Source organism: Sphaerodactylus townsendi, linkage group LG04 (genome assembly GCF_021028975.2).
Source record: "Sphaerodactylus townsendi isolate TG3544 linkage group LG04, MPM_Stown_v2.3, whole genome shotgun sequence".
NCBI lineage: Eukaryota > Metazoa > Chordata > Lepidosauria > Squamata > Sphaerodactylidae > Sphaerodactylus > Sphaerodactylus townsendi.
In genome coordinates, this window is record NC_059428.1 from 104,151,507 (window position 1) to 104,295,685 (window position 144,179).

The 144,179-nt window shown below is 42.1% G+C and overlaps 1 protein-coding gene across 1 annotated transcript; it reads left to right on the forward strand.

Annotated features, from left to right (window-relative positions):
* Positions 1 to 37,708: 37,708 nt before the first annotated feature.
* Positions 37,709 to 108,824, forward strand: NALF1 (NALCN channel auxiliary factor 1). The gene is made up of 3 exons (XM_048494111.1): positions 37,709 to 37,912; positions 97,808 to 97,979; positions 106,539 to 108,824. Exons 1-3 carry the CDS (start codon positions 37,709 to 37,711, stop codon positions 106,832 to 106,834), a joined length of 672 nt encoding a protein of 223 aa, XP_048350068.1. The 3' UTR covers positions 106,835 to 108,824.
* The last annotated feature ends 35,355 nt before the right edge of the window (positions 108,825 to 144,179 follow it).

A 144,179-nucleotide genomic window follows, 5' to 3' on the forward strand; every position in this document is an offset into this window, starting at 1 on the left:
TGTTGCTGCTGCAGTGATTCTTCTCCAGCTTTATCCTTCTTAGGAATCCCTCCAAGTGTTCAAGACAAAATTAACACAAAGCATAATTGTTTATCCAGCCATGGGGTTAGGTAGATCAAGAGAGGCCTTGTACCCGAAGAGGAAGGATCAACAGAACAACAGAATACTTGCAGAAACTGATCCAAAGAGCTAAGGGTGGTGTAGTGGTTAAGAGTGGCAGACTCTAATCTGGAGAACCAGGTTTGATTTCCCATTCCTTCACGTGAGCCACAGACTATTATCTGGTGAACTGGATTGCTTTCCCCACTCCTCCACATGAAGCCTTCTGGGTGACTTTGTTCTTTCAGAACTCTCTCAATCCTACCTATCATAGGCTCATTCCGCACATGCAGAATAATGCACTTTCAAACTGCTTTCAGTGCTCTCGGAAGCTGTGCGGAATAGCAAAATCCACTTGCAAACAGTTGTGAAAGTGGTTTGAAAATGCATTATTTTGCGTGTGCAGAAGGGGCCTTATAAAGTGTCCGTTGTGAAAGAGAGAGGGAAAGGGGTTTGTAAGCCGCTTGGAGAGTCCTTACAAATTCAAACTCTTCTTCTTATTCAACCGCACTTTTATTCTGCAACATGTTGACAGCAGCTAATTGTTTTGCAAGGTATGGGGCTGTGGAAAATGTTGTGGGAAGAACTCTGAAGCTCATATTTTTGTTTGTGCTCTTTTCACCCTGTGAACTAGAGTAGAGCAGTGCTTCTAATTCTGTGGGTGAGAACATCAAAGTGTGTAGCAGCTCCCTCAAAGATGGGTCACAAGGGCAGGAGAGAGAAAGAGGTATAGGTAAGTGGGGAACAGATTTGGAAGTCTAGTTTCAGATTTGGAATTGCGTCTGCTTTACTTGTAAACTGGTGGCTCAGTCGGTTGAGGGCTTAAATACTTGCTTAAAAATTCTCGCTATTTCAAAGTTTCAGTGAATAGAGTGTGACAAGGTTTGAAGAGTTACTCTGACCAGGACAGATCACATAGGAAGTTTCTTGAAGGATTTCAGCAGCTTTTCCAAACCAGCTTCCCTGCCCCATGTTCCAAAAATGGCTCCTGAAATGCAATTACAAGTGTCTTGACTGAAACTGTCATAGTTGTGTTTTGTTTTTTTCTAAGCTCATCAGCATTTGGATGGTTGCTACCACCATACTGAGCATTTCAGAATTGTTCAATGAATGATAGATATTTGTGGCTTTAAAAATTCAGCTTCCTACCTTGCCCCTGCACTGGATCTGATTACAGGTTATATAAATGCAAGTTTTATCATAGCAGAGCAGAACGAAGGCTGCATACTAATTTATTCATTAAAGAATAAATGAGTAAATTATGATTGGAGGTGGTTTCCTGGTTTGTTCCTGCTGTTGCTATAAACCATACATGTATATTCCAGTTTTTCTGCAAGCACGCTCACCTTCAGGGCAGCACTGATTAAAGTGGATCACTGAAGAGGCATCAGAATATATTTTGCTGATTTCCAGACATCTAAAGATCAAGTTGTTACTACAGTGTTTCCGAGAAATGAATCTGTGAAGTGAATGAGCTGGTGGACCATATCTTACTGAGTGATACGTTCTACAGTTCTTCTGGGAATGAAATTTTGTGTACAGATAAATGGCATGCTGAGCTCATTACAAATGTGCTTATAGGCCAGTCTTCGAATGCCACTGTTGATTAGTTCCATGATCAAAGTATTTATATTGCAGCTGTCTTGCATGTGGTTCCAAAAATGTGAGGTGATTGTATCAAGCTAATTAATGATTTGCTATGTAAGATAACTTAGAAAACAATTTTTTTAAAAAGAGGTATAAACCTGTGCAGTGTTACTACAGTTCAGTTCATTTACTGCATTAGCCATAGGCCATCACTGCCTGTTACAGTTTTACTGGAAAATTGATCACAAAACTCCACTTCTGATAGTTATTTATCTAAACCTATTAGTTTTGTTGGCCAAACGCTCGGAAACTGACTGGAGTGTTAACTTGTTAATGTGTTGATAGAATCTCTGATTTACTGAGCTCGCGTGTTTTGTCTTGAGAGACCTGCTTTATGTGACTGACAATAAAACACAATTAAAATGCAATAATTAATAAAACAATGCTGTAAAACTATAATTTCCCAGCAATAAAAACATCCTAGACTTAGCAGCTGTAAAACCACCAGAGCACTATTAAGCAATCTTAAAATAGGTAATAAAACCAGGAGAGAATTAGACTGTGAAATACTCAGAGAGATAGCATAAGATTTCAATTAAAAGCCTGGATGCTTCAGCCTAGTGCCTAAAAGATGAGAGGTCCTTTGGAGAAAGGGTGTTCCAGAGGTGGCGAGCCACCACTAAGAAAGACCCTGTCTGTAGAGGCCACCCACCTCATTTCTGCAGTTAGAGGGACAGAAAAATCCTTGGGGAGTTGATCCTCTTTTTTTCAGCAACTCTCTTTTTAAAGCCTTTTGTCTCATTTTTGGATACACATATTAGGATGTAGCTCTTTCAAAGGAAAATGCAAGCCAAGTGACAGCAATTTTGGGGTGTGCAGATGTCAGTGGGTATGGGAGGTCACAACCCTGTTGTACCGTTTGCCATCAATAGGGGGCAGAACTGAAACAGCCAAAGCTATGCACCGCTTCAAGCACTTTCATGTGGGCTGTGAGCACATATTTTTGTCAGCCAATAGCCAGAAGGGAATGGGATAAAGTATATAATAGACTAGAATAAAGCTGACTCACAAGATTTAAAAATGTCGACAATACTTAACAGTGTTCCATTTGTGGTTATAAAACTGCAAATTCCTTCCGCAGCATCACGCAGTCATTTCTTAGAGTAAAAAGGAAACAATATCACAATAGCACAGAATCACTGACTTCCTCACAAGACTTAGTAAAAAAAAAACTCAAGAAATTTCAAAAAGATAAGTATTGTTTTTAGCCCCTTTAAAAGTATTGCTTTTAACAGAGAAGAGGGAACTGGAATATTTACAAAGAAAGGGGAATTGAAGCAACTTGGTCTCTTTCTATCAGCTAAATATATTTGGCAATATATGCAGTTTGAGCTTTCCAGATAATCTAGAAATAGGATCTATCCGCATTGAAAGTTTGTGGAGAACAATAAATTGTTAACCCCTTCAGTTGTGGCCATTTTCTCCAGGTGAACTACCTCTGTTGGCTGTTGTAATCCCAGGAGATTTCCAGTAACTTTCAGGAGATAGCTGACTCATGCCCTTCCTCTTCTTAGGTTTCAAGCGGTTGCTTGCCCTGCTGCTTACCTCCTCCTCTGGCCTATTTACAGGGGCAGTATGATGTCTGGGCCTACCAGCCCCTAATTTTTGCAGTTGTGATCTTTCCATTCTTGTTCCTTTCAGCCTCTGACTGGGTTGCCTGGCTCAGCAGTGCCTGGGTAAAATTGCCTACTGCCAGCCTAGCTTCTGGACCAGTTGAGTGTGGGATAGGGTTGTCATATCCGCCCTTACAACCCTTGGACATGCTACTGCAGCATATATGTACAAGGTTGACTTGTATATTAAAAGTCAGAATTAAGAGTTATGCCACTGCCTCAAGAAGCATACAGACTAAATTTAGATGGTGGAGAGAGAGTAGAGAAAGGGACAGAAGGAAAATGAATAGAAAATCACGCTCAGGAACAGTCCTAAAAACTGAGCAATGGCATAAGCCTATGTATTTAGGATTGTAGATCAGGGGCTCTTGGCTTTTGCTGGAATCTTTTGTTTTCATGAGCTTTTTGAACTGCAGCGTGACACCTGCCAAATATTACGATAAAGAGCCTCAGATTCATCTTCCCAAATGTGGGATCTTGAATAGAAATAAAAGGAGCTCATGGGGAAAAGTTCTGATTTCAGTGTGTACCGGTATATGAGAGAAATTTAAAATATTGTATTTTTAACATAGCATAGTCTGCAGGCTTTCAGGCACATAGGAATCCTACATCATACTAGTTATTAAAAAGGTGCAGAGAAAAGTCTGTCAGGCAGTGCAGCTGGGGAAGGGGAAATTTGCAGCGCAATTCTAAGTGTGTTTGTAGGGATGCACTGCTGACCCAGCAGCACCGTAAGTAGAGCGCTGGCACACCGGCACTCCTACGGCCTTCTGAGTGGCTGGCTCCCCACCCACCTCATCCCGATGGAGTCACAGGTCATGAACCTACCTGGCTCACAACCACCCGAGGTGTCCCGGACAAAGGGACCCAATGGTCTCTTGCCCCAAGGTGAGGATTAGGCCCAGGCAGCCTGAGTGCTCCTCTCCTTGCGTAGCAGCCAGGTGAGATCATGCATCGCATGATGATCTCTCAGTATCCCGCTCTCCCAGGGAATTCCCCCGTTCCGCCCCATTCTACTGCGCCCCGCTAGAATCACTAATAAAAGGTGCCAGGAACCGAAGCTGGCGGCAAATTAAGCTAGGAACCTGGACACCCTGCGCTCCGCTCGCATGGCGCTCTCCACCAGATGAAACCTCCGCGTCTCGCCTCTTCCTTAGCGACGACCCTGCGGGGATGACTACAGTGTTGTTGAACTCTGTAAATCCAGTTGAGCTCACTGCGGCTTACTCATTAGGAAGTATGAAGGCTTTGTGTACAATTTATGGAAGGAAATTAGATAGGACACATGCACATTCTTGACCCCCCCCTCCCCCGAACCCTGTCAGAAGCTCAAACTGGTTCATCAATCTCTGGTTAACTAGTTTGATAAAAGTGCTAGTTCAGTATGAATAAGGTTAGGAATTTTCAAAGTTTTCATTGCAAATATATGTTATGGTAAGGGCAAACCAGGAGTGCTCATGTGGTCAATTGGTAAATCATCTCCCTTCTCTGTGAAACATGTTGACCCTTTCCAGACAAATCAAATGTTTTCAATTCCTCCCTTTTACCACAATGTATGTCTCCACTCACCCCCTCCAATTTTGGAGACAGAGTAGCTGTGTTCTGCCGCACAGTCACAAACTGAAGCAGGACACAATTCAGGATACCTTTGCCTCTTGAATAAACCATGTTCAACAGTAGTAACTATGGCCATTGCATATTTGCCAGACTTTCTGGAAGGTGGGTAGTGCGGCTGCGGAAAAGAGAAGGAAAGATGTGTACCAGTCAGGATGTTGTTAATGAGAAGGAAGAAGAAGAAGATGAAGGATGAGCATCTCATGTTGAGCAGAGTTAGCCCAGATGTCCAGTGAAATTCTGAAGGATCCCGTGCTGGCTGTGGTGAAGCAGCAGTTAACACAGTCACTTCCCCATGACAGCATCAAACAGAAACTCTCTGGGTGCTTACATAGCAAGCTGCATCCATAGAATTTCTGCCTCGGCATTCCCACAGTTGTTACTCTATTGGATGAGCATTTCACCTTTCACAGATGTGTTGAATTGAAATGCACTACCATAGACTTCATCTTCTGAAGGGCATGACTGATTAAATTAGATCTATTTGACCTTTTTAAAAGAGAAGCACATGTAATAGATACCTTTTAAAATGTAGTTTCTTGCAAGCAATGATAGCGTGATAGTGATAGTGTACTCGTTTAGCTAAGTCAGAACACAGATGTTTTCCCACCTTTGGACAATCAAGTTCCTTCAGTTCAACATATATTAGCTATTTAAATATATCATATATGTGTAGCCTCCGTGTATTTTTCAAGAAGAAGAAGAGTTTGGATTTATATCCCCCCTTTCTCTCCTGTAGGAAAGGGGCTTACAATCTCCTTGCCCTTCCCCCCTCACAACAAACACCCTGTGAGGTAGGTGGGGCTGAGAGAGCTCCGGAAAGCTGTGACTAGCCCAAGGTCACCCAGCTGGCATGTGTGGGAGTGCACAGGCTAATCTGAATTCCCCAGATAAGCCTCCACAGCTCAAGCGGCAGAGCGGGTAATCAAACCCGGTTCCTCCAGATTAGAATGCACCTGCTCTTAACCACTGTGCCACTGCTGCTCCTAACCGCTATGCCACATAGCTGCTTAAGCTACATCAGTAGAAAAAAGATAGTGGCACATTATGTGCATTTTATGAAAGGAGAGCAAAAAGTGATTCAGTGATTTAGTCATGCCTAGAAAGTGTATGTGTTGGGGGTGAGGCTCAAATTATTTGGACAATGTATGATTTGGGTTCTTAAAAGACATCCGCACTATACAGCTAACCTACTGGACCTGAGACAAAGGACTGGAGTAATGATAGAGCATCTCCTTCTCCCCTCCCTAAGATGAACAGAGTCCAGGCACATACAAAAGCATTCCATGAAAATGACCTTCTTTTCATTAGCAATGCAAATATTCTGAGCAAGCATCTGCAGTGAATTGGAGATGCCCCTACCATTGATCTTCATCTTGGCGCAGAGGGCTGTTTTCTTCTGTTGCCAAAAGGTAAATTCGAAATGTGTTTGCTTACTTTGGAGCTTTTACCCAAGGGATGCTCCACGCTGTCAGTAGGCTCTGCAGCTTGCTGCATTGTGGAGCAGGGTCAAAATTTCACCCTGCATCCAGCTGGCTGGGATTTTTACTTTTGTTTTTTTTAGCAAAAGCTAGGCACAAATTTCAAACCACCCTACCAAACTGGGAAGATTTGAATTGGTGTGAGGGCAAGCACAGCAGATCAGGAAGACCTTTCTATCCATTCAGTCAGAACTTAGAAACCTTAAATTAGGCAAAATCATATGTCACAGGCCTCAGATACTTCTATGGATTGAATTGAAGGAAATGCTTTCGTTCTGAAGGAAGTGGGTAGAAGAATATAGCAGAAGTTCAAGAGAATTACACCATGGGAACAGGTTATATTTCCTGCTGGTTAGTTAACTGTTAGCTTCCTTAGGATAGCACGGGTTCTCCTACTTCCAGAAATTATAACATTCAGTTCACAATGGCTTCTCTTTTGCCCCCTAGCATGACTGAACCACTCTCAACCCTTCTGGTCAGTTCTGCAAAGCACAACATACGCTTGCAGCAATGGTGGAGTAAGCTTGGATTTTTATTTGAATTGGCAAAGTTGTCTCACACCAGCCTTTCGATGCATTGAATTCTGAAAAGATCCATTCACCCATGTTTTCAACCGACTTGGTTTTAAGCTGGTTGACCTGCTGGAGCAACAGCACTATTCTCATCAACAGTCCATCCATTAACACAAAGGTGTGGGATCTCATGGAACGTTTCTGTTAGCACAAAGGTTGTTGTATAAATGGAAACATAAGCAGATCATTACAAGTAGCCCTTGCACTAAATCAACTGAATTGTATCCCATCTTGTATTTCCATTTGTGTGAGAGTCCACGTACAGTATATTTCACAGCCACTGCCACCATAATAATGATCTTAGATCAAATCATAATGTACTTAGATCAAATCATAATGATACCACCCATGTTTTCTGAAGTTTGGTTCAGGGGGTCCAAAGTTATGGACCCTCAAAGGTGTAGCCCGCATCTTCTATTAGCTCCCATTGGAAACAATGGAGGATGGGGCACCCCCTTTCGGAGTCCATAGCTTTGGACCCCCTGGACCAAACTTTACAAAACCTGGGTGGTATCAGTAAGAAACTCTCCTGATGATCCCTTCCAGGTTTGGTAAAGTTTGGTTCAGGGGGTCCAAAGTTATGGACCCTCAAAAGTGTAGCCCCCATCTCATATTAGCTCCCATTGGAAACAATGTGGGATGGGGCATCTCCTTTGAGAGTCCATACCTTTGGACTCCCTGAACCAAACCTCACCAATCCTGGGTGATAGCATCAGGAGAGTCTCCTGAAACATTCCTCAAATTTTGGGGCTGCTAGTCTAAAAACTTCGCCTCCTGCAGGCCAAAACCAGAAAAAATACTGAAAATACAAAAAAATCCTACAAACGAACCTGCAGTTTTTGCGCCCCCCACAAGGGGGCGCACTGGGCAACTTCCCACTTTGCCCAATGGGAGGAACGCCTCTGTCTAGATCTAAACATTTCTGTGCTTGGGAATATATCTGGAAATACAGTGATTTTTGTTGGGTACAAATTTAACATAGTCTTGCTTCAAAGCTATTTTTTATTGGTGTAGTAGGTACAAAATAAAAATAAACAGTAAAAATGTCCTTAGTTTTTTGTCCTTGTGTATGGTGGACGTGTTCGAGTGGCTGGAATAAAATTAACATAACATTTGAGAAATGTATGAGTTTCTGCCTAGATCTTGATCAATTAATAGTTAATATAACCAAAGATATACCAGTAATATGCCAGTAATTTACTGTGAATAAATTTCTTACTTGTTTACTATTACAAGATTATGCTAGGCAAATTATTAGAGAGAATAATATGTTCCATCATTAACTGAATGAGGAGGTAAATTATATGCCTGTGCTGTTATATTTAAATTGACAAGTTATATCAGTGAAAAATGCAAAAGAAAGATATAATCGCTTTATTCAGCCTTTGATTTGATATTCTGACAAAGCTCATATCTGTCACATCAAATTAATATAATATGCATTTAAAGAAGACATGAGCAGAAGGGTCAACAGGAACTTCAGTACTAAGATGAGAAAAATTTCTTCAAGGCATTGACGTAGGGAAGACTATAGAACAGTGGTGGCGAACCTATGGCACGCATGCCAGAGGTGATACTCAGAACCCTCTCTGTGGACATGCACGCATGCACGCACTCACACACGCACAGAATTCATCATGTGGGGGGCAGAAAATCACCCCCCCACACACACACATCTAGGCTTGTCTGGGCCACTGGGCATGACGTGCGCGGACCGCAGTGAGCAGAGAGGACTCAATTGGTGAGCCTGGTGCCTGTGCTCCGGGTGACTGCTGCCCGAAGTGGGGGCAGAGGCAGAGGAGGCAGAAATGCTAGAGAGGTGCAGAGCAGAGCCAACCATTTTTTTAAAACTAAAACCTCAGTACTCAGGTTAAATTGCTATGTTAGCACTTTGCGATAAACAAGTGGGTTTTGGGTTGCAGTTTGGGCACTCGGTCTCGAAAAGGTTCTCTATCACTGCTATAGAAAGATTATAGTGGAATTGTTAGTAGTGAAAGAAGAAAAAAGCAGACAGAGAAAAAAGTTAGGAATCAACATCTAAATGAAGACACCTTGTTACAGAGACATATGTGCTTGTTAGGGCTTTTTTGTTAGGCGGAGCCATAGAACATCATATTTTGTGCTGTGAATTTTGATTACAGTTTCTTTCAAGAGTCACTAAAAGAGATGGCAGAGGTCAGAGGGGATGTTCTCCATGGAGAAAATTATCATTGTTGCTTGAGAGAGAGAGAGTCCTTACATCTGTCAAGGACTTTTCCTTCAGATGCTTTAGCTCATATTCTGTTCCACAGATGCTTTAGCTCATATTCTGTTCCACAGAAAGATGTAGGTAGGGTTGTATATTCCTCCACACAGGACAAAGCATGTCAAGCCTTCTTTGATGTAGAATTCTCCGCCTGGGTTCTAGTGGCTTACCTCTCCCTGCTCTTCACATCCTTTTGAAAGTTTGAAAGCAAAAATACATTTTGGCATAAATGGTCTCCTATCAAAGTGCCATGTTCAATAATGCACAAAATAATGGTTTTGATAAAGGCAGTGCATAAAAAATGAATCATAATTCTCATATTTCTTCAGGACTTTATTCTAATGCCGAAGCATACAATTTTCTCAACCGCTGCACCTCAACTGATGGAACCATCATCTTTATGTGAAACAAAGTATTGCTATATATTAGTTTTAATCTACCTTAGTGCTCTTCATGTACTGATCTGTAGCTAGGTCTTCAGCAGCTGCAATATTATTCTGAGTCACCATATGATAAACAAATATATGGGGAATGATATGTATGAAAAATAAGTTTTAAGTTGGGGGAGTGTTTCTCCAGTTCCCCACCAGGGCTCTTCATTATCCATTTGCTCATCAGCTTCTATCTCTGCATTCTGGCAGTGGTGGAAGATAGGGGTTTGGAGCTGTGTCCATCCAGAAGTTGTCATTCATACACATGTGTAAAACAGGTATAAGAAATCGGATTGCTGCAGCATTTGGAGTGAGCCAGTGAAAAGAGCAAGATTAGAAGGTATCACTGTTCTACTGTTGCAACTTAGCTTAAATGTGCAGAAATTACAATGGCAACATTAGAAATAATTTTTTTACTTGCAACCTTTTAAGCTGACTTACGAAGGAAATGTATATACCACTTCCCCATAAATCTTCTTGATTCCTACAATATGTGTCACTTTTTAAAGAGGATACAGAGAATCACACGTATTTGTTTTTTTAGAAGGCAGATATTCATCTAATGGCATATACACTCATACCCACAAATGTGAGTAGTCTGTTTTGACTTTTTAGCGAAGAATCTTAAAATAATATTACAAACAGTTATAGGCCTCTTTCTCTTTGCAGCTGAAGGTAATAGTGGCATAACAAACCTAAGCACTGCTTTCAGAATTACTATGATAATATATATAAAGCCTTGGGACTCCTCAGCTAGACATGAAATATCACAGAGTCCTGATCCACATCATGATTAAGTATGCCACAAAACCCTAGTGAGTCAAAGACTAGCGTACAGGCCAGAGATATTGTGGACAGATCACACTCCATGATCTATGCAGACAATGATGGAGAATCCTGTGCTATCTGTTTTGTTCAAATAAATTAGGGGATAATACTAAAATCCAGGAGATTAAGTTTCAAAGGTCTTCCACAAACTACCTGAGGATTTAGGCCAGAGATTCTCAACCTTTTGAACCAGTGGACATCTTTAGAAATTTGAAGAAGGAAGTCCCCCCATGTCTACCACAGGAGGTGGAACCAAATATAAAGTTCCCCACTTTGCAGAAGGATCACAGGTGGAAAATTAAGGAAAACCTGAAGGGGAATAGAAACACAAGCCCAGGGGCTGCAGCTGCTATTGTCGCCAAGTGGAACCGTTTCAATTGAAGAAGGGCAACCAGTAACAAGTCCTGCCTTACAATGGCCATGGCCGCTTTCTGAAAAGCTCTCCAGACACCAAAGGAAGAACTGGTGGACACCATGGAAACCCAATGTTCCAAGCCTTGTCTCTGTAGGCTAATGTTTTCAGGTTAAGAGAATTTGGTTTGTCTGTAAATTGTTTCTTCTATTGCTGTATTCTTTTTTTTCAAGGTAAGAAGCCTGTTTTGTTTGCTCTTTGAATTTCAAGCCACATCATTCCTACTGTAGAGGCAAGATTTTATTTTCTCAGAAACTGAAGAGAGCTTTAGCAGAACCAAACATCCCTAACACACCACCTCCCCTATGCATCCACGACTTCCTTAACTATTCAGTTGCAAACTTTCCAGTGTATTCTGTAGTGCACTTTGCTTTTAGAGCCTTTAGAATCCTTTGAAAACACTTCCTAGCAGATAGTATGCCTGGTTTGTAACACCCTAGATTTGAATGGAAGAATTTTTAAGCTATGTTGGGGCCCTTATTGATACCCTATTAGTGATCTAAATTTATTAGTCACCATCGCTGAACATATTGTTGTTTAGTATTTTGTTGCTTGGTATTGCTGATAGTTATTTGAACTTTTTATTGGTTTGTTGTTCATTTAGTAATGTCTGTCAGCCACCCTGGGCCGGTCTTTGGCTGGGAAAGGGCAGGGTAGTAAATCTAAATAAATAAATAAGCAAACAAGCTTTATCTTGGATGATTATTGATGGAGGTGGAAAGTAGTGCCTCCTTTCTTGAGATGTTTAGTTCTAGACACAGTTATGCAAAATAAAACAGTTGGTATTCTTTTTCCTCAGGGGTGGGGGGAATCTAAAGTATCTGAAAATAATTCAGGAATCTCCATTAAATTGGTTTCCTCAGTTCCTAAGACCCTTTCCCTATGGCATAGCTATGGAAAATGGAGCCTGGGGCAGACACCGAATTTTCTGCCCCCGCCCCTGTGCGCCCCTCCGGCGCCCCACCCCTGCCCCCATTTAACTTAGCCAGCAGCTGGGCCTGGCAGGGCAAGGGGGAAGGAGGAGAGGCATGGCTGGGTCTGGGCATGACGTCAGCTCTGGAGAGCATGCCCATGGCCCACCAGGCCAGTTGACAAGTGCAGGCCTCGTCCCGGATGGCACGCGCACATTGTGCCCAGGCCCTCCTCCTTCCCTGAAGTGTGGGGGGGGGACGATTTTCCACCCCCACATGATGCAACCAGGGTCACCCTGGGCATATGTCCCCACATGTCCCTGTTGCAGATATGCCCTTTCCTTGGAGTAGGCCCAACTGAACAGACCTGAGTAGGATTCTGAATAGACCTAATTAGTATCACACTGCTTGTGTACTACAGACCTCCAGTGAGGATGGGCTCCCCCCCATCATACCAAGGGAAAGATATGCAGTGAGGTATTACTCAAACAAGCAAGTAAAATGACTAACCTGTTTTGATAGTACACAATTGTGCTATCATTGCAGTTGGATCTTGAATTCAAAAGGGAAAGCACATCTGGAGATACATGAGGATGGTCCTGCATAGGGAGTAGGGCACAATAAGTAACTTTTGTTTTTCATTCAGTTTTGCTGGAATGTTTGGCTCCTTTATGTGGAGTATAAATAAGGCTTGTGAATAAGCAGAGAGAGTTTGTCACGATGCAGTGGAAAGCTGTAACAAGAAGTAATTTTATTGCAGCAGAATTGGAATAAAAAGGTTATTGCCCTGCAGGTTATTGGGTGTTTTTATTTGTGAATTGTATGTACTGTGCTCTGCAGTTCTAAAATGATACTAAACATATTTTATCAAATTTGCATATGTAGGTAGAAGGACCAAACTTTTTGTGCCCCCCCCCTTTGATGCAAACCCTTATGTATAATTTTATGAACTGTTTTTATATCTTTGTACCATGTTTCTACACAAGGACATTATGATATAGGCAGTCTAGTTTGCAGACCCTTTCTAAAAACACTCTTCAGCACAGAATTCATCTCTTTCACATGTGCCATGTTAGTTCCCGTTCACTCATTTTGGAGAGATAACCTTGCAGCTCTTGACAGTTTGATTTGATTCTCATTACCCTGAATAATTTAGTGTTGTCAGTGAACTCAGCCACTTTTTGCTCCCTGTTTTATATCTTTATTGGACAGTTTAGATAGCACTGTGCCTATTATTGATCACATGAAACTGACTTGTACTGAGTCAGAGCACTGGTCTGCAAAGGTCAGTATTGTCTACTATGACTGGTAGCAGCTCTCAAGGATCTCAGTCCCAGATGGAAGTATTTCACATTGCATACTATCCTGTTTCTTTTTTAAAAAAAAAACTGGAGGTACTGGAGATTAAACCTCAGTGGCGTGGGGGGAGGGGAATGGCAGCCAGGGCAAAATGGTACCCAGCTGCCAGCTGCAAAGAGCAGCTGGCTAAAAAAGCAGCCTGGCTCGGCCACCAGCTGAACTAAGGTAAGGGGGGGCCCCGCCCCCCCTCACCTCCTTACCTTAGTTCAGCCAGCTGCAAAGAGCAATCGGCTGAAAAAGCAGCCTGGCTGTACCCCTGCCCAACCCTGCAGCCGGGCCCCGCCAGGCTGTTTCTGGCCACAGGGCCTGGCTGGTGGGGCAGAGCCGGGCAGGGGCACTGGCAGTGGCTTCTGCTGGACCTGGTGAAGTGGGGGGGAGGGGCGTGGAGTGATTTTCCGCCCACTACGTGACCCCAACATGTGCACCCAGGGCATGGCACCCCCCACTCTGTGATAGCTACGCGATTGTTAAACCTGGAACCTTCTGTGTGCCGAGCAGATACTCAAGCACTGGTTAGCTCTCCTGCTTAGAGAACTGCCAGTTTACTTTGGGAGGACCTGGCCACATCCTGTGTCTACAGAAATGGAAATCCAACTGTCTAATGCCTACTAGCTCTAATCCAAGTGCTTGTTAACACTGTCAAAGAAGTCCAAAAGGTTTGGTGGGGCTGAACATCCCTTTGCAGGAGCCATTTTGCTGCTTCCTTCGCAGGGCATTTTCCCCTTGCCTGTGATTGCATGCTCACCCCTGCACTTACTAGCAGCAGAGTAGCCAGCAGATCCCACTGGGAGGGCTGATGTTAAGAAGTCCCAGGAACCCAGGACACTGGGAGAAGGCAGCCATACAGCAGCAGACCCCACAGGTCTGGCTACGGCTGCCAGAAATGGCAGGAGCAAGGGAGGCATAGCTGGGCACAGGCCAGCATCGAATCTCTAGCTTGCAGAATTTTTTTCTGTACAATGGGGGGGGGGCACAGGTGAGGGTAGCCTCCTTAGGCCCACAGGGGCAGAGAGAGTGACCCTTTAGGGGAGAGGGGGAGGGCAGAGCAGGATTGGGCAAGCGCTCCTGGCAGCCCATTGGCCAGAAAATCTGCCACTAAAATGGGGACCAACCCAGAAGTAAAGGTAGAGGGCTACTCCCAGTGCTCCCTTTTAAAAACAGATTAAGAGAAAGCCAAGGAGAGAAGAGCTAGACCAAGCCTAAAAGCTCCAGGGAAAAGTCTACTGGCAGCAATAGGAAAGGGACATGGGTGAAGAGAACCCCCCCTTTCTTGCTCAGTTCTGAAGCTCTTCTGGGACCAGCCTTGCAAAAGCAGACACTGGAAGGAACAATAGCTCTAGGCCCCAGTCAAAACCTACCACTGTTGACATGTCTATACACTAACTAATTCCATCTGTAATAACAGTATTGGCCAATTGATGCAACACAAATGTGTTTCTGAAGTTAAGCTGTGGCAATCATATTGCGGCTGGCTCCTCCTCCTGCGGCAGTCATTTTATGGCAGTCATTTTGTTCCTGTACCGTGTCAGAATTCCAAATGAGCCCATGGGCTCAAAAACATTGGGGACCCCTGGTTACAAGCTGATGGTAACGTTTTGCCAGTAGATACATCTTTTCAGTAGGCTGGTGCTCTTGGTTGGGGGGTGGGGTGGGGAGAAGCATTTCAGTCATAAATAGTTATAAGTGCTGCCTGGGAAATTAAGAAAAATGAAAGTGGAGTTAGTAATCAATTCATTGTCCTGGTCTATGCAGCACCATCCCTAGACAAGGCAGTCGGAACATATTACCGTTTATGCTGTAGTTTTGCCTCTGAAATCATTACTGTGAGTGGCAGTGCCAATATTTGTATTCTAGTGAGGCAGACCAATAGCCTCTAGCAATGGACTGGGTCTTTTTTTGTATAATGCCATAGCTGTGAGGAATACCATCTGCCATAGCAGGGGAAAGAGATGCCCTCTGGCCATATAGTTTTTCCCCCTGCTGCAACTCTGTAGAATTTGCCTCCCAAAAAAATGGATGTATTTTTTTGTCTGTGTTTGCATTCCCTGGATATTTTCCTGTGCATATGAAAATAAAATCTTCTTTCTGTGACTAGGGTGAAAGAATAACGGTTGGATTCTGCAAGGTGCAAGGGACAATATCAGTTAAGTCCCTTCACTTAAGTTGCTCAGCCTTTTCTTAGGTTTATGAATGATAAATATCACGTTTTTATTCTCTGGTCCCATTTTTGTACCAAAAAAATTTCATTGTAATATTCTTTATTGTGAAAAGAATTGTGGCAGTGCAAGGTTTTTGTTTTTTGTTTTTTAGTCTTGAGAGCAGCATCAGTTGGACTGAAATGAGTTAAGCTGACTCTTACCTTATCCTATAATACAGTAAAACCAAAACAAGGTGACTTTCCCACTGATAGTTTTGTGGGGTGGACATATTGTTTGAATGCACCCTCATGTGGTAAAAACTGTTATACCACATTTAATGATATGGGGAAAAATTTTATTGACTTCATAACATCATTCCAGTTCAAAGAATTGACCATTAAGAATGCTGTGCTTATTTTCTATGATTTTTGCTTTCTCTTTATACATATCTAAACGTATGCAGAGATGCTGAAACCTGCAACAGCAGTGTAGAGAAAACTATATTTGAGTCAGGGCCACAGCTTAGTGATAGAGCACATATTTTGCATAAGAAGGTCCCAGATTCAGTCCTTGCCTCTTCCATTTAATAGGATCTCAGGGAAGACTGTGAGTAGCTCCCATATAGACCATGCTTGGCTAGATATACCAATTGTTTGACCAAGTGTAAGAAAGCTTTATGTTTCATTGCAGAACATTCTGCTAATGGTTCAGAAAAATGGGTACAAATAACTTCCTTCCTTCCTTCCTTCCTTCCTTCCTTCCTTCCTTCCTTCCTTCCTTCCTTCCTTCCTTCCTTCCTTCCTTCCTTCCTTCCTTCCTTCCTTCCTTCAAGTCCAATGAGAGTTTTACTAGTAGCTATTATGTGATTTTTCACACTTCAGGATTAATGTATGCAAAAATGGTCAGGCCCTAATGTCTATGGAAGAACATCTCTGACATTGTTGTTTTCAGAAGTACTGATGGTTTACACCATATTGCTACATGTAACAGTGTATTTCTTTGGATAATTAAGGGTTATTCTCAAGAAGGGTTATTCTCAAAAAAGTTCCCAAAATATTTTTATATAATGTGGTGAGACACATACATGGTTTTAGTGTAGATATAAGATATTAGTGTAGATATTAGAAATTAGAATGAGGACTATCACTAGTTTAAGTCCTGTAAAGTGTTTTTTTTTTAAAGAGAGGGAATGGGTCTTTTCTCCTTACCCATCCTCTCCCTTCCACCTTGGTTCATATCCCTTCCTGTTTACTCCCCACCTTTCCCCTACCCACTTCGCCTTTTCCCCTCTCTCTGATAACATATTCCTTGTCTTCCTTTAGGCAAACATTGGAATTCATATGTTCTCCCCCCACCCCACCCCACCCCACCCCACCCCAAAAAGTCAGTTTTTGTACCTTTCCCCTCTCAACACAATTTCCAAGTCTATTGGGCAGTTTTTAAGTGTGACAGGTCAATGTGTAAGAAGTAAATAGAATTTTAGAGACCAGTTACTGTCATACAGAGTGATATAGTAAAATAAATTATGGTCCTTTTACAAACTTGTGAAGTCATAGTTCCTTTCCATAGATGGGGAACTGATGCAGAATGATCAAGAATTTATACTGTCATTGAGTAGGTGAGGAAGGATCTTAAAATAGAAGTCATTCAAAGGAAAAGACCTCAAGAATGCTAGAAGTGTTTTGGAGAAACTGACAAGAAGAGCCACTGGACAGAAATTATATTGTGGAGCCAGTGAATTCAGTTACATTCAGTCTCCATACTTCCCTTTATTTCTGTTAATTGGACCTCCCAAACTCACCATTGAATGCACCTCTTTGGTTTCCAGCATGAACTTCCTTAACATTGTAATATGGGATTGGATCCAGACTAAATTAGCCATTTCCACCACTTCCCACTGCAGACCCCTCTCGTGTCACAACTCTGGTTCCCCAATCCTCCAGGAGCAGTATCTTGTGGAGATTTCAGGCAAGATGGAGGCAGGAGAGTTCTATTCTGCCATTAAAAGTTCTATTCTGCCTCCAATGGGACTTACTAATGGTACAGGGAGCTCGGAAAAGCCCTGAAACTCCCCCGCTGCTAAGTCCCGTAGGATTTTAAAGACATTCAACACTAAAAGATTGGCATACATCCAAGAACCAGTGTGCCAAGCCAGCTCCACCTTCTGGGAATCCCCCCCCCCCGCATGCTGACATCTGAGTAGGACACCAGCGTAGCCCTGCTGCTGCCCAAACTTTCAGGTTTTGTTGTGGCAGGGCTGAGGGACATGTGGTCACCATTGCATCTGCCTCCTCCACTGAGATAAGTTTTCTGGAGGGGGCAAATTTGTTGGTGCGAGGTTGTGCCGCTCTCTCGAGCACTTTCAGCACCCCCCCTTAGGATGGCGCTATTAATCTGGACTCCCAGGAACAACATACTTCTCAATAGATTTGTGTACAAGGATAACATGCAGAAAGTACTTCATACTGAAATATGAAGGATATTGTTAAAATCATGAGTGGGGCATTATGTCTTACTTCATATTTCATTTTTTTCACACTTTAAAACTAGATAATTGGGTCATTTTGTAGGTCTTTTTATAAGCTTGCGTACAGCATAACCCTTTGTTTGTGGAATCAAATCCCACACTGCAGCTTAAAAGAGGATTGCAGTTGCAAGCGCGTTTTGTGAACTAACAGAAAGAGAAAAACAGATGGTACAAAGGAGTCAGCTCCAGCAAGAAGTTTCTTCATGTGCTTAGGAGAATTATGTTAGCATAAATCTTCATTTTCCTCTCTTGTTTCAGGCATTATATCAGGCTTCCTATCACAGGTTTTGAATTCAGAACAGCCTCCTGTTCAAATTGAAAGATGCAGTTCAGCAGTTTGTATACAAATTTGCCCATAATTATTCCAAGACCAAATACATTCCAGAATGCTGGTGTTACCATAGCTACAAATAACCCCAATGCTTTAAAGTAGAAAGGGGAGAATCACCCAGCCAGAAGAAGGCATTCCCAATAAATTTTTGTTTTAATATTTCTCAGAGCCATGAAAGTCATATTCACCCTTGCTTTCATAACCCATTATTGTCCATTTTATGATAAATAGTTGGGCTGTCTCATCTTCCTTGTCATATTTTCAGATCTCTGAATAATCTTTCACTGTATATACACAATTGACGTACTGAGTGCCTTGAAGTTTTAGTATTGGTTGAATATAAATTTCAAGGGTATTTTTACAGACAGTACGGAGTAGTGGTTAGAGAGTTGGACTGGGATTTGAGAGACCCTGGTTCAAATTCCAACTCATCCTTGGAAGCTTGCTGGATGACCTCAGGCCAGTGACACTCCCTCATAGGGGTTTTGTGAAGATAAAATGGAAAAGAGAACAATATAAGCCACTTTGAGTCATCCGTGAGGAGAAAAGGAGGATACAATTGGAGTAAATAAATTTATACCTAAGGGCTACCTTTCTGAAAGAAGACCCCTTTTATTGGGATGGGCTTCCCAAAAAAGTACTTGAAAGCGAAACTCATGACAGAATGAAGCAATATCACATATAGAAAAGAAGATGAGGCAGGCCTCTGCAGAGGGCTGGATCATTCAGGCAACAATTTCTTTAGCTTCCATTGTGGAGATTCTGAGGACAGATTATTTATTTATTCAAAATATTTCTATAATGTCTTATCTCACTGGATTCAAGGCAGCAATGAGAGGCTCCGTGGGAGGAAACCAACCTCCACTCATCTTCCCGCTGTGAAAATCTAAAGTCTAATATCTAAAGTCTAATATCAACAGACTTTTAATTAGGGGATAACCTTTTTTATGGGTCCCCCTCCAATTCTGGTGTTTTAATGGTCATTTTCTTCTGAGTTTTACTATCGCAGCCGTTGTTGATATGTGAGCAGTACAGGGTCTGGCTGTCTGACAGCTCTTGGGACAGAATTAGGGGGCAAAGCAGGGCCCAGCATCACCACAGTACAGCTGATCACTTGACCAGTCAGAGGCAGATTTTTTTCCATTGACCAGTCAAATATTGGTCAAGTATTTTTAAAGCATCAACTTTACTAGACAACAGTTACAAAAAACTGATTGCCAACAGGCTTGATACTTCTACTAATTAAATCAAATTGGTTAGCTGCTGATGTATAATAATAAAATTAACTTTTCATTGTATTATAACACTGAAAATATTACGGAAAACTTCTATAAACAGAAACAGTCTACTAAATTATTTTCTGCTCAGTTTTTTTCTTGGAACAGCCAGAATTAGTGTTACTGAAACACAACTAAAGCGAAGGAAACAGCTGTTTGAACAGACAGCAGGCAGGACTTCCGGTCTGGAAATGCCAGCAGTGGTAGCAGGTGGTCAACTGGAGAAGTTTGGCTTGTCTGCGGGATTCCTTCCTAACTGCTGCAGGATTTGGGGGCAAGCAACCTCCAGTCCTTCCCTGCTAATAAATTGCATGAAGTACATAAAAGTATGCTACTACGTACCCTGTTTCCCTGAAAATGAGCCCTAGCATGATTTTCCTGGATTTTTGGAGGATGCTTGAAATATAAACCTTACTCCAAAAATAAGCGCTAGTTACAGATTCCCCGGCGCAGCTGATCTGGTTATGTGGGGGGCGCAAAATCATGGAAAAAAGCCATCCCCTGAAAATAAGCCCTAACGCATCTTTTGGAGCAAAAATTAATATAAGACCCTGTCTTATTTTCGGGGAAACAGGGTACATCTGGGAGTTCTTGGTCACATAGAATACTTCACAGTATCCGTTAAAGACATCTGATACCGACCCATCATACACACTGGGAATCCTGCAAACTGCTAGTTATGAAAGTTTTATTCTGTAACCCTGTGGTAGCCAGTTTTAGGATCAGGACCAGGACTATCAAAGCTTGGGTTTTGCAAAACAGTTATTGTATGCATTGCAATAGAGCATTTGAATTAGTTTAGTTTCATGGACTGGTGTTGCTGCTTAGTTTTGCTTGTTAGCTAGTAATGTAGGCCACCTGATCTTCCTTATTACAAAACTAGTTGTACACTGCATTACTGGGTTGCAACACTATCTACAATACGTATCCTGATCTTCACCCCCTCCCCCCCCCCACCGCCGTACATATATTTACATATCTTATTTTAAGGACCTTCATTGTTTCTATATTTTGGATTCTAGATGCTGGCTCAAGCTCAGTAAGAAACAAAATGCCCATTTTTTTTACACCCATATGTCATTTTTATATTTTTAAGCATCTCAGGCTAAAACCTTTCTCTTTCTCTCCCTTTCCCCCCCTTTTCCCTCTTCTTCCAGGCTAATACAGGTATTGGCCCATTAACCATAATTGATGGTGTACAAAACAGCATCGTATCAGCTCTGTCCCCTGCTAGTCTAAAAGCACCGTGAAGCATAACTAGCACAACCATAGCATCAATTAAACATCAACTAGGGGTCACTCATAATAACTTGAACGCATAATTTCATGATTGGCAACATTACTTTTGGCCAGGTCTTTTCCATCTTTTACTTTCTGTCTTCAGTTTATTCAAGAGATCAGCTTAGATAAGGTATTCAAATAAACAGAAGACTTGTATGGCACCTTTAAGTTGATCAATTTTTATTCCTGCAAAAGCATTGTGGGCTTTTCCTGCAAAAGCATTGTGGGCTTTGTCAAAGGAATTAAGTGGATCTTCACAACGTTGTCAATAGCTGTAGGAGTTATGAAAATAAATGACACAGTGGAGTCAAGAGGCCATGAAATGGAAGAAATGAAATATAATTATGTAAAATTCAAGTTTAATCATGAAAAACAGACCGTTTCTAATTATATTAAGCTAGTTATTACCTGCACTTGGTGAGGATTCCCAGGTTTTGTTAGGATAGTTGCCACTAGTCATTTTTTTTTCAAGGGTGTGAGTGAATTTCATTTGTCTTTAAGGTGTCATTCAACCCATATTTTTGTTATAACAGATTAACACAGCTATCCACCTGGAGTTTTTGTGTAAAGTAAAAAAAAATCGTCTACCCATCAAAATGCCATGATCTGGATGATCCAGGCTAGCTCAATCTTTGAAGGGTCAGCCCTGATTAGTACTCAGATGGGAGACCAAGGAAGTTCAAGAAAGCAGAGAGTGTCAAAACACCTCTGTCTCTGGCCTTTAAAAACTTGAAGACTCATTGTAAGTTGGTCGCAATTTGACAGCACTTTGAAGTCTCATGCTTTAATTTGTTAGCTACCAGTTATTTCTTTAACCTATCTTTAATAAATGCTTTATTTAGTTTGTGGGAAACATGTAATGGATATGAACATATAGCAATATCCCCTCACCGTATTCCCCCCCCCCCCACTTAGTAAAACTCTTCTTCTGTGATCCAGTGTTGTTAAGAACTAGTTTGGTGTTTGTCTCTTGAATCGTGTTAGAAATTCGTACATTCCATGCAGCTTTCCTTTGGAAAAAACAACTGCATGTTGCCTATACCCTGCCAGGCAAAGCACAACTCATTAACAAATGCCGTAGATATCAGCAGCCTTTGTTTGTCAACAAGGAACAGCTTGATCCTGATCTGAGGAAGCACAATTGTCTCATGACACAAATTGCCCTTCATGTACATGTCTTTCCAATTCAACCTTTTTGTCCAAAGCAAGAGGTAAATTAACTGAAAAATACATTTCATTCCCATGTTATTGTGTGTGTGTGTGTGTGTTTTAATGGAACAAAGTCCTAACTACTTTGTAGCTTTGAGTAATAATTCCCACTTTATAGAGAATCAAAGGGAAAGCACACAATCAGACACTTTAAAATCACCCCACATACTTATGTATGTGTACTTAAGCAAACTGAACCTCGTGTGCTTGGTAATTTGTGAAATTAATATGTGGAAGGCAGAGCTAAAGAACAGCCATGGGCCCTCTAAACAAGGGGTTTCCAGTTTTTTCTATAGACAAGAAAGCCCCCACTTGCTGAGTTATGTATCCCTCTTCCAGTAATATCCTCTGCTTTCCATTTCACAGCTGTCTGCAACACTTCATGCACATTTGTTCTGATCTAAGGGGAACCAGAAGTTGAAATGTCCTTCATAACCTCTAGCCTTACCTCCTGGCTTTTCACCTCCCTAAGGGGTTAGTCATGTCCCATGGATGGATTACAATCACTGTAGCACTGTGATTTTTTCCATTGCAAATTTCATTATTTTCATTTAAAGTACTCAAGTCAACGCAAATTGAATGTTTCAGCTGATTAGCACATGATTAACTAAGCTTGTGAATGAGTCAACATTTGTCCCTATCAAGAGCCCAAATGTTGAGTCATTCAGAAAACAGTTAAAGCGTGTGCAGAAGATAACATGACAAAATTGTCTTGCTAGATAAGATCTAAGAATATATTTTGTAACCAGATAGTGTAGTTTTTAAGGTGTTTTTGTTCATTTCATTTTGGAACACCAAGTTCCAAGACGACTCTGTCCATACATATTTTGATTGTATTTGATTTATAAATGTAGTTGTCATTTAATAAGAATTATTTAAAAATATGTGCAGAATGAAAGCCTACTTGTCAATGTCATATTTAAAGGGGACGTGCAAACTGACTTTGATTTGGGGGGGAGGGGACTGTCCCTTTATGTTTGTCTCTGTATGTTTCATTGGGGGGGAGGGGATTGTCCCTTTATGTTTCATTAAAGTACTGCACTGCCATCTAGTCAGTGCTTTTGGCTCATGTACCCATAATCCTTTCATGTCCTGTCCTGTAATTTTTTGGGGGCTAGTGTGATAAGAATGGACATGTTTGTCTGATTTTGAATAATTAGTGGTGTGCTGAATTTTTCCCCTCAAACATTTTCAGGAGAAATGTCTGCTTTCAAGTAGGCTGAAATGTCCTTGAAAAATCACCCTGGATATAGCTTGTTCAGTTTTAAAATTCCTTTTCTCAGCTGAGTTGTTGTTTTGGCGCCATTTTTCCTGGTTCTTCACTATCTCAGCCAAGATTATCTAGTGGACAGGATGATATCATGCACTGCATGAGATGACATCACACACTAAGTGAAGCCTTTCCCTTTTCCCTGGCTCAGAAGGGGGTAGAAGAGGAATGCAGTCTTGTTGATGAGTCAAAAAGGCCAAACTCTCTATCTTACAGCCACGAAAGTTGCATTGCTCAGCTGCTTGTCCTCAACACAGGGTGTGAACATAATTGCCTTCTTTGGCTTCCTTTGCTGTTCTCTGCAAAAGGCTACCAAATGGAGAGGAATAACCTTCATCAGAGGTAAAAAAATGCCTGAATTTTGCTTTATCCCCAAACAAAATCCGCTGAGAGTCCTGAGATACCTTAAATATGAGCAAATGCCTTAGAAGGATGTAACTGGGTTGGTGTGCCTGTAAAAGATTCATGCCTACAAAAAGAATGTGCTAAAATTCAGGTTAATTGACTTTGATCCTTTTTGCCTGTTTATGGGACAGAGCAACATCTGTTGCACTGATGAATTGTCTTCAGCTACAGAATGTGGGTGTTGGGTGTAAAGATTCCAATTCTAGGTTGTATTGTTTAGAGCATAGGTGTCAAACTCGCGGCCCTCCAGATGTTATGGACTACAGTTCCCATCATCCCCTGCCGATGATGGGAACTGTAGTCCATAACATCTGGAGGGCTGCGAGTTTGACACCTGTGGTTTAGAGCAAGACTTTGTTTTTTTCTGGGATTGTTTTCCATTAATTTTGTTCACTGGCAGAAAGTTTTCTTTAGAGAGGATTATTCAGCATCATGGGAATTCTCATGCACTGTACTTTAAGTCTCAATACTCTCACCTGTGCATTTCTGAGAACTTGGAATGAGATCATCTGGAATTTTGGAGCTGATAACACCAAGCTATATCATTCCTCATGTAAACCTCTAGAAACAGCTGTCACTGATCTGAATGAGTATTTGGACATTGTGGTCAAGTGGATTAGGGTGAACAAAGTGAAACGGAATCCGTATAAAAGAATTGGTTATGAAGGTTGGTTGTAAAGGTACTTCCAGGAATTGATGGAAATTGTACCATGTGTGATAGTTTGGGATCAAGTGTAGAGTTAGGGTGTTTTTTTTAATCCAGATCTTCTTTTTGGAAAGGTAGACTGCAACACTTTCTAGAAGGGATTTTTTTAAAAAAAAATTACATCAGATTTGAAAGCTCTGAAATACTGTAACATATTTTATGGCTCAGAAACTTCAGCTTGCACAGAGTATAGTACCCGATATTTGAGTGGTGTTGGCCAGCATCTATATATCTAATTCCCAATCCTGCCCTTTGCCTATGGATACTAAATCTGCAAATTGTATGCCAAATATTTACTTAACCATCTTTTGAATTGGATTTCGACTAGTAGACCAATCGGAATAGAGCAGATTGGCTTCACAAAAGGAAAGGCCACCCTGGACAACTGTTTGACGTTGGAAGCACTTGTGTCCAAATACCTCCATAGAAGAAAACCCAACCTTTTTGCAGCCTTTATCGACTTTAAAGGGGCTTTTGACACTGTTGACAGATCGCTGCTATGGCTTAAACTGCAGAAGCTCGCTATTGAACCTAGGCTTCTCCTATTAATTAGGTCTCTTTACAGGAATCCCACCTGCCAGATAAGGTGTACATCATCAGGACTTTTAACACCCAAAATACCAGTCTCTCCGGGGGTAAAACAGGGGTGTGTATTAGCACCCATGTTAGGTAATCTTTTTCTGCATGATCTTGCACCCACATTGAATAGTTTCAGCTTTCATTGCCCCTATCTGAATGGTGTGCAAATTCAGCCCACCCCTTCCCCCGGGTTTGCAGAAAAATTTGGAACTTTAAAAACCAGGGAAGTTTAAATCCCACTCTCCAAATTAAAGAAGGCATTCTCTGCGCATGCATAGAGAGTGCACCTATCATTGACAACTGCCAGCGAGGCAGTGTTGCTGCCTCAGCTGGTGAGCCCCCTGTGGGCTACCACCCGTGCACATATAATGTCAGTCTTACCCATCTACACTAGTTTTTGGTTTATTTTCAAGAGCAATTCCAGATATTAGTTTTAATCTTTAAAATGCTTCATGATGAGGGATCTGAATATTTAAAGAACTGCCTCTCGCTATGTGCACTCAAATGTCCACATGCAGTAAGCCCTAAAACTGCTTTTAAAAATACATTCCTTCAGTGTGTTCCATTTGATTCCAGTTTGATCCACAGCTTTTTCAGGTATGGCATTGCATATCAAATACCTGATAAAAGTTCTGTAAACTCTGCAGGTCAATTCTACTTCAGCAAGTTTTTTTGTGATTTGGCTCAGTCTCCTTTTTGAATCATTAGTGAGATTGGCCACTGTTGGCCTGTGGGATTAGTCATAGGTAGCCACTAATGAAGGGAGGGGGAGGATGTGTGGAATTCCACTTCCTTCCTTCTATAGCATACAGTAATATAAAGCGTTGTTGACAATTTCCAGGCCATTTCTTGCCTTCTTGTCAATCTCCATTCCCTTGCTTCTGGATAAGATGCAGACAGACAGACAGCCGTTGTCACATTCAGGCAGTCTTATCTGTCAGAGGAGGGAAAACAGCATGTGTAAAATGTAGACAGGTTCCAAACTATATAACATCAAGCCATAGATTTTTGATACACCTGCACTGCTGGCATAAAGAATCTGTGCTATCCAATACATATTTTATGGGAATAAGGAGCCTTGGAAGAAAGTGAAGAGAAATGGTATATTGAAGAGAGAAACAAAATACAGTAAGGCAGCAACTGAATTGACTCAGTCAGGTTTCTAGTGCTCATATTTGGATAGGGGAAAAGTGGGGGCAAATATTTTGCGACTCTCAGCACTGACTATGTAGCTAACTTCTTGAATACATAAGTATGTGCTATCTGACTTATGGCAAACCCCACAAGGGGATTTCAAAGCAAGTGAGAAGCAGATGTGATTTTCTTTGCGAAGTCTTCCAGGGTGGTATCCTATCCTATTCAACTTTGCATAACTTCTGATATCTGAAGGGATCAGTCTATACCATAACATTCATATCCCGCCCTTTTTGAATACTACACTGTAAAAAAAAAAGAGAGAGGAACTGAAAGATGACCACAATACTAGATTTGTGAAGAGGCATTTCTGGACAGCCGTTCCAGTGGCTGCATCTAATGCTATGTTGCAGTGTGTGTGTGCGTGTGTGTGTGCGTGTGTGTGTGTGAGAGAGGGGGGGGCGGGGCTTTTGTGTGTTGGTTAGGGTTAGGGGCTTGTTAGGATAGTGAACAAGTGTTAAGTTGGGCTTCTTCAACATAGTTACATTTATTATGCATAAGTTAACCTACGTTGAAAAGCATTTAATTAAATCTGTTGGTACATCTGTCTGGCATGCACCATCTAACTTAATGAGAGCAGCTTAGTTATGAATGATGTCAAATGCCTGAAAGAGCCTCTGAAATGAAACCACAAGCTCACTGATTAGACTTTAAATGCGCTTGTCCTTTTCTCCTTGTTGGATGTGGCCACATCCTAGTGTCCTCCACACACGCATTTTGATGAAGCACAATAAAACAACATAAGTGACGCACAAATCCATTTGTAAGCGGAATAGCCTGAAGAATATTTTAGTGTGGGGAACTGATAGACTTGGATCTCACCTAGAATTTCTGCAGTGAGAAGCAGTTTCATATCTCAGGAGCAGCATTTTGCAGGGAATGGATGACAATCACCCCCTCCCTGCATCTGCAGAAAGTCAAGGTGAGTTTTTAGTTAATGTTTGACACTGAAGATTTAACTATGCAGTAATGTAATGGAGAGGGGAGGGGGATTGCAAACTCTTTAATTATGCTTAGTTATTGCATGTGCTTATTTGCCCCAATGTAATGATTACTGGCCCTGAGCTGGATAGCCCAAGCTAAGCAGGCAAATTATCTTGCCTTGAATATCCCATCAGGAGTCACCGTAAGTCAGATGTGACTTTTGACGGTAAAAATGTGATCACTGGTTAGAGCATAGACTCTGTGAGACACTTGCTGCAGCCTCCCAATCTGGAATAGCTTCTTTGTTCTTTTCAATGGAGATAGCAGCTGTGTGCAGAGCAAGTTTCCTGTTCTGCTGAAATGAATGGAAAAGGTGCTTTTGGAAGATCTCAGTCTTTGTGTTCCTGGATGTGGATCTTACAAATGAGTTCAAATTGTACTGCCGCTGGACCGGCAATCTAGGGAGTACTATGATCATCGATGCTTTGCAGTTTGAAAATAACGAGATTGTAACACAAATTTCCTTTGCTCAATATACTCATTTTGTCAGAGTTGATCCCTTGTCCTCAAACTATTACTCTGTTCGCAGTTGTGCATGCCCAAAAGTTGTAACTTTTAACTCTCTACATGAATTTGATGAAGCTGCTGAATTGATTGTAGAGTTTTCGGTCAGTGTTGTTATGAAAACAGGGCAGGTATTGCTCCTGCCTGAGGGGATCCACACTACCAAATATGGATCATGAGACAAGAAACTGTGATTCTGCACTACATACATGGAAGAAAAGAGAATGAAATAAGGTCACAGGGAGTTTGGGATGAGCAACATGCATTTATTAAAAAATGTATAATATGCTTTTCCAAAATTTGAAGGGAGCATACAGCCAGCCCCACAACCCTCTAATACAGTTTAAACATTCAGTTCATAAAATCCAGAGCGGTACTCATAAAGATCATAACCGAGTAGGCAATAATGTTGGATTTGAGGGATCGGAGATTCTAACACCAAACACTGAAAACTCTGACCAAAAATTTACTCGGAGGCTTCCAATTAATCACATCAGTTTACTGGTGGGGAAAATATTGAGGCTAAATTGTATGTGATCACTTTTTGTTTGCAGTTTTTCAACAGCAGCAATCCGGTGCCTATTTATGAGTTTCCAAGAGAGATGCAGTTGTAATACATCTGGCTATACTAGTTGTCATAGCGATGGGAGCCTGCATTCATAGGGGTGAGCATTCTCCTGGGGCTTGTTCCATTTAAGATAGAGAACACTGAGCAAAGATGGCTTCATGTGACTCTGAGGGCAGGAGCCTTTAGGAGAGCTATAAAGCCTGGGTGATGTTCCGCAATCTAATGTCTGCCTGTCTGACCCAGCCAACACATTACCTTCTCATACAATATTGCAGGAAGGCCGTTGTGCATCTCCTCCTAGAAATTGCATCGAGCCAAAAGTAGTGAATTTTTGCTTAAAAACAAACTTTGTAGAGAGTTTGTAGGTACCTCTCATGATGGATAAACTGGAGCAGCGGCTAGTTCATTTTTCACTACATCAAAATAGCCCAATATGATTTCATTAAGAAAGGCACAATTCTTTAGAATTATTCTTAAAACGGAACTAAGGGATTAGCAATCTCCAGGTGAGGTCTGGAGGTCTTCTGGAATTGTAACTGATGTCTTGACTACAGAAATCAGTTCTTTTGGAGAAAATGGCTGCTTTAAAGAGTGGACTGTATAGCATTATACTCCACCGAGATCTCTCCCCTAGGCTTCAAACTCAAATCTCCAGGAACTTCTGATCCTAAAGTTGGCAGCTCTATCTAGAGCCTAATAAGTTGATTATGGCTTATGTGGCAAGGTAGAAGGACCACATTTATTGTCCATCTTGCCTTGTTCCAGCCTTTCTTTTTTTTTTAAAAAAAATTCAACTCCCAGTAATACAACTCAGTGGATGGAAAAGACAGTTTGTAGTGTTTATTCAAAACAGATTAACAAAATTCTTTCTTCATCCATGACCTTATCTCAGTGGCTACAGAAAAACAGCTACTGTTTCAGTGATGTTTGCTTTCTCGCCAGCAGAAAAAAGGTTAACCAAATCTTCTGTGGAACTGCCTGGTACTCATCCCCAGTTCTCCAATTCAGTTATATTTCTCCCTGTCAAAAGTGTTTGAGCATGATGAAAATCGTAAAATGGTTTTATAAATTTGATTTCAAACTCTGGTTTGCAAACCACAGGGAAAACTATGTTTACATTCTTATAACTGTGTTTCACTGTTCCTCCTCCTGTTCCCTGGACTCCCTTAAAATGGTATTGTCATTTTAAGATATCTAGATCTACAGACTGTGAGGAAAGGAGCCTGACTACATATTATTTACAGCTACAAATGTAGGTGTGAAGACGTAGAACAAAGTCTGCATGATAAGTAAATAGCATAGTATTTGTGTCTGAAAGAAAACCCTTAACATCACTAGGTAACTGAAAAACTGAGTGGAATCTTTGAATGTGCTTGAGATAGTACCATTCTACCTGCATAGGAAACCACAAGGTATCCATGGGAAATAAAATAAAACGGTGGGGAGAGGACTGCATATGCTCCCCTGAGCTCTTTAGGCCCCTTCCGCACATGCAGAATAATGCATTTTCAATCATTTCACTTTCACAGTTGTTTGCAAGTTGATTTTTCTACTTTGCACAGTAAAATCCAGCTGCAAAATCCAGCTGCAAAGTACAATGAAGAAGGATTAAAGGTGCATTATTCTGCATGTGTGGAAGGGGCCTTAGAGAAAGAGCAGGGGTTTTAAAAAAGATAACTGGTTCTAGTAGCTTTTATGAGACAACCATGTTGATCCTCAGGTGCTGACCATTTTTTAATTATATTTTAATTTTTCATAATAATGTAATAACAATATAAAAGCAGTTAAAAACCAAAAGAAAAAACTGAAACAGAGAATTCTCACAGTTCTGGCCATTTTCATAAATTAAGCTTTGTTTCTTTACAGTTTCTTGAGTAGATTTTAGTTTGGATCCTTTGCTACTTTTACTGATGGAGAGAAAGTAGTACTGCATCAGCCAGTCCAAATAAATGTTGGGCCGCTGAAAGAAAATGCACAAAGGAAAAATATTTATTGAGGATGCATGATGCCTTAAATTGTAGTCAGCAAGTATTCTTCATATAGTTTTCATTATTTTCAGTGTAGAAAAGCTCTGTTCTATCCATATCTCTATTGGTTATAACTGAGTTTGTTTGCTTTTACTTTTTGCATATAACAGAAGAAATGATCTGTGGATTTGAAGAACAGAAAACAAGAAAATAGGCATAATACAGAAAATAATGACTTTTATTAGTAATATTAATTAAGAATTAATGTATGTATTGTCAAAGGTTTCAATTCTATAGTTGAACTGAAGAGCAAGTGGTAAACGTATTGTCGAAGACTTTCACGGCCAGAATCACTGGAGTTTTGTGGGGTTTCCGGGCTGTATGGCCGTGTTCCAGTAGTATTTTCTTCTGACATTTTGCCTGCATCTGTGGCTGGCATCTTCAGAGGAAAATTCGGCTTGATTCGACTGTAAAATTATCTGCATTGCCAAATTAGCCGAATCTGAAAAATTTGGTTTGTTAGCATTTTTTTGCATTTTTACTTTTTTGGGTTGCACATTTTTAAGCTAGCAGCACCAGAATTTCAGGATCTCTTCAGGATGCTATCCTGATGATATCACCCAGGATTGGTGAAGATTGGTGCCCCATCCCCCATTGTCTCCAATTGGTGCTAACAGGAGATGGGGGCTACTCCTGTGAGGGTCCATGACTTTGGACCCCATGAACCAAACCTCACCAATCCTATCTGGAATAATTAGGATAGTCTATTGAAGACACCCTGAAATTATGGTGCCTCTACCTTGAAAAATGGGCAACCCACAGACACCCCCAGAAATTTCCCATTGGCTGCAATGGAGCCCCTTCAGAGCACAGAATCTCCCAGCTCTTCAGTAAGTTCTATGGTGGGAAAAATAATTGTTTTTTTCCCACCATAGACTTCAGTGGGGCTTGCTGTTATGCCCAGCTTGCTCTGTGCTGGAGATGTTATTGGGGGCTCTGGTGGGGTTTTTGTTCTCCCCTTTACCTTTTCATTCCTTGCTGCCATTATATTATGGTCTGGACTCTTTGCCTTAAGATCCAAGCGCAGTGTGTTCGAACTCAAGTAATTAAGTTAGCTACTCAGGTATATTAATTTTTATGCTTTTCAGTGCCACTGAACTATATGCCTTGTTTTCAATATATTTCTTAAATTTATTTTATAAAGCCTTCTTTTGCTTTATGGTGTGTGTTACTCAGAGAGCTACGGGTGCCAAACCCTGGTGAACTTGGCAATGTTACTGCAGCAAGGCAAGGTTAGATTTGATCAGAAGTCCTCTGGATTTTACTTACGGAACTACCAGTGGCTCTGCTTTTGGTCCTTGGGAGGGGCACACAAGTCACTAGTACAGCACATGTTTACATGCATAATTAAATCCCAGACATCTCTGGTTAATAGTTTCTTGTAACAAGACTGGCTGTTATGCTTCTCCAGGCAAGAGAAGACAATTCCGGGTTAGTGTGGCCCTACTAGGAAGGGACTTTGAGCCAGCCAGCTTTTTGTCTGGTGAAAAAGGGAAGAGGAGGTCTCTTGTGCCCACCCAAAAAGGCTGTGCTGGATACCATGGGGCTTGTATTAGCAAACAGTATAGGGGATAGAAGCTGTAATTAGGAGGAGAATAGAGTGAGATTAAGTGGAAAAGCTGGCTGCACCCAACTTATTTATTTATTTATTTATTTTTATTTATACTTTCAGCTTTTATACCGCCCCGTCCCCGAGGGGCTCCGGGCGGTGCACAACATATAACAAGTACAATTAGTCAATAAGTGCAGTCATAAAGCTATCATAAATAGGATAAAAATCTATAAAATCTATAAAAAAGCAGCGAAAGTGCGTAATCTCTTAATAAACGCCCTATAACCTATGGGTGTGGATGGCGCCCCATAACCCAACATAAATCCTTCCCCTAGGAGAGAGGTGGCAGACCCCATCAGATGGTACCAGCCCCAAAATAGATCGGGCGAAGGGGAGGAGGGAGGGGGGGCACCCTCCGCCGCTGCTCCCTCCAAAGGCCCGGCGAAACAGCTCCGGCCTTTACAGGCCCTGCGGAACTTCACCAAGGTCCCAAGCAGGGCCCGGATAGCTGATGGAAGAGCTGCTCTACCAGGCCGGGCCAGAGCCAGAAATCCCTGGCCCGTGTGGGAGGCCAGCCGCGATCATCGAAGGCCAGGGATCACTCAGCAAGTTGGCCTCCGCTGAACGGAAGACGCAGCTGGGACATATGGGGTGATGCGGTCTCAAGATACCAGTGGTCCCAGGCCGCTGTGATAGCCTTTTAAAGGTCAGTACCAGCACCTTTGAAGACGCATCCGAGTTCTACTGGAAGCCAATGCACTTGGCGCGAAAGCACAGGCTGGATGTGGAACCTAAACTGGCGCTTGCTTCATGAGCAGGCTACCACGCATGTTGACCAGTTTCAGTGTCCGGATCAACGCTAAGGGAAGGCCCGCTGTGAGAGCGAAAGTTAAGCAATAGTCTAACCCTGGAGGTGGCCGCTGGCGGATCACAGGTGGCTAGGTCCGCTGGGAGAGTGAAGGGGCCAACCGGCTGGCCTGCCAGAGATGGAAAAGGCAACCTGGAAGTTATAAGGGCTACCTGGCCCTATATGGAAAGAGGACTAATCCAGGTGGTGGACAGGTGGCTGGCGCGATGAGACGTGAGGGGGGTTTCCGCGCCACATCGCCCTCCCCCCCCACACCGGGCGGCTGGAAAGCCCCGTCTCCCTCACCAAGGCGCTGCCAGACGCATCTCCGCCTTCGATGGATTCCATAGTTTTAACCTGCTCTAGCCTGAAATCCAACTGTTTAATCGCCTCCAAACAATAGCTGTAGAGCCGCGAGGGGCGTGGCTGCTCCCTCTTCCATCGACAGAATCGCGCCATGTGTCATCCGCGATACTGATGATACAAAATCAGCCCAAAACTCCGCACTCAGCTGAGCAAGCGGGGTCGCATCGTGAGATATTAAACAATATGTGGGATAATAGCTCCTGGGTACACTGCAGGAGAGCGTGGCACTTCTGGGAGGCCTGATCCCCGCGACCTCACTTGGCTGATTCTGACCTCCCCGAGAAACGCAGGACAATCCATTGAAGGACCGCGCCCCGTGCACCTGGAGGCAGCCAGGTGGTGGGGTCGTGCTGGCCGCGATCGCACCATATCAAACGCTAACAATACCAGCAGTGCCGATCCGCTTCGGTCGGCGCTGCATACGGAGTGTATCTGTGACGGGCGCATTTGGTGAACAGTCTCGGCCCCATGCCCAGCACGGAAACCGACTGGAAGGGGTCAAAAGTCGTATGTGTCATCCAGAAAGCCTCTTGAAGCTGCTCCAGTACTACTCTCTCAATTACCTTCCCTGCGGAAACGAAAGATTCGGTGACGGGCGGTAAATTGGCCAGATCCCTCGGATCTAACGACATACCTTTAAGAGTGGGTGGGACTCACTGCCTCCTTCAACTCCATCCGGGAAGACCCTTGCTCAAGGGAGCTCATTGATAATACTTCAACAGATGGGGTCAGAAATCCTCCCGCAGGCCTTCAAGGCCAGGAAGGGCACGGATCCAGAGGACAGGGTAGTTCTAACAGCAGCTAAGGCCCTGTCAACAGCGGCTTCAGAGAGAGCAGGGGAAAACTGGGCCATGGCGTCTGAAGATCGCGGTGGCGGAAGTTTCCAGTTCACTAATTGTATCCAACGTGGGGGAAGGTCCTGGCGGAGCGACGCTGAATCTTTTATCCGCAAAGCTCATGGCAAATGCCTCTACAGCTGATATTCACTCAGGAATTTGAAGAACCCTCTGATAGGGAAGTTAAAGACCCAATTATACGAAACAATTGTGCCGGGCGGAGCTACGGACGCGAGAGGAGGAGAAGGCCTTTCGCCTCTCCTTCGTCACGCTATATCTCATAGGCTTTCATAAACATCCTATAAGATGCTCGCGAGCCACACGATTTCCGCCAAGCTCGCTTGTATGCCGAAGCGCCGCCGCCTCATACAAGGCGAGCTCTTCCAGATACTCATGGAGCACGCCGAGCGAGTCCGAGGCCGGGGAGCCACAAACTCATGGCATCAGAGAGCCGAGTTCCAGTCCTCTACCTGCTCATCGAAAGTGTGCCGGGTGGGTTCAGGGTCCCGCAGAGCATTCAGGAAACCAAGTGGGATCCATAAGTCTCCTCGCTGGCTGGCATAAATCAGTTCACGCTTGTGACAGGGCGGTGGACACGCCCGCCCATCCTCGACTGGTTGTGCATAGGTTTGGACTTCATGGCACTCTATTAACAGAGGATATTTAATTCCAAATTAATCCCCACCCAAAGACCAAATCCAGCGCAGTGTGACCGGGCCTCAAGGAGTAAAGGCCCGGAATTTACCAAGGAGAGGCCCAGCGCCGCCATGGATGACATTTGTGGGTCCGCCGCTGTACATGAGCGGCAAGGCTGCATGGACGCTTGAAGTCCCCCAAGACGCAGCAGCCTGGGGAACCAGAGCGCCCCAGTCCGGCTATCACACTTCCGGTGAAGCTAAGTGAGATATTTCTGTATGCTTAGGGCGACCGGTAAGGCACCCAGAAGAAATTGTTTTAAACTCTCCGAGGCTAATTCACTTAGTGCCGACACACTCCATGCCGGGCGCATCTCTGGGACGGGAGTGCCCTGAAGGGAATAGACTCACGACTAACAGTGCCACCCTCCCCCCCGCCCTGTGTCTGTTCGTGGTTTGCAAGGCACGCCAAACCCGTGGCTAACTGCGATAAAGCTTAATGGTCTCACCTGGGCGCCGCGACTCCAGGTTTCGTGATGCATGCCAGGTCTGACTTCGTTGGCCCGGAAAGAGTCCTGAGCACAACTCCGAAAGTCCCGGAGCACAACTTATTTATTTATTTATTTATTTTTATTTTATACCTATCAGTTTTTTTATACTCGGCCCTCGAATTCGGCTAAAAGTAACAACATATAACAAGTACAATTAGTCATCAATAAGTGCAGTCATAAAGTTATCATACCAGGGATAAAAATCTATAAAATCTATAAAAGCAGCGAAAGTGTAATCTCTTAATAAACGCCCTATAAACCTATGCGTGGATGGCTTCCATAACCCAACATAAATCCTTCCCCTAGAGTGAGAGGTGGCAGACCCTACCAGATGGTACCAGCCCCAAAATAGATCGGTTAGTTGAGGAGGGAGGTGTGCTGCATCAGCCGCTGGTCCTCCAAAGGCCCGCCGGGCGGAACAGCTCTTTCCTTACAGGCTCCGCGGAACTTCACCAGCATCCCAAGCAGGGCCCGGATAGTTGATGGAAGAGTCGCCTACCAGGTCACCGGGCCAGAGTCAGCGCCCTGGCCCGTGTGGGAGTTTCAGCCGCGATCATCGAGGGGCCAGGGACTCAGCAAGTTGGCCTCCGCTGAACGGTTATCGCAGTTGGGACATATGGCGTGATGCGGTCTCGAAGATAATGAGGGTCCCAGGTCAGCTGTGATAGCCTTTGAAAGGTCAGTACCAACATCTTGAAGACGATCCGAGTTCCACTGGTTAGCCACGGCACTTGGCGCGAAAGCATTGGCTGGTTGATGTATCCTAACTGGCGCTTGCTTCAGAGCAGGCGCCGCGATGTTGGACCAGTTTCAGTGTCCGGATCGGCTAATGGAAGTCTTCACTGTGAGAGCGAAAGTTGCCATAGTCTAACCTGGAGGTGACCGCTATGCGGATCACAGGTGGCTAGGTCCGCTGGGAGAGTGAATAACCGGCTGGCCTGGCGGAGATGGAAAAGGCAACCTGGTTATATAAGGGCTACCTTACCCTATATGGAAGAGACGGTCCACCGGTGGTGGACCCTGCTGCGCAAGACGTGAGGGGGGTTTCAAGGCCACACGCCCTCCCCCCCCACATCGGGCGGCTGGAAAGCCCTGCCCCTCACAAGGCTGCCGCCAGACGATTCTCCGCCTTCGATGGATTTCCGTTTAACCTGCCTAGAACCTGAACCAGCTGTTTAACCGCTTCCAAACACGCTGTAGAGCCTAGGGGCGTGGCTGCTCCCCCTCTCCATTGACAGAATCGCGCTATGTCATCCGCATACCGATGATACAAACCAGCCCAAAACTCCGTAACACCAGCTGAGCAAGGGTCGCATCGTAGATAAACAACAATATGCGGGATAATTTCCGGGTACACCGCAGCAGGAGAAAGCGGCAACTTCTGAAATTGATCCCCGCTAATTCCTCACTTCTGCTGACTTTAATCTCCGGAGAAACGACAATCCATTAGCGGACCGCAAGACCGGAGGCAGCCAGGTTGTGCGGTAATAAAAGCCGCGATCGACCATATCAAACGCCATCAATACCAGTAAGGCAGTGCCGCATCCGCCAAGTCAAAGCTGTATACGGTTGAGTACCTGTGACAGACGCATTTGACGAACAGTTCCGCCCCATGCCCAGCACGGAAACCGACTGAAGGGGTCAAATGTCGTACGCTCATCCAGAAAGCCTTGCTGAAGTACTGCTCTCTCACCACCTTCCCTGCAGAAACCAAAGATTCGAACATGCGGTAATTGGCCAGATCCCTCGATCTAACGATGGTCTTTTAAGAGTGGGTGGACTCACTGCCTCCTTCAACTCCATCCGGAAGACCCTGCTCAAGGGGAGTCATTGATAATACCTTTCAACAGATGGGTCAGCTTCCCTCCGGTTTCACAAGCCAGGAAGGGCACGGATCCAGAGGACAGGGTAGGTCTAACAAAGCAGTTAAGTTCCTGTCAACAGCGGCTTACCAGAGAGCAGGGGAAAACTGGGCCATGCAGTGTCCGGCGATCGCGGTGCAGGAAGCTTCCAGTTCACTAATTGTATCCAACGTGGGGAAGGTCCTGGCGGAGCGACACTGACCTTTATCCGGCAAAAGCTCATGCAATGCCTCTACAGCTTATATTCAATTGTGAATTTGAAGAACCCTCTGATAGGGAAGTTAAAGACCCAATTAGCACGGAACAATTAAAGCCGGGCGGAGCTAAAGGACGCTGAGAGAAAGAGAAGGCCTCTTCGCCGCCATCTCATAGGCTTTCATAAACATCCTATAAGATGTTCGCCAAGAAGCCACGAGATTTCCTCATTTTAGCTTGCCGAAGCGCCATACTTCATAATGGGCAGAGCTCTTCCGTATACTCATGGAGCACGCCGAGCGAGTCAGGCCTGTTAGCCACAAACCGATGGCATCAGAGAGCCGGAGTTCTCCAGTCCCCGCAATTCGCTCATCGAAAGTGTGTCGGGTGGGTTCAGGGTCCCGCAGAGCATTCAGGAAACCAAGTGGGATCCATAGTCTCCGCTGGCTGGTATAACCGTGCCCGTCGCCTGTGACAGGGCGGTGGACAACGCCCATCCGACCGCCAGGGCATAGTGGTCGGACCGTTAACTCTATTAATAGAGGATACGAATTACCAAATTAATCCCCACCCAAAGACCAAATCCAGCGTAGTGTGACCGGGCCTCATGGAGTAAAGGCCCGACTTTACCAAGGAGAGGCCCAGCGCCGCCATGTACGACACTAGTCCGGCCACCGCTGTACATGAGCGGCGGCGCCGGGCATGGACGCTTGAAGTCCCCCAAGACGATAAGTCTGGGGAACCGCAGCTTCAGTCCCACTACCACCTCCAGCAGCTGGGCGGGATAGAGCCGGTGCTTAGCACAGGGCTTAATCGCGCCAGAAGAACATTGCCAACTCTCGAGTCTAACCACTTAGTACGACACACTCCATGTCGGGCGCATCTCTTGGACGGGAGTGCCCTGAAGGGAATAGACTCACGGACGAACAGTGCCACCCCTCCCCCCCCGCCCCGTGTTCAGAGCTTATAGAAGGCACGCCAAACCCGGTGGCTTAACCAAGATAAAGCTTAATCGTCTCACCCAGGCGCCGCGACTCTGTTTCGGGTGATGCATGCCAGGTCTCACCTCGTTGGCTCCCAGAAAGAGTCCTGAGCACAACTCCGAGAAAGTCCCGGAGCACAACTCACATCCATTCACATGTGTTCTTATATTTTCCTACCCTGCCCTTCTACTTTGTTTCACAGTGCACTGTGTAGCTACTCATACAGAAGAATAAGAGAAGAATAGATTGATAACCCATCTTTCTTTCCTGTAAGGAGTCACAAAGCAGCTTACAAACTCCTTTCCCTTCCTCTCCCCACAGCAGACACCTTAGGTGGGGCTGAGAGAGCTGTGACTGACCCAAGATCACCCAGCAGACTTCATGTGTAAGAGCAGGGAAACAAATCCTGTTCACCAGATAAGAGTCTGCAGCTCATGTGAAGGAGTGGGGAATCAAATGTGGTTCTCCAGATTAGAGTTCACAGCTCTTAACCACTACGCCATGCTGGCTCTCATGCTGGGAGGATGACACCTTCTTCAACTTTCCCCTGTGACTGAATGGCAGCACTACCACTTGAAAAAAACATCCTGTGAACAGCTGCATTGTGCATGAGTAGCAGAGCATTGTATTGTAGATTTTTCTAAGACAATCTTGTCTTGCACAGTTTTTTTGTTCTCCACTTATAACTATTATAATCAAACAGCAAGTGATTTGTAAATACGTGGCAACATTGTTTCAGTACTAACTTAGCAAAGCTTCATAAGGCAACTTTTCTGCTCTCTGTGCAGCACCATGTTAAGTTATTTTTGTTCAAGAGGGCATTTCCTGGCTGCTGAGCTATCTACTATTGGTAGGAATATGACTTCAAATGACCTTTTATTCAGAAAACACGAGAAAGGAGTTGCCCATGAATTGGCCTTGCCTAAAGGCCTCACTAACCATTAATAATTCCATTTTGACATATCATTTGTTACAAAAACAGTTCACTTCGAATCAGAAGCTACCACTTTCTCCTATTCTGGACATCCGAAACAAGATTATTTTTGAAAACAACAGCATAATCTACGAGGATACCTGCATGCTGACATGTCCCATGTGCTTGTGTGCTTGGTGTACAACCGAACAGTGCTTGATTTGATTTTTTTTAAAAAAATCTTGATAACAAAAGAAACAAATTAATCTAATTTGAATTAATTGGAAACTCCTATAGTTTTGCAGGCAGAACTGCCAAACAGTTGGTAGTGATGAAGCTGTATAGGAAATTTCATCCTGTGAAACAGCAAAATGAAAATCCTATTTAATAATTTCAGTGGCCTGTTAACACTGGGAAGGCAAAATGAGCTGTCTTTCTTTTGTTCTTTGCCCTAGGGGATACCATTTCTTTCTCTTTACGTGTTAGACGTGGTGACATAATGTGACTGTCTGGCTAAAGGAAGAGGGCTAGTTAGTATTACTACAGTGGGATTATTGTCCTGTTTTTTGTGGGTAGCCAGGAGTGGCTTTGTTTCATATTATGAGAGTTTCACTTCAGAGATAGTTTGCGGAAGCATAGCTGTGGCAATAGTAGCACACTGCAGTGTCCTTCCATTCCCAATTTTTTTGTGCACTACCCATCGTGGTCAGACCCATCATACCGTATTGTGTCACTTTAGTTTTTTGCTGCTGAGAGCCAGCAAGCTGATCAGGGAGAATTGGTGGATTTCACAACTCAGACTGGAAACAAAGCATTGGCATGTAGCTCTGTATCTGTGCTTCACCCCACACTCCACATCTAATTCAAGCTCCTGATCTCAGAACTGTCTCTCATTGATGGTTTTAGAAGGTACTGACACCAGCACCTCCTACTAAAGAACTATACATTCCTCTTATCTTGAGCCACAATGAAGCAGAATATTTCTTTTGGTTGCCCCACCAACTGTGAGTTTTCTGTGTGACTCAGTTAGTGAGTGATTCTAAGATTTCAGATCACAAGACACAAGGTGCTCAGACATCATGTCTTTGCTAGTATTTGTACAGGTACAGTCACAAGGGCACAGAATATAGTTATCTGAACATTAAACATATTTTTAGAACCTGCGGTGGCCATGTTTTATTCATAAAAAGGCAGACTGGAAATAAATTAAGCAATTAAAGTTCAAATGACTATCCCTTTTTCATTGTAATATTTTCCAAGCTTTTTACCGGCCATATTCTAATGATGCTATTTTAAATAGAGTTATACCCTTCTAAGACTATTGAAGGTAGTAAGTTTAGCTGGCTGTTAACACTGTTAAGAATTATACAGTGAACTCTCCCCCAGTCTCTCTAAATTTAAAGTCTTTCTATTTTCATCTTCATATGCTGGTTTTTCTTGCTTCCTAAAACATGTAACTAATCCAGAAGTTATTGGTCTAAATGAGGCAGGAGCCAGCATTTGAAATGTCATATTGCATTTTATGGCTGTGAGGTGAAATGAGATGGTCCCTTTTGTCTTTAATATTTGAGAACTATGTCGACCTCAATTCAGAATTCATTTTCTCTTTTCAGCCTATTAAATTACCTGTATTGGTTTTGAGGCAGTTGGTTCTGTAAGTAGCCAAATATGCGGGCCTACCTACATCTGAAGCTGTCACCTGCCAGTCCAGGTTTGGGTCAAGAGGTCCATTCCTCTCCATTGGAGTCTGGGAGGCTTTTAAGACCTTGAAGCTCTTTCATCTCCCGATTAGATGACATACCTTCTTCAGTAGGGATTGAAGGCTTTTAACTTGCTCTGTCAGAAACACTGTCAGTTGTTACAATCATGGGCATTTCTTCTTATGGAGAAAAAGGAAGCTGAAGAGAAATTTGTGTCTTGGGCAGTATTATATATTCTATATTATTACGTATTACATACACAGTATTGCATGTTATTAAAGATTATGCCAAGAGTTCCAATATATCTTCTAATATTAGAATGAATTCACAATCTGCAGTGGTATGGGTATGCAAAAGTATAATAGGCTATAGGAAGAGGTAGAGAACTGTATTTAGTGCTGCCATTTCAGAAACTGACACTTCTTCCTGACATTGATGTGTGGCCATGTTCCCTGTACATCTACTTCCTGTAATAATCATAGGTATCTTGCTTGTATAGAATCTCCGGGACTCTTATAGGCATAGGTGGAGCTACCTCAGGACAGAGTAGGGACAAGCACCCCGGGTGGGTGCCATTGGAGTCACTGCACTCTGCATGCCCTGTGCTTGCCTTCTCCTCCACTCCTGCTCCAAACTTTCCTCTCCTTTTCCCAGGGCCAGTGTAGGCTGCTGCATGCGCCCCTGTCAGGGAGAGCACAACAAAGCTGGCAGGCGTGGAGAGACAATAACTGCTAAGTGCAGCCCTTCATTCGTGGGCTTTTTTTGTTGCTGGGGTTTTTTGCAGCTGTTTTAAGTTGTGCAAAGCAGATTAAAGCGGTAGCAGCCTGAGTCATCTCAAAAAGTCTGCGGGGTGGGGTTGGGCTGGGTTTGGGGGGGATGGAGATAGGGAAGGGGAAGGGAATGGGTGTTTTGCTTTTCCTGGGAATGGGTGGTTCCCATTGCAAGGTACATCAAGAAGGGCAAAGCAGGACTGGAGAGGCATTGTGTCTGGGTACCAGTCCGGAGGAGAGGTCCAGCACTTGGAACATGTAAGACTCCCTTTTCCCAATCACCCTATTGTCATCCTAGCAGAGCCACCTTTTCAATGTACAGCAGTTTGACTCAGGGGGTGGGGTGTAAACTGAAAAGCAGGGAAGAGACTCCCCGGGTGCAAGGAGGGGCAGATCCTCTGGCGGGTCTTCTGACTCTCATCATGGCAAGCATGACTGTTGCTGATGGAAAGGATAAAGAGTGCAACAGTACCCTTGTCCGGGGCTGATGTTAGGGAAGTATGGAGCTCTTTTGCATAGGCAGAGCTTCTGATCCTGCCAAGCTTGGAAGATAGATCCTTGTTCAGGCTTGTGTTTTGCAGAAGGGAAACTAAGGCATAGGCATAGCAGGGGTATTTAAAACTGGGTCTTCCAGTTTGCTGCTTAGCCCATTCATCCATTCTCCTGCCGGGGGGTGGTAGCTATGGGGGGGGAAGGCGGAAAACTCAGAGTCTGCCCCGGGCTCCATTTTCCCTAGCTATGCCACTGATTAGAGGGCTCCCTGGCTCCAGCTTTTTGAACACAAGTTATCACTTGAAAATCTGAAGGTGGAGGACCTTTGTCTCTTTTTCTGTAGGTCAGTGTAAAAAATATGTGGCCAAACTGATCTATGCTGGAGATAAGAGCTGATGTTTGGAGGACATGTTCTCCACGTGCCCTGAGGTAATCTTCCTCCCTGTGTGGACTCTGGTTAGTTTAAAGTTATGTAGAGCCTTTATGTTCACAAGATTTAATTGCTTTTTTCCAATGGTTTTGCAGGGTCCCTTTTTCAAACAGGCTATGTCTCTTCCATATGCTGTAGAAGGGGACGGAAGTTTGAACAACTGTTTTTCATACACAGATTGCATTAAAGTCTAGGAAATTTTGTGTCTGTTCTTGTGATTTCACAGATAAAACAAAATAAATAAATGTGCAGCTATTTTTATGGGCCCCCTTTTTAAAAGTGCAGAGACATTTCCTAACACGAGTGCAGCCTAAAATAGCATATCCTTTTCTATCACGTACTTTATCACAAAAATAAAACAGGTGATAATTTGGCAGGATTAGCAGTATTTTTCTCAGCTGCTTAGAGAGGCTATTGGAATGAGGACTTTAATAGGCAAAAAGAGTAATATGGTTACCTTATCCGCCCCATGCAAGAAATTAACTTGGCATATAACATATGTTCTGTCTCAGTAAATTAACTTGCAATAAATCTGGCCGCTGGGAAATCTTTCCTGAAAATCCTTCCCAGCTCAAACATAAATAGATTGATAAGCTGATGGAAAGGTTCAATCAGAGGGAAATGAAGTTTGCTAATGCCAGGCAGCAAGCATGGCTTGCTGAGTCCCTGAGAATCCACGGTAGCAGTGTGGAAATCTTGAGGGTTTGGAAATTTATAGCACAATCTGGTATGTTCCCCCTTTAGTACACTTTGCTAAAGTTATGTTCAGGCACACGAATGAATTCATACTTGGGGAAAAATGCGAAGCATCCTGGAATGCTATGTACCACTTCCAGGGCAAAGGAAATTCTCTAACAGTCATTTCCTGGGGTCTATCCTACTTTCTTCTGCAGCCTGACTTTCCCAGAACCTCCCATGGTCAAGGGCTCATTAAAACCAACAATGGAATGCCAAATGAATCTATCAACAGTGTTGTCCTAAGCAGACTTTAGGCACATGTAATGTCCTTGGAAGGGATGTATCTGTGATTAGGATAACAGTGTAAGTACGTAAATGTACACAACTAATATTAACTTATATAAAAAAAGAAAATTTAGAACAAAAAGACAGAAATTATACTAAAGTCTGGGATATTTGCAGGGAAACTTGGTAGCAATAAGGTGGTAGAACCCAGAATGGTAGACTTACCTGCTTCACAGAAGATGATCACAGCAGGTCCTGGGTGTGCAAAGTGCCCAGCAAGTCGCAGCCGATTTAGTGAGAAGCAGAAGTGCTTTGACATCGCCTTCCTCTGCAGAGTTGTTCTTAGTGGTCTCCTTTCCAAGTCCCAATCTGGTTTGGCTTCCATGATCTGACAAGATCAGGACAAACCATGCCTCTTTCCCTATTTCAGCAGGTCTTACCCATTTTTAGGGCTCAGATACAAAACCATTCCACTGCATGCAGGATGTTGTTCTCAGAGTAAAGTTTGGCATAGGTTGAAGTTGATAGTGAATTTTATTCAACAGTCATTGGAAAATTCAAAGCTCATTCTAGATATATCACCTTAATAGATACAATGCAATCGTTTTAGAAATCTTTTTTATCAGTATGATAATAGATTTATGTCATGCAAAAGCAAGCATGCATCTTACTTTGTGTGGAAGTAATTTTATGGCTTCTTAACAAAATACATGCCAGTTTTATTGACATGCCATTAACATTCAAGCAAAATGCATTACCCTAGTGGCAATTTGGTGCAACAATAGCAAATCTTACAGTTGGGCAGTCAAATAAACATCAGGGGTGAAATCATGTTTAAAGCATGGAAACATGACATGTTTTCAGGAGAGTTGGAAAGAAATTGAATAGTTACCTGTTAAAATATACATATGTATTTTTAAATGATTGGAACAAAATACTGTAACTATTCTGCTCATTCCAACATTTTAACTTCATTAGAAAGATGCAACTCTGGGTAGGATTGCATATTAATGTCTAAAGTAGACTCTTACCTACAAAAAATTCCTGACAGAATAACCTTAAAGTATCCCTTTCATCTCCATTGAGAGTGGGAAGGGGGAGGGTCCACCAGTGGGAGCGGCGGGGTGGGGGGTCTCCAACTGCTAGTTCTCCCAATATAATCTGAGCTGTCACTAACCTCTGTACCCCCTCCCCCAGTTTTTATGTAGGGTCATTTGATTGTAATCCGGAGTGCTAGTTTTTAATGTATTGTCTTTTATGGTTAGATATAATGTATCGAGCTTATCTGTTGTAGTTTTAATAGTTTCAATTTATTGTTATATTGTGTCCGGAGAAATTGTGCACAGAAATGTATACTAGGATGGTTCTCTTTGATGAGTACTTTGGAAACTTCTTCTGGTTGGAAAGTGCTCCTGCTTAGTCATTCTCTCATTCCACTGCCCCTTCTGCTCTTTCAGAGCATAGTTGTGAAAAATGCCAGGAGTTACAGTGAAAACTTCTGGAGTTTGCCAATTATTGTAAATTTCAGCAATTGTTTCAGTAGGTATTTGATTGAAATTTTCATCAGTTAATTCTGAAATGCACATCACTCATGTAAAGAAGAGCACTACCATTAAAGGATAAGGAAAACACACATGTACTGAAAAAATGATGCAGTTGGCTCAAAGGTTCTGGAAAAACAGTAGACAGAGACAACACAGAGACAACATGTTTTAAAAAGTGAATGGTATGATTTCTTTGAGTTTCATTAGTACAACCTAATAATCCATACTATTCCTTACACCTCCCTCAGTTAACTCAGGCAAAATCTCCTATTCCACATTGTGGTAGAGAATTCATTCTGTTCTTTGTAATAACAGGTTATGTTTTTACAAAAAAAATATGAACACATCTCTCCAACTACATGGTGGGGAAACAGGTGACACCTTCAAAAGAAATTTCCAAAGGATATAAGAGAATGAAAAAGTCCCATATTTAACTCAAAGCCAGATATAGCACAATTTGAGACAAATCCCATTCTGGCTTTTCTTTGCCTCCACCTGCTTTGGCGTCACCTCCCTAGGCTTATACACGAGTCAGTAAGTTTTCCCAGTTTTTGGTGGTAAAATTAGGTGCCTCGGCTTATACTCGGGTCGGCTTATACATGAGTATATACGGTAAATCCTATTTCACTTACCTTGTGTGTTTTCATAAGGCTATAAAGTAATCCCAATAAGAATGTATTGAGTAGAATGTGTTAACTATTTTATGAAATACCTCACTTTTTTGGTAGTTGTTTAAAAAGTTGTAAAATGAAGCAAGGTTTGTTTTAGGGCTACCACAACTTGTGACCTAGTTATACAAAGAGGTTTATCTCAAGGCTGCACATAAATTCACAATGCAGTAGAAACTAGAACAGTTTTGCTGAAGTCAAATTTAATATAAAACATCTGCTTTCAATAAAAAAATCTGCATAGAACATCTGAATACCCAGGGAGAGAAACGATATATGCAGAATTATAAAGACTGCAATTTTAAGCTTTCGGGTTATCTGATTTGAACTGATTGGCTAAGTGCTTTATTACATCTTTTAAAATAATGAATTTACATGTTTTGCCAGTGCAGCTCAAAGTCTGCTTAAGGCAACAATGTAATTACACATTTGACCCTTACTAATAGGAAATGAATGTAAAATTATATTATTTGTATCTGTAGCAGCACCACAGATAGATAGAATTCAGTATCATACTTTATATTGGTGTTCTGCCATCCCAGAGTTGTTGCTGGGGAGCATTGGAAGTACAAGCTGTCTGGCAATCGACAAGTTATCACAAGCTTATCACTGTGGGTAGGTTGCGTCGACAGTGTTTTATTACAGTAATTACAATTACTACTAAAGAGAGCTGACTTGTGGATCTTCAACCCCATATTGACCTTAATCCTGACAGCCAGCCATTTTAATCTGCATAGGCAATAGTTAAGTATGTGCAGGCATTAGATAATGGGGTGGGGGGGGGAGAATACCTCCATATCAAAAGATGAGCACCTTCTTGATTTTGCTGCCTATGGGACAAGATAGCATTTCCATGGTATGTGTATATTTACCAACTGTAAATAAGAAGAGACCAGAACAGCTATATATAGCCCAACATCCCAACAAATAGAGTGTAGAGGCCTTCCATGACTCCTGGCACTTCCATGACTTCTTGGCACTGAATTTCAGGGGTTTACTACCTCCGAATATGGACGGTTCCCATTGATCCTCCGTGAATCTGTCTAACCCCCTTTTAAAGCTGTTTATCCTTGTGCCCATCACTATGTCCACTGGCAGCGAGTTCCACTATTTTATCACTTGTTGAATAAAGAAGAATTCTGTTTTGTTGTTGCCCAACAATTTAATCAGATGCCCTGGGTTGCAGTATTTTTTGGTAAGATGGAAAAAAAATATCTGTCTCCATTCTCTCCACTCCATGCATACTTTTATAGACCTCTAGCATGTTCCACTCTGCATCTTTCTGTAGAATTATATACCTGGTAACACCCATGTCAGAGATCGGACTGGAATCAGCAGTGAGTGACATTTCCCTTGATTATGCCTTGTTTAAATTCCTGAAGTCTGCACTGCAGAAATTTACTTTTCAACTTCAGTGAGTTAATCTGAGGTTAAGATGGGGGTGCTGTTGTAAGCCGCACTGAGTCCTCGTTGCGAAAAGGGGCATTGAGTTCCCATTGTGAAGAAGAGTAGTGTATAAATATATGAATAAATAAACAGCAGGATCTGGTTTTAAATGCTAGTTTCCTAGTGCTGTGTCCTCAGCATAATGCTTAGGTTCACTGAATGTATTCTTATCCAGTTAATATTAATTCCATACATTTGTTCAAGACTTACAATTTTCATCAATATTAGTTTACTTCCATTTCTGGCTTAAATAGAAATTCTGTCATCTTCATTTTCACACACATGCACACAAGCATATGAGAGACGGGTAGCATGGTATAGCCTGATTTTGTCAGATCTCAGAAGGTAAACAGGGCAAGGCAGTGGCAAACCACTCCTGCTTCTCACTTGCCTTGAAAGCCCCTTGCTGGGGTCTCCATAAGTCTGCTCTGACTTCATAGCACCTTACATACACACAGAAAGAATTAACATTAGTTCTGGGCAAAACTCCCAGAGTGATAGCCGCCAGTAGCTAGTAGTCATTGACACACACTCATGCACACGCACACGGACGCACACACACGGACATATGTATGTCTTAAATGCCTTATTCATTTCCCCTATCCACTTATGTAATCTTGCACAGTGATCAGCTTTAATGTGTAATGTTACACACTCAGGTTTTTAAAGCCTATCAAATTTGTATTCAGTCTAATCTCCAGCTTTTGTTTTGTCATTTCATTTTAGAAAGAAACACTGATATTGCCCTCTTACTTAGTGGATTAAAGGATTAAAGAAACCTCTTTCAAAAGATGGAGTGAAATCCTCCAGTTGTGTCCATTTATGACAATTATTTGGAGCTGGCTCCATCAGAAAGCTCTTTAATCCGTTGGACGTGGTATCGTGGCTGGCTTTTCTTTTCCTGCTGTAGAACTATCCTATCAGTTTAGCTACATGCTGAATGGCTGTCTGATCCTTGCAGGTGCCTGGTCCTTCTAGCCACTGATGTGATTTCTCAGCTGGGTTCCACTTCACATAAGGTCTGTTCAGACTGCACGTCTCATCTCTAGAAGAGTGATTCTCTAGCTGTTGTAGTTTATATATAATCCACAGCTACATTTGAACAGGCCTTATTTATATGGCAGATGCCAAGCTTCATTTTAATATTAATAAATATCCTTCAAAACAATAGAAACATTCAAATGTGCTCTGAAAGGCCAAGGAAATAGAAACGGAAACCTCATTACTCTAACTTCAATTTTGCATCTGCAGTTTTCTTGAAAATGTAGATTCACTATAAACTGGCCCAAGGGTTCATTACTAGGGGCCCTTTATGTGTAAGTAGCTCATGAATGTGTACACTTAAAACATTTCTTGATATCCAGAAACAAAACTTTCATTGATATCATACAGGTAAGGACCCCTAGGGATGCATTTAGCATACCAGGTTTAAATGAATTACCCTGTGGCGTGGCTAAACAGAAAATGAAAACGTGTGATTTCTTATTGCTCTCATTTTATTAGCTTCTGGAGAAAAAGGGGAACAGTTTTCTCTGGTGGTATCTTGTTGTGCAGGAAAGGGAGACTTTTATTGGGATCCATGTCCAGAGTTGCTCCAGGAAGTTACAGGAAAAAAGCAAACATTATTATACAGGGGGATTAGATAATCTTTGAATCCATTTGTTAAAGAGCTCACGCTTCCTTTTCCAAGGAACATAGAGTTGAACCTGGAAAATTAATCTACACCCCAGGTCTGTGTGCAGAAATTGGGGGCAAGCTCTTCAACAGCTGCCAAGAGGTTAGGGTGCTGCAACTGAAAAAAAAAACCCAGAACTTTAAAAACTCTCATGGCATTGCCATACTTTTTCCTGACTGGTTTGTGACTGTGCGTGCTGTTCTGTGGTGCAGGGAAATGAAGATTAATATTTCATACCCTTAGAACTGGGGAACTGTAGTATATGTTATAAATAAGAGAGTAGCTCTTCTCTAGGCATTATGAAGTTCTTTTCAAGAATCTATCAGCGCCTTTCCTGAAGTGTCTTTTCAGCTGCTGAGGAATGCTCGGTATTTGCCTTTACACCCCATAGACAATATGGGAAAACTGCTGGGTGAAACATTTGTTAGGAGGAATCCACAAGTATTCTTCATCACCAATTTATTCATTCCTAAGACAGCTTTCATAGACACATTAGGATAATACATATTGGGCCAAAACCAGTGAATATCTCTTTGAATGGACAGAGACGGGTACAACCAGAGGTGGGATCCAGCAGGTTCTCACCAGTTCCCGAGAGTGGGTTACTAATTATTTGTGTGTGCCGAGAGGGGGTTACTCATTGGGTCCACTTTCGCCCTCGCCTCCCCGAGAGGCATACTGCCTTTGAACGTGAAGGTTCCATATAGCAATTGCGACTAATAACGTAACTCCCTGAACTGGGTTAATCCCTTTCAGGTACTGCAATTCATTGATTCTCAGCCTTTTGTACCTTTATCTCACCAGTCTCTATCAAAGAACCTGTGTGTTTCACCATTGCTGTGTTCAGATTTGTGAGTTGGGGCATTTTCTATAATGTGATGATGATTTAGAAATGACCTGGTGCAAAAATAATTTGGGGGGTCATGGTGGGGTGGCTGCCCATGGGGGGGGGCATCCAACTCAGGTTTTGCCCAGGGCTCAGGTTTGCCTAGGAATGCCTCTGCCCCCTTTGCTGAGGGGGGGCTGGTGAGGGAACCTGTAACTAAAATTTTTGGATCCCACCACTGGGTACAACTCCTTGCAAATCTGGACTTCCCAATGTATTCCCAAAATTAACCTCAAGGACTAACAATTTGCAAAAACCAACTTTATTTTTACATACCAGAATTTTGCAATGGGGATTCTCACTGGAAAATTTCCATATGAACTTTGCTTTCAAAATTCATAATGACTTTCGTTTTCCATCTCCTTCAACTTTTAGATCAAAGTTAACTCCTTTACTGGTATAGGGCCTTTGCTGTAAACAAAATTATAGCAGAAGTCTAAAAAGCAGAAAATATAGCTACAAATTGATCCAGTTTCACAGCATAGTAGATATGTTGAAACTGAGTGCAACTGAAGAGGAGGAGATAGACATTCAGAAAACTGTAAGAGAGAACCAAGAACAGCCAGAGAGGATGGTGGAGGTACAATGCTATGAAATGATGAGGGATTTTTGTGTGTTATTTATATAGTTTGGAAATGGAAATGACTAAAGTCAGTGTCCTGTCAAGAAATTTGAATGTTCTATCTTCCTATGGCATATATCCTGGAAAACAAATCCATGAAGGGCCACCCAGTGGGCATATGATCTATATGTGTATTATTGTTATCCTACTGTTCCAAGTAAAATCACTTGTTCAGATTGGCAAACAGTACTCTAATCATATCAATGAAACAACAAGCAATAAGAAACACCAAATAAAGTAAACACACATTAAATTAGTCCAAACTTAAGGTGAATTTTCCAACCCGGTTGCACTTTGGGTGGGCAGAGTGCTATAAAGTAGCACTACAACTTTGTCCTTTTTAGGCCATTGTCACCTGCACATTAGTAAACCATGTCCCAAAGGCAAGCTACTTACAGTTTTCAATGGAGGCCTTTTCTGCATAAGCTGCTTACATCATTTCCAGCCTATTTATGAAATGTTTCCTCTGTGGAATTCCACATACTCCCCCCCTCTGCCCCCGTACCCCAGTTTGGTTTTGAAAACATTTCTAAGCACCTTTTGCCTCATTGTTTCTGAAAACACTTTTACCGTGTTGGTTTTCACTGAAACATTTCCAAGCTAGCTTCCCTCACAGTGTGAACGTACTTGGAATGTTTTTTTCTTTCCTGCCAAAATGCACAGCCACGTACACTGTGCAGTTGCCCAGCATCCCCTTTGGTGCTTGCACCATCATCTACTTTGGTCCCTTACCTCAGTCCTTCCCCCTTCTCCTCTCAATTTTGATTATTTTGTGAGTTTTTTCTGTTTGGGCTGGGGTTTTTTGTATCATCAAATTAGCTAAGCTACAGCACATTGCTACAGCACATGCATGGAAAAGGATCGACAGATAGACAGGCAGGCAGGCATTATGCCAGCCAGGAAACTATATTCTGGGGAGGGGAATGCAGACAGACTTCAACGTAAACAATGGGATTGAAAATATGAAATGATGTAAGTGCTGTATGTGGGAAAGGCTGTAGACAAAATCAGAACAAAAACCAAATTGCGATACAGAGAATCTGAACACCTGACTCCTCTCCCTCAAAGGTTTTTGCCTGGTGCGTAAATGCCAATACTGAAGGTAAATGTAATGGTGAAGTGTATTCCAGATGAGTTATATCTACTCCAAAAGTCCTGTGCTTGGCCAACCTTCTCCATCACTTCAGAAGTCAGGGAAATCCCAAAAGGAGTTACTGAGGCATCTCCTTATGAATGGCAGGTTTATATACAAGCAGACAGTTCTTTGTGGGTCAAAACCATCATAATTATATTTGGAAACAAACTGGAAGGTGATAAAATGTCAGTTTTTTCAGCGATCCTTGCCACAGCTTTTTGGACCAGTTGACATTTCTGACAGATCTTCACAGACAACTCAGTGCATTATAATAATCAAACACTGATATTTCCATAACTTGGATAATAGAGGCAAGGCTACTCCTTGTCAAAATGGAGTGCAGCTACAGTACCAACCCAAGTTAGCACAATGTAATTTGAGTCATAGAATCCCTACATCACAGGGTTGTTGTGAGGCTAAACAGAGAGGCAAACAATGCTGTAAATTGCTCTGGATCACCACTGTTGAAAAATGCAGGGTAAAAATAAATAGATGGTTTTGGTGCTTATTTTGAAACAGTACTGAAAAGTGTCGATATAATTAGCCTCATTAGAAGTCCTTGAAGCTGTCTGACACTTTAAGCACCTTGTCCAACAGGGGAGGTTTTACCATCAATTGGTAGTTAGAACAGTCCTTAGAACCCTATAAGGTTTTCTTTGTGTGCTGTGTAGCTGCTACTTCGTTCAAGGCATCTGGAAGTTCCCTCTGTCATGAGGGCATTTAGCCTTCCAATCCAGCCACTTACTCCTTTCCCCTGAACTGAGGAAGAGTCCAGTGGTCAAGCAGTGGTTCAGTTCACACCATTGGCAGTGCAGTTTGAAGGACTCTTTTCTATGAACTCCTAGTGAGCCCCACTGATTTCAGTAAGATTCTGGGAGCCCTGCTTTGGGCTGCACTGGAGGAAAAATACCAACTTCCTCCAAATAAAAGTGCAGGTTCAGAAACACTTGGTAATTGAACTGTCCAGCAGTGTCCCTCTCAAAGAATTACCTATTCATGTGGATACAAACCTTTTAATATTATTTCCAAGGCATTGTTGATAGTTTGCTGACATGCACTAGCTGCAACTCGGCCTTTTCAGGCACTATGTGAAGGGAAGCAACCCAAATTAAATATCCTGCCCAAGTATGAGACACCAAAAGCTATCTTGTTCACTTGCCAACTCTTTTGGTTTCACCCATTAATCTGTGCTCTCCTAATCTGTTAATCAGAAAAAGCACAAAGCAAGCCAACTCCCCCATTCATTCAGTTGTCCTACTGAGACTCAGATATCACAAGAGGCTCAGTAAAACAAACTATTAATCATACTTGGTCGTACCCATACTTCCCAACAAGTAGTTTTATCTCCTTTTGGGGAAAACAACTGAACAGCTGGCTTGACTGAAATTACTCTGCTGCTCCTGATAAAGAGGATGTCACCGGCGCACTAGTTAGGCCTGACTTAAATTTGTGGGGTTTTCACGGCATACAGACAGGAACCCCTAAGGAACAGGGCCACGGATGTCGCACTGTACATTTGTTCCAAACTGTTGAGCTCGTGTTTCTGCAATGACTGCATGGAAAATATTCACAATTGCTCTGAAATTAAATCAGTCATGTTGCACCGAGTCTGAATATATAATCCAGAGGTTCTTTTCAACTGCACATTTTTAATAAACCATCTTTCTTTCTGCGCAATAATAATTCCTCAGAAATTTTATGATAAGATCATCCCCTTCAGATTCTGTACCATTGCCATAAATATTCACCCTAGGCAAAATAATGTCTAGGACTGGCATTCTAATTTTGTGGCTTACTCAAAATAACATATTAAAGGGAAAGTTGCAGATTAGAGAGTGAGTGAGAAAAGGCCCTGAACATGTAGTTTTGACATTCCATTAAACTCATTTAGGTAGAATATGTGGTAATGACAGTACAATCCTAAACAGAGCTACATCTTCCTAAACCAATCAATTTAGAACAATGTGATCCTGTTTAGGATTGTACTGGAAATATGCTAGAAGTGTACAATGGAGACTACAGTAATGATTTTTAATTCAATAAAGATGAGATTTGGCTTACTAAATATCTTTTAACTGCAGGTGACATAAAATTAAGATTTTCCAACTTTAAAAAAAAGCATAAATAGCATCTGTAGAGACTCTGAAAGGGGCTATGAAGAAGAAGAAGAAGAAGAAGAAGAAGAAGAAGAAGAAGAAGAAGAAGAAGAAGAAGAAGAAGTAGTAGTAGTAGTAGTAGTTTGGATTTATATCCCCGATTTCTCCTTGCCCTTCCCCCCTCACAACACCCGGTGAGGTGGGTAGGGCTGAGAGAGCTCTGAAAAGCTGTGTCTAGTCCAAGGTCACCCAGCTGGCATGTGTGGGAGTGCACAGGCTAATCTGAATTCCCCAGATAAGCCTCCACAGCTCAAGCGGCAGAGTGGGGAATCAAACCTGGTTCCTCCAGATTAAAATGCACCTGCTCTTAACCACTACGCCACTGCTGCTCCTTTATTTTAACCCTTTCCCCTGTGATGTTTTCCTGATCTCAGTTTTCCCCCTCTGGAAGTTGCTCTTTGCCTTGCAGGCTGAAATATAAGGTACCATAAAATACCCTTATGTTTCCTCCTAATGGGGCAAATAGCAATCTCAGCAGGGCAATTTGCATTGGAGAAAAGGATTAAGGCCTCCTTCTATGGATCTATTTCTGATCTCCCAGCATCTTACCTAGCTTGGCATTCCATCTGACATACCTATTTGCATTTTATGGACTGGTGCATTTTGTGTAGTAACTGCAATGTTGGTGGCAGAGAAAGAAGAATGCATATGTTCCTATAAAGGTCAACCTGCTTTGCCTCAAACATTTCTCATGTGACCCTATGATCTATGATAGAAGGGTTTGAGAAACAATGAGTTGGGAAGGGGGGCGGGGTCCTAAAGTTATGCTGGGTATCGTGGGACCAGCTTGCACAAAAACCATGTGGAGTGGTGGCCATAGTAAGAAGGAGAATTTGGCAAGTTGGAGCAAAACAGCTGGCTGGATCCAACCCTGTGAGACAAAGGAACTCTTTACAATATTCATGGTTTCACTCATGTTAGCACAGTGATCCTTGATGGGGAACACCTTTAAAATCCTGTTTGTAATTCTGCAGTCGTTTAAGCATGGATGCATCAGAGGGCACTTTCGCACTTGCAGAACAATGCACTGTCAATCCACTTTCACAATTGTTTGCAAGCGGATTTCACTATTTCTCACAGTAAAATCCAGCTCCAAAGTGCATTGAAAGTGGATTGAGAGTGCATTATTCTGCATGTGCAAAAGTGCCCTAGACATGTAACAATCCAATACACTTTTGCAGAAATGACTCATGCTACAGTCTTCCTTAGATTGTACCACTTCAGAATGCATGTAGGTAATATCATGTTTGAGTTGTCCCTCAGGGAAAAAAACCCTGCCTTTACATTGTGAAATATCATGTCCCAGAGAATGATTTATTAACTTTCTACAAATCAGAGAGTGTTGGTTTGTTTACCTAGAAGAAGCATTCAAACATGCATGCCATACTCTTAAGAAGTATAGCACATTCTAGTTTTTACTGGCTCTTTGTGTTGCCTCTGAATGACACAGCACAATTTTAGAGCTCTATATGATTCCCCCTCAGGCAAAAAGAAAAACAAGCCATCCCATGAATTCACAGTAGTTTCCCCCTTTAATTATTGCTTCAAAGTAAGAAATAGGAGGTTTGGGAAGCTTCCTTCAATTTCAACATGATCAGTCCAATAAAGGATACCATTATGTGTCCCAAGGAATATAAAACAGGTAAGTATACAGTCTGCCAGGAATTATAGGGAGGTTAAATAATAGCACAGTTACCAGACCCACAGAGCAGTAGTGCAAACTTGCTGAGGTCTGGGGCTCCCTTGATAACTTCTTGTTCATCTAGTTTGGAACATCAGCAGTATATTTCATTGCAGAAGTGCCCTATAACTCTAACTACGCTGACTAGCTTCTAAATTGATAGAACAGTACATTAAGGGATACATTTTTGATTCTCTGCTCTCTGTGCCATATGGGCCACATATCTGACCCCATTTGACTTATTCCAGGATACCCAACATTGAAGAGTCCAGGAGAGGAAGCAATTAATTAGGACTGGAAGATGCTCTTCTGCTCTGATCCTAATTAATCCCCCTACTTAACTTGTTTCCCTTCAAAGCAGTCAGAGGGCCTTTCCCTACTTCTCCTGCTGCTGCTGTCGCTGCACGCTGCTCTGAGCGCGCGGCATCTCTGGCGCGCGTCTGGGCGTCCCCACGACCCCGCACTCTGCGCGGGGTCATCCAAAGGCACCGTTTTCGCCAGTGCCAGGGATGCCGCGCGCTGAGCGGGCGCAAGAGCGGCAGTGTTGGGGCGGCTGCGCTCTTGCCGCCCCTGACGTGGGGAGTGCAGTGGGACCCCGCGCTACTTGCGGAGAGTAGCGTGGGGCTTAAGGTAAGTGGGGAAAGGGCCAGAGTCCTTAAATGCTTATAGCATCTGGGACTGTTGGAAAGGAGGAGAGGAAATGTAGTTTGAGGGATGAATAGTTCACAGAATGTGTTGCCTTGGCTTGATTTCCCCCTCACAAGGAGGCTGTAAGCTCTTAAGGACTCAGACAGACCAATTACTTTCCCCAGAGCCTGTTTGCTCCCCCCCTTCCCTCCCTTTTCACCTTTTGCTCAGCTGCCATCAATGTTTTATGCCTCCAGGAAAGCAATGAGTATGTTTAGTCTTCCTTGGATCATTTTTGTAGGGGAGTAGATTTTCTCAGTACCTAAAGAGTTCTTACACACCTGGAGAATCTTCCAAGATGTTGAAACTCAACTTTGGCCCCAACCACACATGCAGAAGAATGCACTTTCAATCCACTTTCAATGCACTTTGAAGCTGGATTTTTCTGTGTGGAATAACAAAATCCATTTTCAAACCATTGTGAAAGTGGATTGAATGTGCATTATTCTACATGTGGGGAGGGGGCTCCATTTCTGTGCCTACTGATAGCCTGACTCTGTTCCAACCCTGATAATTGAAAGTTGTCATTTTTTCCAATGACCAAACTTTTAGTGAAGTAGAATGGTGCAGATTTGGGGGTTAGAAAGTGCTCTTCATCAGACAGAACCCAAAGGGTGTCTAAGGTAAAATGGAAGGTGGTAGGGGCAGAGACCATATAACTTTACTCAAGGTGGAAACCAAAGAGAATTAGAGAGGACCGTGGCGCCCTATATAGATCAAATATTATAAGGCTTGGCACTGGAAGTATACAAGTGCTGGTAAAACAAAAACACCAAGAAAAGAAAGTAATTTGAATTATTATGTCCTTGTGTAACATAATATAATAAAACAAATTTGTGGGGAGGAAATGGCATTCAAAATTTAAAACAGCAAAGGCATCACCAAAGGAGGTTTTGGCCAGCAGTTTAGGTTGAATGACCATTATCAATTGATTTTGCTTAGAAACCACTGCCATTGTATTGTGATTGGCAGCTGAAGGGTAGACATAAATCAATTTCCCATGGCTTCACAGATGGATATACAGTCATCACATCTAATTGCCATTTCTACTTCATTTTTTTCATCCATCTTGGAAGGTGTGTGGGGGGGCTAGCAGAAAAAGAAGAGCATCAATCAACTTATTTGCATTACAGTCTTTGTCAGCACCTTAGAAGTTATTCAGTGTATTTTAAACTGAAAAGAAATGACAGAGATGATGTTTAGATACATCATTTGGATACATCAGCATATGCCTTGTGATATGTGTGATTGTTTGATTCAGTTTGAGTGATACATCTGTATAAATATAAATAAATCAATATAATTGATCAGGGTTGGATTGACTGCCACCATTTTGATTTTCAGCCAATCCAGTTGAATTGCTTATGAACATCTCCTTCTTCATTGCAGCCCAAAGAATCAACTATGTATGACTAGGAGGATGAATTGGTCTGCTTACATGGCAACTTTGAAAGGGAGTAGGTGTCAGGGGTAGAAAAAACATGCCAAACAGCTTTACATCCTTTTCCATAGATATATGAAAAAGAATAATTGGAAAGGTGGGATGTATTTTTCAGGTTTCTAAAACATGTGAATGTTTTAAATAATCCCTTAATTTTGCAAAATGGTGATTAGAAGTCCACGTAGACTTCTGCTTGATGTTTGTTCACTTCTTTCTATTGTAATGATTTCACAAGGATAGTCCCTTTGTTCAAGACCTCCCAAAATTTCTAAATAAATTATGAAAGTGAAACTGTAAATTACAGTCAGCTTCCTATCAGCTATTCCAGGGGTTTGCAACCTGCAGCTCTCCAGATGTTCATGGATTACAAATCCCATCAGCCCCTGCTGGCATGGACAATTGGCCATGCTGGCAGGGGCTGATGGGAATTGTAGTCCATTAACATCTGGAGAGCTGCAGGTTGCAGACTCCTGAGCTATTCCACACCCTTTTGACCACCATGAAGACAATCCCAAGGATTAATAGAGGGAGAAAAGCCAGATAGGATGGTGTTTACAGTCAGTAGAGTAAGCTGAAAAGATCAGGTGGAAAAACATGTGGGGTGCAACACAATTATTTTTTAATATAAAAAATTCCTTCCAAGATACATTGGGTAGAAACTTTGATTATGGAAAGTGGATTTCGTATCTGGCAACTTGACATCATTCTCACCTTTAATTATATGAATTGGAATTGTGTCTAAAGTTGGTACTGATTAGCATACTTCATGTAAACCTTTAGCATAGATTTGTTAGTCTGCTTCATGTAAACCTTTTTTACACAGCTAGACACCTTAGAAAGTCAGTGGGGTGTTGGGGCAAGAATGTTGGACTAGGACAGGGCTCGGCAACCTTTATCACCCCAAGAGCCATTTGGACCCGTTTTCCATGGCCCCATGGAGCCGCCTCCGGTTCAGCCCCTCACTCACCTTTCCTTCCAGCGCTGCTCTGGAGGGACACGCCCACACTACGTTCTGACCTCCAGGCCATGCGGAGCTGCAGTATAAGGCTAAAAAAGCCACATGTGGCTACGGAGCCGTGGGTTGCAGACCCCTGGACTAGGATCTGAGAGAGATCATGTTCTAGTCTCCACTCTGCCATGGAAACCTGCTGGTTGACCTTGGGCCAATCATATACTTTCAGGATAACCTACCACACAAGGCTGTTGTAAGGAAAAGGGTAAACTGTTGTAAGACACTTTAGGTCCACAAAGGAGAGAAAAGTAGGGATTTAAAAGTAAATCAATGTCTTTATAGCTGTCCCAGCCATCTCTTTTCTTCCATCCTGCAAGGCTACTTCAGGCTACTTGATCAGACTTTCTAAGGATGAATCCAACCATTTGCATAACCCTTTCCCTTGTGTTTGAATTTGTTTCTTTGAATGCCCTCCGTTTCCTACATACATTCTCAAGTCCTTTGGCCAAGTTGCTAATTTCCCAGTGGAATTTTAAAGGCTAATTCAGATAGAAGCGATAAACTCAACAGTGTTGAAATTTGAAACACAGTGTAGTTAAAGCGGAGTGCCATTAAAGATCCAAATTGTATCCTGCTAAATTAATGGCAAAATGATAGTAACAGATTTTTTTAAAAAAATGTTGCAAATGTATCCTTGGAAATGGATAGAGGTGTAAAGGTTAATTAGAAAACTTGACCTGTATTCTACCAACTTGCTTAGCAAAACATTGAAGCCTTTCTGCAGGCGAACAAGGCTTCATCCTATGGATGCCAGCCTCCATGTGGGACCTGGGGATCCCTTCCAGAATTGCAGTTCATGTGCAGACTACAGAGAGATCAGTTCCCCTGGAGAAAATGGATGCTTTGGAGGGTGGACTCTGTGGCTCTCTATGTTTGCCCCCCACCCCCACCCCAAGTGACTCTGTTGGAGGTGCCCTGTTCTCAGCTGGGACAGAAAGGGGGAGACACAAGCCAGTATCAACAGTTCTTAAAATGGCTTTATTAATGGAGAGAAACAAGACCCTAACTTCTCCCTTGGGTCTGACTATCACAGTACTTGCTTGTCTTCAGGATGTTGGAAGCTGCAGACGTTGTCTTTTTCTGGCTGCTTTCAGATAGTTCACTGTCTCTGGCTTCCTTACAGCTCTGAAGTCTTGGTCTTTGCTCTAACTGCTGATAAACTTGGCTTGTTCTCTGTTGGACCACTATATAAACATATGTACTTCTCTTTAGACCACCATATAGATATATGGACTTCTCTGTAGACCACCATATAGATATATGGACTTCTCTTTAGACCACCATATGAACATATGGACGTCAGGAATATTAATGGACTCCAGCTTCCCTTAGCACCTCATTGAGACTGACTGACTAAACTAAAACCAGGGATTGCTGGGTAAGGAAAAGGAAATTACCTACTGGGAAATGTCTTAAAGGGGCAGGGGCCATGCACATAGGTAAGGGGGGGTTTTCTCGGGTTTGAACCCCCCCATTCATGTCCGAAGCTTCGCCCACCCGTTTGTGGTCTTTTAAAATGTTTTAGTGCTTTTTTGGTTTTTGGCCTGCAGGGGGCGCATTGTTTGGGCTAGCAGCACCAAACTTTCAGGGATTGTTTGGGGGACTCTCCTGGTGATACTACCCGGGTTTGGCGATGTTTGGTTCAGGGGGTCCAAAGTTATGGACTCCCAAAGGGGGTGCCCCCATCCTCCATTGTTTCCAATGGGAACCAATAGAAGATGGGGCTACACCTTTGAGGGTCCATAACTTTGGACCCCCTGAACTAAACTTCACCAAACCTGGGATGCATTATCAGGAGAGTCTCTTATTGATACCACCCAGGTTTTGTGAAGTTTGGTCCAGGGGGTCCAAAGTTATGTACTTCCAAAGGGAGTGCCCCATTCTCCATTGTTTTCAATGGGAGCTAATAGAAGATGAAGGCTACATCTTTGAGGGTCCATAACTTTGAACATCCTGAACCAAACTTCACCAAACCTGGGATGTATTATCAGGAGAGTCTCTTATTGATGCCACCCAGGTTTTGTGAAGTTTGGTCGAGGGAGTCCAAAGCTATGGACTCCCATAGGGGGTGCCCCCATCCCCCATTGTTTCCAATGGGAGCTTAGGAGATGGGGCTACACCTTTGAGGGTCCATAACTTTGGACCCCCTGAACCAAACTTCACCAAACCTGGGTGGTATCATTAGGAGAGACTCCTAAAGATACCCTGAAAGTTTGGTGCTTCTAGCTTAACCATTGCACCCCTGACAGCAGGCACCTCCCCAAATTTCCCCAGATTCTCCTTTTAAATCCACCCCCTTTGGCATGGATTTAAAGGGAGAATCTGAGGTCCTCAGTTTAGAAGAAGAAGAAGAGTTTGGATTTATATCCCCCTTTCTCTCCTGTAGGAGACTCAAAGGGGCTTACAGTCTCCTTGCCCTTGCTCCCTCACAACAAACACCCTGTGAGGTGGGTGGGGCTGAGAGAGCTCCGAAAAGCTGTGACTAGCTCAAGGTCACCCAGCTGACATGTGTGGGAGTGCACAGGCTAATTTGAATTCCCCAGATAAGCCTCCACAGCTCAAGTGGCAGAGCAGGGAATCAAACCTGGTTCCTCCAGATTAGAATGCACCTGCTCTTAAGCACTACGCCACATTGAAAGTGATGCTGTTTCAGGGTGGGGGATAATCCACCTCCAAACAGCATCACTTTCAATGTTGTTTAACTAGGTACCCCAGATTCTCCCTTTAAGGTGGATCTAGTTTAAACACCATTGAAAGTGATGCTGTTTGGGGGTGGATTCCTTCATCACAGCGGCTGCCCGGGGGGGGGGGACACTCAGATTTTGCACCAGGATCCATTTTCCTTCTATGCCTCAGCCCAGAGGGGAGGGGCAGGGGAGGGCAGGGCAGGGGAGTCTGCCATCCCCAACCTCGGAGAGCTGCTTTTATAAGCGCTAGGCCAGGGGCGGGGCTTGGGGAGGCGTGGCCATGCCCTGGGGTGGGTGGGGGTGTGGCCCCCCGAACCCCCCCCATGAAAAATCTATACCTACCTCCCTGGCAGGGGCTAACTAAAATGCCCTCCCATGGAAGACTTAACAATAAGGCAAAACCATACTGACTGTGGGGAAACTAAATCTTAAAGGGGAAATAACCAAATGCTCTGTGGGGGCATGACAGTACTCCACTTAGGTCCTCCTCAGGCTCGTTTCCCAAATCTCCAAACGCTTCCCAGTCTGGGACAATCCCCTCATCTCCTGCCAGTAGCTAGGAGGGAGCTTGCAACCCTATTTCATCCTAACAAAGGGGCTCTTCCTATGATGGCACAGCCATTGAAACTGGAAGGGAGCTCCTTAGGCTGGCGGAAGGCTTCAGGGTTTGCTGAGTGTTTTGTGAAGTTGCAGACCTATCGCTAGATTAGTGAAGATAACCTTTAAACCAAACCAGCCCTCCTTATGACAATGAAATTATGAATGAGGCAGGGCATCTGAGGAGTCTCCCAGTCTGCCTGGAGTTTTCAACTAGAAGCCTTGACTGATTCTGGTGCTTTGCATTTAGTATTGTGTAGTACTTCATTTGCTTGCATGATCAATGGCTAACTCTGTCTCTCAGTGAATCCACAGTCATAACTCCATGCCTTTCTACTACTTCATCCTGGATCCTTCTGTTTAAAGAAGGAGCTCATATGGGAATTAAATGTTGTTGGCCTTGATAGTGCCACAAGACTGGTTTATCTTTGCAGCAGAAGACTAACACTGATATCCCCTCTGGAATTACTTAGCTCACAGTTTAGCCTCCTTCTTTAAAATATTTTGTTGGTATTTGCAAGTGTCTGTCACAACCAGTCACGAACTTGTTAACTGTCTGTTTGTGTGTAAACAGGATTTTGAGGTCACATTTTAAGGAGCTGACCTATTGTTTAGCTGTTGGCCAGTTTGATAGTCATTGCTTACATGTTTGTGAGCATGTTTATATGAAGTTATAAAGTTAACTTGCTTTCTTTTTTCTCACGTCCGCGCTCTCAGTCCTTGTCATGTGCTGAGACAGTATGGTATAGTATTTATTGTTTTTCTCCATGTTACCCTATCCTTTTAGCTAGTAAATTTTTACCCTGTTTCCCCGAAAACAACACCTACCCCAAAATAAGCCCTAGCATGATTTTTTGAGGATGCCTGAAATATAAACCCTACTCTAAAAATAAGCCCAAGTTACAGATTCCCTTGAGCAGCTGATCTGGTCACGTGGGGGACGCAAAATCATGGGGGAAAAAATAAGACATCCCCTGAAAATAAGTCCTAATGCATCTTTTGGAGCAAAAATTAATATAAGACCCTGTCTTATTTTCAGGGAAACACAGTATACAATGCAACTCACAAATATCTGGGTCTTTATTGGTATCTGCTAAACTCCACTAATAATATATAACCACCAACATATTTCCAGGCTTTCAAATAACTTCCTGTCTGGATGCACAATCTGTGCAGATGCTTCTCAAATCTTGTAAAATGAACTTTGAACATTTGTTTTGCAAGTTTCTTTCAAAAAACAGGACCCTGAAAGGTTAGCAAAGCCCCTGTTAATATTTACCTGGTAACAGTCTTCCCGCAGCCCTAACATTAAAGCCTGCTTTATTGACAGGCAATGTTGAGAAGAACGCTGGGGTTAAACAGCTGTTCTTTCTTGGGCCTATCATGGGACTTCCTCCTTGACAACTGCTTTAAGAGCTGGAAAAGGATTTATAGATGTTCATTTAAAGTTTTAAAATATAATTATTATTTGAAGAATGTAGACATGTCACCCTGAGAATCTCTGCCTGTGATCACAGACGTCATAGTTCTGTAGGGCAGTGAAATCTTACTATGCACAGGTAAGGTGACCATTTCTCTGTGCCCCAAGGGACTCTTCAGGGCACACTGGTATTATTTCATGCATTTAAAAGAATAGGGGAAAGGTTCCAAAAACAGCTTGATAAGAACTGAATATGCTTATTGCCCTCCATGAGGCATAAACTATAAAGGGCAGTTGAACATTAGTTCAAGAAAGCAGGAAAGGATAGGGAAAGGAAGCAAGAGAAAGCAAAATTATTCTCTTTCACTCCTTAATAGCTTGCAAAGGAATTTACAATGGTTAGGAGATGTGTACCATGAGGCACATATCCTAAACCCTAAACCTCACCTCGCTCCAGAAAGTTCTTCCATGGTGAGCTCTGAAACTTTTGAAGCTTAAAAAAAAGCCATTGGGGGTGTTTCTGAGATTAGGGGGAAACATTGACCATAATTCATCTCTCTCATTTATTCACACACATGCACACTCATTCACTCAAGGCACTTTCATTTGTGACCAGGAAAGTAGCCCCTAATACTTATATACAATATCTTCACATTGGTAGCCAAATTAGGGTGGGGAGATGGATGCCATGAGTTGTGTATCCCACAACCTCCCTCCCTACAGTTTCTCTACAGAGCCTTCTGTGCAGAACAGATGTAGAAATATTTCCCTTCTGCACTGTAGCGCTCAGACTAAGGGTAGCTGTACGTTCATCTAGCTCTAAAGTTGTTATACAGCACAGCAGCCTACGCATCCAGCAATCACATTTTGACGAGGGGGTTTCCTAATGTTTCATTTCCTTTCTTGTGATTTCTCACATGCCTCCAAATTGTTGTGTATTAATGTACCATACTGCTGAGAGGATACATGGACACCAAATTCCATCTGTGTTATCACCCCTCATTATTCCATTTTGGTCTATGTTCCTTATTTTTAACCTTCCAATCTGAATTTTGCACTCTGCTATTCCACTCTTGGATCTCTTGTCACAGTCTCTTACCACTACCTGTAACATCTCACAAGCTGCAAAACAATTTTTATTCATAAGCACAAGAACTGGATCTATAAATGCATGTACAACAAAGGACTGCATTGCAAAAATGCAAACAGTTGCAACTGATATCCCTAATCAGGATATTGTTGAGAACTGTTGCTTCAGTTGAGTCATCTCTGCCTCTATGGTAGGGTTGGATCCTGACTAAATATGTAATTTCCACTTATTTCTCCTTCCTGATGCAGCTCCCATTGTGTCATTCCTCAGGGTACCCTGTTCCCCAGGAGCAGGATTTCATAGAGATTAGTGGTCTGCAGTGGGAGGGAAGAGGTAGGAAAATTTGCTTTCACTAACTGAAAATCTAGTCTAGATCTAACCCCATGAACTATAGACCCTACCACTATAGGGGCAGATTGGCTACTGTTTTTGGATAATAGGTATTCCCTTGATGTTCCCTTTCTGTTCTCTTCATTGTCTGAGAGTATTTCAATATATTTATTATTTCACTAGCGGGGCCCGGCCACACGTTGCTGTGGCTTATTGTGGTGAAATGGGAAAGGAACAGTAGCAGCAAATCAACTGCAGAGGCCAGCAGTATGTGCTCATACAAACACGCAGCCTGATACTGTGCGATGTCAGTGATGTGTGTGCCTGCATTCCTGGGGGGGGGGGATGGAATGGCACCCCTTCCACACATCTAGGCTGGCTGGTCATGATCCTTTACCTTGCATGCCACCCCTCCCTCCCTTCCCTTTCTCTCCGCTAGGGTGGGTGGGTTATATCAAGATGCTGGACCCGCTGCCTCCCCTCCCTTGCATGCCACCCCTCACTCTCTCACTTCTCTTCCCTTGCATGCCTCCCCCTCTGTCCCTTTCCTCTCCCTCCCTCTCTTCCCTTGCATGCCACCCCTCCCTCCCTCTCCCTCCCTTCCCTCTCCCTCGTGTGTATGTGTGTGTATGTGTTTCACTTCCACTCGAGTTACTGCCTATGTACTGTTTTTACTGCTCATATCTGGCCATCTGAGTGAACATTCTAAGCTGCACGAACATTCTAAGGGTAACAGTTACACACAGGCAGCTGCATGTCCTTCACCATGGAGCGCCAGGAAAAAGGCATTTTACCTGGGCCAGGTGTGAAGTTTCAGGTATGTGAACATCTAAAAACACTTTCACCTGGCTGACAATAGTGGCTGGGAATTTTCAGAGGAATTGGCCCAGCAGTTACTGAGTTATACTACCACTAACAAAAACACTGTTAACATTTTATATATAGAGATTAAGGAGCCTGGATACTGTCACATGTGAGCTTTGTATCATCAAGTTGCTTTTGACTTATGGTGACTCTAAGGATTAATGAGCTCCAAAACATGATATCACTGATAGACTTGCTCAGACCTTATAAACTGAAGACAGTAGCTTAATTGATTGAGTTAATCTATCTCAGGTTGGGTCTTCCTCTTTTCCTACTGCATTCAACTTTCCTAGCATTACTGTCTTTTCCAGTGAGTCTTGTCATCTCATAGTGTGATCAACAAACAGCCTCAGTTTAGTAATTTCAGCTGCTGGGGAGCATTAAGGCTTGATTTGATCTATAGCCCACTTCACTTGTTGGTATTAGCAAAAGCAGAAGCAGAACAACTAAACCTAACCACCTTGCAATAACTGGTTTTTGACAGACCATTATTCATGTTAAGTAGCATAACAAGTACATTAAAGCTAAATAAGCTTTAAAAAGCTAAAAAAATAAAATATGCTAAAACCACCATCAAAATTACTTTTAAGCAAAACATTTGCTGGTAAAATGTCTTTCAGTTAGCAACCACCATCTTTCTGGATGGCATCACTTTTTGGAATGTATACAAGGATCTCGCTGTGGTGAGTTAGAGCATGACAAAAATACTGCAGAAATTCCTGTAAAGGAAGAAGTTTCTACGGGAGCAAGAGAGACTCTGTGCAGTTCCTGTATCCTACAACACTTACAGCCTAATCCAGAGCAAGATGGCAGGTGGAGATGGCATGGCTTCAGCGCCATCCTGCCCTCTTCAAAGAGCTTTCTTGTGACACGGGAAGCCCAAAACAACAACAAAAAAATAGAACCCCCAGTGAGAATCCTCCATTGGGGATAACAAAGATACACCACAGAAAACATGACTTACCTCTGTGGCTGGCCCTGCTGGCGCATGGGGTCTGGGTGGATAGTGGAAGCTCACTGTCAGCTCTACCCCCTGGCCCACCCCTGGAATGCATCCAGCCACACCAGGGTAGCTTTCTGTGCTGGCGGGCCTAGGCGGAACAGCAGTTCCTGGGTTGGGCAGTGTGGAGATGCATGGCACCTTCTCACCCTGGTAAGTCTCCCTTCTGCCAGTGCATTTGCCCATTGTGCCAACAGGGTGGGCACCCACACTGGCCCAGGGCTACACCAACTCCAGAGGTGGGCCTGCCTTTCCCTGGAGTGGGTTGTGTGTACTAGAGCTTTGGGGCTGGTAAGGGAATTTGGGCTTATTCTATTTAATCTTTGTCTCCAGGTTTGGAAGTGGGTCAGCACGTTCCACTGAAGCTTTTGGCATGCGTTCTATCACTCTGACTAGCATAGTCAGAAGTCCTCCTCCAGCCTAAGAAGCCTTCCTCTAACTTAAGTGGCTCTGCCTTCAGTATGGGACGAAGGCTTGCAGTTTTGCTGAACAAAACTATAAGGTACAGGCCACTAAGAGATTTCCTGGTGGCTGCCTGTTTTTCCCCCCTGTGGTAATTGTCTGAAATAACAAATGAACAAAAAAGACAGGCATGCAGAAATATCCCAGCAGGAAAACCATGTAGTACAGGTTTGTTTAGATTTTACTCAAAAGCTTCATCCACCTCCCTAATTGCTGTGAGATATGAAAAGGTGATTAATCCATAGGAGCATCTATCTAACCTTAGTATAGCCACATGCCAAGCCCGCTTATCATGCACCTCTGGCTTTTATCTCTTTAAAATTATGACGCAGAAAGGATGCTCCTAAACTGACTCATCCCTGATGAGAGAAGAAATTGAGGCTCAGTCAGATTTTGGAGCATATTGGACCAAAGAATGTGAGCTGTGTATGAATATTGATGGGGTCTGTGAAAGGTCAGGGATTACTCTGAGCCTGGGAAAAACATATTACATCCTCCTATCCTATACTTACAACGTTATGTGTCATGAAACAAAAATGTCTATTTTGGACCTAAAAGGTCATGAACAAATCATACCATAATAAAGGACTGGTAGCTCAGGAGAGCAAGTACATTTACAGTGCAATCCTAAACAGAGTTACCCTTCTAAGATGTAACTCTATTTAGGATTGCACATAGGCTTCACATTTACCAACCCAGGGTGGGGGATAACAAGCCTCCAATCCCAATTTCTCACCTCCCAAACAAACGTGGGGAAGAAAAAAATGGACTCAGTGTCTATGGTACACAGCATAGAGACTAGGGGAGGCAGCCTAGAGCATCACCCAGATGTGACATCACATCCTCCCCAACTTTGCCCTCTCTAAGCCCTCTTCTACCACTTTCAGAGGCAATGCTGGGGTCCTCTATTGCTCAGTCATTTGGCTCTGTCTGTAGGCTGCCAACTCTGAGTTGTGGAATTCCTGGAGATTTTTGACATATATGGAGCTTATGGAGGATGGGGTTTGGGGAAGGGAGATTATAATGCAATAGAAGTCACCTTCCAAAGCAATATTTCCTCAGGGGAACTGATCTCTATAGTAGCTCCATCTGCTTTCAATACTTCAGCCCTGGTTTGAATTGAATGTGAGTAAACAGGAAAGAGTTCTTGAGATTGATGAGGCTTAATGAAAACATTGACTCAGTATGCGGCTGCAATGAAAAAGGCAAAATCATTTCTAGGGTTTATTAGAAAAGAAACTGAAAATGAACCTGTCGTCGTCGTCATCATCATCATCCCTCTCTTTTGCTGCAGGAACATTTGGAATTCTGTGTACTGTCCTACTTCACTGTATGTCCGAATGGCAAAAGCTGCAAAAAAGGTCAATCAAAATGATCAAGGTATTAGAGCACCTTTCCTACAAAGACAGGCTGAAGTGTTTGGGGCTTTTTAGTTTAGATGAAAGATTACTGGGCAGAGAGCATGATAAAGCTTTTATAAAATTATCTATGGGGGTTCCTCTTCTGTGACACAGAAACTGAAGCTTGATTGATAGTTGATTCAGGAACAGATAACTGAAAGTACGTCATGTTATATGTGTGGTAAAGAGTGACGCTAGATGATATAGTTAGGAATGAATTCAATGTTGGAGGAGAGATCATCTGCCTTCTGGTGATGTCTGACTGGAAGAGGTGTGTTGTGAAGATGGCTGCTGGAGTTAACACAGTTAGGACCACTAGTCCTAAACTGAATTATAAGTGAATAATCTTGTTGAGTGTCTTCACAAATTTTTGAGATTAGTAACTTGGGACATTCCCATTATTAAAAAGCATGAAAATGCTTTGGAATTAGCTGCTACAGATGTTTTAATGACCATGAGGTGGATTTAAAGACAATTTCTTGAAAGAATAAATATATCAATATCAATTAGTCATGATGTCTAAATGGAACACTATGAATATTGCTGCTAGGGGCAATGTTGCGGGGAGACAATTATCTTCTTGACTTGCTTGCAGAGGCATCTGGTTGGGAAGCAGGATCCTGGACTAGATGGACCTCAGATATTTTCTAGCTGGGCTATTCTTATATTCTTGTTTCTCAGTTTATGCCTTTCAGCTGCTCAATCTAGTATATACACCAAGTTACAAGTTATTAATAGTGAGTCACTGAGATGAATAAAGGGGAAAATATGCCGAGTGATGTGCTGAAGCAGTTCATACTTAAAAAGAAGAGTTGAAGGATCCCCTTGCCTGAAGCATGCCAGGCCTGGCCTGGCAACTAATGGGAAGCCATGGGGTGGGGCAGAGTCATGGGGTGAGGAAGCCATCCATCAGCAATATCATGATATCACTTCCATGATAAAGCCAAGAACTGACATCATGTATCTCTAGGAATAATTGGAAACTCTATGGTAAAATCATAAAGGGTTTTGGCAGTTTTTAGAAAGAATTGGGTAAGGGAAGGCAGCATGGTATAGCCCTATCTTTTCATATCTTGGAATCTAAGCAGGGTGGAGTCAGTACTTAGAAGGGAGACTACTAAGAAAGACCTATGCTTCTCATTTGTCATGAAAGCCCCAGAGTTGCCATACGTCAGCTCTGACGTCACAGCACTTTGCATGTACACAGAAAGGATTGACATTACTGCTGGGGAAAAACTCCTGGAGTGACCAGTAGCCACTGCTAGAATTTTTTCTCCCATATCTGCTTGCCTGTATATGAGAGTGATTCAGTAGGCAGACCTAATTTTGCTGCTGCTTCTGCCTCCTACTCAAGTAGGAAAATATTCAAAATCAGTTGCTCACTTGGGCTTAACTGATAATAATAGCTTACATTTTATTAACACTGCTTTGCCTTCATTTTATAAATCTTTTCTAGGCTGCCGTTCCACTTAATTCATGGTCCCCAAGTTGGCAAACATTAAAAACATTTGAAATATATACATATGTATACTAGCACTAAAGCCCATTTTAAATTAAAATAAAATGGGTTCAAGAAAAGGAGGGAGGGAGAAGGGCCCCTCCTCCTCTTCTTCCTCCTTGTTTCCTCCTGGAGAGCAGCTCATATTGTTTAGGGGGAGGCTCCTGGGTTGGGGGAAGGTGGGGGGGATGGAATGTAATGTCGTGAGTCCTGAACACCCATTGGCTGAGGGTTTGTCATTGGACATTCCATCCCTTAGGCAATTATGTATAAGGATATATATGTGAAGGAAGTGTTTACCCACTGGCAGAAGATAAAAATAGAGGGACAGGTGAATCTCCTGGGGAAAGAGTGCTATAGTTTGGGCACCATTATGTAGCTTCAAGACAGTCTTCAAGGGCAGCTCCATGTAGAACACATTGAAATAAAGTAGCCCAGATGTTACCAAGGGATACACCACAATGTCAAGATATTTCTTCCTATCAGGGAGTATGGTGGTTAAGGGTGTTGGTGGCCATCTCTGCCATCTGGGTATCCAACAGGAGGCCCAGCTTCAGCAGCACCTCCAAGCTCCTTTAGGGGAAGTGCAATCCCATTCAGAACTGATGCTATACTTTTTCTTGAGTCAGACTTTCCCCTACCAATAGCACCTCTCATCCTTTGCAAAGCTACCTGTTCACAGGTTTTTTAAAAAAGCCTCCCTGGGATCTTCTGGAAATGCAAGATAAAACTGAATGCCATCCATATATTGGTGGCAACTCAGCCCAGATTTCCAAATGATTTCTCACAGTGGCTCCACATAGATGTGAAAAAGCATGGGGAAAGATGAACTAATACTGACAATTTCTCAATAAATGTTTCTAAGGAGATAAAGCCATAGGGCTCCTTCCCCTCATACCATTTTACTTGAGAAATACTCTACACATAGAACAGAATTCAGAAGAAACCAAAGAGGGGGTGGCGGTGGTGAGTGTAAGTATTCACTGGAGCCAATCATAAGGAATTATCATGCCACTTAACTAGTTCATAACCTACACAATAGGGATTCTATCTGTCAATCACCAATCGCTGCAAGCATCCCCAAAATAGCAGCATTTGAATCTCATCTTTGAAACCTGAGTGGGAAAGAAACATTGCATCTCAATCTTCCACTCTTCTGTTAGCAAAAACGTTTTTGTACACACACCTATGGAGTTTTTTAAAAAATCATTGTTGTAAAGGGTGAGATAAGGCTGTGAAACAGCTGTTCTTCAAGAAAACACACTTGGCTTTTGATTTTCTCCTCCCCACATGTGGCTTCTGCAGATACAGGTGACAGCTTATTGCAGAGCTGAGTATCACAGGCCTGTGAGTATTCAATCTATGTGCCGTTTTTGATATTTATAAAGACAGCATCACCACCCTCACCTTTAAAAGAAATATCAATAGCCCCCAAAGCCACAAGTTGCAGTAAAACAAACAAACAAACAAACAAACAAACAAACAAACAAACAAACAGGTTAATCAACACAATAACAAATGGAAAAGTCAAATCGTGCTGTTTGATTCAAGGTAGGCTGAGATGTTTTCTGTGCATTGTGCACAGCATCTAATATGTTCTAAAGCTGCAAGGTTTTCTATTGTGAAGAACACTCATCAACATAGTATAATGAGCGCAGGGAAAGCAGGGTGTCATTGAGAAACTAACAGCACAGAGGAATAAGGTTTCTAAAGAACAGAAACACCGACAATTAACTTCTAATTTCAGTGATTAAATAAAGGGTTTAGTGCTTAGGTAACTCCATAGGGGGGAAAGTCCTTTGTGAAAGCTAACTCGAGCTTCGATTAATACATATATCTGTATGGCTGTTCCATTGTCTTGTGTTCTTAAGGAAGTAATAGTATGACTGTTGCAGTTTCATTGACTCAGTGAGTGATGAGTGACTCATTTCCCAAGTCAGGCCTTTACAAAAGAGAAATTACTCTTCTTGCATTGTTCTTGTTCTGTACTCAGTATGGGGTTTTTTTTTTCATCACTAGTGGGTCATAGCTAGTAGGAATCAAAAGAGTTCAAATGGGTTCACATGCTTGTAAGGCCATGGGTGCTTGCTGTGGAAAATAGAATCTCAGTCCATAATAGATGCAGAATGATTTGGATTGTTCCATACGGCACCTGACACATAGTCTCCTGTGACAAAATATCTCCTTATCCCACAACAGCCTTGGCATTTTAGTTTTATTTTACAGATTGGACAACTGACACAGAGAATTACTTACCCATGATCATCTAGTTGAGCTCATAATACGTGGTAGAATTTTCTGAACTGTATAACAAAGTCTGATATTACAAGAAAGTTCTTCTTAGCACGTAGAATTGATCTGAAACAACAAACTGGTGATTGATAGAGCGTTCTCTCTGTAAGCAGGGGGTCCCTGTGTCAATCCTGTTAGAAAAAAATCATAGCAGTAGACCTCTGTCTAACAGTACAATCATATATGCAGAGTTTCTCCAATTGAAACCCATTGATTTCAGTCAGTTTTGACTGGAATAATGTTGCACAAGATTGCCCAATAAGACTGGAAAGCTACTACCAGTCACAACAGACAATGCAGACCTTGCTAGATCAATAATCTGAGTCAGCATAAGACAGTTTGATATAGTCATGTGTGATTAAACATATAAGAACATAAGAAAGAGCCTGCTGGATCAGACCAGAGTCCATCTAGTCCAGCACTCTGCTACTCGCAGTGGCCCAGCAGATACCTTTGGGAGCTCACATGCAGGATGTGAAAGCAATGGCCTTCTGCTGCTGCTGCTCCTGGTCTAAGGCATTTGCAATCTCAGATCAAGGAGGATCAAGATTGGTAGCCATAGATCGACTTCTCCTCCATAAATCTGTCCAAGCCCTTTTTAAAGCTATCCAGGTTAGTGGCCATCACCACCTCCTGTGGCAGCATATTCCAAACACCAATCACGCGTTGTGTGAAGAAGTGTTTCCTTTTATTAGTCCTAATTCTTCCCCCAGCATTTTCAATGTATGCCCCCTGGTTTTAGTATTGTGAGAAAGAGAGAAACATTTATCTCTGTTAACATTTTCTATCCCGTGCATAATTTTATGGACTTCAATCATATCCTCCCTGAGTCTCCTCTCCAAACTAAAGAGTCCCAAACGCTGCAGTCTCTCATAAGGAAGGTGCTCTAATCCCTCAATCATCCTCGTTGCCCTTCTCTACACTTTTTCTATCTCTTCGATATCTTTTTCTACCTCTTTTTTCCTATTACGTTTTCTATCTCTTCGATGTATAAGGGCTATCAGTCAACATAACTGAATAGAAGCTTCATGCATGAAGGCAACAGAAACCAGATCCTAAGGGGAAAAATAGCATGAAATAACTATCCTCCTCATACTCCCCTTTTGAATTTCCAGGGGAATCTGACTGTCTAGAAACAGAATGATAGAGAAAGTGGACTTTGGTTAGAAATTCTTTGGTTTTTATGTTCACTTTATGTGCTGCAATTGTTAGATTGTCGGATTAGGAGCTGGAAGACCCAGGTTCAAATCCCCACTGTGCCATGGAAGCATACTTTGGGCCAGTTGCACACTCTTAGTCTAACCTACTTCACAGGATGTATGCTTAGTACACATGAATATGAACTCCCCAAAAAGTCTAGTGGCCAGTTTGTCAACAGTGAGTACAGGTGCAGCCCCTGTTCATACAACATGTCTACTGTGCATATTTGGAGGATCACAAGTAATGCTCCTGTTATAGGTGATTGGTAGCCTCTCAGTACATGTGAGTGTAAAGTCTGCAAAAGGTTTATCATCTGATATCGGCATGAAAGGCTATGGCTCCAGTTGTGACCGTCTGGTCCAAGTTAGTCCAGTGTCATAAAATGGCTCTGAAAAGAACATGGAGGTGTCTTCCATGTAAATGGAAGCTGTTTGTAAATTTGGGTTTTGATTCAGAAACAATGTTCTGATTCGATCTAGAGGGAGTCTGCCTCACTTGAGACCTGTTAAGCCCACCAGTTGAGTACATTGGCTCACCAAAATGTAGATTGGAAGGGGGCATTTGACAAGCATGTGGACAGTACTCAGCACACCGTGTCTCGGTGGCCCCATGCACTCTAGAATGTCAGATGTAGTTATTGTGTAGTAACTGGGAAAAAATAACTTGCATCACCTTAGAAGAACATTTCTGTGGAGCCAATAGTTTCAGAATCTATGCTTATACAAGGCATCTTCCTATTCTGTCCTCCCCTTCCTTTCTTCCTGGTGTCCTCTCCCAACACACTTCCTGTTTTATGCTCCAGAGCATCTATGTGATTGTGTATCAGGCCTTCCTCTTAGTAACACTATCCATTTGTACAAGCTAGGTATGGTCTGCATATGAATGTAAAATTTATAACGATGAAAGAAAACATGCGTTCAATAGACTGCCTTAACAGCTGTTTGCACATTTGTGGAATCAGCCTCTGTCACTCCACTGGGAGAAATGGTTGGATTTTCCGAGGTACAGATCATATTGTAATAAAACCCTGCAACATTACCTTGGCTGAAGACTATTGCATTACCTTGGCTGAAGACTATTGTACAACAAATGACCATGACACTGTCGTGCTCATCCCAAATGGGATAAAGATATTATGCTAGTATACGGTCTCAGTTAATGTGAAAACCAAACATTGTGGGCAATATCTGAAATAGTATATGCTTTTTTATTACATCACAGCTAAGCTTGAGTAAGGGGCTCAGCCAAGTAATATTTGATTATAGCAATTTTCACTTTAGCTTTCACTAAGATGTATCTTCATATATCATAATTGTAAGGTAATAGCTTTCCTTATTTTCAGTCTAGAAAAACAGTGCTCTCCACTCTCTTTCCAGATTATAAGTCTTACAAAGTTTGTGTAAATGTAGTTTTGATATATGCACAGACAATTTCTATTCTGTGTGTGTGTGTTTGTGTGTGTGTATTTTGAAGATGACATACCAGCAACAGCTGATTTTACACATTTTTAGTGAATGCATTCCACTGGTACTGTCCATGTATATTAAAACAGCTGCTCACACACAGTAACCATCTGCAACAGGATGCAACAGCAGGATGCAACAGTTATAGATTGCAGATAAGAACATAGTGGCAATGAGCTTTTACTCTATGAAGACTTGTTCAATGATAGTCACTTAGGTGTTGCAGAATTCTTGTTCCATGCTCCGCCAAGAATCAAGGCATCCTGCAAATACAGGGATGTTCCTGGCTTGGTGTTAGCCCTGCCCATCTGGTTCCATTTCTTTCCAGTAATATGAGAGCAAGAAGATCCCCTGCAGAATGAACAACTCATCTGGTGATAGAAAGTTCTTCACATGGTGGAAACCACTTGGCTATGGTTAGATCATCCCAACCTGGGTAGTCCAAGCTAGTCTGATCTCAACAGACCCTACTTAGTATATAGAGAGGCAACCACCAAGGAAGTCCAGGGCCATGGTGCAGAGGGAGGTAATGGCAAACTACCTCTGAACGTTTCTGGCTTTCAAAACCTCACTAGTTGCCATAAATTGGCTGTCACTTGATGACAAAAATAATGGCTCTCATGCTGTTCCAGATAGTAACTTCTGAATAACTTAAACATTTTGGGTTGGAAAGAGTTCCCATGTCAGTTTGGTACCAATGGCAATGACCTGAATGCTTCCCCTCTGATTTTCCCCATCCACTGTGATTCATTAGGCTCATAGAACAATTCTGGATCCAGCATTATTTTTCCTTTAGGCATTGCATATCTAGATAAAAAAACCTAGATTCATGGGAACAGACAGCATGTGCTAGAATAAAGTGGATCCCAAATGATCATGAGAATACACAGTTTAACTAGAGAAGGAGGAAAAATCAGCTGAGGCTAGGTAAACAAATCTATTCCTTAATGAAATGCATTCCGAAGTACTTAATGGTAATGATAGTTACTACTAATAATGAGCATAGCATCAGGCATGTGCACTCATGTGAGAAACGTTATTTAACATGCTTTTCCCATTGCACCATTAGTTCATCCATTTTCCAGTAGCACTGTAGATTTCCAAAATCAGTTCTATGTGCTTTATATTTTCATCTACACTTTGTCACTTTTCCAGTTTTGCAGCATTTTTTTCATATGCATACTTTGTCAAGCATATTTAATCAGGCAAACAGAACCATATTATGTAATGTTATGTTTGAAAAGTACCAGAGCAGCACTTATATCGGTATTCTACAGAATTACAGCTTAAAGAATTCTGGTTGCATACACACTTACACAAATGAATATTCTCCTGTTCTCCTGGGGTGTTCTGCTGCCCATTAGAATGTTGTTTGAGGGGTATCATTGCTCTACCTTCTTTACTTGTCCTGAAAATGACCCCGAACAGCACGTCAGTTTAGGTACAATAAGTACAGTATGGGTTCTGATTCTGGTATAAAAGCACTAATGGGGTGAATCCAGCCAGCTTTTACAGCTTCCATCTTATATGCCTTTGGTCTGTGTAGGTCTTTTGATGGTTAGCATTTTCCGATTGTTAAAGGAGACCCCCTCCTTCCTTTGTTACCAGTGGAAAAGCTGGTTGGCTCCAACCAGTGGTGGGATCCAAAAATTTTAGTAACAGGTTCCCATGGTGGTGGGATTCAAACTGTGGCGTAGCGCCAGTGGGACTGGGTGGGGCATGACGGGGGCATGGCCGGGCATTCTGGGGGCGGGGCATTCCTGGGTGTGGCTGTGGCAAGGACGCAGCCGCTGCGCCGGTCCTTGGACGGGAAACGAATGCATGCACGCACAGGCTGCCACGCACACCGGTGCACCCTGCTAGACTGCTAGACTGCTTCAAATTCTATGCAGTACTGCTGAGAAAAGGGGTGTAACTAAGGCAAAATCACCAATTAGTAACCCCCTCTTGCTAGGGTTGGAGATTCGGACAGTCCGAATCTGGATTTTGACCGAATCTGTATGGATTCGGACAGATTCGGATGAGCAGGGTCCGAATCTGAGCTGTCCGAATCCCATCTGATACGAATCTATGGGATTCGAATCACCAGCCGAATTGCATTTTAATTTTTTGGGTGTTTTTTCACGTTTTGGCCTACAGGGGGTGCATTTCTAAACATATCAACACCACAATTTCAGGGTATTATCAGGAGACAGTCCTGATGATACCTCCCGAGTTTGGTACAGTTTGGGTCTGGGGGCCAAAGTTATGGGCCCCCAAAAGGGGTTCTCTTATCCCCCATTCTTTCCAATGGGAGCTAAGGAGATGGGGGCTACCCTTTTGAGAGTCCATAATTTTGGCCCCCCTGAACAAAACTGCACCAAACCTGGGGGGTATCATCAGGACAGTCTCCTGATGATACTCTGAAATTTTGGTACCGATACATCTAAAAATGTGCCCCCTGCAGGCACCCCCAGAAAATTGCCCAAGATTCTTTGTTCTGCAGTGACTTAGCTGCATTGCTGTCAATGGGGAATTTCTGATAGAGGGCTATGGAGTGCACATTTCTCATGGTAAACCCACAAAACTTTCAGGGTATCTTCAGGAGAGTCTGGATGACACCATCCAGGTTTGGGGAACTTTGCTTCAGAGGGCAGTGGGAGATGGGCCCTACCCTTTTTGGGTCCCATAGAATTGAACTCCCTGAAGCAAAGTTCCCCAAACCTGGATGGTGTCATCCAGAGACTCTCCTGAAGATACCCTGAAAGTTTTGTGACCGTACCTTCAGAAATGTGCACCTCACTGCCCTCTACCAGAAATTCCCCATTGACTGCAATGCAGCTAAATCACTGTAGAACAAAGAATCTTGGGAAAAATTCTGGGGGTGCCTGCAGGGGGCGCATTTTTTCACTTGGTCACCCCAAAATCACCACCACATCATGGCACAAGTCCTTAGACACATGTCTGCACAAAGCAATCACACATCCCATGCTTCATGGCCCAACAGTGCCCCAAAAACATGGTCAAAAAGCATGGATCCTCACAGATCCTAATGACTTTTTCACTTGGTCACCCCAAAATCACCACCACATCATGGCACAAGTCCTTAGACCCATGTCTGCACAAAGCAATCACACATCCCACACTTCATGGCCCAACAGTGCCCCCAAAACATGGTCAAAAAGCATGGATCCTCACGGATCCTAATCCTAACTTTGGCCCCCCCTCAACCAAACTTGGGGGATATGATCAGGAAAGTGTCCTGAAGATACCCTGAAATTTTGGTGTCACTAGCTTAAAATTTTTTTGTTGTAGACCTTCCATGTGCAAGAGCACTGAAACACACACAATTTTTTTTAAAGCTAGTGACACCAAAGTTTGGTGAAGTTTGGTTGAGGGGGTCCCAAGTTATGGACTCCCAAAGGGCACCTCCAGAAATTTCCCATTGAGAGACATGGAGCAAATTCACAGAGAAATGAAGAATCTTGGGCACATTTCTGGGGATGCCTGCAGGAGGCTCATTTTTGACCTATCCACACCAAAATTTCAGGGTGTCATAGAGGGACTGACCTGATGGCACACTCCAAGTTTGGTGAAGTTCGGTTGAGGGGGGGCAAAGTTATAGACCCTCAAAACGGGTAGCCCCATCTGCTTAGCTCCCATTGGAAACAATGGGAGATAGGAGCACCCCTTTTGGGGGTCCATAACTTTGCCCCCCCTCAACCAAACTTGGGGAGTATCATCAGGAGAGTCTCTTTAAGATACCCTGAAATTTTGGTGCCGATACCTCTAAAATGCGCCCCCTGCAGGCCAAAACACAAAAAACACCCCAAAAATAAAAACTGTTGTAATTTCGGGTGGATCCGAGCCTGGCAGGCTCGGATCTCAGAAGATCCGACCCCACACACCTGAACTGGGCCCGAACCTGAACTGGGGCTGAATTTTTTTCCAATCTACCAACCCTACTCGGCACACACAAATAATTAGTAACCTACTCTCGGGAACCTGTGAGAACCTGCTGGATCCCACCTCTGGCTCCAACCTATTGTGTGATCACTGGAGTAAGCATAAATAATTGTGAGTATACACTGGCTCATAGCATTGGGCCCTCATTCAGTATTTCTGCTCTGATTTGGCTGCAGTGAGGATGAAAAGCTTGCAATGTGTAAGATGTAAGAACTGACACAGTCCATTAGCAATGTCAGTTCTGGCCTTGTCCACGCTGGCCTTTACAGTAGTTGGATTGTAGTTTTATTGGCAAGTGTGGTTTCAGGGATGATGCCAACCTGGCACACATAAGTGATTCAGAAGAGAATCACGTGAGATCTGTAACCCTGCTATCCATTCTTCCCAGTTTTCCTGAAGCATGCCCACCTCCCCTTGCCAAATAACCCTAAAGTTGTGTTGTTGCTTATCACTACCTCCATGTTCACCATTTTATTGTGGCGATGGGAAGAAAAATTGAAAGACTCATCTCTTCTTCCTAAGGCCATCCAACATTTTGCTATTACCACTAAACTGACCACTAATTTGCATGGAATTTTAGTATCACAGGTTTTGTTTTAAATCTGGCCTAGTGTGCTTTATTACATACAATTAACTGGAAGCTATACAACTGTTTTAAGGTTCCATTTTCAAGGTTATGACTAAATTCTTAACATTTACAGTTAATGTTCTTACCTCCTATTTCTGGGTTCTCACCTTGTCTGCTTTGCTCTCCAAGTTAGCAACTAAACACTTTTTAAAAATTATTTTATTGCATTCATACCCCACACATTCCTGACCATAGTCACGCTCAGGGCAGCTTGCAAACATATAAAATGGTACATATAAAAATATAACTTTAAAATAAAACTAAAAGTACTAAAAATCTAAAAAATGTCCATGGATGGCAAATAATATGGTAACTTCATTTGGCCTATAATCGACATCTCCCAGTCTTTCATTGACCCTTTTCCTGGTGTCAGCACAGAGGTGGGAAGCACTGTAGGGATGAGATGATGATAAAAGCAAAACAAACAGGTATTGGGGAAGGCACTAAGATTAAAGTGCATGATACTGGTGGTAATTAGCAGTTTATCGTTGATGGTTGGGAGGTCAGCAAGGTTGTACGGGGACAGCAGGTGGCCTCAACCCAAGGTAAAAGCAGTTGCTGGAACATGAATAAAAGCAGTTGTTATAACCTTTTTTTGCAATTTTAATAAATGCTTTTTAATGTATTGTGGTCAAGTAACATTTTCCCAGGGCTGGTAGCAGGAACATCGATTGCTTCTTGATCTGTTGCTTAGATTTGTCATTGTTGTAGTCAGAAAAGTTGATCTATTACTGTCTGTAGCAGTCAAGGTGATGGCACATTTATCTTGAATGATTCCTGGAAAGTGATCTAGATGTATGTATATTTCAACTGACACTCAGCTCTGAACATTGATTGAAAGCACATTGTAAGACTGAACATTAATTGAAGGTACATTGAAACCCTCAAACTGGCCTTCTGTTCCTAAGGAAATATATTGAAGTTTGCTTCCAGTTTTTCATTTTTTTGGCTCATCACATTTTCTCATAGAAAAGTGCACTTCATAGATTCTGACAGGAAAAATCCAAGTTGATGCAGAAAGGTTAAACTTTGTTAAAACTGCTGGTCATATGGCCAAGATGAAAAACTTTACAGAAATTTATAGAGATTTGTGGGGCTTGCAATGAGGATGCAGTGAGGGAATTTAAAGTGGGAAATTTTAGATTAGTTATTAATTTACATTCTGCTCATTAAAAATATCATAGTCACATCAGAAGATGATTTGTAGTTCTCAATCCTTTGAAATAGCAATAGCAGGCCAAGCTATTTCACTGATGGAAACAGATTCAGATTATAAACATCATAAATAGAATGAAAACCAGTGCATCATTGAAATGGTCTAAAGTCAGTATTTACCAGTGATATGTACAAAAGGAGGATCTAAGCTTTCTCACAGAATTCTAGTACAGAAATTACCAGAGTACTTTGAAATAGGAACATCTACTTTTTTTCCTATTATAATTGCATGTTTTGAAATATGCTACCCATCTACATCAGCTGAAACAGTGGCTGAGTACCCATTGTGAAGGATGCAAATCAGATGTTTAAAGTGAAACTTTACAAAGGCATTGGGAAAGACAAAATGAGTTTTGCTGTAGTGCCACTGCTTTGCAATCTTATGGGAAAGCATTATGCTTCATTTCTATAAATTACGATTGGCAATATCGTTATAACTATCTTTTAACAAAGTCATCATCACAAGTCAATCCCAGGTATAAAAGCAGCATAAAACAGAGCAGACGAAAATTATATTACCAGTCCTCAGGCTCAGAGTGAACCACAAAATAGCTTGGATCACCTTTGTTAAAAGGCTGAGTAAAAACAGTTATTTTAGCCAAACACTAAGGTTTCCAACTCCAGTTTGGGAAATTCCTGGACATTTGATGATCGGGCCTGGGGAGGGTGGGGTTTGAGGAGGGAATGGACCTCAGTGAGGTAGGATGCCATAGAGTCCACCCTCCAAAGTAGCCATTTTCTTCATGGGATCTGTAACCTGGATTTCTCCAGACCCCACCTGGAGACTGACAACCCCACCTTGCATCTAAGGGATGTAAAGTAGGCAGCAGGTGAGTCTCAAGAGATAGGGTAGTCCAAAGATGAGCAGTCCTGTGTCTGGTTGCTGCTCACCATATCCATTGCAGGACAGGGCAGAAAGAATAGGGCTCAAGAAGGAGGTGGGATAAAGCCATCTTTGATATCAGCCTTAATGTGTCTGAAGCACGTTTGCTCTCAATGAGGTAATTCCAGATAGTACAGTAGGAGAATATAATTCCTGCTCCTCTCCAGCTTATTGAGTGCCTTACTTGAAAACAAATTGACATCAAAGAGCATCGAACTTTGGTTTTTTCCCCTTTTAATCTGGGATGAAAATTCTGAAGACATCAGGATATGGCGACTGACACACAAAATTAGCCTTGATCAATGACCAAGTGGGAAAATAAGATGAATTAGCTTCATACATTTTAGTCACTTACGTATTATCCAGTGAACATTTCAATAGCTGAAGCTCAGATGTTGACTAAACAAACTGGAAATTCTATTACAATATTGACAACAAATCAATATTAATAGAGTAATAAATAATGTGGTTACATCCAGAGCAGTTCTCAAACTTAATTCCTGCCTAAGAAGAATGCATGCATCAGTTCTGAAGACCCTGCTGATACCCTGATGTTGAATAGTAGCTTGAAAATGCAGTGAATTCAGCCTTTAATGAGTTTCAACATACATTGATTGGTAAAAGTTTTCACAAACCTCAGGTAATTTATTGTTGCTGTGAAAAGCTTGAAAATATTCTTCCATGAAATTTTAACAAGTTCACGACACAGATGAGATAATGCTAAGCTAATAAATTGGTAGTCTACTATTCTACTTTCTCCTCTACCAAGCCCATATAATCTGCTGGTTTGTCTCATTATAGTGTATCATAAATTAACCTGAAGAAATGTTTATGATCACCAAGAAATAATTTATGGATAGTAAAATGGAACAGCTCTCTTATAAAACTTAAATATTTCTGTATATAACAAATAATAGCCTACCATAAAACATAGAAAGCCTTCAATGGAAGCCATGCAGACAGTATGTATCCCGTCTAATAGCTTGATTTAATTTGGCAGATGAGATTTAATGCAATAAACTCTTCAGATTTAGCCACAACTGAGTTTAATCTTACTTGGAGACAGCAAAACTGACAGAGGAGAGACACTGGGGTAATCTGTACTTGTCCAAATTTGTCAACATTCAGGGAGCCATATTTGTCCTGATAGCTGCTTTTTCAACCTCTCCCCCTCCACTGACTTGGTAAAACCTTAGACCAAAGATACTGGAAGAAGAAAATGCTGTTGAGTTACAACTGACTCATTGCAATCCCACCTATAGGACATTCCAGACAAGAGACAATTAGAGATGGTCTGTCCCAATCTTCCTTGGTGGTCACCTACGTAAGTACTAACCATGGCCGATCCTGATTTCACCACACCAAGGACCATGCTACATATTACATTCAAGAACATGTAACAGTTCCCCACTAGCCATTTATTATGACTCTCCTCTCTGGCAGTTTTGCTCCAATGTATTCCAGAGCTATATATTTTTCCTTGCAAATATCTTTTGAGGCCATGTGTAGACAGACCACTCTGAGGTCGTCACTGTAGAAAATGGGTTGAGCACTGCCGCTCTCCATGCCTCCACTCCAGTACAGACCCCACCTCAGCAAACACCATGGGTTTCTTACACATGACTAGACAAGACAACCTTTAATAGCACAGTAGTTAAAAATATAACATTAGATATAATGCTTAGCCCATCAATTTCTGTTACACATTAATCATGGTTTCTACTTAAAACTATCATCATCATCATCATCATCATCATCATCATCATCATCATCATCATCATCATCATCAATAACCTTTATTAGGCATACAGAGTAAAAAATAAATAAAATAATGCAGTGAGTAATATAAGCAGGTCATGTTCCTTGCTATTTTCCTTGGTTCCGTACAGTAATCACTTGCAGTAGAAATTCAGCCGTCTTTTCCAGTGTGTCCTGTTTCTTGCTGTTGAGAAGGAAGTTCATTTGCAAGTCAGCTGGACAAGTTAGTGCAAAATCTGCAGGCATTATGGAGTACCACAAAATGTCGGACGTTAGTGGTGGATAAAACTGACAAGAGCTTGTAATGATCAGGTGGGGGTGGGGAACCTGTTTCTCCTCTGATGCCTTTTTTTTGTCCGTGCTGGCCAAACAAAAAATTAGGAGGCACCATTTTTTATGATGCTCCCAGGACATCTCATTTGTGCTGTGCATAATTGGCTGTTTTTTGGCTACTTTGATTAATCTGGCTTGTTTCTATGGCTTGCTTTATTATTGATAATTTGGATGGTTTTGTTTCTATGATTTTATTATGTTGGTTTTTACTGTGTGAGTAGCCTCAAGCACAGGGAGCATAAACAGTTTTCAAATGAATAAATGTAAAGGACTTAAATCTAGCACCAGCTTCAAGAAACAACTAGTGGTTTTAGAATGTGGTTTAACATCTCCATATGTATCAAAAATTGCATCCTGCCAGTTCATGGGGTCCCAAATGACGGCTATTACCATGAACAAAAAGGCATATGCACATTACAGTAGGTTGTGTGCATGGAAACTGGGTCTGCACAGATCCCTCATCACACTCTTTTTGCTTTTTATGATTATTAACTATACTCAAAATAGCACAGTGCAAAATTCATGTATCTTTGATTCATGCACAGATAGCCCAAGTCATGCTATTCTTTTTTTTAAAAACACAACTTTTTTCCCTCTAAAAAAGGGGCAGTTTTAAATGTTGATGTCACTGGATACAATTCATATATCTTGCTTGTGTTTAAGAAACCAGTTTTTTAGATTTCTCAGTTCCGGAATCCATAAAAAATTGATTTTCTAGCACTTCCATAGCTTTCTGTGGTTTTCAGTGGAGTATAAGCCAATGTTTTATTGAATGAGGCTCTTAGACAATACGTCAGAGTTTGGAGATGCAACTGAAGACCTATGCTCAATGTGAAGTCTCCAAAGAGGTCTCTCTGCCCCAGCATTTTGACATACAGTCTTTTCTAATGCTTTGCCATGTGTAATAGCTAGGAAGGGGGAACAGGGTTCATTAAGACAAGAGGGAAAATGATGAGCTGTCAGAGGAGAAAGAGTCAGAATCTTTGCATTTAGAATAACAGCGAATTATCCTTGTCATATTCAGCCAGTTTGCTATGCAGTCAGCATTATAGGGGTGTATGTACTTATATTCTCATATCCCGGAGTCCTGAAGCAATTATCTAAAAGAAAATAATTAATGGCACAGTGAAGATAAGAAAATTAGGAACAAAACATCTTAATCATGAAACGGAATCGAAACTTCAGGGCATTGTTTCTCACATTCTTTGGTTTGTTTACATACATTCTGAATCCTGTTATGTAGCATCTCATTTCACCTCCAGTTATAGTGGAATAAACACAGATTCGTCTTTTTAAGTCAACTGAATGAATGGGCTTAGAAAAGTGTAACTTTGCTTAGGATTGTGCTGTTACTTGGTCAGTGTTGATATTATAAGTTACAGTTCTAAAGCCAAGGAGGATAAAATGAAGAGTGACATAATAAGAGCTATTTTCCTAAGTTCTCATTAAGAAGTTTTCAGAAGCACCTTGGCAATGATGTGATTTATACTCCATGTAACCACTTGCTTGAGGAAGGAAAGGGGTTTGACAAAGAAATCAGGTAACAAATATGCACAGAGACAGGATTTCTGAACCATTCCTAGTAGATTATTAGTTAAAATCTGGTCCCTAGCCTATTCAGAAATAAAAGAATAAGAAACTAACTTTTCTGTTTTCCCCCATCACCATAGCCCTACTTTTATTTAAGCAGTTTCCTTTCCCACCTCTTCTTTTAGTACTAAGGCCTTGAAAATAATTCTGTCCCTTTAACAAGTATTTAATGGGATGTTTACTTTCTTGACCTAAAACAGTTCCGATGCCCATTTGTTATATTGAAATGAATTAGCAGAGTAAATAATATAGCAGAGGTGTGAGTGAGTTGTTTTGTAGAACTTTACTGGATAACAAAATTAAGTTACACTAAATATAGGAACAGCAAACTCTACGCAAATACTCCAACTGGGTATCTGTACAGTCTATATGTGTCTGTGTGTCTGCCTTTCCCCTTTTGCTAAAAAAAAGAAAGGAGAGATCTTTCTAGAAGCGCATGTGATTCAGTCATGTGACTTCAGCAGTTAACTCTTGCTTGACCAAATGAAGTAGGCACTTGTAAATCCTGACACCATTTCCTCAGAGTAAACTTCTGTTGAGGGGACAGAGCTTTTTCCTTGAAGCTTATATGCAACTGTACTTATAACTCATCTGGCTTTTATAAATAATATCTCATTGAAATTAATGAGATAGTCCCCAATCTTGTGCCTTTTAGAATTTTGAGCACTGGGAATGGGCTCCGCCACAATATGGCTGTCATGGGATACTGGGGTCAATTACAAAATGTTGGGAAATTGCAAACCAAGCATCCTTATACTGTGAAGTCAGTTGATTGTGGACTCTCCTGCTTCAGTGAGGTGGAGAATAGCCAGGTTTGGCTCTTTACTTTGAGTAAGAGATGCTCTGAGGAAGAAACAAGCAGTCACTCAGAAACCCATTAGTGCCCATGGGCACAATGCTGGGAATCAATAATGTATTTCTCTAATCAAAATTAGAACCTGAAAGATTCATAGGGTTTTTTTTTAATTTGAACTTTCATTTTGAGCTTCATGAATGCCAGCAATGGCAACCTTGCACAAAGTGAGACAAGCATTTCAATATAAAGAACTCTAAGGCCACTGAAACAAAAGAAGATGATTGTGTCCAACTGCCAGGTTTCAAAAGCCACATGCTTGACTGACTTCCAAACTACTCTCTCAAAACCCTTCAGTGAATCCCAGAAGACATTCTACATTCTGCCAAATCTGAAAAATAAAATTCCAGCATCCTTCTATTGCTTGTTTGGTAGTCTAGTCCAGTAGAGCAGCAGTGCTATCAACACTAGCATCAAACACTTTGATGCAAGATTCTGGGATCCAAGATCTTGCAACACTGAACAAACTGTGTACCAGTATTAAAAAACCACGGTTAAAAAAAAAAAGGTTTCACTCATCGTTCTGTAATGAGAAACTATTTCAGAGTAAGTTCATCTACTGCACAGGGTAGTTTTGAGGTTAACATATTGTACTGAAATACAGTATTGTAAGCTGCTTTGGGTCTCCATTGGGGAAATAAGTGGAGTATAAATTCTTGAAATCAACCCCCCCCCCCCCCCCCGGATGAATATGGTAAGACTTATGGAAATGTCTCAGCATAGCCATATTTTATAGTGTCATCCTAAGCAAGTCTACTTAGAATGTTACTGAGGTATTCAATGGAGCTTAATCAGGAAAATGTTCTTAAGATTGCATCATAAAGGATATAGGGGGAACAATTTAATCACTCATAAATGGCATGGGGATGCTATTTTGTCACAGATTTGTAGCTATCAAGTACATTTAGGATGGGTAATGTGGGGATTCTGGAAAAAATGAAAGCTTGGAAGTTGGGATTCGGTTTCAACTTTCACGGATTACTGGGGACAAAAAGATAAGAGTTAAAAATAATATTCCATTTTGTGCAAATATTCCAGAAATAATATTCCTTTTTGTGCATGCACACACACACAGAGGTGGCCATAATTTTTTTTTGCCACATTTGGTAAAGGAAATTGTTTTCTGTGCCCACAGTACATCATAGTTTATGAGGCAGGTGCTGCTTCAACAAAATGCTTATGTAACACAAATACACCCCCATGCACACAGAATCCTTCCCACAATTGCATTCCAGCTGTCTCTCTCACACACACATAATGTATCTGTGAGCAATCTTAGCAATAAAATGTAACGAATTCAGGCCAAAAATAAATGTGGGTTTCTTTGTTTACTTCATGCAATAAAAGTGTAAAGGAGCATCGAGTGCGAGGATAAATTGGGCTTACCCACTCAGCTCCCTGAAGGCAAGGAGCTGCCTGCCAATATATACACAGCTGCAGTGTTCTGGAGTGCAGCGTGCAGCGTAGCTGTAACTTGGATATTCCGACTGCTGCTCAGAGTCCAAGAGAACAGATGCCTTTAGGAGCCGAAATCTCATGGTTTCCAATTTTCTGGGCTTTCCTCGGTGGCTTGAGAGTTTCACAACCTACGTTAATTTTTGTTTGCTTGTTTTAGTGGGGAATCTTGCCGGGCAGCAGAGCTGAACATCCACTTGTCTATGGGATACTTGGTGAGCTCACATGATCCTCATGGGATTGTGAGCTCACCAGCACTTCTGGAATCTCTCAAAGCATAATGCGTGAGCCTAAATAACTGATGGGCTTCTTTGAATTGAGTACACATCTTTTCCAAAGGCTGACTGTGGAAGATAATAAGGCAAATTCACACATGGGTTACAGTAATTGCTGTGCAACAGTCCCAAATTAGTGGTAGGTTCTCCCTAGTTCCCCCATGTAGGATATCCAGTTTGGACTAAACTGTGGCACCTGTGGAGAAGGGACTTCAGGGTCCTCCTTGCACCGTTTTCCTGACCTGATACAGTCCAGGGAGCACTAATTGCTTTGTTAGGGAAACCCATCAGTATCTTTTGTGGGTTTCCATGACAGAGCAAATAATACACCCTCAGGAGAAGCTGCCATTTGCATGTGGGGTTCTGCTTCCAGCTGAAGATTTGCACATGGAAATGTGTTTTGTGTTTACATTATCTGAGATGCTTAGTAACAGTTTACATGGTAGTATATTTTAAAGCATTTGTTATTTGAAATTGTCAAACAGTAGGGGCACAGAATGGAGAACGTATAAACAAGAAACATATTTAATTGTTAATCAGTCTAACGATAAACCAGGTGCTCATAGAATAGAATTCAATTTTTTTTCTGATTATGGGGGATCCTAATTTTTGTCACTTTTTAATGTATACTACTTAACTTCTGACAGCATATTAACGGAATGTTTTTGTAGTTAAACATATGATTTACCATATTTGTTTTTATTAGTTTTTGTTCCAACGCTGACTGATAAGCTGATCAGTTCTGAGCTGTCACCAGGATCACAGTCATGTTCTATATGATTTTAAGATCCTTAATGTCTTCAAATATATTTCCTAGCATGGCTCTTTATTGCCCGCAGCTGTCCTCTCTAAAAGGTGACAAAATAAATTTGGCAGTGGGGACAGATATGAATTCTACAGAAATATTGACAGAAAGAAGGGGTATGCTGATCTTCTCCTGGTGGTACCCAAAATCCTCCTCTGAGTGTCAGCGTACTATGATGTACTGCAACATGGGAAGCTCCAAAATGTCAGGCAAAATTTCCTCCTTGTCTTTCCTTGAATCTATGCTGCACTGTTGGTAGAACAGAAGGGTCAAGATTTCTGAGGCACTTCCTGGCCATGACTATCATGTTGAATAGTCTGCATATACAGAAACCAAAGACATAACCAGAGCAAAGTCAGCCCCACTAAGCTTCTTCACCAGCACCAGGAAGCAAGACAAGCAGTTTTCTACATCTAGTGTGCTCTGATTGGGCTGATATTCCAGGACTCACTGGTTAAACTAGTATAACATGAATTCTATAGGAGCATATATTGTTTAACATATGGAGGAAGGTCACTGTCCTCTTCTGATTAAACTAATTGAAGAATCAACCTTTTTCAGCTGCTCCATCAGCCATGGTAATTGATGGTTCCTCACCAGATATTTCTAGCTTATCCCTGTATAAATTATTTATTTGCTTAAATATTCACTGTACTTTTCCTCCTAAAGGGAACCAAAGTAGTTTGCCACAGTTTTTTTAAAAAATCAAAAACGTACTAAACAATGAACAAGGCCTTGGGCCAATCCCAGATTCAGAGTCTGTCTGTCAGAACCTCCTTTAACCAGACAATCGAAACAGTTGTTGATGAAGAAATATTTCTTTATTGCATGTAATATAAGTCCCATAAAATGCCAAGATGTCTCTGCTGGCCCAACAGAGACTTTAATATTTTAAAACAACCAGCAAACCCATCCCCCTCCCACTGTACATTTCCACAGCTGCACTACAAGCCAAGATATGTGGCCTTCACTAGCGAGCAAAGAGATAAGGAGCCAATAAGCAACAGAATAATACTTCCACATAGAAACAACAGAATAATGCTTTCACATAGCAGATTCACACAGACCAGAGTTCTTTTCCCCCAACATCCAAGACAACCCGACACTGTTTCATCTTAAGTCACAGGGTGACAACCGTGGGCTGAGAACCAAAGAGCCAAGAGGACTTCAGCTCACCTCCAGCCAAGGCCAAGCTTTATAGTACCTGCAAGAACTTGAGGGGACATAAGCATAGCCCAGATGGAACTAAGTTGCTGCTCACTGACTGCCAGCAATGTTGTCTTTGTTCTACCCACCTGGGGTTGAGTTGAGCTTTTTAGATTGATTTGGGGAGGAGTCAATAAAGAATTCGAAATTTATGTGAAAAACACAGAAAGGACCACATTTCTTCATGTTTCATAATAGCAGTGGTGACCAGCAGTAGGTTCAGGACTTCCGAAAGTGAAGTTCTAGTTCCACACTATCCATAATACAACCTTATGAAATGCATTGTCCAAGATGAGTTGGTGTCCACTCATTTATGATATTGCCGAATACTGAGTCAGATGACCAGTCCATTTAGACATTCATTATGTACTCCAATAGGTGGCAACTGTATAAGACTAGGGCAGAGGTGTAGCTGCAATGGGGACATCTGGGGTGCCTCACCCCGGGTGCCACCATTGCAGTCATGTGGAGTGGCAGGCCTGGGGCCAGGCAGGAGGGGGTGCGTGGGCAGTTCATGCCCTGGGCGCAGTTCCCCTCCCTTCGTCACTGGACCGGGGTTCCCAGCATGGTGTTTGTGGGCACCATGGCACCCACAAACATGTTTCCTGGTGCTTGCCAAATGTTTTTAGAAAGTGGGTGGTGCCAGTTGGAGCTTTTGTTTAGCATGCAGTGGCGTTCCTGCCTAGGGACAGGGGGTACCCTATGTCCCCGGGCGCCCCCCATTTGGTCACGTGGGGGGCGCCAACATTTCAGGGTCGTTTGTGTGTTTTTAAATGTTTTAAGTGTTTTTTCACGTTCTGGCCTGCAGGGGCGCATTTTTATAGCTAGTGGCACCAAATTTTCAGGGTACCATCCAGAGACTGTCCTGATGATACCACCAAAATTTGGTGATGTTTGGTTCAGGGGCAGCAAAGTTATGGACCCCCAAAGGGGGTGCCCCATCCCCATTGTTTTCAATGGGAGCTAACCTGAGATGGGGCTACCCATTTGAGGGACCATAACTTTGGTCCCCCTGAACATAACTTCACCAAACTTGAGTGGAATCATAAGAATAGTTAACAGATGATACCCTGAAAATTTGGTGTCACTAGCTTTAAAAATACACCCTGTCCAGGCACCCCAAGAAATTTGCCCAAGATTCTTTGTTTTGCAATCTTTCCTCCATTGTAACCAATGGGGAATTTCAGAGTGTGTTGGCAGGCTGCACATTTTTGAAGATAGAGGCACCAGATTTTCAGGGTGGCTCCAGGAGGGCCTCCTGGTAATAGCATCCAGGTTTGGAGACCTTTGCTTCTGGGGATTCAATTTTATGGGCCCCCAAAAGCCTTATTTTGTTTCCTTGCTCCTGCACATGAAAGCCTGTGGGCTGAGTTCTCTCAGAACTCTCTCAACTCCCCCCCCTCCAGAAGCAAAGCTCACCAAGCTTGGATGCTATTACTCAAGGCCTCTTGAAGCCATCTTGAAAGTCTGGCACCTCTATCCTCAAAAATGTGCAGCCTGCCTTAGAAATTCCTCATTAGCTACAATGGAGCAAAGTCACTGCAAAACAAAGAATCTTGGGCAAATTTCTTAGGGTGCCTGGAAGGGATGTATTTTTAAAGCTAGTGGCACCAAAATTTCAGGGTATCATCTGTTTATTATTCTTATGATGCCACCCAAGTTTGGTGAAGTTATGTTCAGGGGGACCAAAGTTATGGTCCCTCAAATGGGTAGCCCCCATCTCCTGTTAGCTCTCATTGAAAACAATGGGGATGGGGGCATTCCATTTGGGCATCCATAACTTTGCTGCCCCTGAACCAAACATCGCCAAACCAAACATCAGGTGGTATCATCAGGGCAGTCTCTGGATGATGCCCTGAAAATATGGTGCCGCTAGCTATAAAAATGCGCTCCCTGCAGGCCGAAAAAAACACCAAAAATACCCCCCCCCAAACCCCAAATACCTTGCATTTGCATTTGTTCATATTTGGGTAGGACATAATCGGACAATTTTTGTCCGAATGTGCCCAAATTTGCCCAGATTCCAGCCGAATCTGCTATTTGTTTCATCTGAATCTACAACCTTCAAAAGTGATGCTGTTTCAGGGTGGGGGAGAATTCATCCCCAAACAGCATCACTTTCAATTTTGTTTTAACCGGGGACCCCCGATTCTCCCTTTAAGGTAGATTTAAAAGAAGAAGAAATCTGAGGCTCTCCACTAGTTGAAAGGGATGCTGTTTGGGGGTGGATTCCACTGGAGGTGTTTTGTGAGAGATGATCCTGACATTTGTTTGGTAAATGTTTTGCTGGGGTAATTTGTGAGAGATTTACATGCTTAATACCCACTTGTACTGACTTGGAGTTGTTTCTCAGGCTAACAACCTACCTCATAGGGTTGTTGTGATTAGGAAATTAGGAAAAGAGTTGGTGGGGAGAGAGCCATGTATGTTTTGATGGGAGTGGGAGGTGTTTTGTGAGCTGGTACAAAAAAATCATTGTTTGGTCATGGTGGGGAGGGTGGCCGCCCATACGCCAGGCCGGGGGGGGGGGGCGCCAAACTCAGGTTTTGTCCCCGGGCGCCAGTTTTCCTAGGTACGCCCCTGTTAGCATGGTTTCTGATTGGCTATTGGATGTTTAATTGGCTGTGCAGTTTTTTTTAAGAAGTGCAGCAGCTGCCACCACAGAACAAGGATCTTCAGTGTATAACTGAAGGTAAGCCATGGCAGCCATTTTATGACTATCTCCATCTCCTGTGGCAGCCATTTTGTGGCTGTGCCCACTACAGTGTCAGACTGCAATGGTGCCTGCAGGCTCAAGTGTTTGGGGACCCCTGCTCTATGTTATCACAATGGTATCTGAGATACCTTTCATTAAAGATTGAACCTAGGATTTCTTGTATGCATACCCTTCTTCCATTAAAAAAACAGACAACTTTATAAATAGATTAGACATATTCATGTTATGTGTGCTCAATCAACAACCAGCAATGATAACTAAGCAGAACTTCCGTGGAGAGAAGCACTATGCCTATGAATATGAGATGACAGGAACAAAAAAAGATTCATAACCTCCTTACAAGTGTCCCAGAAGTTCTGGCTGGACACTGCTGAAGTCTTTATTAGACTGCATGAACCTTGGCCTGAACTAGCAAGAATGAGCATGTTTATTGTGAGGTGTCACCAACAAAGGGTGAATTAAGGGAATCTACTTTCTCCATGGTTTCACTGAAATAGGTCACATCTGTTCTGCATTAAGGGAAGTGGAAACTACTATTCAATAAGGATTCCAGGCAACAGAAGCATAATATGTAAACATGCCTTCTGTTACTAGCTGGAAGTCTCCATCTAGGATTGTTGAGGTCATGTATTGAGTTCTCAGTCACACTAACCTGTTTCATAGCATCTGTAAATCCAGGCAATTTAACAACCACTTCCTTTGCTATTGTGGAGTCAACTGTAAAAGGAATTAATTTATTTCATATCTGAACTTTGCCAGCAAGCAGGCCAGATAAGATCAACAAGTACTGAGAGTTCAAGAGAATACACAGTCATCTGTTTCAGAACCCAGCACAATTTAAAAGCTCTTTTAGACACAAAACAATAGAAGTTTCACCTAACCTGCTATCTTGTAAATATTTTTAATGGAAATTCTCCTTATGTAATTAATGTTGCATTTGTAATGAGAATATTTTTCCTTCATGGTATAATGACTAAAACCCACCTGAAAGTGGTAATCATAAACTGAAGATTAGCAATATTTTTTTAAGCTGGTCACCTAGCAACTTTGCCACTACCTGCTTGTATTGCAAATAAGCCTAAGATAACAGCTTTGTGAGTAATTATGGAACTTAAACTTTTCCTGACACAAATTAAAACTATCACAGATAAAAAGGAAATAGGTTTAAGTTGAACCAGGATTTCTGGGAAATTACCCCCTGTCAATCTTTCAGTTGTTGCATTTGCAGGGTCCCCCCCCCCCAATTCTGTCTCTTTAAAACCAGGTAGAAAGGGGGAAAAGAAGAGAATCAGTCAGCATATTGCTTTTCTACAGTTTCTGTGGGTGAAATGTACTTACTAATCCTCTCAGGAATGCTTAAACGAACATTATCCAACAATCTAGATGAGACTAATAATGTTAGGAAACCTTAGCAGGTGATATTATCCCCCCCCCCCATTATTATTATTTTTTAATGTACATCTTACTTGGCATAGTTGTTGGGAGGAAACTAAAATAAAAAATATCCAAATGTTTAAAACTGATCAAAACACACTTTATAATGATCCCTAATTAGAAAATTCCAGCCTACAGTAAAAAAAAACCTTTCAGTGCTTCTAGATGAAGTTTGGCTATGAGTTTTGCTGAACCTCAAAGGCTGGTGCATTGGAGCTTGCCAAGATTTTGTGTAAAATGTATTGCTATGAATCAAACCTCCAACTTAAGAGGCTTTCTATCTTGGAGGAACAGTCACTCCTTGAAGGAAAGTTGAAGGAAGGTGTCAGATTTTGCTCAGTGGAGTGGTAGGATTTTTGCCAGTGACTAGCTAGCCCAAGGTACACAGAGATGCAGCTGAGAAGGCTGGGGCAGAGCCAGACAACAGAATGTGGTAAGTCTTGGTCAGAACAAGGCCACAGTCTAACAAGTGGCAAAAGAGACAGAGGGGAATCTCATAAAATGAGAAAAGAGTCCAGTGGGAGGCTACTACCTCTATGATAGGAATGTGTATTCTAACATTAATGAATAAAATGATAAAATAAAAGGCCATTTTTATTAAAGTAAAAGTCCAGAGACATCTTAAAAACCAACAATATTCATTTCAGTATGAGCCTTCATGAGTCAGAGGTCATATCTTTGGATTTATATGGAAATCAAACTAACAGCCCAATTGGGCGGGAGGGGCTACCCCTGAATCTGGGGCAGCCCTGTGCCAGCGTGGGTACCCACCCCTCTGGCGCAAGGGTCATACGTGTTGGCAGAGAGGAGACTAACTCTGGCGGGCAGCCACCATTCAGCTCCTTGGCGCCCAACCCACAAGCTGCCCTCTGAGCCTGGGCTACACCAGCATGTCCACGGGTGTTCCAGGGCAGGCAAAAGGGTGGAGCTATCCTTAGTCGGCTTCAACTACCCAGCCTTGGAGATACACCACCTTTTTTTGTGGCGTATCTCTATTATCCCCTATAGGAGATTCTGGCCAGGGTTTTATTTTTTGTTTTTGGGCTTCCTGCACCACAGGGAATTCCTTTGGAGAGTGTGAGGCAGCAGAAGAGCAGCACGGTCCCCACCTGCCCAATCTGGATTGGGTTGTAAGATCTTTCTTAAAGGGCAGGTTAAAACAGAGAGGAGTTAAGGCAAAGGGTTGGTTGGGAATTAAATCTCTGCCTTAATTCCTTCTTCTCTTTCCTTGTAACCTGCCCCATAAGAAGGATTTTCAATTTGCTTTCCATAGGTATCTGAAGAAGTGTGTGGTGACTCAACAAGAGCTCATATTGATATAAATGTTGTTAGCCTTTAAGCCGCCTGTGCGTTTGTTTGTTTTTTGGGGTTATTTTATTTTGCTGCAACATACTGTCATGCCTATCTCTTTGCAATCATTTTTATTAGCCTCGTTATTATGCAGGCTAATAAATTATAAAGTTGAATAAAGTATAATAAATAACTAAGGGAGAGGCAGTTTGATATATGATTGAATTAGCAGACATCAGTGAAATAATATAGTATGGAACAATATGTTATGAGCAGTCTATATATGTTTTTAAACTAAGGGTCCTGTTGAGTTATTAGAAATTATAATGAATGGAGAAGCTCAAGTCTAAGTTTAAGCCAGGATTACAGTATTTCATTTCTTGAGAAATTCTAATTCAGCACTTATATTCCTTTTGAAGGGTTTTTTAAGAAAAAATACCAATGATTTTTAGATCTGCAACAGTATGTCCAGGAAGATTAAAATATTCACCCACTGGTTTCTGAGTACTACATTTCTTACATCAGATTTGTGTTCGCGGATTGTTTCACGAGAGGACTGAAGGATATCACTAAGAATTTTGTATCAGTTGGAAACATTTCAGCCAGAAATGTTTCTCTCCTACTGAAACCCACTGAAATAAAAGTACTCGGTTAAACAGGCCAAGTAACTAAATGAATTTCATTTCCTTTTGAAATGAAAACAGCAAATAATGTGTTCAGTGTTTGATTACAGGGCTAGGCTGAGCAAATATGATGGTACACAGGAACTTTATTAAAGAGGTTCTGTTTATAGTAATCACAGTGTAGCTCCTAGAAAAAGAGGTAGCCAAAGCATTTATGAATGTACACATGAATATGGATTCTTGGTGGTGATAAATACATACACTGCTAATTGGTGCACATTAGTTTGTTATTAAAGAAGCGGATTCCTTTAGCCCTTGAATGGCATCACCAGAAAGATTGGGAGGAGAGGGGTTTATTTTGAAATCTCAGTATTGAAGAAATAATATAATAGTATTTACTTAGTGTGGTTTTTAAGTGCTCAACCCTCCGGAGATGCCTTCCTTTTAACTGCTTTAGCCTGGTTATGATCTTCAGATGCAGGGAGCCAGCACCACCTTCTGTGAATATGTGTGATTTGCTTTACAAAGTGAAAGTGTAAAAGCAGATCAATGTTTCTCTTTTAGAAGTATTGTCATTTCCGGAATCCAGCTTTTTTATCTTCTAGAATTAGGGCTCTTTTGTGCATGCAGAATAATGCAATTTTAACCCACTTTCAATGCATTTTCACAATCATTTGCAAGTAGATTTTGCTATTTCACACAGTAAAATCCAGCTGCAAAGTGCATTGAAAGTGGATTGAAAGTGCATTATTCTGCATGTGCGAAAGCGCCCTTAGTGTTGGACTTTGGATTGTAACTTCCCTCTGTTAAGGGCCAGAATTCTTCAGATATAGTCACTGTCAGAGAGGCAAGATTCCAGGCTACCAGGATTAACAGTAGTAGCAGCTGCTTGGCCTCTCTCTTATTGACCACGACCCAGCTGTGCCCCACCCAGGGGCTGTTAAAGATGAGCCAGGTGATGATAGTATTCACTTGGGACTTGACAATGTTGGGCAGAGCATTCTCTGTAAAGGATTTATACAGAGCTGAATTTAGGCACACGCTAAGTAAGCTACAATTTAGGGCCTCAGTTTATGAGGTCCTCTAAATACAAAAATTACTGAATCCACATTTTCTGGTAATGCTTTGGGGTCCCTTAAACTTGACACAGAATAGGCCTTCTACATGTCTTATATCAGTGGTTCTCAACCTGTGGTCGCGACCCCTTTGAAGGTCGAACGACCCTTTCACAGGGGTCGCCTAAGACTCTCTGCATCAGTGTTCTCCATCTGTAAAATGGATAAATGTTAGGGTTGGGGGTCACCACAACATGAGGAACTGTATTAAAGGGTCGCGGCATTAGGAAGGTTGAGAACCACTGTCTTATTTCCATGGTTTCTGATTTAAAGCCCCATTCCTCCCTGTTGGGTGTAGCAGCTTTGTGCTTTTTAAAAATTATTTCATCCCCTGAATGCTGTGTTTCACTAATTGCTATTTAATGAGGCATGTTTCACTAGTTCTGTTGGCCTCTGAAGAGGAAGTAGCAAGACAATTCTTAAACTTATGAAGATAAGTTCTTCCAAATTTCCCCTGGTTCTCTCTCTGCTCATCTATTAGCACTTCTCTTTATTCATGCTCCATTCCTTCTCTTTTCCATTTCCATTCACTGACCTTCACAATGTTTGTATCCCTTTTGACACCCTTCTACTTTCACATCATTCTCATTCTCTGTTTTGTCACTTCATTGTTGCTTATTTCACAGATTTAAACCCTTTCCTTTTGTTTTTTCCTTCTACAAAACCTTCTCAGCCCCAAACCGTTCTCTCTCTCTATTTCTCTTTTCTTTAATTTCTTTGTCTTTACTTTCTTCTACATAGTTTTCCTCTCTTAATTTTTTAAATCTTTGCTGTCCCTCCCTAACACCCTTCTTATCTTTGCATTTATCCAGACTGTTAGGAAAAACTTGTGGGCTCCTAAATTTTGCAAATATTCAGCAGCCCCATCAACTTCCAAGGGAACTTGTGTGAATGGCATGATCATGGAGCAAACAAGCCTTTGTCCATGCAATTTGGAGAAATGGTTTTCGGAGATGAAAAGAGAGTAGTGTGCTATGGGCTTCCTTTCCCTGAGCAAGAGTCACTTAGAATTTGATTCAAGCTGGCGTTCAGTATATTATACATGTCTCATCCTGCCTGTGCAGGTCTTGCTCATCTACGCAACTGATGTTTTCCCCTCTCTCTCTCTTTATCTCTGTAGACTGTCTACAAAGCCTGGCTCTGTTCCCAGTATTTTGAAGTCACACAGTCTTACTGCAACAACACAATTCCTTGCAAGCAATACTGTTTGGAGGTTCAGACAAGGTGTCCATTTATATTACCAGACAACGATGATGTCGTCTATGGAGGACTATCCAGTTTCATCTGTACAGGTATGGCATTTCTCAGTACATTTACTAGCTCCTTTTTGAACTTTAGCTCTGTAAGATACTTGATCTGTGTTAATTACTAGAGAGTAGGGATTCTTAATGATTTTAAAGGAGGGATAGGTCTGAAAGGAACCAGACCAAGACTATGGATATGGGTGAGAACCATTTGAGATATTCTCCCCCTTATAGGTAGACTTCTGCCTCTCTTCCCACCTTTCTGCAACTACCACTGCTGCTTCCTCAGTGCCAGGAGCTACAAAAACATTATTGTATTTCTCTCTCACACACACAATGTCTCCCTGTCTACAGTGTCCACCTGGAAACTCTTATATGCGAATCACATGTGAATGGGATTGCCCATCCGCTAAAAAAAGTATACATCTCCTCTGTTGCACATAATGCCTTTGTCCAGCTTCAGCTCATGCACCATCTGGATTTGGTCATGCTCTGATTGGATCCAGACAATGTGCTCTATGGATGCTGTCTTTGAAGATGGCTGCAAATTGTCCCTGTTAACAAATAAACATATTTAAAAGAATTCATTAGTGGCTGATTTGCTTTCAGGTCCCATTCACAGTTTAGGTTATTGCCTTTAAAGGTTTAGCCCAAGAGCAGGGTTACCTTAAGGGTTACTTGTTCACATATGAACCTACCTGTCTGTTGAGATGATCTTTAGAGCCCTTGAGGTGAAGGATTATAGGTAGTCACTAGACATAATGCCTCACTATAGACTAGATTGAGGTGTCCCTGATGACAGTGTTGCCACTGCTAGTCAAGAATTACAAAGTCTGTTCTGGATAAGATTACACTTCCCTTGAGTGAGTACATTCACAGTTTAGAAGTACTGTTAAGTCCAAGCCTATGTTTGGAAGTTCTGGTCTACTCTTTGATATGGAGTGCCTTTGCTTAATTTTGCTTGGTAGGCTTGCTATGGCTTTCCTTGAGAAGAATGCTTTGGCTATGACTGTTCTTGTTCTGATCTTCTCTAGGGCAACTTCGATACTGAATTTTAGGTCAAACTCTTTAGAAGCTTCAAACGGTTCAAAGTATAGCAACAAGACTATTGACTGGCACCCAAAGAACTGCACAGGCTACCAATAAACTCCAAGGAACAATTTAAATTCCTGATTGTTACCTGTTTAAAGACCACAGATATCCACATGTTCCTGACCTTTGGTTAAACTCTTCCTGAGAAGGTTCAGGAGATGGTTAGTGAATGGCCACCAGACAGAGGGCTTTTTTAGTAGTAGCATTTTGTTTGTGGAACTTCCTTCTCACAAAAGTCATATTGTTTAGCTTTATTAACTTTCTGTACCAGTGTCCCCAAAACAGATGCCAGTGTTCCCATTTTTTGTGCACTGCTGGATGTCACTGTGATTATTTGTGCTTCTGTAGTTTTTTGACATAGTTGCTATTTATTATGATCTCATTAACTGTTATAAGTATTGAGCATGCATCGTTAGAAATTTGTAAACCATCTCTGGAAGTATTGGTTCAGAGTGCAGGGAATAAATGTTTCAAATAGAAAAAATAAATAAACTACTCCCAGTTACTTTTCCATAACTGACTACCACAAATGAAAATTTCTAAGATCAATACTTTTTCTCTACCACGAGAGAGCTCTGTAAACCCCTTTAGGTCTTCTATGTTACAACCTCATTGCTACGTACTTGTTAATTCCCTCCCTGTATCCCAGTGGTTCTCAACCTTCCTAATGCCGCGACCGTTTAATACAGTTCCTCATGTTGTGGTGACCCCCAACCCTAACATTTATCCATTTTACAGATGGAGAACACTGATGCAGAGAGTCTTAGATGATCCCTGTGAAAGGGTTGTTTGACCCCCAGGTTGAGAACCACTGCTCTATCCTTTCCTATTTCTGACCCACCCTGATTCACAATCCCTAAACATGACATAAAGACAGTTCAGACTCCTCTTCTTTATTCTACCTGCTGTTGCTTGACAGTAATTTCATTCTGACGCTCTGGTGTGTTCCTGCTTGGGAGCTCTGTTTGGCTCCATTTGGCTAACACTCTTGCAGAGCCTGATTAGATCAAGCTTCCCATGCTATTGGCTGAGTGCTTGTGTCTTAAAACCAAAATGTGCAACATTAACAGAAAGGAAAGAATCTTGCTAGAACAAGGACCAGGTAAGGCACCAATGGCCAGCCCAACTCTTATCCAGTAATTGCCACTGCCGGCCGGTTGCAGATTGTACAAATAGTGCCAGTTCGCATTGAGAGGAAGTGGTGAAAGTTAACTGTAACAGCACACTGGGAACTCAAAAAATGGAAGATGCCTGCTCGTTTACTTTTCCATCTACAGTGGTACCTTGGTTTTTGTTGGTAATCCATTCAGCAGGAGCTGGCGAAAGCTGAAACCAACAACCAAGGCACCATAGGGCCACCTATCTTGCAGTCCTGGGTCGCCCTCTTTTAACACGGTTTTGATGGACAACAGGTGAAGGAAATCAATGAAAACCAAGGCGATCAATGAAATCCGAGTCAACTTTTTCGCCCAGGCAATTGACGAAAACCAAAACAAACGAAAAGCGAGGGCGACAAAAACCAAGGTTCCACTGTATACTTCCTGTACAGCCCTTGCAACCCTGACTGCTGGAAAAAGCATTAATAGGCAGTGTGACTAGAATTTTAATTAGAAGTTTAATTTGAACCCCTTGCAGAGGAATGGCTACATGGCCCCAAGCTTGACTCCCCCCCCCACCCCCCATAGCTCTGGCACACATTGAATGCACACTCTCAAATTCCTATATGAAGGAACCAGTTCTTCTTGATCATTATCTTTCCATAGTTTAACAATCAAATTGCATTTCTTTATAAAGAACAGTGGTCATTTGGTCATTTTAACACAATTGGAAGGGGGGAGAAATACCTAGGTTTTGAAATATTTTAGGGAGAATCATTAATACTGAATAGCAGCTATCCTTTATTATCCCTGCTTTTTGACAGTGCTATTAATTCTAACGTATGAATACAATATCACAGCTAATTAAATCTGTTGAATATCTCAGGCAGAACTTATTGCTGACTTTTAAAGAGGCACAGCTGGGATGAAGATGATAATATGGTTCACACTGAGGCCAGGAAACTCTGTAAATCTTTTTTCACCTACCATGGGCATAGGATTAGCAAAGTAAATGTGATCAAGCAACTAGTCAAATATTGGTCAAACAATGGCCAACTGTTCTTAAATATTAGCTTTGTTATAACAACAAAAGATACTACAATCATTAATAAATACATGCACATTACAAATTATATCAAGTAATTAACAGTAAAAAATGAGCTTTTTTAATGTGATGATTTATAACTTTGTATAATGTTGGATTTAGGGCCTATCCACTGAAGTTCTTTGCTTTGGCTTTTATTCTGGAATAAAGGTCAGCCTGCAGTGAAGAAGGGGAGTTTGGATTTATACCCCTCCCCACTTTCTGTCCTGTAAGGAGACTCAAAGGGGCTTGCAAACTCCCCTCCCTTCCTCTCCCCACAACAGACTCCTTGAGAGATAGGTGAGGCTGAGAGAGTTCTGAGAGAACTGTGACTAGTCTGAGGTCACCCAGCAGGAGTGTAGGAGTGGGAAAACAAATCCAGTTCACCAGATAAGACTCTGCTACTCATGTGGAGGATTGGGGAATCAAACCTGGCTCTCCAGTTTAGAGGCCTCCTGCTCTTAACCACTACACCACGCTGGCACATACTATTGAAAACAAAAGTCAGTTTTTAAAAGCAATCATGGTAATCAGGCAGCTGGCCCATTTTCCTAGGTCTGAGTTCAGTCACTTGCAGGAGTTTTACAGCCCTTGCTGCAAAAGCATGTGTAAAAGGTACGCCTTGGTTCTTGCAGTAGGTACTAACAATGGCAGATGAAAGGGCAACGAAAAGTTACGGAGGCTTTTCATTGTGCTGCATGACATCCCTTGTTGAAGGTAACCAGAGAAACAGAAAGCCCCCTGGCAAAATAGAATGAGGCCTTATTGACTCTCATTTAGCCTATCAGCATTTCAGCATCACAAAAAAGAATCTGCATGGATGGGACCATAAATAGGGTTACCAACTTAGGGCTGGAAAATTCCTAGAGATTTCAGAGTGGAGCTTGGGAAGGGGAAAAATCCAAATTATTCATTTATGCGATTTGAATCATTGTTATGCTGCTGAATCATTGCACCAGGCAAAATTAAACATTGATAGAATTTAAATGGAATTATGATTAATAATTACCACTTGCGTGACCACTGGAACTCACTGGTCAGAACTATTGAAGCGGAGCACAGTGCACACCTCATGCAGCCACTGCAGATAAAACCACTGCCTATTTTTTCCATAGGCCTCCGTCCATAAAGTGCTAAAAATCCACAGCAAAGTCAAGTCACCTTTCTACACCCTGCAACTCGCTTGGTACCCCAGTCTCCTTCCACTGTCTTGCTTTGATGACCTCCCTATGAGCAGAAAGGGCTATGCTCATGGAAGACTTGCCCATATTTGTGTGAGAGTCCAACTGGCTCATGTTTTGGCTCTTCTAGAGGACTGAACATTCACACAGGCAGCCTTGAGATTCAGCATAGCTTTGGCTATAGGCCCGTAGCCGATACAACATGATACAAAGAAATAAGAACCAAACTGGATGACGAGCAATTGCAACTTCCTTCCCTAATGATGGCATAGTTGGAACTGACATGTTGAATCTCATTAGTAAGATATCCCTATAAAATTTTGGAAATTCAGTTCCCATATCATAGAGCACAGGCACTGCATGTTCCAAACAGCCAGTGCGAAAGATACAGCACAACTTGTGTATAAGGGCTATGCAACTTCTGTTGTTGTGTTTCAAATTCTGAAAGCTTTGTGCAGGGGTCACCTGACCACCATCTTGTTTTAATAATTTGTGGTAGGTGACTGGTGACACCTAGTGGAGAACAATGAACATTTCAAGCTTCAACCCTATTAGATAATCTTAGGACTGGAGTCTGAGATTGTAGCTACATTACAGACTTAAATTCACTTAATAGTTACTCCCTTTCACATGAACAGAGGAAGTTATCTTATCCTGGGTCAGATTATTGGCTTATCAAGATCATCTGCTCTTACTGGTAACAGCTCTTGAGAGTCTCATCTACTTACTTGATCCCTTTAACTGGGGATGCTGGCAATTGAACTTGGGACCTTCCATACACCAAATAAATGCCCTGCCAGTGAGCTGTGGCCCCTCTTTCTAATGGGAAGGAATGATTTCCAGCAGAGAATGCCCTGCATCATTATCAAATTATAGCTCCCAGGATGCTTTGAAGGAAACTCTGACTTTTGTGCCAGTAGAGAAGCAATTGTATATGTAGAAAGATGTTCTTTGGATACAAGGAGAGGAATGTTCTTAGATGCATTTTGAAAGCGAAAGCAGGGTTAGTTGAGTCATACAGGCCTTCTAAGTGCTTGTTTGGAACAATATATATTTTAATGGCAGCATGATCTGTGGGTTGCTTCATCCCTTTTATGTATGACCTATATTTGAAGAAGATTTGGAAGGAATTGTGTGCCTTGACCGTCATCCTTCATTATGATGGGGCAAAGGAAAGTTGATGCACTGTGTTCTCGGACAAGGATTTGCTGTGACTTTGTCGGAATGTTGGGGCATTGGTTTTGGCTCACGTCCTCATTCTGAACTGGCTTTCTGATGATGTCACATAGCCAAATCTGATTGGAATCGTAGTGCATTGTAAAGCTAGTTCATAGAAAAGACAAGAAGCATTATCCCAAATTGGCTCCTTGAAAGAAACATACAGACAATTATGTTTGGCTGTGTATCATTACAGTGCAGTCACACCAGTTACATGATCCCTAGTTAGCAAGAATCATATATCTAGCAGGAAGCTCGTGGTGTTGATTTTTTTTTTATGATGCAACAGCAGCTGTTAAAAAGAGAGGAAATGTAAAGGCCAAAAAGGTGATCATTTTTCATAAAGTTCCCCTCTAAGAGCAAAAAACATTTCCCAACAAAATTCAGCTCAGCAGTGTTTTAAAGGTATGTATAAAAGAAATGTTCTTGTTAGCCAGCCAAGTGTGGATACGGTTGGTACAGGCTGGGCATCTTCAAGGAGATTGTTCCACAAAGGGGTTTCCACAGCTTGAAGGACCAGCTATCCAGCAACTTCTGAACTCTCCTCACTCATGTTGATGTCAGTTGAGTTTTTTAGAATTTCATTTTTTTACGTAAGTTCTTTCATGACTCTTTATCTTTTATGTACCAACCCTTGAAACTGTATTAAAGTGAAACATCCGAACAAAACATGGGGTGGCACTTACCTGTGGAAATTACTGTTCATATGTATTTCCTGTTTAGCACAGGTGGGGTAAAATCATAGAACCCTCTTATAACTAAAGAAATTAGTTACCTTGTACCATGTTACCCAACTCTTATGAGTAGCTATTTCCTCTGGTAGGTTGGTAATAGTAACATTCAGCCCTTCATTTTTTCCTAAAATACTGTGTTTTCTTAGTTCAAATTTCTAGAATAATACAGTCCAAATACCTTTTATCTACAAGAAACAAAGGTAAGTAGAACTGCAAGAAAAAGTAACTGTAAGTGAGTTAAGTAGATGGTATTTATAATGTCCACTGGTATTTCTACTGGTATGATTAACTTGATTAAACTAGAGTAAGTGCTCATATACTTCCTAAAGTGACTTCTGATAATATGATTAAACAGAAACCCTAAACACATTTTTGTGGACATTCAACCCCATCAATTTTGGTACTGTGCTCTATGCAAGCATACTTTGAGGCCAATCCAGTTCCTGGGGATGGGGCTGCTACTGCCACACCCTGCTGCCTCCAGAGGGCTTCCAGGTGGCTCAGAAAGGCAGCAAAAAGTTGACAAACCACAGCTGCCTGAAAGCTCTCCATAAGGCTTAACAGAGTTATGCTTCCAAAAAAGGCAGCGTCAAGCCGTCGACCATCCTATGGTGTTCCTGGCTCCAAAGCTCAGTGGAAACCAGCTAGCATCAGCTCTACCTCTGGGAATGCTCCAGGAACACCTCCCGCAGCATCAGCTTCCATGACAGTATGGCGCAGCTGTGGAAGTGATAGCTGCAAGTGGGTTGGACATCGCAGTACTCTGCAGTGCCCCTTGCCCTTTTGGCTGGGAGGGCAAAAATTTCAGCGTGAGCCCGCACTGCCTCCTGTGGCCATTCCACCCTCCCTCCTATCTAGATTGGGCTGCTTGATCACTCTTGCAGTAAAATGGGACTGAAAATTCAACCATGATATGAAAGTGATTATGGAATTAATACATGTGATAATTTATCAGTGACTGAGATTCTGGGGTGGAAGCAGTTTGAATTAAATGGCTCATAAGAGCATGCATTTGGGGACAGGGATGTCCATCATCCACTTATGGTTTCTGAGCGCTCTAAACAAACTGATGAACAACTCTTCACAACCATAGAATAGGGTTGCACTTAACCGTAACTACTGTTCATTGAGTGGTCTTCCGCCACACATTGGGACTATGTACATGCAAGACCAGCCATAGAAAGGATTTCCAAAGCTTTCTCGTAGGTTAGGAGTGCCTCTCCTCCCTCTGGCACTCTTCCACCAAAGCGAGCAAATAACCAGGAGGAGGGGCAATATTCCCTTGGTTCTCACCATGCCCCCACCAGAGGCCCCAAGAAACTATGGTTTCGGAGAGTTCATAGCAGGGCAGGAGAGAAGGATGTGCTCCACAGAAGACCACTCAATGAACAACACTTATAGGTAAGTGCAACTCTGGTTTCATCATAGTGACAATGTCATAGTGTTGTGTGATCCCTCAGGTGTATAAGGCACAGAGAATGGATGTTTCTCAGAACCTTTTTAAATCCATAGCCATCATAATCCAAAGACGACCCCTTTCGAGCCATAACAACAAAAGGGAAATCCAGAAACATTTCTTCTTTAAATGTATACGCCTCACTAGAGTGACTATTGATGACAAAAAAAATTTTTTAGAGAGACAAGTCTCCTCAGCCTCAACAGTATTGTGAGGAAATAACACAAAACAGCAATGGAGATCCTCTCTTCTCCATGACCAAAAGAGAACTGAGGGAGAGTAGTGCTGCTCCTCCTGGTCATGTGATCACTTTGGCAGGATAGTGCCATTCTCAGTCTCCTAGAAAGTTGTAGAAAACTTTTCCGTGGCTGGCCTGTGTAATTTCAGTTCCAATGTAGAACTCCACAGAAGCCACAGTGATGAACTACTGCCATTTCCCATTCAGACTGTCCTCAAAGACTCCTTGTAAAATATACAACATATTGAAGTCTTAAAATGATTTAAAACTGCCTGGCAAAGTAATTTTACACTTGTCTATCAATTTTTGATGTGATTAAACACAGTTCAAATCACTGTGACTTGATGCTGTGACAGGTAAAGTGCTTTTCTGAATGGTTTGACCTGCATCAAAACCACAACTTCTGGGAAATATTTGAATACTGGGGTTTGTGCCAAAATATCCAGAAGACTACTATCTTAGTATCAGTTATGAGAACTCACTTACTGATTTTCTTAAATCTCACAGGGCTCTATGACAACTATCCAACCAATGCAGAACCAGAATGCTGTGATGTCAGATGGGGACTATTATCAGATTACCAATCCAAAGGGACTATAAAAACAAGTGACTCCATGATGTGTCACCGGACATCACTCACAGTTTCATCAGCATCAAGACTGTGTAATAGCAGACTCAAACTGTGTGTTCTGGTATTAATTCTTCTACATACAGTACTCACGGTCTCAGCAGCACAGAACTCAACAGACCTGGGCTTTGGAGGCATAACAACTTTGGAAGATAATTCAACCAATGAGGAGTAAAAGACTTGCTTCGTCTCCTTGCACAGTCACACAGCAGGACCACATGTACTGCAGTCAGATACAAACGACTGGGTCCTTTTGTCCTCCGCTCACTTCTCCAAAGGCCTTCTGGGTAAACCTCTCAACAAATGGGCCACAATCCAAACAAGAACACATCAAACACAGCTTTTTATTGACTAAAAGGCTGTCTGGTGACTTAAATTTCTCACACCATTTTATACACTGTGTTTTAATGTTTGGAGTTTCTTTTTTTGGTTTGTTTTTTGCACTTGTTAATACAGGATTTTATTTTTTGGACAGTTTCTCAGAGCTAAACTAAGTCTTTTCACTGTCTTTATCTATTTCTAGTCATTGTGTGTGTTCATCCAATAGTTCTGTCTTTTACGTCTTGTCAGTTTCTATTAGAAGGAAGAACTGCTGTGGTTCCATGATGTACCTAACAAACAGATGAAGAAAAAAAAATCAAAACCAAATCCAGTTCCCTAAATGGCCCTCTAGTCCAAAAAAAAAAAATCCCCACGGTTCTTCTCCCCGTCGTCCTTTTTCCTCCCGTGTCCCGAGAAGACAGAGCCCGCTTGCTTTCTGTCTGTGTAATCACAATGAATGGGTGCCCAATTCAGATCAGCCTCTGCCACTGTTGTGCAAGTCACTTGACCGGAGTAAGCCCAGAATGGGAATGTGGGGGAGGGGGGTGTAGCAGGACAAAAAAACACGTGCTCTCCTTATCAGGTGGGATCGGACGGTGAACTTTTAATGTAAAGAAACCTATAACAAACTGTTGCTCTAATTCCCATTTTCAAAGAAGTCCAGTCCTTTCTCACTGGTCAGTTGAACAGGAGCAGCCTGGTGGAAAACCGACTATAAAGAGCTCATCTAGCGAAATAGACAAGAGGCCTTTACAGTGGTGGTGAAAGTTTGGCATTCATTGTGAATTACGAGTTCAAATCCAATACAGTCACCTAACTGGCTGACGTTAATGCAACCTGTAGACGCAGAGAGGTTCAGAGAAATAAAATCTGACCCCCCCCCCAAAGAAACTATAGAGAAACGCTTACAAGCATATGACTTAAAGCGGCTCCATACTTGCAAAATGCTGTGGAAAGTACTGACATGCCCAACAAAAAACAAATTATGTTTGGCTTTCACTTGAGTATCACAGGGCATGTAATTTAATCTCCAGGGAACACCTTTTTGGTCGTTCCTGGGGCCCACGGGTTTTCCCAGATGGGTGTACACTTATGTTTCAAGAAGTGTATACTGTCTTGTGGTTTGTGTGCTAGAGGGTCTCTGCCACAGAGCATGCTTCTTCTTGTGCTTCTGTTTTCACAGGATTAACGTTGTTCAATGAATCTGTGTTTAAACAAAAGTGTGAGTGCAAGAGGAAGTGTGCTCCATATTGAACTTGTTCATGGGATCCAAGTCTGTGTGATGTGACACACGGGGCATTTCCCAAGGGAAACACTAGTGTAAGGTTCACATTACATGATTGACATCTGAGTAGCCTTCAAAATAATGGGGGGGGGGGATCGGCTAAAGAGCACGGTGCAGCAGCAGGAGAGTCTTCAGCCTGTGCTTCTTTCCATCCCACATAGTGGGATAAACAGCCCCCCTTCCTGCCACTGGCATTTTTTGCTGTCAGAAGTGGTGCAAGACGGAAGGGAGGGCAAGCTAAAGGTCAACCTGCTGCTAGACGATGCTCCAAACTGATTTGGGCACATTCTCCCCCCCCCCCCCACACACACACACTGGTCCATTCTGCACAGCACAAATAAGATGTCCTGAGAATGGGGGGAAAGGCATCAAGGGGAGAAACTCCACACAGCTTTTCCTCAAAAACATCCTCAGGACGCCTTATTTCTGCTTGAGCCGTCCTATTTTAAAGGTGCAAAACTACCAAATCCCCCCCCCCAAGTTGTCTGCAAGTCATCTACTCTTGCTGTGCAGAACTTAGGAGCTGAGGAGATGTCTCATTTTTCCTGCCCAACTGTTAATGTTGGTCAAATCCCCACTACCGTATTAGCCAGGTTTCAGAACACAAACTAACCAGGTTTGAGGGACGACCTCCCCGGTCGAATCCCCACTTCCGTCTTAGCCAGGTTTCAGAACGCAAACAACCTCAAACCTGGTTAGTTTGTGTTCTGAAACCTGGCTAAGACGGTAGTGGGGATTCGACCAGGGAGGTTGTCCCTCAAACCTAGTTAGTTTGTGTTCTGAAACCTGGCTAAGACTGTAGTGGGGATTCGACCGTTGTCTGGTCAGTTCAGACACGTAGTGGCAATGCGGACATCCGGGGCGGTTTGTCCCGAGCGCCACCATTGCCATTATGTGTCAGGGGCAGGGTGGGGCAGGAGGGGGTGTGTAGGCAGCTCATGCCCCGGGCACAGTTTCCCCTTCCCTTTGTCACTGGGTCAGTTTCCTCTGCCACTCGTGCCCAGCATTTTGTGGTGCTGCAGGGATTCTCTGTTCCTGCAGCTTTTTACTGTGCTTTCCTGAGATGTTTGCTGTGCAGACTCCGCTGCTGGCCTTTTTTTTTCCAGCCTGAAAAGCAAATGGTTTGTCCTGCCGATTCTGGCTATATATAGTTTTTCTTTTTTTAAATGTTTTGATGAGCTGTCTTTGAAGGCATGAAGACATGACTTCAGAATCCATGCCAATTTTTATATCGTGTCTTCGTATCTCCAAAGACAGCTCATTGAAAGTAAAAAAGGGAAAACTATATATTGCTGGAATTGGCAGGATGAGCTGAGTACAAGCATGTATTTTTCAGTCTGAAAAGGCACCCAGCAGTGGAGCCTACAGAGCAAACATCCATCGGGACAAACCGCCCCGGATGTCCACATTGCCACTACGTATGCACAGAGAATCCCTGCAGCAAAAAATGTTGGGTGTGAGCACTTTAAACTTGGGTAGAGGGAAATGGAGGGTGGGGGAAAAAACCTTCTGTCTCCTCTGATGACTTTTTAAGTCTGTGCTGTCTGAACAAAAAATGGGGAGGAGGCTTTTTTAAGATGTCCCCAGGATGTCTTATTTGTCCTGTGCACAATGGACCACTATTTTGACAGAAAGTCCAGGTCAGCCATGAAATGCGAGTTGGTTTTCTCATTCTGACTCACATTTCACTTCTTGTGTAATGAGACCCAAAGACTAGCATTTTCGACAGCACTCGACACCTGTGAAGCCGTCGTCTGATCCATTCTTTCTCTAAGTGCTACATTTTGTTGAAACTACCTTTGGAGCTCAATGCAAACTAGAAGTCTGTGTTTAACACAGCTGGGGGACACCCTGTCTTTAAAAAAATTAACAGATCAACCATTTTGATGAGAGTGCAATAAAACTTATTATGATGGCTATAAGTAAGGGGGGGAGGAATAATCAAATTTCCTTTTACATTGCTTTTTTTTGTAGGATCATATCACCTGCTGAGTGTATGAGAACTTGCTTTTTAAAAAGGCTTTTTAGAGTTTACACTAGAATAAATGGAAGGAAAAGTTAATAAGGGCTGTTTTTTAAAAAAACTTTTCATTCCTTCCTGTTCTCTAACTACACTTTAGAAAGTGCACTTTAGAGCTGTTTGCTGTGTAGCTGAGAGATGAAGGAAAAAGATAGGAACTATTCTCTTAGCAAACCCGTTACCTACTTTCTAGCTATGAAATCCGATCGTCCCACCCCCTTTTGAGAAACATTTCTGTTCATCACTGCAGTGTGGATATGCATTTTTATTCATGTTTTATGGTTTGTGAAGTTCTGCAAAAAAAAAAATCCCTACTGCTTTAGCAGATTAAAATAATGCATTTGTTAAGATGTATAAGCTCAACTATTTTGCAAGACTTCTTGTTTTGATAGTGTTTTGCTATGACTGAGAATGAGGATCTTAAAATGACCTGTGCAAATACAAAACAAAAGCACGTAAAATGCAGAATTCTTCAGCTTCAGTTTGTTTCCTTACTCTTTCCCTTCTCCCCTCCCCATTGTGCATGCGCACACAAAAGTATTCTACTCCGCATTTTTAAAAATATGGTGCTTTTTTCTTGAAGAGCACGTCTTACGAATTACGCTGTACTGTGAAAATGCTCTGAAACGGGAGGGAGGGGAGGGAAAGCTTTAACCAGTGGTAGAATATAGATTTCAAAGAATGTGGGGGGTTTGTTTGGTAAAAAGTAATGCAGCAATAACGGGGCTGAGTTGCAGCACCGGAGGGATGAAGCTAGAGACTTGCAAATGAGAAAGCACGTAGGTGAGCTCTTGTTCAACTGACTTCTTCTCTTGATCTTAAATGTAAATGGTCAGTAAACAGTTTGTTATAAACTTTGATCTACCTCTGCTGTTCAAAGGCCATTCAACGACATTCATGTCTGTGGCATTCATTTGGGTTCACTCATCCACTCCATGTGCCTCCATCTTTTTCCTTTTTTTACCCATTGCACCAACGCAATAGTGAGTTCTGTTCCTCCCGCAGTTTTAAAATGGCATCTGAAGAAGAGATGCTGGCTGTACTCAATGGGATCCTATTTTGCCTCATGGTGACCTACTGCAGAGAATACCCTTCAAGAAAACAAGCATTTCCATACCCCTTTCTGATTTTAAAAGGTGTGTTTCAAGGGAAAAGAAATGTAGCTCTACCGCTCCTTGGCTTCAGGCAATGGTGTAGGAGACAGAGAGCTGAGGGGGAAAAAGAGCGGTAATTGTAGTCACATGCATCAAAAAACAAAAAAGCCAAACACAATGGGTCAAATTAAAAAGGAGCACAAACCATTTCAATTAAAGGTGTAATAAATATTGCCAACCTTTCCAAATAGGTGCCTGCAGTTATATGGTCTGTGAATTCTCTGTCACTATTTTTTTTCTTTTTTCAGTCTACTTTCATTGATTTGTTTTTACGGAATAATATCACATTCCCGGAGAAACTGCTGCTGTGATGTATGTTATCATTTGAGCCAGGGTATTTCTTCTCCAGCAGTAGGGTCTGCATTTTTTCTTGGTGGCAGCTAAGAAATCATATGTAGACAAAAAGACTTGTTTTATGAAGTTCAGAGAAACGTAATCATGTATGATGCAACAATCCCTCATCCCATCCATTCCTCATCCGTAACAGTTTTCTTGGCACAAACCTGAGCATGCTTGATATTGTGCATCGATTACTTTTGCCCGAATAAATTTGCATCTTGCCGCTGTAACTGCCATCTTGTTCCATTTCTCCTTGTACTGTATGACTTAGACATACATGATGAAGAACTGGCTCCAGAGAAATGATGCTCAGATTACGTCAGCAAAGGGACGAAAGTGATAACTATTTCTCAGTTGTCTAGAGCAGAATCCCCCCCCCCCATGTGTTTATTGTTTTAATTTCTGAAGCAGGGAAAAATTGAGAGTTTGTGCAATATATATGAATACTGCAAAGCCAAATGTCATAGATCACTATCAGAGCTATGTTATTTCCTTATTGCATTTACATTTGAGAATACATTATATTGACTTTTCCTTTCATTAAAGAGATAGAATACTTTTTTTGCAAATAATAGCAATTGAAGGGTGTCCTTCTGCACTCAAATATCTCTTCAACCCCAAAATACAGTAATGACTGACAACTGTACAAAGTACAAGAGAGCCATCAACAGATGGAAGAACGAAGACAGGTGACAATGGATTTTCAAGAAAAGTCAGCATGTATAGTTTCCTGAAAGCATAGAATTCAATGAAAACAAAAGGAATTATTCATAATCTAAAAGAGTTGGGAAATTTAATAGTGGGTTTTTTTCACAGAGACCCCCGCATCCAGACGATTTACATGGGATCAGAGCAACTGTTCTTTCCTTTTCCTGCGTTTTACCAACAACAGTAACCATTTCACTCTTTTCTATTTCTGATTTGTGTATTCAAAGGGTGAAAAGAATTACTGGGTAAAATTAGTGTCTTTTGATTAATCACACTTTAATGGTTGTGTGTGTGTAAACGATCATGTAAACAACAGCAGATTGCTATCTCTGATATAACAAAGTCAGTGAAGCAAGGTTTTTGCAAGCATATGGGATGTATCAATTACCCATGATCATATGGAAGTGAATGTGTTCAAAATGGGAGGGAAGGTGGCATGGAATATTCTGATCTTGTCCGATCTTGAAAGCTAAGGGTCATTACTTGGAAAGGCAACCTCAAAGGAAGAATCTGCAATGGAAGGCAACGGCAAACCACCTCTGCTTCTCACTTGCCTTGAAAGTCCCTTGCCGGGGTCGTCATGAGTCCATTTTGACTCAACAGTACTTTACACATTCACACATAGTCCAAATATCATGTATGCACTTCAGAATCATTACATCAGGTTAACATCTCTAACATAACTTCTCAATCCTTCACTGTGTTAACAGGAGCAGCAGTGGCATAGGAGGTTAAGAGCTCGTGTACCTAATCTGGAGGAACCGGGTTTGATTCCCAGCTCTGCCGCCTGAGCTGTGGAGGCTTATCTGGGGAATTCAGATTAGCCTGTACACTCCCACACACGCCAGCTGGGAGACCTTGGGCTAGTCACAGCTTCTTGGAGCTCTCTCAGCCCCACCTACCTCACAGGGAGTTTGTTGTGAGGGGGGAAGGGCAAGGAGATTGTAAGCCCCTTTAAGTCTCCTGCAGGAGAGAAAGGGGGGATATAAATCCAAACTCTTCTTCTTCTCTTCATCTGTAGAACTGTCATCAAGATACTGAAGAGTTAAATTGCTCCACTGAAATGGACTTACATTTCTCTCTGCAAACGAGAGTTAGGATCAAATGACTAGCCACCCAAGAGAGCTTTGAGATTGTCATTCTTGCACAGCATGTTCCATGCCACTTGACATGTTTTACCTCATATTTCATGGGGTCTGCCATTCAAAGGGAAAAATTCAAAAATCCTTCAAAGCATGCCTAAACCATTGGGTATGCAAAAACGAAACATATAGTAACATTTTGAAGTCTGTCTAAATATTAATAGGGGTGTACTTACAGGTACGTCTGTTGTAAGAATACATTACTGGACATGGCAAAGCTCCTTTTAAATGACTACCAGTAAACAAACAAAAACAAAACAAATTGAAAGCATCAGACTTACAGGATGAACAATATTCATAGAGGCTAAGCAATACATCCAGACATTATTCCAGTAGTTTGAGTGTTGCATTTAAGACTGTCTTTCTCAAGGCATCATTCTTGCTCTTGTAAAACTGCAAGCTCCCATGGGCTAGATTTTTCTTACTCGCTGAACAGAATTATGTAGCTAAACTGTACTGCATCACTTGGCCGAACCACATGATGTTGCAGCATGCCCAAACTCTCACTGGCCAACACATACACGCCTTTAACTTTAACACTACAACATGTTCCCAAGAGCTGATCATCTGTGGTTCCCTACGATGAACCGCCTGCTTCTTTTAACAATCAGAATGCTGGTGTGATACGCTCCAAAATTAATTCTATAGTCATTTATTATATTGGTATCCTGGAGCCACTGTTTTATTTTTCTCTGAACAAACTTGTGATATATGTCATCCTGAAAAACAGCTGAGGGACACCTGAAGCCATGCAGAATTCTGCTTGAGGAATAACTTCACACTTATTTATGCTTGTTACTTAGAAGTTCCTTATTGTAAAATAACTGCATATTGGATAGGAAAGGCAGGGTAAAAGCTTTTAGCTATCTATCCAAGCTATGATGGAGAGAGATTATAGAAGTATGTCCAGCCCTCATGGTAGACATAGGAAGAGAGAGATAAAATGGAAGTGGCTGGAAGGAAGGCTCCCGTGAATGAAGCATTCTGCATAACAAAGAGACAGCAGCTGGAATGGACAAAGGAAAGGTCAGCGAGGACCCTATCTACTCCTTTACTAGCTGTCTCCTGCCTTCCCCTGAGACTCCATAGTATGTGCTAGCATTAAGTAATACTAAAAAGTCCATTCCTTCCAACAAAAACCACAGCCAGCAACCAAGTATGTGTATAAAATTTATAATTATAATTTTCTTTCAATCATCTAGGCATTTGATATGCCTTGGCTTCCAAAACCAAATTAGGTGGTGTGGAAAGCCAGTTCAAAGCTGGATAAAGCCGGAATGACACATAAGTTCACCCCTGCCCAGCAACATGGCTGTTCATCTTTCAAAAGGGGATTCCGTGGGAGGGAGGATTGCCAGGTCTCATGCTTTAAAACTCCTCACATGCTTGAGGCCTTCGTTATTAGATTTTGATATATTCCTGCTTGCACATATGTTCTGGAGATGGGATTGTTTGGCACTAGCTTCACTTTTTTACCGGGCAAAATAATTGAGCACTAGTTTTTTTTCCCCACTATGCAAATTATTGCCTCCAATGATTACAAAAAGTCCTGCCCATGAGCCTCAGGTTTTTGGACGCTGTTAATCTGGGGATGGGAAAGGAAGTCCACAGGAGACACTTCCCAGAAAGGCTGAAATTACACAGATGGTAAAATACACAGAGAGGCTGGTTAAAACTGACCGCTTTGCTAATTATGTATAACCCCAATGGGTAAGATGGCAGTAGTCTGGCATTCTCAGACCCATCACAATAATGGCTGGCCAAAGCTTCCTAGTTCTGATCTCTGGTCTTCCCAGGATTAGTCCAACATTTGTCACTATATTATACTGGAATGATATATTATCAACCTATATTATAGCATATTTCTAGACTAGAGTCTCATGAATTTGTTCTGTGTAAATAGGGAGAACGCCTATTACTTCTTGGAAGTAATCATAAATGCCAATTTTATACTCCTGGATGGACACTGTATATATGTGATACTTTGAAAACTGGCCCATAAAATAACAAACACCATAAGTCTTACCTTTTGTAATTCTGAATACCAGTTTTACCCACAAAGAACAGTTTTAGAAAAACCCTAAATTACAGAAAAATATGCAAACATTTCAGAAATAGTGTGATTGTCTCTGGCACAGAAAGCATTTGGATTTGTTTATGACAAGTCATTCACTTATTGTTTTGTAAACTTGCATAGTGGAATTTGAGGAGACCCCTAAAACATGGAAAGTGGTGCGATTCAAACACAGGTAGGTGAAGAGGAAAAAAACACAAATCAATTTATTTTTCAAATGTTTGTAACAGATTGCTTCACAATTTGGGTGAGTTCTATTGATGTCTATGTCTGAGTTGTGAACCGCAGAGCTATTCTGTGCAAAGGTACTCACATTGATTTTGTTCAAGACCTCCCTGCGCCATTGGAAAGGAATGTAACCCACAGCCGGAACAGAGATAAGTTGGTACCGTCTCTGAGTGCATCATTGATTAGTTAAGACATAGTTTTTTAAAAAAAAAAATCAGCTACAGATGAACAGGAACATACACTGAAAATGGGTTCTTTCTCTTTCTCTTTTTTCCCTTAAACAAAGAATACAGAAACTCAGTAGTTGTAATGTCAATAATACAAAGATGCCTAAAGTTATACAGATGCAAAATACCAGGGTCCTCCCTTTTTCTTTAGTGGCAGACAACCAGCCTGTCTGGATTCTCAGTAGGAGTAGAGGTAAATGAGTTACTAGTATTAGTTGGCAGACAAAGCAGAGACGGGAGAAAACACCTTCAGCCTAGACCACCAAATAAAACTCCCAGTTCTCTGGTATGTGTATTGCCTGCTCTCATCTTATGCTGAGACTTAGTATATTTCAAGTCAGATCCACTCCCTGACTGAAATCCCCTCAGAGTAGATGTTTAACACAAGCAGATAAGGGACTTAATGTTAATTCATGGGAATCTCAATCCAAAATGCCAAAAAACTTTTCCTCTCAGAGATACCTCCTAATTCCTCTCTGAGTCAGCTGGTTGCTCCACTAATCAGAGTGCAGGTCAATCAGAATGCTTTCCCTTTCTTATGAAGTTTTTTTTCTCCACTCTGTTGTGATACCACCTTGACCAACTGACTAACTTGTACTTTTAATTCTCTATTTTACTGTGCAATCTGTCACAGAATGTCACACACAGGTTTCTAAGGCCTCGCTACTATTTCAAGGCAAACAAGCAGCAGGCACATCACACACACACACACACACACACACACACACACACACACACACACACACACACACACACACACACACACACACACACACACACACACACACACACACACAGGTTTTCAATGCCTCAGTGTTCAAGAAAACAATAGTCCATTCTGCAAAGATAAAATAAGATGTTCTGAGGATGCCACCAGCACACAAAATGTTGAGCGCAAGCAGAGGGTGAAACTGACCAGAAAGCAAAACTGTCGGGTGGGGAACAGCCTCTTTTCCTCTCTGATGCCTTTGCTGTCTGGAAAGCGCTTAGAAGTTGCCTCTTTCTAAGACGTCTCCCAGACATCTTATTTTGGGTGTGCAGAGTGAAAAGAGGCAGTCACTTCAATTCAAGACATCCCACAAACATGTTTTTTTTGTGCTGTGCAGAACAGACCGATGATACCAACTTCAAGAATTCCTTTATAATATTACTACCCCAAGCCCACATCATGGAACTTTCTAATGGTCTCATGCTTTTGCTTTGGCATAAAGATAAAAAAATCCTGCTTAAGTAGAAACAAAGTCATAAGGAGTCTTGGGTCCTCGTATCTTCCATATTCTCTATAGACTCAGTGTAATTGCTTTTTTAAAATACTTAAATCACTGATTCTTCCTTCTATAATAAGTCATCCCACCGGATTGAACAATAATTGCTGACTTCAACAAACCCAATAATTGAATCAATAGCTCTGGCAATTGTTCCATATACATTATTTCCCTAAATTGAAGAAGGAGATCCTGTGTCTCAGGGGAATTTAAAATTAGTTGTGCTTTATCTTCCATAAAGTGAAACTATTGTATTGTTTCCAGAGATTGTATAAGGAGGGAAGTATAATAACCATAATCTGGAATGAAACACACAGAGGATAGCTACTAACAAAAGAGCTCTACTGCTTAAAATTCCACTTGAAGACAAAAAAATATATCATTCAGACTAACCCCTCTGGCTGTCAACAAGTAAATTCTCCTAGATCATTAATCCCTTGCTGACTGTTTAAGGTAACCATCACCTCTAATGATGAGATCCATAAACATTTATCTGATTGGGTTGACCTTGGAATACTTATCATACATAAATGGATAGTCCATAGCTTCTACATCATAGCTCATCATATCACAAACCTCTAACTCAGTAATTCCCAACCAGGGTTTCATGGCATCCTGGGGTACCGTGAGCACATCCCAGGGGTACCCTGACAATGCTACCGCCCCCCCTCCCAATGAAATCAAATGGATTTGAGGGAGGGGGTTTGGGAGCCTCATGGGCTCCCTTTAAACAATGTTGAAAAGCAGCATTGTTTTATTTGCCTAAATTCGGTGTGGATTGGGGGAGCTCTCCCTTTAAATCCCCCCAATCCATGCCAAATTTAGGCAAACAATGCAGCTGTCAATGCTGCTTTCCCTCCCCTTTCCCTGCTTGTCACTACCCCCACCTTCTTCTCCCAGTGTCCCTGGTTGCCACCCCCACCTTCCCCTCCCAGTGCCCCTGCTTGCCACCCCCCAAAACAATCACTCAGGTGTAAAAATGCTCAGATCATCATGGATCCTCCTGATTTTTCCACTTTGTCACCCCAAAATCACCATCACACCACAGCCTGAGCCCATAGCTACATTTCTGAACACAACAATCATGCATCCCACACTCTTTGGTGCCGCAGTGGTGCAAAAAAAAAAAGCAGTGGGAGGTGTGGGATGGGGTGATGCTTGCTGTTATGACCAGCTGGCTCTGTGGTAGAGATTTCAGTGGGAGGGGCTGTACTGGAGGTCTTGCTCAGGGTAGGGGGGGGCAACCACTTTTCTCCGCAGGGCTGCTGGTGAGTCTCCTGAAAGGAACCAGCAAACTTTTTTGAAGTTTGCATGGGAGGGGCAAATGCGGAGGGCACCCAATTGAAGGTGAAGCTGATGTCCACAGAACAAGTGCCCAGCCACCCAAACTTCAGCAAAGTTGACTGGTTCTTTTTAGGAGACTCATAAGCATCCCTGTGGGAAATGTGGTGCCCCTACCCAGAACAAAAACACCACCAGAGCCCTCAATAAAATCTCCATCACAGAGCCAGCTAGGCATAGCAGCAAGCCCCACTGAGATCTATGGTGGGGAAAAAAACATTTTCCCCCCACCATAGAACTTGTTGACAGAGACTGGCAGATTCTCTGCTCTGAAATGGCTCCATTGCAGCCAATGGGGAATTTCTGGGGTGTTTGTGGGGTGCACATTTTTCAAGGTAGAGCCACCAAACTTTCAGGGTATCTTCAGGAGACTGTTGATGATACCACCCTTTTGGGGGTCCATAATGTGGATCCCCTACACCAAACCTCACCATACCTGCATGGCATCATCAGGAGATATACCCTGAAATTGTGGTGCCGCTAGCTTAATAATGCGTCCCCTACAGACTAAAAACAGAAAAACCCTAAAAAATGCCCAAAAAATCAAACAAACCTCAATGGTACCCTGAGATATGAAGAACGAGGTCAAGGGTACCGGAAGGTCGAAAAGGTCGGGAAACACTGCTCTAACTACTGCTCAGCATTGGTGTCAATCATAGCCTCAACATCACCAGCTACTGAGAACGTACTGTCCAGATAAGACAACCTCAAGTTCTCCATCAAGCTGCTCTGCATCCCACAGTGTCTCTTTGCACCCCTCAAAGAGACACTGTGGAGGGATATAAATTAATCGTATAATCCAACTTTCCATTTTAAACAATAAACAAATATGGGCTATGCCTGTTGTAACGTAAGGGCCTATTATACTGCGCTGCCACCAAAATATAATTTTTTTCCTTATAGCCCACATAAACTGATTTTCACAGCTACCACCTCCCTTTTGTTTGGGGAACACACAGACACTGACAGACAAATAATAAAGACTGGAGAGGTTTTAAAAGCTGAACAAAAACTGAAACGTTTATTGCTGGCGTTAACAGAGGCTTCTCAGATCAACTGGAGAGGAAATAAGCGTATTGGTTGCAAAGAGAGTTTGCTTAAGCTTAGCAGTTTCAGAGTAGGTTTGTTTCTTAAAAGCTTAATGGTTTCAGGCACTTTACTTCAGTTACTAAATGGACACTCGCAGGTGTCGCTTACTTCAGATTGTTCACTTTAGGAAAAGATGTTTCTTAAGATGTTACTGGAGGTTTCACACTCCCTCATAAAATAAAAACTTCAGTCTGCTGTGTACCTCCCCACAACAATCAAACACTCAGCCTACGCCCAGTGGGATTCAGGCATAACAGCCTCCCTCTCCCACACTCCCAAAATCTGGCTTCTCTGCCACAGGAGCTGGGCCTCCCAAGACTGATGTTCCCTGTACTGGAGGACAGACTTTTAGACTGTTTCCAAGAGGGTTTCCCTCAAAAAATAAAACAAAACACCTATAGCGGGCGGACACACGCCTCCAAACTCAGGGCTTTAAGGTGTTTGAATAGCCTCCTCAGCTATTCCTAAACCTCAGCAGTGAGAGATCTCTACGGATTCTCTTCACTCTGTCACAAAAGTACCCGAAGGCACATACGCTCAGTCAGAGCCAAAAAGTCCGAAGACTCCAAAAAGAAGAACCCTTCAGCACTCTCGCTGATTGTATTTATACTCCCTGCATATTTTTCTCTGGCCAATCAGGGCTGGCCAGGGCTTAACTCTTTCAGGGGCAGCTCCACCCTGTAACCCGAATGCAGTATGAGTGCATTCGTCACACCTGTCCTAACTTGTCCACCCTTCTCCCTGCTTTGATACAAATGACAAGTATTTCCCACCCCACCCCCCATAAATTTTTTCTACCATCCAAGTTTCTTGGAGGATAATATGAAATATTTTTTAAAAAATTCTCTACTTCCAAGATGGCAACTTTTGAATGCCACAGTGCAGTGTTCATGACCAGATTTTAATAACTATCTAGTCAATCTTGCAAACTCTTTACTTGATCACTGAATGTAGGACAGCCCGATCTGGGGGGGGGATCCCCCTCTGGAGCCCCTACATCCCTACGCCAGCATGGGTGTCCACTTCACCTGTGCAAGGGGCAAATGTGCCAGGAGAGCGGCAACTTACCCAAGCTGCTGGCACCATGTGACTCTGCAATACCTGACCCAGAAGCCCTTACCATTCCCCAGGCCTGCCAATGCAAAATGCTGCACCAGCATAGCCCAGGGCATGCTGGGGCAGGCTTACTTGGCCTCCACTGCTTGGCTGGGCCCTGTGCGCTGGCAGAGCAGCTGGCAGAGATATGACACAGTTTTCATGGCATATCTCTATTCTGCCCTATGGGGGATTTTTGGCTGCTTTAAAAAACTTGTTTTTGCTTCCCAGACTGTGGAGTGGGAAGTTGGAGTTGCAGTGATGCCATCCCTGCCCTGACCCCCTAGGGCCCCCTGGATGGGACTGTAAGGCCCCTTCTGCACATGCAGAATAATGCCCTTTCAATCCACTTTCACAATTGTTTACAAATGGATTTTGCTATTTTTCACAGTAAAATACAGCTGCAAAGTGCATTGAAAGTGGATTGAAAGGGCATTATTCTGCATGTGTGGAAGGGGCCCAAGAGATACATCAATCAAATGGGGGGTTTTTAAAATTAATGTACTTGACTTCAGAGAAACAGGGAGTCTGGTGCTATCATTCTGATTCTGTGGGGACCTTACATGAGATATTGTTTGCATTGGAGTAGAAAAAAACTTCAGCAGAACTTGGATTTTCATCTATAACCCTATTGTGTAACTGAAGAGCATTAATATGAAGGTGCAGTAACTTCTGCTGAAGAAATTTAAAACAACCAATCATTTTATCCTGTTTAGCAGTGGTGTAGCGCCAAGGGGCAGGGGGTTGCAAGACAAAGCAAGGCATGGGGTACAGGGGCATGGCGGGGGTGCAGAACGCACCCATGCCCCGGGCACAGTTCCCCTTCGCTATGGCTCTGCTGTTCAGTAGAAGGAAGGGAAGTAAACAAATCAAATAAATGTGCCTCAGCTGAGTCCAAATCAGGAGAAATCAATATCTTTTTAGGTGTAGTTCCTGTTTATTATTTAAAATAAAGGTCCCATTTTCCTCAACAGCACCCTTTGTTTCTATCTCCTTTTCTAAAACAGTCTCCCTCCTATTTCTTTGCTCTGTCACTGATCCCCTTATTGGTTGATGAACAACTCTATCTAGATCACTTTCATGTAGTTTCTTTCTTCTTGTTTGGGAAACCTAAAGGGATTAGGAGTTTCAAAACCAGATTACAGAAGACTGCTGCAGAACTACACTGAAAGTCTTCAAAAAGTTCCCGCTGTTTACTAAAAAAGCTGTGACCATCAGGGGAAAAAAAACTTCAAATAAATTTGATCATAATAGGTTAGTCCATAAATACTCCTTATAGATTTTGAATCACCAAATGTGATAGTCAAAAAAATCCTTAAATAATGTATAGCTCTCTTCTTAGCAGCCCAATCTATATTCTTCCCTGGTAGATGATAGAATATGGATCCTTATTTAAATTGGACTGATCTTTTCCCATTTCTTTGCAGCCCTACTTAAAATGTCAGGAGGAAGCATCTGGTTTTACTGATAGGTTATTCAAACATTTTTGAATCACAGTGTCTGTTTTTAGATGGATTTCCTGGAATGTGTGGCAATCAAAAATGTCTGCTTAGCCAGCAGCTCCAGTATTTATCCCTTCTCTTCTCTTCTCTTCATTTCATCTTTTCCCTTTATACCATTTTTGTCATCCCTCACTTCAAAATCAGTAGACTCGGAGAGAAGCCCATCATTTTTACCTGCATTCTGTTTCTAAGCTCCTGCCAACCTTCCATCCTTCCCCACTAAAATTAAGGAGTCCTCCACAACACATTCAAATCTATTAAAATCTATTAGAAGGTCTTGTTCTGAAAAAAAATCTATTTGATTTTGTTTACTAGCTGGAAGCGAATCCCCCCATGGCAGGCGACCCCTTTTCTTTTTCATCCCAAATCACTGTACCAGCACAAATCTGAAATTTATTAATTAAACTAATTCATTCATTTATTCCAATTCCCCAAATATCTTATATTCTAAAACAAAGTTGGCAAATCTTTGGATACTTAAATCCAGTGACTGGAACTGTGAATAGGCAGATCTTTGTACAAGGTTTGTAGAAAAATCTGAAATCTAAAGAAAGGCAGTCTTAAAAAGTCAAAAATGATAAAAGGAGTGCATGTAGCTTTAAGTGGCAAACCCTTGAATGAGCAATCACAAATTCCAGGCTTGGCTCTGCCAGTTTGTCATTTTTCCTCCCTGACCCAATCTTGACTAAACTTGAGGGAGAACCACCAGTAGCTATGCTGCAAATTTGGTGCCTCTGTCCTACAAAACAGTCACCACTCAGAACCCCAGAAAGGTTCCCCATAAGGTATATTGGGGCCAAACTATTTCAGAATTTTTGGGAATCCCCCCAAATCCAGCTCCAATACAGCTTGAATCTGAATTTTACTGATTTTTTTTCAACCTCTAGTCTAAATCCACACTAATTGTAAATAATCTATCTGAACTAAATCACTGTCAGATTCCCCGTTCAGACAATAATTCACTTGATTGGTCAAGGCTTTTATTGAAGACATGTCAGGAACATAGAAAGAGAGTTCTGGCGAAAACCACGCCAAACTCTTGATAATATGAGTGCAAGGTCCCCACCCCCACATGAGAAGTAGACAGTTCACATTGTCCAGCCTGGAGTCTCGTCTCAGCCGCGGAACTCCAAAACCACAGTTAGATGTGATAACACAGCCCCATCATGACAATCACCAATTCCTAACTGCTAATCATATATGAGCATTAAACAGGTTAAACAATCTTCAACCAAGCACTTAAAATTCTCCTTCATTAAGAAAATATTCCATTATCCCACTAACCCAATTAACAAGGAATAGGAGGAAAGAGAGCAAGCGCTGACTTTAAAATCACCAAAGAACAAACAATAAATTAAAAGAATAAACAATAAATTAAAATTACAGTTGAAACTGATAAAATAGAACGTAAGATAAAAGCGCTGAGAATGGAGCACAGCCTTCAGCTATCCTCTTGCATAACACCACAACTGAAACCTCAAAATGGTAGGTTATTTCAACTAATTGTTCACAGTCAGTTACAGATTTGGGCACAAATGTTTTCTGGGAACAGCACTAAAATGTCTATAGCGCACAGAGAAGGAGGGAGTTGATCTTTGTAACAGTAGCATTAAAGCAATGCACCTATGGTCTGGGGATGGAACCAGTGGCTTGCCAGAACCTACCGATAATGCTGAAAAACACTGAATTGGATGATCTTATGAAGAGCAAGCATATTGCTGAGGTAGGTACCATCTTGAAGCAGCTCAAAAGGCTGTGGTTTGTGGACAAAATACTACGCTACAAGGGTGGCAGACTACAGTGAGGGAGGCGGATAAAATTGCCCTTCCTCCCTGTTGTGCCATTGGACAACTTGCTCTGCAATGCTTGTTTTTATTCATTCATTTATTAGAACATATATAAATCCTGCCTTTCACCATGGTTCAAAAATAGTTAAAATATTTTCAGTTTAAAAGCAAAATTAAAACAAGTTTTTACTATCTCCCCTCTCCCTCCCAGACAGAACTGAAGTGATTTTGTCCTATATCCCCTCTTCAGTACATCTCCCCTCTATCCATGCCATGGCATTTATCTTATAAAGCTGTGCTAATCCCCAGCATCATGGCATGGGGGGTGGGTGGGGTGTCACAAGGGGATCTCAGAGAAAGATCCATCTCTATGAGCACCTTGCCCTCTCACTTCATAGGATTCAGCCCACACAGAGAAATATGAACTAACAGCTAGCCCAACAAGAAACAGATGCAATGGGTGTAAATAAGAATAAAGTGTACTATACGCTGTCTCAGAAAAAAGATGTTAGTACCGTCAGTTGAGGTGCAGCTGTTGAGAAAATTGTATGCTTCCTCATTAGAATATAGTCTCGAACAAACGTAAGAATTATCATTCATTTTTACGTGCTGCCTTTGTCAAAACCATTATATTGTGCATTACTGAACATGGTTCATAGTTTACATTTATACTTTCAAATGAAGGGGGGGGGCAGGGCTAGTTAGGCACTAAGACCCGGGCAGAGCATTCTACAACAAAAAAGGTTCGCTATGATGAGTTCAGTGGCAGAATCTACAACCCTACTAACACATTTTTCTGAGACAGACTATGGTGAGTGACAGACAAAATATTGGTGTTATGTGACCAGACAACAGTGGGTGAGAAAGGAGTTCCTCAGTGCAGTGTTGTAGAAGATTGGGGTGGGGGGAATAAAGGAAGCAAATTTTGGCACATCCATTTTTGGCTGGACAAGTGCTGTGGTGGGGGAGAGTCATCTGTAGCCAACTGGCACATAAGAGTGGTCATGAATAATTTCTCTGAGTAGTCCTCACCATTCTGAATATTCAACACATTTTCTTGATACTGTTTCACATAGGAATGGGAGATGGAGGATCAAGAGTGAAGATAAGTGTTCCAGTACTTATATGATCTCAAGCTGACACATAATCTCCTGTTCTCCTCATGTGTTAGAACATCTGTAACATGTCACAAAGTTGACAGAGGTGCAACTCAGAAGCAGGAATTTCCACTCCATGGCAAGAAATTGAAACATTCAACCCTCCATATATTAACCATAAAGAATTTCTGAAAGCCAAAACTACTGTGTTCAAAAGGGCTATATATAAACCAAACGTTTCATTGGAAATCTCAATTTTTGATCCTGTGATAGCACTGTCACTTGTCCAATCCAACAATCTTTCATTTAGTTTTTGTTACTTTTAAAAATATTCTTATTTTAACAAAAAGAAAAAAGAACTGACTCAGAACTGGAAACATGCCTTTACCAATATGTGACTTTCACAAAAATGCTATTTCAAATAAAAATTTCAATCCATCTTCCAGTTGGGTTGTCTCTTTTCCTTAAATGTCTTCTTCAACTGAGCTTCTAAAGTTTCATTACATAGAAATACAACTACATTAAAGTCAAGCTAAGCCTTCCCAGATTGGATCATTTATCTCAACTGGAGACAGTTGATATAAGTGCCTTTGGTGTGAGTGAGGACCACCACTGAGCTCCCAGATAAGCACTGAAGAACCTCTCTTCTGACTTGGCTGGGCAGGTCTTGGAGATGACAATGAGCATAAGCTATGCACATTACCGTCTTGTCACTGGCATGAAGCGTATTCAGCCTCAGCAACTCTAAAGCTCACTGTAGACCTGGGCAGTAGACACATGGGTCTGGAAAGCAGCCATATACTTCTTCCTGATACCAGAGGCTTGGAGCAAAACCAGTCCCAGCAACACTGCCAGTATCTTAAGAGTTTACCTTGAATTCTGACAGAAGTGATGAAATTCTGACTAGTGATGACAGGCCAAGCCACACCTCTCACATTCTCCTGCTGTACTACTGGCTGGGAGCAAGAAGCATGCCAAAGACCTCTCTGGATTGTGGTATCCCAAATGGCTGCTCAATCCCCCTTCAAATATAAGTACTGGTAGCTGTTCTTAAGTGAGCAATATTCCTGTTTTTCTTCTCTCTAGCATAGAAGGCCTTTTCCTTGAAGATAGTGGAGCTATGCAATTTCACTGATTCTCATTGCTCAAGACCTACCTAGATTAGGCAACATTAGAGATTTGAGTAGGCTAATGAGCTTTCTCTGAGATTTTGTAGGAAATCTCCCTTTCTTGAATTGTGTGTTATAACAAAGAACTGCTTAGTCTCCTCAGAGAGAGAGAAGGGGGGGTACCTCTCACACATACAAGTGTCTGCCTGTGTCCCGAGGGAAATTTTCCTCTCCAAAATCTGTAACTGACAAAAAAGTTCTGACCAAGCAAGTTTTCATTGTGAGAACAAAAATTTTAGGAATGTGGAAAGGATGTTTAAGAGCTCATATTTCAGTTTTCCCACGTATATTTTTTCTAAGAAACCGTCAAAATAGTCTTTAGCTGCTCTTCCAGGGTACTTGTCTGTTAGGCAGGGCAGTATCTCTGGAAAAAAATACCCTAAAATAATCTGTTGCTTCTCTGTCATGAACTAAATAAAGAAATAGCACCAGAGGCTTGTAAAGTTGAAACCAGAATTTGAAAGATTGTATTTTCAGGAACAAGTTTAAAAGAGCTAAACTAGCAAAAGATTAAGGAAAATTCAATTGTGTAGTAGCTTTTCCAGTTGACACAAATTACAGCCAGGACACTGTCTTTATGCCTTCCTGATGATGCTGTCACTTTCACAATAGACAAAATAAATCTGTTACTTCAATATAGTTGTTACAGAGCTCTGCTTGGCTACCTAGCCCTTTTTCCTAAAAATCTTACTTTTCACCCTCAGGTAAGTACTACACACACACACAGTTCTTTGGACACTAACACTAAGACAAACTCTCTCTTAGAGTGTCTTTCTCACATGGTGCTTATAGAAGGATGGCCTTGAGAAAACTCCAATCCTCTCTTTATAACTCCCCTTCTTTCAGAAGCGTCACTGCTTCAAATCTGAGTGCAGTTCTCCTCAGAAAAAAAACAAGTCACCAGTTTGATTAATCAGTGTTACAGTGTTATGTTTAATTACAGGAACTGATGTACAGATTCCTTTACTGCACTCTGCCATTCTTGGTACTTAATTCAGAGAAACACAGCTCACTCTGAACAGGCCCTCTGCTCCCAGAGAACACAAATACCTCAGAGCTACTGTTCATTCTGGCTTTCACATCCGAACTCTTTTTTTTCTTCAGAACTCCCAGTTCTCAGGCTTTATAATGCTGTCCATTATAAAATGTGATGAAGCAACTGATTAAGATGATTCTTACAACAAGCAGAAGGATGCTAAGCCTCCTCTTTTGAGGGCTCCTCAGAAGGTTCCTAAAAGGACAGATTAGTATTTTAATTCTGTGGCAAGAACTTTTGTTCATTGAACCATTTCCATCCCACTTTTCCATCCACGCATGGAACCCTCAGGGCAGCCAGCAGCAATGGTAAAAACAATAAGAAGTGAAATAAAAAACCAGAACGATAACACAAGATTGTGACAGTTGGGTTCTCTCAGGTGGTTTCTAAGTATCAGCTCTGACGGCATAGAAAGTTTTAGCATTTAAAACAAAACGGTGACACCCCAGAGTGAAGCTTGTTGAGAATTCCAAGGGGAAGGGGGGGGAGGTGATCAGTCAGGCATTCAAGGAAAGACCTTCAACACTGAAGAGAAGAAAAACATTCAAGACCGTATTTGTTCAGCACATGTTATGATGTGCATGGCTTGTGACTGTTGGATTTTCTGACTTAGACACCCTCTTGGGACATCACAATCATAAGAGCTCACTGACACACTGCTTGTTTACAACAAGAGGTAGTGTAGGAGGAGATGACCATCTTTTGTTCCTTGGGAAAATAAGTTAAAACATTCTCACTATTTGCTGTATAATATTTGCTGTATAATCTCCCCATTTTCCTTCTCAAAAGCAACCCAAGCTGTACAATTCAGCCTATATACTACTAAATTATCACATTTCTCAACAAGCATTAGCGAGAGGATTTTTGGTGTCACGTTTTCCCAGATTTCCCTGGGTGGTGATTGCAAACACAAGGGGTTTGGGCTTGACACATGGAAACGTTATCACAGCAGTTACTGGTAGCCACTACCTCCTCCTTCGCAACTGGGGAGGAAAGGATCCCCCTGTGATCCCCCTGGAGCCCTTGGTCCATGCATTGAAGGGGAAACATACCAAAAACCAACCGAGACCACTCCTGCAGCACACAGCCAACCTCATTAGTCCCCTTCTCCTTTCCAGACAACACACCTACTTTCCCAATCCAACTGAGACCAGTTATATATACCCTACTTTCCTACTGTCCCTTATGGAGATAGGAAGCACTGTACCTGTCCATCATGGTAGACAGTAAATGGTAGACAGTACATGAACTGTAGTACTGACAACCTGGTTCTGGAACTTAGCAAGAGACCAACTATATGGGCAGGGGAATGATCCTGTAATATCTATCCAAACTCTCCCAATCCTCTAGGCACACACACCCCTCCCATCCCACATCACTACCACAAAGAACCATGTCAAGCAGAATAGACTGTGTTGGAATGACAGGAACATGGTCATTCACTTTGACCCGTGGGAGGGTAGCAATCTGAACCCAGAGTCCTATTGCCTTGTTCCAACACACTGTGTTATTTCCCTCCTACCAAAAACCACCATTGTGGTATAAAGTACATTTGCTATGCCTAGGAGACTCCAATTTGATTGCTGAAAGGCCTACTAAAAATCTTGTTTTATTTCTCTCTTGTTTTCAACATAGCTTAGAAACAGGTGTCTGCAGTTAGAGATATGCCATACTACCCACCACGGTCAGATATCTCATAATGGGCATGAAATCATTTTCCGTTATTTTCAGCTGGATTCAACTGGTCAGCTAAAGCTCTAATTGAAAGTTTCAGAATGGAGGGGCTAATTTGCTTCTATCCATGTTCGTCTCTACTTTGCTTGAAGAACTTTGCTGATAAACTGAGGACTTCATTGTATTTTCCTTGCAAGTATCTTTTCTAACAAGGAAGTTTGAATTTTGTTGTTTTACTGTGTACCTGAAATGCACCTTACAATTTTATGTTCGCTGTATAATCTGATAATCTCATCAACACATTATTCGCTTGAAATATGGCCATTTCATCCTATAGATTAGGAAGTAAAACTGCACTTATGTTTGTGGTGGTTTTAACTATTCACCCGACATTGACCTTATCTCCCAACTCATTATGCACCAGTTGTCCATTGCTCTCTGTTCCTTGGTCTTCTGGACAGGAAGTGTATCACCACGAATCAATTCCCTCTCTTCAACGCTTGCTTCACCCTTTACTTCCTTGGACTCTGTATTTTTGTAACAGTCTAGTTGGTTGGTAATATCTCTTCCTTTTCACTAAACATACCTTTTCTTTAGTCATAGCTGTCTTTGTTATTTCTGGACCTAGTCTCTTAAAGAAGGATCTGGGTGTGCATTGGTGGAGAATCCTGCTGTTGCCTGCCTCTCACTGAGCCATCTTCTGTCTTCTAGTTTCCCCTGATTATTTAACAGAAGGCAGACCACCTATTCAGGTAACACCATCAGCTCACCTTTGGTAGGGTACACACATACCTTCTCCTGTTTAAGTGCTCACTGCCCCTATAATGTGAGTCTGCCCATGCATACAACTGCATGCAGCAACATCCAGTAATTAGTCCACAGGTGTGGGGTAGGGTAGCATTTTGTTTTTATTCCTAAACCAAAGGACATTGGATGCTTGAGGCAGGATGAAGATAGATATAAAATTTTAACAGCTGTCACAGTTCATCTGCATTGTGATGTGTGATGATCCCAGGTTCTCAACTTGATTTGTACTTGTACATGCCAATGAGTTGAATGCTGATTTAGTTGTCAGTCTTGCCCTTCAGTTCATGTGCTGCGGGCCTTCCATCTTTAAAAGACTTATTTTAAGGACAGCACATCAGAGGGAACAAAATATACATTCATCCTGACCTAATTAAAAAAAACTCTAGACATTTTACAATTGCAAAGTTGTTCTAGGACTGGGGTGGAGGTATATAGGAGACGCCACAGGCATTCACCAACTGGTGCCATTTGATGTTGGCCCAACTCTAAGTAAGCTGCCTCCATACGGGTTGGGGAGGGAGTTAGATGGAAACAGAGAGCAAGGTAGGGGTGTGTGAGTGGGGAGTAACTGAAATCAATAGCCTACATATACCAGGATAATCCTGGGTGAAAACTCTTAAATGAGCAGGCAGTTGTATAATTGAAATTGGTTTCATTAAGAGTAAAATAGTAAAACAAGAAATATTTGTCAAGTAATGAACATATGCACACAAAGCATACAGGAACTGATTTTCTTTAAAGGAAGTTGGATAGGGATTCAGGGCAGTGGTGGGATTCAGCAGGTTTGCACCACTTTGGCAAAACTGGTTGTTAAAATGGTGCTTGTAAACAACCAGTTGTTAAATCATTTGAATCCCACCACTGGAACCGGTTGTTAAATTACTTGAATCCTACCACTGATTCAGGGATTGGTTGTCGGTATCAGTCTTGAAGTGGCATCCAGGGAAAGCAGCGATGAAAAAGAAACTGACTAGAAACTGACATCAAGGAAATCATTGATCGTATAGGGAAACTGATGAAGAAACATAACCTTGAAACAATCTACAGGCCCACTAAGAAAATTCAACAAATGCTACATTCAGCAAAGGATAAGAGGGATCCTCTAACTTCTGCAGGAGTCTACCGTGTACCGTGTACAGCTGTGGACAAGTCTACGTAGGGACCACCAAACACAGCGCCCAGACACTAATAAAAGAACATGAAAGGCACTGCAGACTAAATCAGCCGGAAAAATCAGCAATAGCAGAACATGTGATAAACCAAGCTGGGCACAGAATATTATTTGAAAACACAGAAATTTTGGACCATTCTGATAACCACTATGTCAGACTACACAGAGAAGCTATTGAAATCCATTTTAACAGAAAGGAAGAAACCATGAAAATGAACAAAATTTGGCTATCAATACTGAAAAACACTAGAATCAAGCCAGTGACTAATGAACACCACCCAGATAAAGGATGTCTCCTGGCAGTAAGCAGTCAAAGGGCTAGTGAACACCACCCAGAACACCCCCCACCATTCTAGGCAGTAAGCAATCAAAGGGATCAAAAGGCCAGGCTACTATAATGCAGATGCCCTCACTAATTGATTGTGTTATCTTCATGGTTACTCACATGCTAAATGGGTGGATCCCACCCAACACATGCAAATCAAGCTTGCTAATTGCATCCTTTACAGTTGCCTTTACAGGCAAATGGTTCATTCTCCCACCCTGGACATTCCTACAGGTATATATACTCCACTTGATGTACTACCATCAGATCCTCTGAAGATGCCAGCCACAGATGCAAGCGAAATGTCAGGAGAAAATGCTACTAGAACACAGCCACACAGCCCGGAAGCCACACAACACCCCAGTGATTCCAGCCATGAAAGCCTTCAGCAAAACTGACTAGTATTTCTAGGAGAGAAAGAAAAAGCCCTCCAACAAATAGGGGTACATAACACAGATCTAGCACACTATGAATGGCCAAATAATCAATATTTATACCCAGAAATGGCATCAAAGATAATAAATGAATGTTTATATCTGTATCTCTATCTAGCTATCTTCAAGGGCATGAGCTAAATGACTATTTGCTCCACTGTAATAATAGCAATTTGCATGCAGATTTCTTTGGTGGATTAATACAATAGGAAGCTGGGGAAGTGGGTGTGTAGAAGTGGAGTTCCCACTACTCAGAGCTCTCTGTTAAAACACTTCAGTTGGCAGCTGCTTGGACTTCTTTTTTCCCCAACAGTGGCTCCAGCCCTTGGGAATACCCTCCCCGATGATTAAATTGGTCCCTCATGTCTGCCTGTTTTTTACCTTCACTGACTTGCATCCTACCACTCCTCTAAAGCAAAGAACTAAGCTTTCCCCCAGCTTAAGTGGCTCTGTCTCCAGCAGATGAGCCACTTAAATTAGAGGAAGTCTCCTCAGGCTAGAGGAACTTCCTCCCACCAAAGCTATACTGCCCATAAATTACAAGTGAAATCCAGCAGTCTATTCTGGTCATTTTCTCTTATGTCCTTCTGCTTCCCTGAGGTATCCTCTTCCTTAGCAACATAATTTCCCCCTTCTACCTGCAATTTTCTATTCAAGAGTTGCCTGAAGTTATGTTCTTAGATGATCTGAGAAACTGTATAAAATGATTTGTGACCCAGCAAGTTGAAAATACTGCTGATGTATGGTAGCCCACTAGGCTCAATAAAACTCCCGCTGCCTACCTGGAACTACAAAATAGATGCTTTTCTAGCTTCAGCTTCTAAATGTCTACCTGTAAGACATCTGTTAAGGGTGCAAAGTACTGACCCTCCACTCTACATTGATCACTCTATTTAATTGTTTTAAAAATGAGAAAATTCAACATATTCAAAGCAATCCTAAGCACCCTTCTAAGTCCAGCCAAGTCAAAAGGTTTAAATGGGCATAGGATGACAAAGTACAGTTAGCTTGATTCAAACATACTGAAAATGCATACATACAAGAAAGTAAACATCACAAATCTTATCACCATTTGACAATAAGCATGTTCATGCTCATTAAGTCCATGTAGAATCATGTAGCTCATAGGTCTGTGAAAGGCAAATATTCTTAAAACAAGAAGCACAGCAAAGTTGAGCATAGTTAAGCCTCACTGAAATGAAAGATAAAAATGCATTTACCGTGCAAAGGGCTAAAAAGTATGTAACAATGACTGGCCAATGCCCTGTGGAGAAAATATTAACTTTGCACATGTATTCTCTCATTTTTATCATATAATGTTGATGCTCCTTGTATAAGGCCGTTTCTGCACGGGCCAAAATCACCAGTGTTGGCCAGGTAAAAACACCATGGGGTGTGTGTGTTAAATCGAGGCAGCACCACTTCCCCCTGCCAAACGGTGTTTTGCTGCCTCTCTCACTGTTTTAGAAAACAGTGGCTTTCACACGGTGCCGAGTGAACGGCACCAGGTTGAAGGTGCCGTTTTTCGGCCCTCCGCTTTTGTTATTAAAACTTACCCCCCCTCTTCCTGCGTCGCTCCATGGGGATGAGGGGACATGCCTCCTGTCCTTCAGGCTCCGGAGCGTTGCCAGGGTCATGGGGGGGGGTATCCCCTCATCCTGACGGAGTGACTCAGGAAGATGGGGGTAAGTTTTAAAAACAAAAGCAGCACACCTTGTGCAGAGGCGCCGCCGGGACCGCCAGCTCACAACTGTGAATGGCCCTAGGCTGGTGCCGGTGTCATGTACCCCAGCGCACCAGTGCTCCAGGGGCCCATGCAGAAATGACCCAAGTATTTAGAAAGCCTGAGAAGCCTTTCCCCCATGAGATCTAATGCCACTAACAAGCAAAGTAAATCTTGAGACCAATCCTTATTTTGTCAATTGTTAAGAAACATTTGACAGAAATTTATAAACCAATATGTTTTGGATTTATATACTAACCTAATTATATTCACCTATTCATATATTTGTCTTGTGCAAAGTCTAATCTAGAAGATAAAGTAAGTTGTTCAGACTTTATATTTGGCCAAGTTTGGATGGAAGGGCAGCCAAGGTGTTAGGACAAGTGTAAGAAAAAAGAAATAATATTTTGCATCTATTCAACCTAGTCATGCAACTACAAGAGACCAAGGAAGACTCCCCCTCCATTTGATCACTCTGTGTGGCTTTGTGGACAGAGATAATAGTATCGAGTGGTAGTAAGTAGTTTCTTGCTATATGCATTTTTGAATACATGTAGTACTTTTTGAGTACATCTGGTACTTTTGTTCAAGTAAGCTGAAAAATGCAGAGTACACCAACAACACAACACATTGTCCTTTTCATTTCCCTTGCAAGTAGATAAAACCAAGAAAAATAGTACATTTGGGGAAAGATAGCATTTTCTGACTGGCTGAAATGCTGGAACTGGCCACTAGATTGCACTGCTGCTCCACCTTAAAACCAACATGCTTTCCCAGAAATAATACCATTTGATACCAGAATGTCTCCAAATACACCTAAGCATCACTGCTGTGCTTTTTCCTGAAGGAGTCCTCAAAACAAATGAAAATGGAAGTGAAGCACTGATTTTAGTATCCTTACCTAATTCAACACAATTCAACACTTAACTTTTGCATTTGGAAAAGGGAAGAATGAAGGGGGGAGTTTGTTCTCTACTACATGCCTTTTTTTATGCCAAACGTGTGAGCTGAAATTATTCATTTTTCTCCCACCAGGTCTAGGATAACTGTAAATTGAAAGGCAAACTCAGCTGCCATCTACTCAGACCGCAAGTCCTACAATGCAGCTGCAAGAGGATGATGGAGAATATATTTTTTTCATTCGATCAGTCTGTGACTCTGGGGACATATTTTATTTATTTTATTAAATTTATAGACCTGAAGGGCTCATAGCAGAAATAGGTAATAGAAAGTCCTTTTTTAAACCTGCTACCACACCCCAAGTACACCACACTCTTATCAAATGTCCTTCAATTTTTTTGACTTTGTGTTTATTAAAATATATAAAGGATGGCTTCCCAATCAATCATGATAGTTTAATGTGGCTGGGGGTGGGGGGTGGGTGCATTTAGTTTCTAGCAATTCCTTGAGGAGTGTGATGTCACTTTCAGATTTGCTCCAGAAGTGACATCCTACCACAGACCCAATGGCCATCTGTACTATTATTTTTCTCTTGCTGTTACTCAGAATGGTGGCAGAGAACATGAGCTGGGGAGAAGGGGATGTGCTGCCACCACAGTGCCACCCTAAGCAGCATAGTTCTCTCTCCTAACATTTTGTTCATGATTGGAGAGTTGTGGAGAGTTCAAGTGAATATATGACAGCCCCCTTGTGGCTTGTCCAGCAGTTATGAAACAGGTTGTCAGGAACACCCTGGCCACTTGTGGGGAACGGGGGGGGGGGAGGGATAGGGGTTCCAAACCCAGAGAAACTCCTGGAGATTTGGGATGGAGCCTGTGGAGGACAGGGACCTCAGTGGAGTACAGTGCCATAGAGTCCACTATCCAAAGCATCCTTTCTCCAGAGTAACTGATCACTGTAGTATGGAGATGAGCTGTCATGCCAAGGGACCCCCAGGTCCCAATTGAGGGCTGCCAACCCTAATTTTGAAATTGCTTCAAAAACATTTAAAGTAACATGAATTTATCATGAACACAGCATTATACCTTCGGATAGAACTGAATTAGAAACAGTAGCATAGGGAGGGGGCGGAGGGTCCTTCAGCACCAGGCACCACTTGGAATGGTCATGTGGGGTGATGTTTGACCAGCCACCCCTATCCCCCAGTAGCAAGCCTCTAGGGATGGTGGGGGAGATTTACTGGCAGCAAACTCCAGCTCACAATTTTATGGGTTTGGCTTTAAAACACCTGAAAAATTTCCAAAAAGATAAAAAAAGCTGGTTTGGCTTTTTTTTAAAACTTTTTTGAAAGTTCAGGACTTTTACAGCTGAACCCCCCAAATACCAAAAAAAAAATGGTGCACACCCCTAGTGGTTCCTAAAGGGCACTGATGAGACTTCCAGGGATGAGAAGGGACATCAGTCTCCCCCAAGAACTGCCAACATTTCAATGGAAAAACAATAGTTTCTAGCAATTCCTAGAGAAGTGTGACGCCACTTCAGAGTTTTTCCACTGGAAATGATATCACTGGGATCTACCTACCACCAGCCACTTCCTTAACGTTAGGCTCAATTTTTATTTTCTGTGTTTTGAAGGGATGATCTGGGATTTTACCTTCAGTGCAAAATTACAGTCTAAAACATCCCTTTTGGGCTTTCTAACTGAATTAACTGAAAGTAGCTTTTATAATCTTGAATGCTCCCAATTTGTCCCTCCACATTTTAAAAATTTGTTTAATTTTGCTGGCTGCAGAGAAGAGCAAATAGTTAATCCACCTAACTATCCAACCAAAACCTCAATTCCAGCCAATCCAGCACTTTTGAATCCATATTTATCATTTATAAAAGCTAGCTTTCTAATAATCCCAAAGAGGTGAGAATCTTAGAATGCTGAATTCTACATTCCATATGTATGGAACACTCGCATGGATCCATGCTTAGTCTTAAAATCCTTTGGTCTTGGTTGGCTGATAACTGCACCGATGTGCCAGCTCCCCCCCCCCCCTTGCTTGCCTTACTTGGTGCTAATGCCAATAAATTCATTGGCACACAAAAACAAGTTTCAAATCCAAGTATATCATTAAAATGTTATCACTTTTTTATTTACGGAAATCTGCTGTCAATCATGGCTGCATTACATTCCCATGAAGTCTGTATAAAATTGGCTCATTTGGAATTTATCATCATCATCAGCCTTCGCAATGCAGTAAATAACACTTCCACACTTTCCTTTGTTTTTGAAGGAAAGCTAATATTGCTGCTCCAACAGAGGGTGCGGAATACAATCCTTCCCATCCTTCTTTTAGGTCTGTCAGGACAGACAAGGCTAAAAGGGATGTGTAAGCGTCATGTCCCAAGTGGGTCTTCAGAGTCCCTGCCACTGGAAGGATCATAAGGCAATGTAAGGAACAGTTGTGCTTTGTTTCCTGCAAAGGCTCAAAGGGGAGCAAAAGTCATACTTGGCTTTCTCCTGTGTTGTTGCCTCCCACCAGAAAACGGAACATTGACCCAGAGGCAACTGCAGCATCCACAGAGAGTTGTGGGGTGATCTTAGCAGTGCTCTGAAGGAAGCTGCATGTAGTTTAAGTTCCTTTTAGCCCCACAAGTACAGCTGGACTGCTCCTTTGAAAGCTAAACCAAGTGTCTGTGGTTGGTCTTCTACCAAGCCATGAACGCAGGCTGCTGACCAACTGTACCACAAACTGTACCACAGTAAAGAATGGCAAAACAGGGGCAGTTGCCTCAGCAATGAGCCCACATCCCCCTCCCTCAGCATCTGGGGATATCATAACAATCCTGTTGTATCCCATGGGTTTTTAAAAGAGAAGCAATGGCGTATCTGGAGGAACCGGGTTTGATTCCCCACTCTGCTGCTTGAGCTGTAGAGGCTTATCTGGGGAATTCAGATTAGCCTGTGCACTCCCACACACTCCAGCTGGGCGACCTTGAGCTAGTCACAGTTCTTCTGAGCTCTCTCAGCCCCACCCACCTCACAGGGTGTTTGTTGTGAGGGGGAAAGGGAAAGGAGAGTGCCCCTTTGAGTCTCCTACAGGAGAGAAAGAGGGGATATGAATCCAAACTCCTCCTCCTCCTCCTCTTCTCCTTCTCCTTCTCCTTCTCCTTCTTCATAGTGTGGAACACTGACATATAAAGTACTTGAACTCCAATACTGCTAGGAAACCCAGAGGAGGCTACTGATGTTGCCCAGCTTTGTCCATCTCTTCTCTCAACTGTCCTATGCAAGGATTGGTTAAGATTATTGATGCAACAATGTGGTTGCTACTCTGTGAGTCCTTGCTCCAAGATGATCAGGAGCAACCTTCATAGAGTCATAAGGGATGAAGCTCACAGACCCCCTGAGAGGTCATGGTCAAAATGGTCAGAAGCTCTATGACAGGATTTTGGTTTCTATGCTCTCATTCCAAGTTAATAGAAGTTGATTTGTTTAGCATCACCATGAACCTCTAAAAAGACCCCATTTTGTTGGTATCTGTCTCTAACTCCTTTATCTTAGCTCATGACCAGCTGACTTGCATCAGGCCAGGTGTTAGAACCTAAACGTGAGTTTCTATTATTTCCTTCTATTATATCAGACAAAGAAAGACTCTTTTCGACAAAGGATTACTTTTCTTCATCAGAGGAAGCCATTCTCCATCTGAAAAAGCCACACTTGGTTAGAAGAAGTAATCCTCTGTTGAAGGAAGACAGTGGAAGAATATCACAGGATCCAGCATAGCAGAAGTGGTTCATAGGATCCAATCCTAAATTAACAAAGGAGTCAGGGCCTGAACAAGGAATGGTTTCTTTCCTATCTTGCTATTTTTGGGTGTTTATGTGTGTGTGACTGGCCCAAAGTCACTCATCAGGGTTCCATAGCAAGCTGGGGTTTTGAACTGCGGTCTCCCTAGTGGTGCCAGATTCCATGTGGCAGCTGAGTATCTCCTATTACAATTGATCTCCAGACTCCAACAACCAACTGCCTTGGAGAAAATGGTTGTTGAAGGGTGAACTGTATGACATTATATCCTGCTGATGTCCTCCCCTCACAAATTCCTCTCTCTCCAGGTTCCACTCTCAAAATTTCCAGGTATTTTCCAATCTAGAACTGGCAATCCTAGGTCTTCCAGATCCCAGTTTGATACTCAGTCATGCAGATTCTTTTGTGTAATGCTGAGTCCAGTTTTTTTTTTTGGGGGGGGGGGGAAACTAGGCTCATTCACACAGAACATTTATTCACAGACCACCCCCAGCAACTCCCAGGGCAAATGAAATTCTGAAGATGGCATAGAGCATCATGGGAATAAGTCATCCACTTGGACTATCGACTACATTTCTCTGAGAAACTGTCTCAGCCTTGTGAGTCAGAAGGCTAGGCCCTGTGACCACACTTGTTTACTTTTTATTCTCTCCCCTGACTCTTAGTCCCAGCAGTCTTAGGTAAGGCTATCCTTACCACCAGGAGCCCAAAATTACAGTATTGCACAAAGTGTTAATCCACAGCAATAAAGTTTTATTATCTTAAAGAGGGGAGGGGAGAGGGAAGTGCTTGCTAACTTATGAGACATGTATTTTATGCCTCTGACTTTGCTTGCCTCAGGACAAATGTTTTATACCCTTGTTCTAATTCCAAGGTAAGATGCTTTGAAGAATAATGTTATGGCCACAGAATCTCCCATTTGTAGAGGCTATAATTTTCCAAAAGCAAAACTTTCAAGGAAGATTACAGGCAGCAAGTGTGTGGAATCAGGGAGAACAAGAAAATGACTAAACATAACATTAACATGGGGAAGGAGGTGAACATTTTTACTAAAATGACAGCAAATTCTCTGCCAACCTTATACACAAAGTGATAATGGCCAAGTGCAAAGGAATACATACACATCCCAAGTGCAATCCTAAACAGATTTACCCCCTTCTATGTCCACTGAAGTTAAGGAGTCAGGAAGGTTTCAACTCTGCTTAAGACCACATTGCCAGCATTTTCAATTTTGCATGCCTTATAGAGTTGTTATGATTTAGACCAGGGGTAGGGAACCTGCGGCTCTCCAGATGTTCAGGAACTACAATTCCCATCAGCCCCTACCAGCATGGCCAATTGGTGCAATGTATAAGTGCTCTCAGACCTTACTGCATATCTGGAATCAGTCTCCACTTCTGTGCTGCATTCACTTTATAGGACCAAGTATATCAAACTACTTTGAAGTGCATTGTTTCTATGCACATGGATTAGGATTACAGTGGTATAAGCAGAGGACTTGCATTTACCCCTCCCTATCGTTTCCTCTTTCCCTTCCCTGGGAGTACCCCTTTCCCATTTCCACCTTTCTTTCCCAGCCTACCTTTGTCTGCCCTCCCCCCACCCCCATCTTCAGTTTCCCCTTCTTCCACCTCCCTGGCAGCCTATACCCAGGAAAACTAAGGCCCAGTTGCATAGTGTTGGCTACCAAGTCAGACCCAGTTGCATGATGGGAAACCTGCAAGGATTTGTGTAGAACGCCTCACTTTTTCTATACATTTTCCCACAAACTATTTCCTTTCCCCATCTTCGTGGCAACCACTATCTTCTTACCTTTTCATGCTTCCTCTCTTTTTCTCCCACCCACCAATCTTTTATGTGCCCACATCTTCAGCTATATTTATTATTTCATTTATACGTCACCTTTCTCCACAATGGGGACCCAAAGCAGCCTACATCCTCCTCTCCTCCATTTTATCCTCACAACAACCCCGTGATGTAATTTAGACCAAGAATGTGTTAACTGGCCCAAAGTTGTCCAGTGAGCTTCCCTGGCCAAGTAATTATTCAAATTTAGGTCTTCCAAACCTTGTTTGAAACTCCTGGCTTTCATGGGATGCCTCCTACTGAACAATAGCAAGCAGCCAGTCCTGGGTGGGTCATGTAAGTTGCATGATAATAAGTCTCCCAGTGGATGCTGCATGTCCTGTCTCTTATGAGTCCTCTCTCAAAGGGCAAAACAGTCCTGGAAGAGACCCTGCTCCCTTCCCTTGCCTTTTACTGATAGAAACCAAGGCATAGATACTGGTACTACTGTTGTAGTTGTCTAGCAATGGCTACTGAGGGCATTTGTTTCTTAAAACTACAAGGGCTATTGTTTGAGATGGTTTAACCCCAAGGTTTTTTTTTTTAAGTTTTTGGTGCAATCCTGGTGTGTGCTCCAGGTTTGTAAAAAGATCTGTCTAGTCTGTTCAGTCTCTGGATTTAAGTATCCACAGATATGGCCATGTTGAGAGTTAGGTATATAAATTCTTTCCTTAAAAAAAAGAGTTAATTCTTGTATTATTTTAAACTGCGCAAAAGTATAAGTGCCTTGCCCTTCTTATTTCCTGATTTTTTTAAAAAAAATTAGAGGTTGCATTTCTCAGCTAGTGATTCTCAACATAAACTAACATGTAACACAGGAATCCACAAGTTCCTTTGCATTCATGGGCCACATACCCAATTTACAATTTACCAGTATCAAATGGGAGCTGCTTCAGTGTGGCTGTACTTCCTTCTATTCTAATGATGTTTACCTGAAGGAATTTTGTGAGTTAGCACATCACACGTGGAACACACTACAGCACAGATGTCAAACTCGCGGCCCTCCAGATGTTACAGACTACAGTTCCCACCACCCCCTGCCAGCATCATGCTGGCAGGGGATGATGGGAACTGTAGTCCATAACATCTGGAGGGCCGCAAGTTTGACACCTATGCACTACAGCATTACAGAGATCCATCTGCCACCTGACCCAAATGATATTAGAAAGAGTTATGAAATGGCAGAATCCTTGATGTACTGAAAAGATGGCAAGGTTCTGGGGCCAAGGAGAGCCAAGGAACAAGTTAATTTTATAGATTTCACCAGAATGATATCCAGATTCCACAATGCATTGGTAACACAAGTTGGGCCTATGATGCCAGAGAACCAAGTGAACATGGAAGTTCTCAGATCTCACCCAGAAGACTGCCCCGAGTCTCTTTTCAGACATTACTTTATTTGTGAGGAATCAGAAGAGCAAGACCGCAGTGTTAACTTCAACCTGTGCAGTTAAATTAGCAAACAAATTACCTTTCAGAGCTGAACTGAAAAATTCACTTTTAAAAACAGGTTTGAATTTTATTAGTTCTAGGCAGGCTTAGTCCTTTCCCAGCATATTAATAAACCCTATTCACTAAGCTTCCCATCTTTCTTCAAGTAAATAGAAAGGGACTGGTTCCATTACATTTCATTCTGGTCTAATCCCTTGTTGTTTGGAGAAGCGGAAAATGCAATTAAATGCACTTTTGAAACTCTTCCCTCAAGCCCTGCTTATTATACTGCCCACATTTAACAGCCTGCATTGCATTCCCAACAGCCCCCCACCTCTACCACCCTCATACATGTGCTAGCTACATGGAATCATAGAGTAACATTTCAATGGCAAAAAACAAACAAACAAACCAGGCAGCACTACATAAATTACTGTTTGGATGCTAGGATGAGATTAATAGAAAAGTAGATGTAACAAGTACAACATGAACATGGGTCCTTCTGCCTTTCAAACTGAAAAAAAAGACACACTTTCTCTGGAGTTCCTTGTTCCCAGCATCCCTGCTAGCCACTATGACAACCTAGAACAACCATACAGGAAGAATTTTGTTAAGGTGTGAGACACTTCTGATTATCTTAGAATCCATTTTGCATTTCTTTCAGGCATAATGTCATTTTGAGTAAAGCCTAAAACCGGAATAGGTGAAATTGCAGTACCTACTGTTATGCTCCCCTTTCACCCCACATCTCAGAACACACATCCAAGCCGGGATATTTATGAATACAATATATATATGTGAGATATATTTCTGATATATTAATGTTAACAGATATATGGTGTGGCGCAGGATAAAATAGGCTAAAAGCAAGCCTAAGACATGGCAAACAGTCAGTAGAAAACAAATCTACTCATTTGCTCCTTGATGTCCACACCCAAGCCAGAGCTACAGTTGATAGAGTTGTAAATGTGAGCTATCCCTTGAACTGAGATGCTGCAACCTTCCTTCCCTTCAGCTGTTCCTAAAAACTCCTGAGTGCTCCCATCCCTGATTTAATCTTGCTGCCTCAGCTAAATTACAATAGCCAGAGACTCACTCTGCCCAACGTGTTTCTAGTGTAATCAAGAGAACAATTGACTACCAATCCCCTGGGCTTAGAACAATGGATAGAGCTGCTAATTAGCTCAGCCCTGCAACCCAGCACAGCTGCAAGAAATGAAACCTAATGCAAAGGATCTCTTTTCCCGCCAAACCAGCAATCCACCCTATAAAAGTCCTGCTCACCTTAAGCTCATTGCTCATTTCTAACCTGAACCTCCCTTGGTCAAGTTGGTGTGAGACATGATATCGTCCTTCTACGGGATCTCTGTGCAGGCATAGAGTCCCTGCCTTCTCCTTCGTCTGCTGTATTGGAACCATTAGGTAACGTATCACCCTGCTGCCTCCCAATTCCCTTTCTATCATCCAAACCATTTTTTCTCACCTTTTTATATCTGTAGGAACTTGTGTGTATGTGCCTCCATATCTTACTGTATGCGTGCTTGAAACCAAATTTATATAAACATTTTAAACTTGATTTGGACTCCTTGTGTTACTCTGTGGAACGCTCCTTGCCATATTTTCCCGTATACATAGTCTCAAAGGTCCCAGCCTAGCCTCCACTCGCATTGCCAAGTGAGTTATCTCCCCAAAGCTCTGCCAAGCTAAGTTGCTCTCCCCATTGCTCTGCCAAGCTGAGTTGCTCTCCCCAAAGCTCTGCCAAGCTAAGTTGCTCTCCAAGCTAAGCTCTGTCCTCAACATATTTGCTAAACCGAGCTATTTTTCCCCATTGCTAACCCCAAAAGAAATCCTTCCCCCTGTTAAGCTAGGTAACACTACAGACTATTCTTTCATAAATTTTAATAATAATTTTAAAACGAAATAAAGTGTTATAGCTACCCCCCCCCCCCCCGTGTTGGCTTCCAATTGGCTTGACAACTCACATATTGTGGCAAATGATCTCCTGCCACTGTCTCCTGACCCTCACTGCTGGTCTGATGAACAGTTGGGGAAAATGGGAGGGTAAAAGAGCTATTGTATATGGGTTTTTCCAAGTACTCATTTTCCTAGCTTATTTATTTTATGCATTATATGAAAATGATAATGATACCTAAAATCCAATATATATTATCAAAATTTCTAATTATCATAGCAGATAAAATCCATGATTAACAAGTTTATATGGCACAGTAAAAAACCTAGGGTTCAATTATTAGTAGCACAGTGAAATACTGTGACTGGTTTAGGTGACGCTTGAAAATAGCCACAGGTTAAGGCTGAACACTTGGAGGAAAATAAGACTTCGATGGAAAAATTCTACTCTGGAAGACAGCACCAGAGCACCAGAGCACCAGATAGCACCTCTCTCTTTACCAAAACAGGCCCTGGGACTAGGCCTTGGAAAACCTGACTAAAATAAAGATCTGGTTCAAGCTGGAGCATCCACAAGAACATGGCTTGGAGCCCAACAGTTATTTATGTGGGTAGAAGGTCTTT

Coding starts and splice junctions, on each gene's coding strand:
- NALF1 (XM_048494111.1), top strand. CDS start 37,709: ATGTACGACACTAGTCCGGCCACCGCTGTACATGAGCGGCGGCGCCGG. Junction 37,913..97,807: donor CTCTCGAGTCTAACCACTTA/GTACGACACACT, acceptor TTATCTCTGTAG/ACTGTCTACAAAGCCTGGCT. Junction 97,980..106,538: donor ATCCAGTTTCATCTGTACAG/GTATGGCATTTC, acceptor TAAATCTCACAG/GGCTCTATGACAACTATCCA.